This window comes from Oncorhynchus gorbuscha, linkage group LG11, assembly GCF_021184085.1.
Source record: "Oncorhynchus gorbuscha isolate QuinsamMale2020 ecotype Even-year linkage group LG11, OgorEven_v1.0, whole genome shotgun sequence".
NCBI classification, from domain to species: Eukaryota; Metazoa; Chordata; class Actinopteri; order Salmoniformes; family Salmonidae; genus Oncorhynchus; species Oncorhynchus gorbuscha.
This window is the reverse complement of record NC_060183.1, coordinates 57,543,625-57,651,170: the sequence shown is the minus strand read 5'-3', so window position 1 is coordinate 57,651,170 and position 107,546 is coordinate 57,543,625. Positions and strand designations below refer to the sequence as shown.

The following is a 107,546-nucleotide window of genomic DNA, read 5'->3' as shown; positions in this document are numbered from 1 at the left end:
CCCAGCTGCATGGGTGCACCCACAGTTGACACACAGTGCTTTCTCTATCCCAACTGTACACTACCTCTATGTCCTCCTGCACATGTCTCACATCTTGGGGTCTCCCTTCTACACATTGCTGCAACATGTCCGAATCCTTGACACCCAAAGCACCGTAGAGGTTTCATAGCAGAATAGCAACTACAACCTAACCTGACCTCATCAGATAGAAACTCTGTGTCAAAAATCTACAAAACAGACAGTTTATTCTCAGTCTCGCCATTGCCACTGAGTCTATGGATCATCAAACGGCGGGCGTCACAAACACTAGGAATGTTATTTTTCCTTTGAGCCACCTCTACACTCAACACTAACCCACTGAACACCCCTTTGAGCGGTGCCCTGTTCACATTTTCATAAATTCATAGAATGTTTGTGAATGACGTATAGTAAGACATTTGTGAACATTCTATAGCAATATAGAGTGGTAAAGTGGTGTTTGGGAAATTCATTAAATGACATGATTCATCATGGCAACAGGAGAAAAAAGGTCTCAAACCTCCTACTTCACCCCAGTTGAGTTAGAAATATTAATGAATGTGTATGCAAGAAAAAAAGCAATACAGTAGCAGCAGCAAAAGAACAACAAAAAATGGCTTTTATCTTGAGTGTTCCACTTATTCAACATATTTATTACGTGTGTGTGTGTGTGTGTGTGTGTGTGTGTGTGTGTGTGTGTGTGTGTGTGTGTGTGTGTGTGTGTGTGTGTGTGTGTGTGTGTGTGTGTGTGTGTGTGTGTGTGCGTGCGTGCGTGCGTGCGTGCGTGCGTGCGTGCGTGCGTGCGTGCGTGCGTGCGTGTGTGTGTGTGTGTGTGTGTGTGTTCAAATTTGTCCTCCATTATAGCCAATATAAAAAAGGCTGAGGGCTGAAAAACAGTTGGGATCTACCACTACCACCACCCACAGAGGCTGAAGGGACACAAGGGCCTACATAAGAGGTTAGTTATTAAAAAGAATGATATGTACATTCATCCTTTTGCCAGTGTCACCTCAGTGACTCCCACCCATCCATCTATGACACAACTTGGCACACTGATTTTCTTGTAGCAGTACAATTCTTTGTAATTGACTGCTGTTACTTTTTCAGATTCTTAATTGTCCTTCAGACATCATAATCTATTTTAAGGTGACTCAGAGTTATATATATATATATATATATATATATGTGTGTTTTTTATGTGGCCTGCACACTGTTGTAAAAACAAAATTCATATTAGGTGGGGAACTTTTCTGGGTAAAGTTATAATTTAACTGTCTAATCTTCATCTTCTACCAGTTACTGATGGTGTCATCTGTCTGGTGGAGCCTTCTGCCATAACAGACATCCATGCAGTTGTAAGTACTCTTGATACTCCACAGATTTTATAACGGGTTAGAGTAGAACACCCAAATTGTTGAATTTTCATTACAGAAGGATGAAGACACCTTGTCAGCTGCCACAGAGAGGGAAGATCCAGAGAGGCCTATTGAGGTTTACACCTTAAAAATAACATCTAACAGTTGATGATAGTGTTGTACCATAAAAATATTTGCACCTTCTTTTTTTCTAACAGAGCAATGCTGGAAATTACAATGAGGAAGAGGGTCCCTCCACCTCCACAGCACAACTTACCTCAGTAAGTTCAGCATTGACCCATGACTTACAATGAAACTAAGTAGACCTGGCATTGTGAAATTCAATGTCATTTTTTTTGTGTTCCTATAGCTCCCTGTGAAACAGCTGTACAAGGTGTACTTACAGAAACAAATGGAAAAATGTCATTTAGAAATTGACCACATAAGGCTGCAGATGCAAAAGATAAAAATAGAAATACAACTGCTAGAACATCAGTTAAAGGTGGTGAGGTGCCCACAGGTAGAACATCAGTTAAAGGTGGGTGTGGTGCCCACAGGTAGAACATCAGTTAAAGGTGGATGTGGTGCCCACAGGTAGAACATCAGTTAAAGGTGGCTGTGGTGCCCACAGGTAGAACATCAGTTAAAGGTGGGTGTGGTGCCCACAGGTAGAACATCAGTTAAAGGTGGATGTGGTGCCCACAGGTAGAACATCAGTTAAAGGTGGGTGTGGTGCCCACAGGTAGAACATCAGTTAAAGGTGGGTGTGGTGCCCACAGGTAGAACATCAGTTAAAGGTGGGTGTGGTGCCCACAGGTAGAACATCAGTTAAAGGTGGATGTGGTGCCCACAGGTAGAACATCAGTTAAAGGTGGGTGTGGTGCCCACAGGTAGAACATCAGTTAAAGGTGGGTGTGGTGCCCACAGGTAGAACATCAGTTAAAGGTGGATGTGGTGCCCACAGGTAGAACATCAGTTAAAGGTGGGTGTGGTGCCCACAGGTAGAACATCAGTTAAAGGTGGGTGTGGTGCCCACAGGTGGATGATTTTACTTGTTTGAACAACATAAAAATATGAACTACTGTATTGCATTTGTACTTGCAGGAAATAAAGACTTCAAAAAAAGAAAGACATATTGTCTTTATTTGACACTGGGGAGGTGATGGATCAATCAGAAATGATGGTAGCATATTGTGTCTCTGACTGCTCTTCCATCTCATGCGTCAGCGGGGTGGTTAGGATCATTATCAGGATCGTTCACTGGTTGAGTAGGACATTGATCTCCTCTAATTGTGGCAATGTTGTGGAGAATCACACATGCCACAATTATGACACATGCCCTTTCTGGGGTGACCTTGAGCCTACGAAGGCACTGGAACCGGGCCTTGAGCATCCCAATGGTCATCTCTATCCTGGCTCGTGTCCTGCAGCCAAGTTATAACGTTGCTGTGAGCTGGGCTAAGGATCAGGGTAAGGGTAAGGGGTCAGCAAATAGGGCTGGCAGGGGTACCCTCTGTCACCAAGCAGGTAACCATCGAACTCTTCTATGATAATACGAGGATACAGTCAACATTTTCACTTGCATTAGGAGGAAACAATTGGATATAGGTATACATATATATATATAACTCACCACGGGCAAATCTAGCGCTCAGTGTATACACAAATGTGCAAGTCATGCACAGACCCAGGCCACTTTGCTTCCACGTGGCTGATGCTCTGGATAAGAGCGTCTGCTAAATGACTTAAATGTAAATGTAAATGTAAATGTGGGCTGCATTGTCATGTATTGTCATGTTATGTCTTGTCCCTGTTCTTTCTCTTCACTTCGTTTCCCCCTGCTGGTGGTATTAGGTTACCTTCTCTTCCTTTCCTTCCCCCAGCTGTTCCTCATCTCCTCTAACTACCTCGTTTACTCTCTTCCACCTGTTCCCTTTTTTCCCTCTGATTAGGTCTCTATTTCTCTCTCTGTTTCTGCTTCTGTCTTTGTCAGATTCTCGTTTGCTTCACCCTTGTCCCGTCCTGTCGTAATCTGCCTCTTCATCAGATGCTACGTGTGATCAGGTACCTCTGTCCTCTACAACCCGCGCCTACCCGGAGAGACCAGCAGTCTGTTGCCGCTAACCCTGCGATTCTCCTCTGCTGCTAGAAGGGGACTCTCCTGTAAAGATCAGAGGACTTTATGATTTATTTGTCGCCCTCTCTGCGGGTTGTCTATTTTGTCAATCGATACATCTGAAGAGGATGTATGTCTTCCCTGTGTTTGGACATTAAAAGACTCTGTTTCTGTTAAACCGCTTTTGGGTCCTCACTCACCTGCATAACATGCATCACATATGATCTTCACAGTGCAGAACAGTAATTAGCTGCAGTAGCTGTATTCTGATGTAACTTTCATTTGGAATGCCAAAGGCTACCATTTAAGCCTACCTGCACATTAATGCTGTGGAAAGACTTCCTATTCACATATTCTTCTTCATTTACTGAAGGAGCTGTGATAGGAATATGAATGCTATCTATGCAGCCAATCACACCTGGAAATCCTAAAATATATCAAATTAACTGATTAGTGCATCAAGTCTCAAAGCTTCATACTAAATTAAGTAATTATTGTAATTATTACTGGGGAACACAACAAAAGTGTACAGTAAACGTTTCAGTGTAAGAGTCACATTTCTGACAGCCCAACAGACGGTTGCCTTGGAAATATGCTCAGCGTCACCGTGGTTATATATAACCCCCCCCCCATGGCAAAAAAACGAAGTGCAACACAAAGAATTTGTTTTCCGAACTGAGAGCATTTCACGATGTGTCACATGAACAATATGAGGTCTGAGAAAATTGTTCAGATGAATGATCAATTGGGCAGAAAAACGGAAACGCTCAAACAGATCATCATCAGGGAATGATAAAACATCCAAGCGGGGTCTAATCACCCTCTTCCCGACTGAGATTTCTGCTGAGTATTTGTACTTCAATATCAACTGGCTCTTCAAGAAAAGGACACACAATGTCTGAGTAGATGAAACCTTCTTCAGTAGATGAAACCTCCTGTCTGACACATCCTTCAGTCTGCAGGCTTCAGCTAAAGAGGAGGATAAACTCAGGGTTAGTTGAAGAAAACCTGCCAGTGAGCAGGTTAGCTCTTGCCATAGTAACTGACTCAGAGTTAAGCTGAACTGGCTTTGTGGAACCGAAAACCCAAAGTTTCCTTAAACTCTGAGTCAACTAACTCTAAACCCGCTTTCTGAAACAGGGCCCAGGACCTCCTCCTTGCGCCTTTTTACCTGCAAAACAAAACACAGTCCATTACGTAACTCGACTTAACAAAATAGCTGTCTCGAAAAATCTGAACGTGAACCAGAACTACATAGCAGATAGAAAAGGTATGTAGGGTTCGTACGAATATCCCTTAAGTGAATGATCAACCTTGCTACTAGGAACAAGAATTCTTCTTTTTCAGAAGTAAACAATAACATACTTATTAGATGAGGGATGGTCATCATTATTTAACAATAATTCCAGTTACTCATATACAATGTTACAGAGTAGTCTGATGATCCATGATGAGATGTGTGAGATTACGAGGTGTGTGTGTAATTTAAAATGTTCACTTACACAATATTTGGCTTTGACATAAACATGATTCTCCATATCATTGCTGGACTTCATGTGGGCAGTCCCAGCCTTTCTCATCCTCCTACTCACTAAAAAAGAAGAAGCGATTCAGATAGATTGCCTGCTGTATTTTCCTAGCAACACATGCCAATGATATTCGTTACATTACTGGCAGATAAAGTGCATTTTATTCCAAGTGAGTCCAAGCAGGAATGTCACTGGGGTCTGTGTTGTAGCTAACATCTGCTAACTAACATTAACTAACGTTAGCTGGCTACATAGTAGGGGAGGATCCAGGAGCATGGAGTTTGTGGGCACAGTAGAGTGGAAAGCGGGAACAACAGGAACATCTGTTATGAGTGTGGGGATTTACTGCCGCTACCAAAGCTGCAGGAGACAGTATTCTGTTTTTAGCTGTGAGGAATGGAAGAGGAAAAAGAGGAAGAAGGCGTCGAAGAGAATGAGGAAAGCAGAGGTTGAATTTGATGAAGATTGCGGGAGAAAGGGAGATGGGGTGAAGAAGATTGGTGTCAAGTACAGAGTGAACAGTATGCCAAGTTGAGTGTTGGAGGTAAAATGGAAGTGAGTGATGGCAAGATAAGTGAAGTGGAAGGTGTGGTGAATAGGTCGGAGCCCAAACCTGGCATCAATGATAAAGTAGAATCTGGTCTAGTAGGAGTGAGATTTTTGGAGAAAGTGGCGGATCCATTTGTGGTTTCAGGCTTGATGGAAAAGGAGTTGAGTCGTAATATTTGTGTGTTTCTTCCACCTAGAGGGAGCAGGTGCTCCATGTCATGCAACTCAGGGCAATACTCTGACTCTGGCCACCGCAAACTGCTTCTCTCACACTGGACACTTCTGATCTCCAGCACCATGTCCATTACTACAATTAGCACATACCAATTATTTTCCTAATACTACACATTCCTTTGTATCATAATTTTCTGCACACTTCTCACACCTAGGAACTAACCTCCTACACACTGCTGCCACATGCCCATAAGCTTGATACCTGTAACAACGTAATGGGTTTGGCACAAAAACTCCTATTGGATAACTGAAATATCTAAACATCACTTTGTCAGTCAAAGAATCAACATTAAAACTCAAAACAACAGACAACAACTCCCCTGTCTCACCACACGCGCCACCGTGCCTACGTTGCACCAACTGAGCATCACAAACACGGGGAATCTTCCCATTCAGCTGGTCCACCTTCAGATTTACTGCTACCCCAATAATCACTCCTTTCAATGGTGCCCTGTTCCTAAGAGCAAAGCATTAAACCGATCTTACATTTACATTTACATTTAAGTCATTTAGCAGACGCTCTTATCCAGAGCGACTTACAAATTGGTGCATTCACCTTATGACATCCAGTGGAACAGCCACTTTACAATAGTGCATCTAAATATTTTAAGGGGGGTGAGAAGGATTACTTTATCCTATCCTAGGTATTCCTTAAAGAGGTGGGGTTTCAGGTGTCTCTGGAAGGTGGTGATTGACTCCGCTGTCCTGGCGTCGTGAGGGAGTTTGTTCCACCATTGGGGAGCCAGAGCAGCGAACAGTTTTGACTGGGCTGAGCGGGAACTGTACTTCCTCAGTGGTAGGGAGGCGAGCAGGCCAGAGGTGGATGAACGCAGTGCCCTTGTTTGGGTGTAGGGCCTGATCAGAGCCTGGAGGTACTGAGGTGCCGTTCCCCTCACAGCTCCGTAGGCAAGCACCATGGTCTTGTAGCGGATGCGAGCTTCCACTGGAAGCCAGTGGAGAGAGCGGAGGAGCGGGGTGACGTGAGAGAACTTGGGAAGGTTGAACACTAGACGGGCTGCGGCGTTCTGGATGAGTTGTAGGGGTTTAATGGCACAGGCAGGGAGCCCAGCCAACAGCGAGTTGCAGTAATCCAGACGGGAGATGACAAGTGCCTGGATTAGGACCTGCGCCGCTTCCTGTGTGAGGCAGGGTCGTACTCTGCGGATGTTGTAGAGCATGAACCTACAGGAACGGGCCACCGCCTTGATGTTAGTGGAGAACGACAGGGTGTTGTCCAGGATCTCAGTCTATTCGGCATCTATTTCAGCATCATGTGACCTCACTGTGGAAATAATGAAAGTTCTAAATAAGGTTCATGGTGGTTTCCATTACCCACTAGAGTGTGTTGAAATCGAGGAAACCAGGTGTCTTGCATTCCAGCAGAGTTACACAAACACAAAGATTGCATCTCCCAAATATTCTAAATGCATACATTTTGGCATTACCATTTTTAACATAAATTACACAGTATATTGCATGGGTGATTTGTTATTCGTAAAGGAGAAGTGTATTTCAAAGGGACAAAGAAACAGGTCTGATTCTGATATGCATAGGCCTACAGTATATCAATTTTTGTCTGTCCTTACCAACAATTATGACTGCCGTAGCAATTGTTTTTGTGTGTGTGTTTTATTGTTTTTACAGAATCGTTGGTCATTCCTGGAATTTTTTATTTTTTGATAGGGAGTCAATGCTGAGACCAATGTCTCTTTTCCAGATGAGCCCTGTTTAGCATAACATTACACATCAAAATGCAATATACACATTAAATTACACATCCATACACATTAAAATATATTTTATTATACAAGACAATACATGAAAGCAAAACACAATCATAAAAAACAAACACACTGAACATTCTTCCTTAATTGAAAATTAAAATGAAACAACTAACTTAGAAGGCATTTTTCAAAGAACCATAATGCAGAAATTATACATAAAAACACAAAAAATAAATCAGTAGGTTTGCAGAAATTATGTAAATCCATCTTTATGGTATTTTCCATCTTGGTCAGTGAAGTGAAAAAATGCAATGTGCAATTTGTATAAAGCATCCTAGGCCTATACCTGTAATCCTGAGAAGGCTGGTGAGAGGAGCTGTAGGAGAAGATATAGGAGGACGGGCTCATTATAATGGCTGGAATGGAATCAATGGAATGGTACCAAACATATCAAACACATGGAAACAACGTGTTTGATTCCATTCCATTCCATCTATTCCATTCCATCCATTAAAATGAGCCTGTCCTATAGCTCCTCAGACCGGCCACCTCTGGTGAAATCAGCAGATATTATGCATTCACATAAAAACTCCTGATTGTTTTCATCCAATTTGTTGCACCAGTGAGCCTTTGCGGGAATGTGGGAATTGGCAGGCATTAGCAAGAACCAGTGGGTGCAAATCTATTAACATTCAGACTGTGTTGCAGTGATGAGACCAAACCAGCTGCAGTCTCAAGAGGTATGGACCATGACAACAATTTCCAAACCAAGAGAGGAAGATACAATCTCATTGTGCCCCAATGTTATACTTTTTGCTCTGTTCTATGTGGTTGCCTCATAAAGTCTACAAAACAACATCTCATGCTAATATTAGTCCTAATACCATGCATGAACTCATTTGCTTTATGATTTGCAAGAGGGGTCTTGGGTGGCAATGTTTCCTGAATTCAAATGCAGCCTGTCCCTTTCTAGAATGTGGGGAGGCCCAAGTTGATCTGTCACGGTTCTGTGCCAGATGACACTTCAGAGAAGCTTGAATGGAGGGGAAGTTGAGAATCAACAGGAATTGAAAATAGGGAAATATGCTGCTGGGGACATCTATTCATGTGTAGACTGAATAGTGAATAACATACACTAGGCTAATAATCTACTGTCAACAGTTGCCTGCGCTGAAGATGTCTAAATCAGTCCACTAATACAGGACTAGTAAAGGCCCAGTGCACTACTTTAGTATAACAAATAAAACATTAAATGTATTTGAATGTTTACCAGCATTTGTAACTTGAGTCTGATAATTATCTGTACAAAGCAGTTCATCTGATAATACTTGTGGAATAAAAAACACTTGCTTGATATATCTTGTCCAGTTTCTTGAAATACTTTGCAAATGCAACTTATTTCTATGTGAAAACTGAAATGGTCAATTGATTCCTTTTTAGTAGACACTCTTATCCAATGCAACTTACTAGTGAGTGCATACATTTTCATACTGGTCCCCCGTGGGAATCAAACCCACAACCCTAGTATTGTAAGCGCCATGCTTTCCCAGCTGAGCCACATTATCACATCACATTGCCACAAACCACTAGACTTCTCAATGTATTCAATTACTGTATTATGCATAGTTTTTCTTCATGGTGATGGAAAGTCTAATGGTACAAATCTAGATGACCAGGCTATGTAAGATCCAGTAATGTATATTTACATTAAGTGGTTTGTAAGGATGGTAAATTAATACTGCACAAAAAGGATTTGTTTTCCGTGTTATTTGATCAAGAAAAATATATAATTTGATGTGGATGTTTTTTGTCTTTGCCCATAACTTTGAACCGTTTGATGTAAATGTTTGAGGACATGGTTTTGTTATTTCTGGATTCCATTAGAATTACAACTGCAGAGAAAGGGGCAGGGCTTAAAATTCCAACTATTGAATCCTGCAAGATACTGTCCTTAACTATACAACTATTGTACCTTTTTGCCAAAGCAGATATGCTGAAAAAAAGTTTTGGCTCGCGCTACAGACATTTATATCAGTCCGCTAATACAAGTAATAGAAGCGTGATGTATTGCTGTCTCCACCTTCTTACCCTTTGTGCTGTTGACTGTGCCCAATAATGTTTGTACCATGTGTTGTGCTGCTGCCATGTTGTGTTGCTACCATGCTGTGTTTTCATGTGTTGCTGCCTTGCTATGTTGTTGTCTTAGGTCTCTCTTTATGTAGTGTTGTTTTGTCTCTCTTGTTGTGATGTCCTATATATTGTGATGTCCTATGTATATATATATATATATATACATTTATCACAGGCCCAGTCCCTGCAGGAGGCCTTTTGCCTTTTGGTAGGCCTTCATTGTAAATTTAAATGTTTTCTTAACTGGCTTGCCTAGTTAAATAAAGGTTAAATAACACATTTTATAAAGTAAAGGCCCAGTGTACTACTTTTTTTTAGCAAACAATATTTTTTATATTTTCTTTTACATGTTTTATACATTTTTCATGGGTGCTACTTCCCGCAGTACAAGTTACCTTCTGAATATACATTTCTACAAAGGACCACCATCAAGGTCTTCCTATGATCTGGATATGGAGTCCTCCTATGTTGTCCACATGATTGGATGCAGGCCAAGAACCTGTCTTTACCTCCACCCATTATCAGCGGGGTTTTTCAGGCAATTAGATAAGCCTCAGCCAACTAATAATAAAATCCACTGTGTCGTTTCAGATAGACATCTATTTCATATAGACAGCTTTAGAGATTTTTTTCTTCTCAGAAACCCACAGTGTATTTTTTTGTCGCGCCGGGGTGGAGCACTCGCTCGAGGCGACAGTGACGTGCAGATAGACTGGGAGCGCGCAGATCCGCCCTCTATCCGCCATTTTTTTTGTCTCAGACTCAATCAGGTTGGAGGTGTGGAGCCGAGTATAAACAAGGGAAAGAAAAATACTAATGAGACCTTGTTATTGAAAGAAATCAGAGGACAGAAATATACTCAAGAAATTCGACTGTTTTGGGACTCTACACACATGCAGGGGAACCGAGACACTCTCGTGATTTAATTTTATGTGGAGACGTGTTGCAGGCCGCCATTTTTGTTACTGCCTCAAAAGTCTGTCGGTACTCAAGAAAATAATTGAAAATATATATTTATATATTTCGTGCCTTACAGTTCGACCAAGAAGATACAAAGTAACAATTTGGGCTCCGGCGCACAGCTATTTGCAACATTGTATCGACAATGGAGACTCGTTTAATCAAGTAGTGAGGCGACCTTTTCCGTTCTCATTTACTGACAGGGACTGGATATACATTATATTGTTTCATGAGATGTATGTTTGCTTTTTCGGAAGACGGAACTTAAAGAGGAACCTTGATTGATCATTGTTGCAGTCAGGCATTCTGTATATGTATTGCTTCTACTTTTAGACATTGAGAACTGGCAATTGTCATTGACAATAAACGAATAACCGTTACGCTTCAGAGTTGTCTCAGGCTATTCACAGTCACTGAAACGTTTGAATTGGATTTAACTAACTGAAGCCTGCAGTCTTCGACTTGAAAATCAATTTGGGCGGCTGATTACCCTTCCCTGGTTCTTCAACATCGTTATCTAGCTTATTTAGTTAACTTCTGTGTTTTTTTTTAAAACTAATATTTGTTATTTCTATTTTGTTTATTTATTTGATCAAATATGTCATCTGCAAGGTTCGATCCATCGGACCGGTCCAGTTGGTATTTTGGGCCGGTGTCGAGACAGGAGGCGCAGAATAGATTACAAGGACAGAGGCATGGCATGTTTTTAGTTCGGGATTCTTCAACCTGCCCTGGCGACTATGTGCTGTCAGTATCTGAAAATTCCAAAGTGTCCCACTATATCATCAACTCCTTACCAAGCATGAGGTTCAAAATTGGAGATCAAGAATTTGATCACCTCCCAGCACTTTTGGAGTTCTATAAAATCCACTACCTGGATACGACTACACTGATAGAACCTGCCCCCAGGTAAGGAACTGCCAGAGGCTGCGCCTGCGGCCACATACCACTCAATGGACATAAGTTAAAAGCTCTTATTTAGGCCGCAGGTTTTCAAGATCTTTAAAATTCCAATGATTTGACCTGCTATGTGATGGACCTCAGAAACTGAGTCTGAGGGTTGTATCCCATGTCAATCATAAACTTTACCAGTCTTCTACTTATTGAGTAGTGACAGCATGTAATGACAGGTTTATCAATGACTTGCATAGTTCCTGTCCGGCTAGGGCTACTGTCTTACACCAGTATGAGTTATTTAGTTTGAGTTATTTATATGTTTCATAACAATTTTAACCTTGACTGGTGTGGTATGTTCACAAAGGGGGTGTGACACAAAACAGTAGTGACATTTGGGGAGAGGAATGTATGTACTTTGATCTAGTCCAGCGTTTCCCAAACTCTGTCCCGTGGACCCCAAGGGGTGCATGTTTTGTTTTTTGCCCTAGCACTAGCAAACATTGATTATTTGAATCAGCTGTGTAGTGCTAAGGCAAAAACCAAAATACTGGGAAATACTGATCTCGTCAGATGATTTCAGTATTTCAGCAGTAAAACTTGTGTTCATATTATATTGAAACAGTCGTGTGATAATCAATACTGAGCCAAAATACACTTCATGACAAAGTATGTGGACACCTGCTTCTAGTCGAACATCTTATTTCAAAATCATCGGCATTAATATGAAGTTGGTCCCCCTTTTCTGCAATAACAGCCTCCATTCTTCTGGGAAGGCTTTTCACTAGATGTTGCAATATTGCTGGGGGGACTTGATTCCATTCAGCCACGAGCATAATGAGGTCGGGCACTGATGATGGGCGATTAGGTCTTTCTCGCAGTCAGCATTCCAATTCATCCCAAAGGTGTTTGATGGGGTTGAGGTCAATGCTCTGTCCAGTCAAGTTCTTACACACCGATCTCAACAGACCATTTCTGTATGGGCCTCGCTTTGTGCATTTGGCCAATGTCATGCTGAAACAGGAAAGGGCCTTCCACAACGTTGAAAGCACAGAATTGTCTAGAATGTAATTGTATGCTGTAATGTTAAGATTTCCCTTCACTGGAACTAAGGGGCCTAGCCCAAACCATGAAAACAGCCCCCAGACCATTATTCCCCCTCCACCCAACTTCACAGTTGGCACTATGCAATCTGGCAGGTAGGGTTCCCCTGGCCTCCGCCAAACCCAGATTCGTCTGTCGGTGAAGCGTTAGTCATCACTCGAGAACGTGTTTCCACTGCTCCAGAGTCCAATGGTGGCGATCTTTACACCACTCCAGTCATCGCTTGGCATTACGCATTGTGCGGCTGCTCGGCCATGGAAACCCATTTCATGAAGCTCCAGACGAACAGTTCCTGTGCTGACGATGCTTCCAGATGCAGTTTGGAACTCGGTAGTGAGTGTTGCAACCGAGGACAGAAGATTTTATACACTACGTGCTTCAGCACTCGGTGGTCAGTGTTCTGTGAGCTTGTGTGGCCTACCACTTCGTGTCTGAGCAGTTGTTGATCCTACATATTCCACTTTACAATAACAGCACTTACAGTTGACTGGGGCAGCTCTCGAAGGGTAGAAATTTGGTGAACTGACTTGTTCGAAAGGTGGTATCCTATGGCGGTGCCATGTTGAAAGTTACTGAGCTCTTCAGTAAGGCCATTCTACTGACAATGTTTGTCTATGGAGATTTCCTGGCTGTGTGCTTGATTTTTATTTACCTGTCCACAACTGGTGTGACTGAAATAGCCAAATCCACTAATTTGAAGTGATGTCCACAAACTTTTGTATATATAGTGTATAAATGCAATAAGAAACGATTAAAAAAATATTTTACTGAGTTAGTTTGTAGAAGGAAATCAGTCAATTTAAATAAATTAGGCCCTAGTCTATGGACTGGAGAAACAGATATGCATCTGTTGGTCACATACAAATACCTTAAAAAAAAAAGTTGGGGGCGTGGATCAGAAAACCAGTTAGTATCTAGTGTGACCACCATTTTCTTCATGTAGTGCGACACATCTCCTTCGCATCAATCAGGCTGTTGATTGTGGCTTTTGGAATGTTGTCCCACTCCTCTTCAATGGCTGTGCAAAATTGCTGTATATTGGTGGGAACTGGAACATGCTGTCGCACACGTCGATCCAGCATCCCAAACATGCTCAATGGTTGACATGTCTGGTGAGTATGCAGGCCATGGAAGAACTGAAATGTTCAGCTTCCAGGAATGTGTACAGATCCTTGCGATATGGGGCAGTGTATTATCTTCCTAAAAGAATGAGATGATGGCGGCAGATGAATGGCACGACAATGCGCCTCAGGATCTTGTCACGGAATCTCTATGCATTCAAATTGCCATCAATAAAATGCAATTGTGTTCGTTGTCCGTAGTTTATGCCTGCCCATACCATAACTCCACCATGCATGCTCCCTCAACTTGAGACATCTGTGGCATTGTGTTGTGTGCACATTTTAGTGGCCTTTTATTGTCCCCAGCACAAGATGTACATGTGTAATGATCGTGCTGTTAAATTGACTTCTTGATATGCCACACCTGTCAGGTGGATGGAATATCTTGGCAAAAGAGAGATTCTCACTAACAGGGATATAAACAAATTTGTGCACAACATTTTAGAGATTAATATTTTTGAGCATATGGAACATTTCTGGGACTTTTTATTCCATCTCATGAAACATGGGACCAACAGTTTACATGTTGCATTTATATTTTAATTCAGTGTACATGTTAATCTGTTTTTTTTAATGCTCCTCCTCCTCCCCAGGTACCCAAACACAGCTATAGGCACCAGCCCCATTCAGACGATGGGCGGCCCAGAAGACAACTTGGAGTATGTGCGGACTCTGTACGACTTCACGGGCAGTGATGCTGAGGACCTGCCCTTTAAGAAGGGGGAGATCCTGATCATCCTAGAGAAGCCTGAGGAGCAGTGGTGGAGTGCCAAGAGCAAGGAGGGCCGCATGGGCATGATCCCTGTGCCCTATGTGGAGAAGCTGGTGCGACCCTCCCCTCATCCTGGCCAGCCTCCTCACGGCTCCCGCAACTCCAACAGCTATGGCATCCCCGAGCCGGCCCACGCTTACGCTCAGCCTCAGACACCCTCGCCCCTTCCCCTTGGCACCCCCGGAGCGGTCATCACCCCCCTGCCCTCCATGCAGAATGGGCCAGTCATGGCTAAGGCCATCCAGAAACGAGTGCCCTGTGCCTATGACAAGACGGCTCTGGCTCTAGAGGTAGGAGTCCCTCACTTTCTGTCCCAGCATGGCTTTGTGAAGGGAGGCCTCAATGCCTAAATGTTCCCAGTGGTCTTCTATGCTCGTAGTTCACTAGATTGTGTACATTTCATTAGATTTAATGAGCTGGTAATGTGAAAGTTGCGTTGTAGTTTGTCAGGAACTTAAGCCTGCAGACACAGTACCCATTAGCTACACTAGGCCCAATAATGGACTAAAGGAGCCTAACGTTACTCCTTATAGTCCAAGGACCTTACATGTTCTGTTTGAAGGCGATTTGCTATGGATACCAAAACAACCAAATACTCCATCTAAACGTGAATCAATTCTTAATTGTGGTACGGTTCTAGAAACATAAATCCCTCTTCTTTCATATCACATCAAAATAGTTTCACAAATGTAAAATACACACTAACTGTACACTGTTTTAACCCATTTTAACACATTTGCAGCCAACAGTATTTTTCAGTGACAACTCGTTTAAGGCGTCCATCTTCCGATAACACACAGGTGTTGTTAGACGCAGATAGCTAATTAGCGCAGGTAGTCCACCTTGTCTCCCGTCTGTTTTACACAAACAAGAGCTGTAACATGGAAATATGGGAACCCTAACCCTGTAAAGGTGTAGTAATTTAACCATTTTTTCTGATGCATGTTAATGTTTAAAGCAAGCAAGAAGATACTATCGTCAATAGGTGCTAAAGCAGTTAGGGTTTGAATGCGGAAAGTCTACACAGGCAGCCCAATTCTGATATTTATTCCACTAATTGGTCTTTTGATGAATTGCATCAGATCTTTTCACATCAAATCTTTTTCAGAGCTGATCTGATTGGTCAAAAGACCAATTACATAAAAAAGATACGATTTGGGCTGCCTGTGTAAACACAGCCATTGTGCCAAATATTATGGATCAAGTCATTTAATGACAGTTGAGGTGACGACAGAATATGCTTGCGGCATCAGAACTGTCTTGCATCCCTCATATTTAGCTTTTGGGCTCCCAAGTGGCGCAGCGGTCTTAAGGCACTGCATCTCGGTGCTAGTGGCGTCACTACAGACCCTGGTTTGATTCCAGGCTGAATCACAACCGGTCGTGATTGGGAGTCCCATAGGGCGGCACACAATTGGCCCAGCGGGATCTGGGTTTGGTCGGGGTAGGCCGTCATTGTAAATAATCATTTATTCTTAACTGACTTGCCTAGTTAAATAAATAGCTAGTCTTTTTCCTCCTCACCTTCTTCTGTCCTTGCATCAGTCTGTGTTGATTTTTCGAGAGGAAGTGTAAAGTACTCAGCTTTCTGTGGAGTAGAAATGCTGAGTAATCAGTGGCGGCAGGTGTCTCAGCTCTCTCGAATCATCTCTATTTGTTACGCTAGCCTTCAGGGGCTCCCGCTGTCCCAAAGACCACCCCTGAAGGACAGGCACCCCACGGGGAGGCTAGGGCTGATGAAGTGCCAAGTGGGTGTCAAACAACACTACAAGAGCTTCACCTTTGGTCAGTGGTTTAAGCATTGAAGTAAATTCAGGCTTTATTCTCTGTAGACCTTGCTCTGACAGAGGGTAGTATCGAAAACCCGACCCTAGGCAACACAGTGACTAGGGTCTAGTTTCAGTGATAGACTCTTTTGGCATTGGGGCAGGGATTGTCAACTGGCAGCCCGCAAGACAAATTTGGCCCGTGGGCAAATTTGTATTTGATTTTTGGACATGTAAACTGTAAATTCATTAGGAATTCATCTCAAAGTATTTCCACTCATAAATAAAGAGACATATATCATTGAGGATCAATCTCATCAAGGTTTGCAATGATTGTTTTCCGCAAATACTGTATCTGTTTGGGATTCTTGGGTACAAATGATATATACTTATGTTCTGTCCCACTGACCATCCTCTGAAGAAAAGAATGGCCCACAGCTGAGCCTAGTTGATGGCCGCTGGCATAGAGGAACTAAGTCACTGCCTACTTCACTACTTTGTCCTATTTGAAGAAAATACAAAATAGTAGCTAACAAGCTGGAGATCACAGAGCTTATTTTTAATGAGTGCATTTTGCACGGAAAAAACAACTTTCCCTAAGTAAACGGGCTATTTTGTCAGGACAAGATGCTAGAATATGCATATAATTGACAGCTTAGGATAGAAAACACTCTGAAGTTTCCAAAACTGAAAAATATTGTCTGCGAGTATAACAGAACTGATATTGCAGGCGAAAGCCTGAGAAAAATCCAATCGGGAAGTGACTCTTATTTAGAAACCTCTGCGTTCCTATGCGTCCCTATTGAGCAGTGAATGAGATATAAACCAGATTCCTTTTTCTATGGCTTCCCTAATGTGTCTAGTGTCACAATACATAGTTTCAGGATTTTATTTTGAAAAATGAGCCTGAATGTCAACATTGCGTCAGTGGTCAGCTGAAGTCTCTCAGTGTTTTGTGTGTAAAGGACAAATGCGGCCATTGTTTCGCTCTTTCCTACTAAGAAGCCATCTGTCCCGGTTGATATATTATCGAATAGATATTTGAAAAACACCTTGAGGATTGATTATAAACTAAGTTTTCCATGTTTCTGTCGATATTATGGAGCTTTGTCGTGACCGCAATTTCCAGTCGAATTCTCAGCCAAGCGTGAAGAACTAACGGAGTTATTTCGGCTACAAAAATAATATTTCTGGAAAAAAGGAACATTTGCTATCTAACTGGGAGTCTTGTGAGTGAAAACATTCGAAGCTCATCAAAGGTAAACGATTTAATATGATTGCTTTTCTGATTTTTGTGACCAGGTGGTTGCCTGCTGCTAGCTAGGCATAATGCTATGCTAGGCTATCAATAAACTTACACAAATGCTTGTCTTGCTTTGGCTGTAAAGCATATTTTCAAAATCTGAGATGACAGGGTGATTAACAAAAGGCTAAGCTGTGTTTCAATATATTTCACTTGTGATTTCATGAATATTAATATTTTCTAGTAATATTTATGTCTGTTGCGTTATGCTAATTAGTGTCAGTTGATGATTACGCTCCCGGTTCCGGGATGGGTAGTTACAAGATTAACTAAACCCACTGCAAGGTTTTGTCAGCAAAATTTGCTTTGGAATCGTGACTTTCTTGCATGTCTGCCTCAATCTTCTCCCCTTATCAACGTAGGTAGTGACTTAATTCCTCTATGCAAAAGAGTCCATCATTGAAAGCAGCCACTGTGTTGCTGAGGGTCGGGTTTTCGAGACTAGAGAGCGGTTGCAAGAGAGAAATCCTGAGATGATTCATTAATCACAGGGGACGTGTTTTGTGCATCAGATCAGTTTGTTCTCATCGTGTATACACCAGAGCAGACGGCAGCTTAGTGCTTCAGATTTCCATCTGTCAGAAAGTATGGGGTTGTGTGAATAGCACCACCTCTTTCACAAACTAGAGCAAGGCTGACTAATGCCTTGGATTAGCAGCATACCCCAGAACACAGCCACAATTTAGTCAGTTAATGTTACTGTAGCCTTCACCACCTTGGTTTAAGTCAAATCTGACTTAATCATGGAAACTGGGGGGGGGTTTCAGAGTACTAGACCTCTACCATATTGTAAACCGTATCTCATTTAAGCATTGTTCACATTGGCAGTTTGAAATGACCAACAAAAAATGCATATCTGATTGGAATTTGTTATTTTTCCTCCAGTCTGAACAGCCAAAAAGCACATTGATTCAGATATTTTAAGCCACATTTCAAACCACCTTTTGTAGGTGGTTTGAAATTAGATACAAATCTGATTCCTGGCCATGTGACTTGTCTGACTGGTCAAATCTGATTTATTTGCCTGCAAGTGGTTTTTAGACTTATTTGGCATATGTTGTTGCTTGCTAGCTACTCAGCTACCATATGTTCTAGTCAGAACTGAGTAGCTTATTAATTATTAGTGAATATGCTAGAATGCTAAATGGCTAGCAAGTTGACTGCTGTGGTTAGCCAAAAATGACTTGTTTTGAAAGTTTGATCAAATCAAATAATTTTATCCTTTGATGCTCTTACACTATGATTTTGAACATGATAAGCAACTGGGAAACATCCATGACAGGCATTGTCACCTTAGTTTGCTTTCTGAGTGATGGGAAGCACAGGCACCACCACCATCAGTTTACACCACTATCAGCTTACACCACTGTGCTCACACCCATCATTACTAAGACAACTAGCATAGCAATGTCAGCAAATAACTGCTGTCTGAACAAGAGGTCGACCAATTCATTGGAATTGCCGATTTAATTAGGGCCGATTTCAAGTTTTCATAACAATCGGAAATATTTGATTTTTTATAACTTTTATTTATCTAGGCAAGTCAGTTAAGAACACATTCTTATTTTCAATGACTGCCTAGGAACTGTGGGTTAACTGCCTTGTTCAGGGGCAGAACAACAGATTTTCACCTTGTCAGCTCAGGGGTTGCAATCTTGCAACCGCACAGTTAACTAGTCCAACGCTCTAAACATTGCACTCCACGAGTAGCCTGTCTATTATGCGAATGCAGTAGAAGCCAAGGTAAATTGCTAGCTAGCATTAAACTTATCTTATAAAAACAATCAATCATGATCACTAGTTATAACTACTAATCCAGTTTAGCAGGCAATATTAACCAGGTGAAATTGTAATTTCTCTTGCGTTCATTGCACGCAGAGTCAGGGTATATGCAACAGTTTGGGCTGCCTGGCACATTGCGAACTAATTTGACGTAATTATGACATACATTGAAGGTTGTTCAATGTAACAAGAATATTTAGACTTGGGGATGCCACCCGTTAGATAGAATACCGAATGGTTCCGTATTTCACTGAAATAATAAACGTTTTGTTTTCCAAATGATAGTTTCCGAATTCGATCATATTAATGACCAAAGGCTCGTATTTTTGTGTGTTATTATGTTATAACTAAGTCTGATTTGATAGAGCAGTCTGATTGAGCAGCAGCAGGCCCGTAATCATTCATTCAAACAGCACTTTCGTGCGTTTTGCCAGCAGCTCTTCGCAAGCATAACGCTGTTTATGACTTCATGCCTATCAGCCTAATGGCTGGTGTAACCGATGTGAAATGGCTAGCTAGTTAGCTGGGTGTGCGCTAATACTGTTTCAAACGTCACTCGCTTTTAGATTTGGAGTAGTTATTCCCCTTGCGCTGCAAGGGCAGCGGCTTTTGTGGAGCGATGGGTAACGATGCTTCGAGTGTGGCTGTTGTCGATGTGTTCCTGGTTCGAGCCCAGGTAGGGGCGAGGAGGGGGACTGAAGCTATCAAAGTAGGTGAGAGAGGGTGGCGGTGAGGGGACACAGGAGGTGAGCAAATGTAATTGAGAAAAAAGGTGTCAAACTGTCAAACAATTATTTTTATTTTTAAGTTGAACAATTCTCAACAGAATTTGTTTTCATATTTGCGTATGTTTGTAGCTTAGACCCTATTTCGCATCTGAGGTTTTTGTGTTGTGCCTGCCATCGGTTGAGACATGACATGCTCTTGAATACAGGGTGGGTATAATTTCAATCATAGAAATACAATTAATAGAATGGACGTATCCTATCATACCACTGCAATTTAGCTGCTACACCATTGAAATTTTAAATTGAAGTTAACTTCTAATTACAACCACAAAAATGATCGCCGGTCCACCCACATTCAAATGTCAGCTTAAATGATCATGTCTATTCTATTATTTATGTTTCTGTGTTGTCAATAGTTTCCCTGTGGAGGATTGACAGTATAATTTAAAACAACATATTCCCATTCAAGTCAACATTCTCTGATGTGTGGACTCCAACCTTCTTTGTAGTACTATTTGAGAGTTAAAATGTCTATTTTAGTACACAGACAAAACATGACACACACCCTGTGTTCAAGAGTATGCTGTATCTCAACCGATGGCGTGCACAACACAACCTTAGATGATGTAAAATAGGGTCTAAACTACAACATACAATAATATTTAAAAAATCAGTTAGTGTTTTTAAATCATTGACGTTAACAGTAAAAAAAATGTTTTTCCAATTTGACAACCCTGTTTGTAAGCTTTTAAATTATATCTAACTCAACTGTTTTTATATTTTCCAGTAATGAAGACATGTATGTCTCATGGTATGGTGGGGTATGCAAAATGGGTCAACTTTGAGCACATTTATCTCCTTTATTTTTTTTGTCATTCAGGTCCAAACGGTAATTTTCTGAGCACTTCTACAATGGGAAAATATGTATGGAAGGTTTTGTTCAAATTCAAAAGGGGTGCTGTCAAAAAGTGATTCAAATGGATTCAATCTAATACTATCTCTGTCACTCAGAGTAGGTCATGGCCAACAGCAAAAACCTACAATTTAACAGGCTATTTTGGAATCATCTGTTTCAGGAAATGAACCTCAGTCATTATATAAAATTTCATCTGAAAGGAGGAATTTTTTTAATTTAATTTTATTTAACTACAACAGCCTACCGGGGAACAGTGGTTTAACTTGCTCGTTCAGGGGCAGAACGACAGATTTGTACTTTGTCAGCTCAGGGATTTGATCGAGCAACCTTTTGGTTTCTGGCCCAACACTCTAACCACTAGGCTACCTGCCTCCCCCAATATACCCTGTGATATACCGCACCACCCAGCCCCTTCATAACCAAAAACAGCTACTGAAGTATAGTTATTACCAGCCAAATGTTTCGTTATTGAAAATATATGAACTTTTGTAATGACCGTTCACAAGATGTCCAGTTTAGAATATTGTATCACCACACAACAGGATAATTTCTTCTATAAAGAAAGTACAAGTAGCCTATACACACAGTGTACAAACACCTTCCTAATGTGGACTGCACCCCCCTTTGCCCTCAGAACAGTCTCAATTTGTCGGGGCATGGACTCTACAAGGTGTCAAGTATTCCACAGGGATGCTGGCCCATGTTGGCTCCAATGCTTCCCACAGTTGTGTCAAGTTGGCTCAATGTGCTTTGGGTGTTGGATCATTCTTGACACACAAGGGAAACTGTTGAGTGTGAAAAACTCAGCAGCTTTGCAGTTCTTGACACACTCAAACCAGTGGGCTTGGCACCTACTACCATACCCTGTTCAAATATACGTAAATCTTTTGTCTTGCCCATTCACCCTCTGAATGCCACAGATACACAATCCTTGTCTCAATTGTCTCAAGGCTTAAAACTTCTTTAACCTTTCTCCTCCTCTTCGTTATTGAAGTGAATTCAACAAGTGACATCAATAAGAGATCATAGCTTTCACCTGTATTCACCTGGTCAATCTGTCATGGAAAGAGCAGGTGTTCCTAATTTTTGTACACTCTGTGTGCATTGGATTTTCCCGAGAGGTTATTTCAGGACCCATTCACCCATCACTTTGTCATCCTTTCGAAGTAGTCCAATTAGTTATATTAAATGTTGAGTACATCAATGTTCTTTCATTATGCGAGGTGAGGATTATGATTATGGATGGCACGTCTATATGACTTCAATGTCCTTGAAGCCTCATTCTGATCCATACTTTCTGCTACATCTAGAGCCTGCCCTCCACGTTTAGGTTTTAATCTTCCTCTTAACAATGACAACTTCCCACATTTAATCCTGAGTGAATAGCATATGGTCTGTACAGATAGGGGTCATGCACAGTGTCGCAAAGCACCAAAGTTATGGCTTTCTGCCCGACCTGTCACAACAATATTACTGTGTCAAATACATGGAGGGTTGGCAAGATCAATGAGTCTGTCAGTACTTTATTGTGTGATGGAGGCTCTTACACTTATTTTAAATTGTCCACCTCATTTGTCTGTGGAATTAAGGAAAACTTAACTCCAACTGTCCTTCATTTCTCCTCAGGTGGGTGATATAGTCAAAGTGACGAGGATGAACATCAGCGGTCAGTGGGAGGGAGAGGTGAATGGCCGGAGGGGTCTCTTCCCCTTCACCCATGTCAAAATAATGGACCCCCAGAATCCGGATGAGAGTGAATGACCTGGACCCCAAACAACCCTCCCTCCCCACAGTGACACTCAAACCTGCTGGCTGTCTCCATCCCGCCCGCCAGTGTCACCACGGTTATGTGCTTGCCTGCTTGTGGCTGTGCGACAGCGGTCTCTGTTATCGTCATGCCAACCATTGTGCGGCTTTCTGACTGTTTACAGCTCTGCACTCAACTAAACTCCCCCATCTGGTTACAGGCTCGTCAGTGTTTTTTGCCTTTGTCTTTTCATTTTCAGACCATCGGATGGTTGTGTGTGTTGCCATGGCTCCCATGACGCCATGTCTTACCTGGTCATTTTTTATTTGATCTTGGTTACATTTGAATACTTAGGGATTTTTGAGAGCTTGCTTGGACTGTGTGTTTTGTATTGTGGATGGGAGGAGGTTAATGTGAAAAAGAAGAGAGGTGACTGAACATCACATGGACTGACTGAGGAGAGCAAAGTCATAAATGGCTCCAAGTGGGGCCTGAGGATAGAACCAGACAGTTGACTGTGTCTCTCTCCAAACAATCATTCACTGTTGGTACCTTAGCCACGTACACACACACAGATTGACCATTACTTGTTGTGTGTGTGTGTGTGTGTGTGTGTGTGTGTGTGTGTGTGTGTGTGTGTGTGTGTGTGTGTGTGTGTGTGTGTGTGTGTGTGTGTGTGTGTGTGTGTGTGTGTGTGTGTGTGTGTGCGCCTGTATCAGTCTCAACACCTCTCTTGACTGACACAAGCTGATCTGACTTGGGCAGGAGGACAAGGCAGAGGCTGACAGAAGAGTTCAAGCCCACATGGATTCTGCCTTGTGGAATAGCCCATAGCCTCAGTGACACAGACCTAGTTGACAGTTTCGTTATTTATGTTTTCCCCAGACTACATGTGAAATGGCCATATGCAAAGACATATTTTGTTTAATTTGTGCCATAAATTCAGGAGTGCTGAGCAAGGCGTTTGTCGTAGTATAAGTGCATGACTGTGACCAGGCTTTAGCCAATGTTGTAAGAGTACTTATAAATGCTGTTGAGGGGTAAGGGCTTTTCTATGAGACGGATGCCTCATGCATCCAATGATATGGGTCACAGGAGGTGGGCAAAGGTTGCAGCCAGCCAATGACACCCCATCAATGCCTTTCACTGAAAAATGCAACTTTAGTACAAGCAATCCTTCCCTGTTTCCTCACTGGGTTCCCTAAGGTGGTGATTGGTTACACCCCTGACTCTCATCTCTAGCCAGTGTTGACTGTCAAGCACAGGACCTGCGAAGAGAACTTGGTTGTCTTTGGTTATGTCTAACTGACATTGTGATGCCAGAGCTGTCCTGCTCTCTGGTCTTGGTGTGAGTGTGCTGATAAAGTGCTTCATTAGATCTCTGCTGTAAAGAAGACTTACCCTTTCTGTTGTCTCTTCCCTAGTGCTTGCCCATCAATTCCCCTGAGCTTTTTCATTGGGTAGAGTAATACCATTGTACAACTATCAATCATGTCCTGACTGTAGTGTTTTTTTGTTAGCCAACTGTTGAATTGAGCATTTAATATTTGTTTTAATAACCTTGTAAACAATTAGACTGAATGTGACCTTTTTTAAAGGGAAAAATGCCTGCTGGTGGCCTCTGTGCATGACCTCTTGGCCTCTCCCAGGTCAAATGCTGCTTTGTCTCAATGAACATTTCCTCATTAAAATATGAATTAGACTTGTTTTTATTGCCTCTGTGGAATCAATCCATTCAAATGTAGTTTGGTTTTCCTTGTGCAACCTCCATATTAAACCCTCTGATTAAGCAATACACCAATTTTAATTTATGTTTTAGTTGGGTAAACATATGTTTTATTAACGTGCTTTTGTAAAGGCATTAGCAGTATTACTGTTTTTTCCCCTCATGTTTTAGAGTGCCTCTGTGTTGTCCTCTTAATTCAAAATAAAAAATTGTGCCTTTTATTTTCTTATACCATTTGCATGTGTTAATATTTCCCATGGTTAACACCTGTCCTGGTATGGCCCTTTATGTACAGAACAAGTAAATAAAATGTATGTCTACTTCTTTAAGTTGCTCTGACCTCTTTACTATAAGGGTAATGAGTGCCCCAAATAAGTCTCTTCTTCTGCTCAGAACAGACGGGGGGAATGTGTTCGGTAAAGGGGAGCAGGTGGGTGGGATGTTTTGTTCAGCAGGACTGACTGTATCTGGAACAGGGGACATTTGCTCTCCATCTCTGCTTCATTTCTATCAGTTCCAGTTTTGATTGGGGCTGTGCCCAGGAGAAAGGAAGCAATTAATGAATGTTAATGAAGAGCTAATAAAAGAAAGCTTGCATTTGCCGAGCTGACCTAGAGAGAGAGAAAGAAACTTTTCAAGGGCAAGGTTTAGTCTAAATCTCTTCTCACATGAGGTATCCATCTGTTTTATTGGGGTAAAGTATTTTTGACATGTGACTGGTTTCAGGAAACTAGGTGTATATTTAATGCATGCATGCAGGTCTACTACATAAAATGTAACCATCTAAGGTTTCAGTTGAATAGGGTACACTTTGGGAAAGCAATGCTCAGTTGATTTAATACCAGCTTAGTTTTACAGTCTCCAAACTATTTTGACATGTATTTGTGAGGTCTTCTTGGTGAGAAAGAAGAGAGTGTGGTCTGTGCTGGAGGAGGGGAAAGGAGATGGGATGGAGGGCAATGCTTCTCTGGCCTGTTGGTATGCAAACCAGATGGCATCCAGCCTCCACCAGGCTATTTGGGAAGAATGTCCAACAAGCCACATGCCATCTGAATTGTATAGCTTCCTTAATTTAGCTGGACCCCAGAAAGAATAATGGGGATCCTTAATAAATACATATTGTATGGTCTTTGGAGATTAAATTATACAACTGGAGGTGACATTGCATCTATGTCTATTCTTCCTGTATCTCTCCCTATCTGTGGCTGACTCCTTGAACTAGAAACCCATACTACACTGAAGAGCCTCTGCTTCTTGCAGCCTAGGTAGTAAGCGATATTGTCAACTCTTTGAGCTCGGCATATGACATCTCCAGACACTGCCGCCAGGCAGACTGGGGGGGATACAGATGCTCACAATGATACACAAGAACAGGTGCATATGAGAGCTCGACTGCGGCCAACTCTGGGGTTACCACTGCCACCGGGTGTCTCGCGGACAAAGTGTCACTGCACTGGCGGCAATATAAATAAGGCCAGTACGTAACTATATAAATAAGGCCATTACGTAACTGTCTCTGGGCCCATATGCTTCTGAAACAAATGGTACAGTAGCCTACTATGTTCTAGATTTAACTGCATACACGTACCTCAGGACTACAGGAAAAGTGATTACCCACAAGAGGGTGTTGTTTTGTGCCAAATTCGAAGCAGCTGTGTGCCTCTCCCCATCCTCCCCTTTTGCACCTTCCGTTTACAGGAATGGGCCCCCGTTTAATTGTATGGGTCTCTATCCGCTGTCCTTCCCCAGCCAAGCAGGTGCATGTAGACTACTCCACATTCTCGCCGTTGCCACCAAGAAGCTGAAACAGTCCACTGCAGTCTACGCCAACCTGCATCATTGACCTGTTCAGCATCAATGATCACGTCTACATGCACACCAATATCTCCTTATTATTCGGGATACTCAAGTCATCTGTTTTTGAGTTGAGGCATATAAACATCATATCCCGTTTACAATAACACGTAAAAGCTTGCATCCCGGTTATGAGAAACCTGGATAAGATGTCTGGGATATGCTGATCTTAGAATGGGTATTGTGGCATGTCAACAACTTATCCTGTTTACTTTTTGTTCTTTCTTTGAGGTCTGCACATGCTCAGTTTCGAATATCATGGGTGATAAGCGATATTGTTTTCATCTACACCGGTAAAGTTGTCTGTTTCATTTAGGAACCTGCGAGAAAACTCTCCAAAAAAATGGAAAGATTGTTCCTGTGCAAAATGTCCAAATGTCATCAGTGTCCCCGGTTTTAAGGACATGAAAAGCTGAGAAAACGATGAAATACATTTCTGATAAGACTTCAGTTTGTCTTGTTTGCATATTTTATGTGGTTGAAATACTGTCTGCTTGCATAACAGTGTTACATGTTACATGCACATTCACATTTTCTCAAGAGATGCTGTAAGAAATAAATCCTATTTCTCCACTCCTGTCCCAAAGACAAAATTAACATTTGTTCTATAATTTCACTTCTAGAAATGCATAATTATTATTATATTACACTACCTGTGAGAGAGTATAGGCCTACAGTCAGTGTCCAGATTTCAGTTATTATTAATTTAACCCGTATTAATTTAAATGAGGAATATTCTGTTTATTCATGGATACAGGGATACTCATGAGCTGGACATCAAGGGTGCATGTAAAGAACTTATCTGAATAAGACATTAAATGGGATATGAGCTACAAAATACTGTGCACGTGCAAACATATTCAATGTCCTGTTCTGCATCATTGTTCTGTCTGTCTTATTTCGTTTTCCAAACAAAGTGCCTCACCTCTCTGCTCTCTCTCTCTCCTTAGCAGTATGGCTCTCCGCCACATTAAATTGGAGTCATTAAAGGCTAAGTCAATGTATTCCTTTGGACTAGCAGTGGCTTCTGTGGTAATTCCTTAAATGAATCAGGCTGTGGTTGATGGTCAATCTCTCCTCAGGCTGTAAAGCACCAGGTTGATGCAGGCCTTTCTCCAGCTAACTGTTGGTGGCTGCCATGTTGGAGTGTGTAGCCCATAGTGATGAGTGCTGCCCTGGGAGCAGTGAAAGAGATTGCAGGCTCTATCCCCTCTGCAATAGTTGAGCAGGATGCAACTGTATGGCAGTCCATATAGGTTCATGTGTGTATGTACACTACCGGTCAAACGTTTGGACACACCTACCCAGAGTTTTTGTTATTTGGACTATTTTCTACATTGTAGAATAATAGTGAAGACATCACAACTATGAAATAGCAGATATGGATTCATGCAGTAATAAAAAAAATGTTAAACAAATCAACGTATGTTTTATATTTGAGATTCTTCAAAGTAGCCACCCTTTGCCCTGATGACAGCGTTGCACACTCTTGGCATTCTCTCAACCAGCTTCATGAGGTAGTCACCTGGAATGCATTTCTATTAACAGGTGTGCCTTGTTAAATGTTCATTTGTGGAATTTATTTCCTTCTTAATGCGTTTGAGCCAATCAGTTGTGTTGTGACAAGGTAGGGGTGGTATACAGAAGATATCCCTATTTGGTAAAATAAGTCCATAGTATGTCAAGAACAGCTCAAATAAGCAAAGAGAAACGACAGTCCATCATTACTTTAAGACATGAAGGCCAGTCAATACGGAACATTTCAAGAACAGATAAATGCTTCACAGAGTTCAAGTAACAGATACATCTAAACATCAACTGTTCAGAGGAGACTGTGTGAATCAGGGCTTCATGGTCGAATTGCTGCAAAGAAACCAGTACTAGACACCAATAAGAAGAAGAGACTTGCTTGGGCCAAGAAACAAGAGTAAAGGACAAAGACCGGTGCAAATTTGTCCTTTGGTCTGGAGTCCAAATTTGAGATTTTTGGTTCCAACCGCCGTGCCTTTGTGAGACGCGGTGTGGGTGAACTGATGATCTCTGCATGTGTATTTCCCACCGTAAAAAATGGAAGAGGAGGTGTTATGGTGTGGGTTGCCTTCCTGGTGACACAGTCTGTGATTTATTTAAAATTCAAGGCACACTTAACCAGCATGGCTACCACATCATTCTACAGTGATACGCCATCCCATCTGGTTTGGGCTTAGTGTGTGTGTGTGTGTGTGTGTGTGTGTGTGTGTGTGTGTGTGTGTGTGTGTGTGTGTGTGTGTGTGTGTGTGTGTGTGTGTGTGTGTGTGTGTGTGTGTGTGTGTGTGTGTGTGTGTGTGTGTGTGTGTGTGTGTGTGTGTGTGTGTGTGTGTGTGTGAGAGAGAGAGAGAGAGAGAGAGAGTTAGGAAACACTTTATTCACCTTCAAACAAAGGAAGGTAACTCTTTGTTGTATGTCTCGCCTATGTTTTGATGTCCTTTCCTCACCCCTGCCTTCATACTCTCTCAAATCAAATCAAATTGCATTGGTCACATACACATATTTAACATATGTTAATGCGGGTGTGGCGAAATGATTGTGTTCCTAGCTCCAACAGTGCAGTAGTAGTAACAATTCACAACAATACACTCAAATCTCAAAGTAAAATAATGTAATTAAGAAATGTATAAATATTAGGATGAGCAATGTCAGTTGTGTATTCATTAAAGTAGTGTAGAATACAGTATATACATATGAAATGACAAAAACAGTATGTGAACATTATTAAAGTGACCAGTGTTCCATTATTAAAGTAACCAGTGGTCCATGTCTATGTACATAGGGCAGCAGCTTCTAAGTTGGAGGGTTGAGTAATGTGGTGGTAGCCAGTTAGTGACAATTCAGGGCAGGGTACTGGGTGATGGGCTGCTAGTGATGGGTATTTTACAGTCTGTAAAATCACAATAAAATAACAAGAACAAGGCTATATGCAGTGCATTCAGAAAGTATTCAAACCCCTGGACTTTTTCCACATTTTATTAAGTTTCAGCCTTATTCTATAATGGATGGCATTTTTTTCCCTCATCAATCTACACACAATACCCCATATTGACAAAGCAAAAACAGGTTTTTAGAATTTTCCTCAAATGTATAAAAAAACATTACTATTCACACCCTTTACTAAGTACTTTGTTGAAGTACCTTTGGCAGCGATTACAGCCTTGAGTCTTCTTGGGTATGTCCTGTTGGAAGGTGAACCTTCGCCCCCAGTCTGAGGTCCTGAGCACTTTGGAGCAGGTTTTCCTCAATGATCTCTCTGTATTTTGCTCGGTTCATCTTTTCCTCGATCCTGACAAGTCTCCCAGTCCCTGCCGCTGAACAACATCCGCACAGTATGATGCTGCTACCACCATAGTTAACAGTAGGGATGGTTCCAGGTTTTCTCCAGACGTGACCCTTTTGGCAATCTCCAAGCAGGCTGTCTTGTGCCATAAAGGCCTGATTGGTGGAGAGCTGAAGAGATGGTTGTCTTCTGGAAGGTTCTCCCATCTCCACAGAGGAATTCTGGAGCTCTGTCAGAGTATGTGGCATCGTCTGTGGATCTATTGGGGCGGTATGCAAATGTAAGTGGGTAAGGTGGAGGTGATATGATCCTTCCTTAACCTCTCTAGGGTACGTGGGATGCTAATACATGTATGTTTTGTTCAATAAAGTTAATATTTATATGCAAAAATCTCTTTACATTGGCGCATTGTTATGTTTTGCCTCCAAAATATCAGGTGAAAGTGCAGAGAGCCTCGTCAATTTACAAAAATACTCATCATAAATGTTGATGAAAATACAACTGTTATGCATGGAATTAAATATATACTTCTCCAGCTTTGCACACTCTGCAACCGCTGTGTCAGATTTTTAAAAAGCTAGTCAGTACCTAGTCACAATAAACCACAGCCATTTTTCCAGCCAAAGAGGGGAGTCACAAAAAGCAGAAATAGAGATAAAATTAATCACTAACCTTTGATGATCTTCATCAGATGGCACTCATAGAACTTCATGTGACACAATACATGTATGTTTTGTTCAATAAAGTTCATATTTATATCCAAAAATCTCTGTTTACATTGGTGTGTTGTTATGTTTTGCCTCCAAAACATCCGGTGACAGTGCAGAGAGCCACGTCAATTTGCAGAAATACTCATCATAAATGTTGATGAAAATACAACTGTCATGCATGGAATTAAAGATGTACTTCTCCTTAATGCAACCGCTGTGTCAGATTTCAAAAAAGCATTACGGAAAAAGCACACCATGGAATAATCTGAGTACAGCACTTAGAGGCCAAAACAAGCAATACAGATACCCGCCATGTTATGGAGTCAACAAAAGTCAGAAATAGCGTTGTAAATATTCACTTACCTTTGATGATTTTCATCAGAATGCATTCACAGGAATCCCAGTTACACAGGCTAAGACTTGAAAACCTACAAACCTTAGATTTCCCACTTCCTGGTTGGATTTTTTCTCAGGTTTTTGCCTGTAATATGAGTTATGTTATACTCACAGACATAATTTAAACAGTTTTAGAAACTTCAGTGTTTTCTATCCAAATCTACTAATAATATGCACATCCTAGCATCTGGGCCTGAGTAGCAGGCAGTTTACTCTGGGCACGCTTTTCATCCGGACGTGAAAATTCTGCCACCTACCCCCAAAGAAGTTAACTCGCCACTTAAAGCACTTCATGATGACAGAAGTGAGTGCTATTGGGTGATAGTCATTTAGTTCTGTTACCTTTTCTTTCTTGGGCACAGGAACAATGGTGGACATCTTGAAGCCAGTGGGGACAGCAGTCGCCTCATCTCCACTCTGGTCCATTCATTTGTCCTGTCCAGGGAGAGGAATCCAATTTTCTACTTGGTTGACTTGATCGAATGCAGCAGAAAGCACCGGACGAATGATGGGGTCTATTTTTTGCCCGTTTTGATTACACACAGAGAGCTTAACCGCTCAGGCTATTGTCAGGCTAGGTACAGCTAAAACAGATTGTTTTGTTGGCACAATGAGACTTGAAATGGTCCTGGACAATCACAACCCCTGTCTGTAATCAGGTAGCTGTCACTTACAGTCTTTGCATGGGCTTCAGTCCAATAAATCATATCATATCACATTTTATTGGTCACATACAATACACATGGTTAGCAGATGTTAATGCAAGTGTAACAAAATGCTTGTGCTTCTAGTTCTGACCTGACAGTACAGCAATATCTAACAAGTAATATCTAACAATTCCACAACAAATACCTAATACACACAAATCTAAGTAAAGGAATGGAATTAAGAATTTCTAAATATATGGATGAGCAATGTCAGAGCGGCATTGGCTAAGATGTAATAGATAGTATAGAATACGGTATGAGTAATGCAAGATATGTAGACATTATTAAAGTGGCATTATTAAAGTGACTAGCGTTCCATTTATTAAAGTGGCTAATGATTTCAAGTCTGCATGTAGGCAGCCGCCTATCTGTGCTAGTGGTGGCTGTTTAACAGTCTGATGGCCTTGAGATTGAAGCTGTTTTTCAGTCTCTGTCCCAGTCCCGGTGGTTGGTGTCCTTGATGATCTTTTTGGTTTCCTGTGACATCGAGTGCTGTAGGTGTCCTGGAGGGCAGGTAGTTTGCCCCCGGTGATGCGCTGTGTGGACCGCACCACCCTCTGGAGACCACTGCAGTTGTGGGCGGTGCAGTTGCCGTACCAGGCGGTGATACAGCCCGACAGGATGCTCTCAATTGGGCAATAATACTTTTGTACCCAGTTTATCTTCTGTGAATAGGTTTTCAGGACTTTTGTGCAATTTAGCTGAAGCTAATATATAATACAATAACTTCCAAATGGTTCATGGATATTTAATTTAAATGTTTGGATAGAAATACATTGTATTCATTGCATTGCAGCTCTTTACATTATAAAATAGGTCTGACCACTTTTTGAGAGTTGGGATCCATTTCCATTTTTGGACTACTTCCATAAACTCCATGTCCACTTTGATTTCCTGAATGAACTAACACTATCTTATTCATCTTCTCTCAGGTGTAATTTCAACCATCTCCACAGTATATACAGTAGGAGGACGAGGAGACGTGGAGCTTTATGATAGGCCCACTGACCCTGGCCTTGTGTAGAACGTGCTCCCAGAAGCCCTATCGGCTAGTTGCAGACGGTCTCTCTCTATATGCCATTTAGCAGACGCTTTTATCCAAAGCGACTTACAGTCATGTGTGCATACATTCTACGTATGGGTGGTCCTGGGGATCGAACCCACTACCCTGGCGTTACAAGCACCATGCTCTACCAACTGAGCTACAGAAGGACCACTCTCGGTTAAATATTTGCAGCAGACTTAACAACCCGGCCAGCCTTATGATCATCTCTCTCCCCCTTGCTCTCTTTTGTCAGGTCTAGGTTTTACAGAGGTAAAGACTAATCTTGGTTCCCTTCTATGTCCGTCTGTACTCTGCGTTGCCAACTATCCTATGACAATGACTCCCTTCTGTGGGAGTGAAGGACTGACCTCTGCGTCCCTCTGTATCTTATCTTCCTGCAGTGTCTCCTGGGAAACATTGACTTCCCTTGGATCACTTATGGCTTGTGTGAAAAGAGTTGTAATATTCACAACATGTATGATAAAGATTCATTTTTCTATATGGGAATATGAGTTGATTCTGAATTGTATTTATTTTGGAATATCATGACATCATTTCCCACTGGTCAAAAACTAGTTGAATCAACATTGTTCCCACATAATTTAAACCAAAAATTCAATGTGATGATGCTGAATCAACGTGGAAACGGATTGGATTTGGGGGGAAGTCATCAACATAAGGGAATTTCGCATTTCTTTAACCTAAATCCAGTGACATGGTGAAATATTTTGTTTATTTCACATTGAATTCACTTTCGTTGACAACTCAACCAAATCTAAATCAAAACATATTAATCTGACATCTGTACCCAGTAGGTTTGGTTATATTCTGATCTCAATTATCACAAACACACATACTTTACATGCATCATACAAGCATGAACGTCCACACACATTTAAAGGCAGTTCATATGGAGCACCAGCACTGTAGGAGAGCAGGTTCAGCCCATTAAGTCCAGTATATAGCATTGACATAGCATTTTGCTCTTTCAGCTGAATTTGACTGAAGGCCTGACTAGACTGGGAACAGCAAATGGCACACACCCCTCTTGACACACATAGCAGAGAACAAGTTCAAAGAACACACATTAAGATATCTTTGTTTGGACCTCATGCACAAATCTCACCATCTTTTCCTCTCTGAAACTTTTCTGAAATGTCCCAAGTATCTTTCTTCACAATGTGAAAGCCCGCTCCTTCGCTTTGTGAGTCTGAGTCAGCTATTCTGATCTGTTTGTCAGATCAGCCTGATTGTCCAAACTGAAGTTCTGGCTCCAGCTCCACTCTGCCGCTATGTTGCGATGATGATAAAAACTGAGTTGGGAGGGTGCCCTGGTCTGTGGTCATCGTTTGACTGGTGAGGAAGGGCCGGTGGTGAGGAAAGTATGGTCCAGAGTACTGTCCAGTACCACACTCAGCCCACTGACCCATACCCTGGTCAGTGGAGTAGTAGCCATAGAGGGGGTAACTGTAACCCAAATGCCCAGGGTAGGTTTTGGAGGACATGGGCAGATGGACCGGGGACACTCTGTAGTCCTGGGGCATGGCTGGAGCCAAGGTGTGGTGGTGGTGACCCATGTCCCTGACAAGGACAGGTCTGGTAATCTTCTGTCCAGGGACAGTGGCTACATCTGGGACGTGAGACTCATAGCTGCGCCTGCATTCACCATCCTCCGCTATAGAGGAGGGAGAGAGAAGTCTGCCATTCTCAACCGATCTGGAGACAATGAGAAATATGGAGTGGGTTACTGATATGAACTGCTAGTTGTTGTTGCCATCATGACATCAACCCACAAATGAAATCAGTCACTTTACTTTTTCATGCCCAGTATGGAGGTGTCCACTTCCTGCATCATAGATGGCCTGTTATGTATAGCCATGAGTCACTGAATGTTCCATTGGCATAACGGGTGCTGTTTCTGCATATGTTAGTTCTCATGTGGGTGTGCAGGCTGTTAGAGTGACTCTCTAAATGAGTGTGGTGTGTCAGCCTTGGGTTTCTTTAAAAACAATGGAAGTCAAGGTGTAATTTACAACGTGTGAGTGTTCCTGCTGGTTGTACAGTACCTGCATGGTTGGTAGGACATAGATGCAGGGCCAGGCACCATCTGCTCCTCAGTGCTGTATTCCTGACTGTGGTCGTGGAGCTCCAGTATTTCAGTGTGCAGGCTGTGGCTCTGGGACGGGTCCTGTTTCAAGGCCCAGGGGGACAAGAGATCCTCCTTACCCAAAACCACGTTCTCTGTGGCTCCTAGGGTCATCCTCTGTTCTTCTAGCTCACAGTTTAATTTTGGCGTCTGGAGGTCTGTAGGGAAAACGGTTTTGCATCAACGAGACTGCCAATAGGCTGGCAACCATTTACATTATAACAGTGTCAAATATTGTTGACTGGTACCTGGAGGACTTTGGTTTCCTGGATCGTTGTCTTCTTTGGCTTTCTTTGTAGCATTCCCAGGACTCTTGTTGGATCGACACCTATGGGGAAAAAATTACATGTAAATAAATATGCTATCGCTTGTATTCTCACATGTACCAAGTGTTATAGTTCTAATAATATATACCTCTTGCTATGAGTACGGGTGTGTTCCCCTTTGAATCCCTTAGCAAAGGGGTTGTGGTCAATCTTCAGTTTAGCGATCTGAAAGCAGGAGTAGAGATGAAGACATCAGATTAGGTTAAACACATTCCCGAAAAGTGAATTATGTGGGTGTGCCATTTGTATGTTCTTAACACGTGAGTTTGTAGATGGACCTTAGTGTTCTGGTAGGCGGTGACTGCAGTGAAGGAGGTCTCAGGGAAGGAGAAGGAATGGAAGTGTCCCCAGCGTACACTGTACAGACTGTCAGCCTGGACCACAGAGAAGCGTGGGATGTAGTGATGCATAGAGTGCAGGATGATCTGGGGACAGAACAGATACAACACAGGTGGAGTGAACTAACAGCATTGTTTCCTCTAATAGCTATATTTGGAGTTCCATCTTTGTTGCCTAGTCTCACTAAAAGTAAAGCGGACATTGTAGCGTTTGCCTCCCTTATAGCCCGCTGGCAGATCTTGAGATGGCAGCCTTTCATTTCCTTTTTTGAACAGTTGCCTTCTATTGTTCAGGAGTAAGAATTTTGGCCAATGGGATACGGAAGTGTGTGGGAAGGAAGGGATCGTGATGTTTTTTTATTTTTGTGTATTTGTACTTGTGTGCATATTTATATATTATTATTTCCAATCGTAAATGGATTTTATTTTTGTATGCTGCTTTTGTTGTTAAAGGGACGGGGTTTCTATAAGTATAGAGGGATAAAAGTATGTATCTGTTCAATTTGTAATTTGTATATCTTTATATGCCCCATAAAAATATATATAAAAAAACATTTAAAAAACTAACTGTATTGTTTATCGATAGTACAACTGTATACTCTCCGACTGTGAGGCGTGGGCTGGGGATCCAGTAGAGAAGGAGATGGGTTTACTTACATGGCCGTGCTGGTCCAGAGTATTGTTGGTGAGTTTGAGCTTGAGGAAGGACACAGATTGCTTCATCCAGTAGGAGCCCGGGGCGGGGGAGTCCGGATGTACGTACGTCCGACATGGGAGTTGGGGCTCGGCTTTCCCAGCCATGTCCCACTGGCCCTTATTCCACTACAGAGACAGAGAGCAGGGGGAGGGGATGTGGTTTACCCAGGTGTGAAACAAACTCCAAGACAAGACTCGACATTTAGACACCACAAGAACTCACATACCCTCAGTCTCTACAGTGAGATATGTAAGGAATCTATGGTGCATATCACTGCATGCTTGAGTAGTATCATGTAGGTATGTACATCAGTCCATATAATCTACCAACATTTTTACTTCAACTGCTATAACAAAGGAAAATCTCTCTCTCGGTGGAGCCATTTGGTCAAAAGCAACAGTGTACTGAGGGGAGGGCCAGTGGATGCATGGAGGGTGATTGCTCCCCATTCACTTTGATTAGAGCGGGGAGAGTTGGAGGTGGGGTGCTAAATGGCTGGACCTCCAGCCGGGGGTAGAAAAACAGGAAGTAGTAATGGTCTTTGATATGCAGTGTGTGTGGTGATTGGCTAGGTGTTAGTGTGTCACTGTCTGGACTGTATGCAGACTGACTGCTGGGGTTGATATGCAAGCTTGTCTTTTACTTAATCTCGTTGTTTCCTTTTAAAACAATGCCTGACTATATTCCAAATTGTGACAAGTTTGGCTTATCAATAGGACCTTTCCCAATAGAAATGTATTGTAATGTGTGTATAATACATGATATATGATGCATTATAGAAGGATGGTGGACATGTTCTTACCCTGTATCTGAAGTTGTCCACAGGAACCATATCCACCATGAGGACATAGTTGGCATAGGGTTGGAGTCCAGATAGACTGACGTTGCAGTGAGGAAACATCCTCCTGATACACACAATCCCACACAAATGCTATTATATTCTCAATTCCTGACCAAAAAACCATACTAGCAGCAGAGACAGTTTCACTGCATTGCTAAAGCTACAGAATTGCAAGAAATGTACTCCTCAGTGCACACACCTCAATTATGTTTTGTCGATTTACATATCAGAAATGAATGGGATATGGGAGACATGGGATGTGCTCAGTCAATGGCTTGTTTGGAGATGGTACCAGCCATGATGATGATGATTGATTTGACAGCAACAGTATCTTACCGGCCATGTTTGGTGATTATCATCTCAGTTGCTAGGTTGTGGAAGGACTTCCAGAGGTCAGACTTCTCCAGGGTCATCCTGACGTTTCCATGGTGGTAGGGGTCAGCTGTAAGGGGGGACGGGGTCATCATGTTGCTGTTGCTCTCTTGCCAGACCACTGACTCACTAATCTAGTAAAGGTTGAAAAATATATGCTTACCAGATACATGCTGCATTGCCTGCAGAGTCCACTACAATGGTCAAAGTGAAAATCAAGATCAAATTCCTTATCCAAATCTGTGTACTGATCTCGCTAGAATCAGACCAACATCACCGTGATAATACTATGAGAGGGGCTGTGGATTTAGTGGTGGCCCTTAGATTGTGCAAAGTGTAGTATCAATCTCTTCTTCTTAGTAATGTCGATCTCAAAACTTTCCTATCTGTATCCTCAGCTTGTGGAGTTAGAGTGACTGACCTCTGGAGTTCATTAGTGAGCCAAGAAGGGGAAGGGCCTGTGAGGATAAAGTAGGTGTGGTTACAACAGAGTGGTGTGGGGGGCCTTTGCCTAGTTTCTAATCTTTGAAGTGCCCCATCAGGTGAGGGGGTGGGAATGGAGGGGGTGGACATACTGTGGTGTTGTGCAGAGATAGCTGCCTGAACATTACCTTTTGTTTCGAGAAAGGGCTATACCTTTTGTTTTCAAACTGCAAATGCAGCCAACACGTTTGTAGAGTCACAAGCTTAATGTAGTCATTGCATGCTAAGAATACAAGACAAAATACTAAACTTTTGACTACTTTAATACACTATAGGTGAATAGGTTCAAATACTTATGACTTATTCAAATGAGGGGACTAAATACATGAAGTACTTTCATTTCTAAATGGTGAAACATACACTAACGTTCAAAAGTTTGGGGTCTTTTCGAAATATCCTTGTTTTTGAAAGAAAAGCAAATTTAAATAAAAATTTAAAAAACATCAAATAATATCAAATTGATCAGAAATACAGTGTAGACGTTGCTAATGTTGTAAATGACTATTGTAGCTGGAAACTGCCTATTTTTTATGGAATATCTACATAGGCGTGCAGAGGCCCATTATCAGCAACCATCACACCTGTGTTCCAATGGCACATTGTGTTAGCTAATCCAAGTTAATAATTTTAAAAGAATAATTTATCATTAGAAAACCCTTTTGCAATTATGTTAGCACAGCTGAAAACTGTTGTGCTGATTAAAGAGGCAATAAAACTGGCCTTCTTTAGACTAGTTGAGTATCTGGAGCATCAGCATTTGTGGGTTCGATTACAGGCTCAAAAGGAGTACAAACAAAGACTTTCTTCTGAAACTCGTCAGTCTATGCTTGTTCTGAGACGTGAAGGCAATTAACTGCACCTTAGATTGCAGCCCAAATAAATGCTTCACAGAGTTCAAGTAACAGACACATCTCAACATCAACTGTTCAGAGGAGACTGTGTGAATCAGGCTTTCATGGTCGAATTGCTGCAAATAAACCACTACTGAAGGACAGCAATAAGAAGAGACTTGCTGGGCCAAGAAACACAAGCAATTGACATTAAACCGGTGGAATCTGTCCTTTGTTCTGATTTGAGATTTTTGGTTCCAACCGCTGTGTCCTGTGAGACACGGAGTAGATGAACGGATGATCTCTGCATGTGTGGTTCTCACCGTGAAGCATGGAGGAGGAGGTGTGATGGTGTGGGGGTGCTGTGACACTGTGTGATTTATTTAGAATTCAAGGCGCACTTAACCAGCATGGCTACCACAGCATTCTGCAGTGACACACCATCCCATCTGGTTTGTGCTTAGTGGGACTATCATTTGTTTTTCAACAGGACAATGACCCAACACGCCTCCAGGCTGTGTAAGAGCTATTTGACCAAGAAGGAGAACGATAGTGCTGCATCAGATGACCTGGACTCCTCAATCACCCGACCTCAACCCAATTGAGATGGTTTGGGATGAGTTGGACAAGCAACCAACAAGTGCTCAGCATATGTGGGAACTCATTCAAGACTGTTGAAAAAGCATTCCTCATGAAGCTGGTTGAGATAATGCCAAGAGTGTGCAAAGCTGTCATCAAGGCTAAGGGTGGCTACTTTGAAGAATCTCAAATATATACATATATTTAATTTGTTTAACACTTTTTTGGTTACTGCATGATTCCATACGTGTTATTTCATAGTTTTGTTGTCTTCACTATTATTCTACAATGTAGAAGATAGTACAAATAAAAACATACATTTCAATGAGTAGGTGTGTCCAAACTTTTACTGGTACTGTATGTTTGTCAAACATCTCATTCCAAAATCATGTGCATTAATATGGAGCTGGTCCCCCCTTTGCTGCTATAACAGCCTCCACTCTTCTGGGAAGGCTTTCCACTAGATGTTGGAATACTGCTGGGGGGACTTGCTTCCATGGTCACTCTGAGTTCCTCTGTGGAGATGGGAGAACCTTCCAGAAGGACAACCATCTCTGAAGCACTCCACCAATCAGGCCTTTATGGTAGAGTGGCCAGACATAAACCACTCCTCAGAAAAAGGCACATAAAGACTCTCAGACCATGATAAGCAAGAGTTTCTGGTCTGATGAAACCAAGATTGAACTCTTTGGCCTGAATGCCAAGCGTCACTTCTAGAGGAAACCTGGCACCATCCCGACGGTGAAGCGTGGTGGTGACAGCATCTGTCACATAAGTTGACGCTGGACAGACAAAGCAGGTACGGGGAGTAAAACATTGAATGTGGAACGAGACAGTAACAGAATCATCAAACAGGTAACACGGACAAAAACAATCAACGCAGCAGTGGGGAACAGATCTGGGGAACTGACAAATATAGGGGAGGTAAGAAACAGATGATGAGTGAGTCCAGGTGAGTCCAATATCGCTGATGCGTGTCACGAGGGGAGGCAGGTGTGCGTAATAGATGATAGGAGTGAGGGATGCAGGGCAGCCTGGCGCCCTCAAGAGCCAGAGGGGGGAAGAGTGGGAGCAGACGTGACAGCATCATGCTGTGGGGATGTTTGTCAGCTGCAGAAACGGGGAGACTATTCAGGATTGAGGCAAAGATTATTTATTTATTTATTTCACCTTTATTGAACCTGTTTGGCCAGTTGAGAACAAGTTCTCATTTACAACTGCAACCTGGCCAAGATAAAGCAAAGCAGTGTGACAAAAACAACACCGAGTTACACATAAACAAACGTACAGTCAGTAACACAATAGAAAAATCTATATAGTGTGTGAAAATGTAGAAGATTAGGGAGGTAAGGCAATAAATAGGCCATAGAGGTGAAATAATTTCAATTTATCATTAACACTAGAGTGCTAGATGTGCAGATGATGATGTGCAAGTAGAGATACTGAGGTGCAAAAGAGCAAGAAAATAAATAACAATATGGGGTTGAAGTAGTTGGGTGGGGTATTTACAGATTGGCTGTGTACAGGTATAGTGATCGGTAAGCTGCTCTGACAGCTGATGCTTAAAGCTAGAGAGGGAGATATAAGTCTCCAGCTTCAGAGATTTTTGCAATTCGTTCCAGATGAAAGATGAACGGAGCAAAGTATGGAGAGATCCTTGAAGAAAACCTGCTCCAGAGTGCTCAGGACCTCAGACTGGGGCAAATGTTCACCTTCCAACAGGACAATGACCCTAACCACACAGCCAAGACAACGCAGGAGTGGCTTTGAGACAAGTCTCTGAATGTCCTTGAGTGGTCCAGCCAGAGCCCGGACTCGAACTCAATAGAACATCTCTGGAGAGACCTAAAAATAGCTGTACAGCAATGCTCCCCATCCAACCTGACAGAGCTCGAGAAAATCTGCAGAGAAGAATGGGACAAACTCCCCAAATACAGGTGTGCCAAGCTTGTAGCGTCATACCAAAGAAGACTTGAGGCTGCAATCACTCCAAAGGTGCTTCAACAAAGTACTGAGTAAAGGGTCTGAATACTTATGTAAATGTTATGTTTCATTTATTTTTTTAAATAAATTAGCAAACCTTTATTTTTGCTTTGTCATTATGGGGTATTGTGTATTGATTGATGAGGGGGAAAAAAAACTATTTTATCAATTTTAGAATAAGGCTGTAACCTACCAAAATGTGGAAAAAGTCAAGGGGTCTGAATACTTTCCGAAGGCACTGTATAATAATACCCTCAAATAAAAGGTGACATTCTGTTCTGTCGCCTCATATGAAACATTTAATCTCAAATCCAAAATGCTTCAGTATAGGTTAAATATAAAATAAATACATGTTTTTGACTGTTTTTGACTTTTGTTTTTGACATTTTGACCTGTCCAAATAAATATGGAGGGAAGCGTATGTAGCCTAGTACAGCTGATATATACTATCGGTCTAAAGTTTTAGAACACCTATTCATTCAAGGGTGTTTCTTTATTTGGACTATTTTCTACATTGTATAATAATAGTGAAGACAACAAAACTATGAAATAACACATATGGAATCATGTAGTAACCAAAAAAGTGCTAAACAAATCAAAATATATTTTATATTTGAGATTCTTCAAAGTAGCCACCCTTAGCCTTGATGACATCTTTGCACATTCTTGGCATTCTCTCAACCAGCTTCACCTGGAATGCTTTTCCAACAGTCCTGAAGGAGTTCACACATGCTGAGCACTTGTTGGCTTCTTTTCATTCACTTTTGCGGTCCGACTCTGCGGTCCAAACCATCTCAATTTGGTTGAGGTTGGGGGATTGTGGAGGCCAGGTCATCTGATGCAGCACTCCATCGTTCTCCTTCTTGGTAAAATAGCCATTACATAGCCTGTTGGTGTGTTGGGTCATTGTCCTGTTGAAAAACAGATGATAGACCCACTAAGCACAAACCAGATGGGATGGTGTATCACTGCAAAATGCTGTGGTAGCCATGCTGGTTAAGTGTGCCTTGAATTCTAAATAAATTACAGACAGTGTCACCAGCAAAGCACCCCCACACGTAAACCTTGCGTTTACCCAAACGACGTCTCACAAAGACACGGCGGTCGGAACCAAAAATCCAATTTGGACTCCAGACCAAAGGACACATTTCCATCTGTCTAATGTCAATTGCTCGTGTTTCTTGGCCCAAGCAAGACTCTTCTTCTTATTGCTGCTCTTATGTACTGATATATTTGCAGCAATTCGACCATGAAGGCCTGATTGACACAGTCTCGTCTGAACAGTTGATGTTTACATGTATCTGTTACTTGAACTCTTTGAAGCAATTATTTGGGCTGCAATTTCTGAGGCTGGTAACTCGAATGAACTTATCCTCTGCAGCAGAGGTAACTCTGGGTCTTCCATTTATGTGGAGGTCCTCATAAGGGCCAGATTCATCATAGGGCTTGGTTGTTGCAACTGCACTTTCAAAGTTCTTGAAATGGTCTGTAGTAATGATGGACTGTCATTTCTCTTTGCTTATTTGAGCTGTTCTTGTCATAATATGGACTTGGTCTTTTACCAAATAGGGCTATCTTCTGTATACCACCCCTACCTTGTCACAACACAACTGATTGACTCAAACGCATCCAGAAGGAAAGAAATTCCACAAATGAACTTTTAACAAGGCACACCTGTTAATTGAAATGTATTCCAGGTGACTACCTCATGAAGCTGGTTGAGAGAATGCCAAGAGTGTGAAAAGCTGTCATCAAGGCAAAGGGTGGCTATTTGAAGAATCTCTAATATAAAATATATTTTGATTTGTTTAGCACTGTTTTGGTTACTACATGATTCCATATGTGTTATTTCATAGTTTGATGTCTTCACTATTATTCTACATTGTAGAAAATTGTTAAAATAAAGAAAAACCCTTGAATGAGTAGGTGTTCTAAAACGTTTGACTGGTACTGTAACAAGTGTTTGGTATTGTGTGGTTTATTATAGGATAAGTCCAATGTTCACTCACAATAGTCTTCCTTACTCAAACTCTTGCCCCTCCCCAAGGTTGTTTCGAGGTAGAGAGCTCAGGGGTATAATCCAGCCTTTGTCCTTTCCTTCCTGATGACTGTAGTTGTGTATTAAATGGGGGAGTGGGGGGGGGTTGAGCTATGTCTGCCCTTGACAATGAGCTATGTCTGCCCTTGACAATGAGCTATGTCTCCCCTTCACATAGGATTGCCCTTGACAATCCTATGTGGCCGTTGGCCCCCACAGACCTGGAGAGGGCCCCAATGGGTCCTAATGAGGTTGGCATTTAGCGGACTGTTAGCCGGGATGGGCAGAGGGAGGGGTTGGTGGGATGGAGGTTCCAGGGTTCTGATGATGCCCCCACCTCAGAGCCCTCCATCCTAGCTGTTTTGATCCCATGCGGCTCCTGTCTGGAGCTGGAGCACCCTCCCGAACCCCGGCTGAGGTCCATACACATGCTAAACACAAACAGAGAGCAGTGACAGAGGTATGTTCACACAATCCAGGCACATACTCTCTGTCGTTTAGACACACTATCATTAATGTTGGAGACGACTCCAGAAGTTGTTTCAGTCTCTGTTGTGTATATTCTGTTTGTGTTCATTATTCTGTGATACACTGTTACTACACTGTTTTGGAGCACATATAAAATGGCCTGGGTTGGTAAGAAAGTGCTTTGAATAAACATGGTTTTTATTCTGAATATGTTACTATGTCTGTGTATCACAATTGTATGCTACATTTTAATAGCAGAAGGGTAGAGGGTTGAGGCCTTTGTATGTGGTAGATTTGGTGACTATTGTCTCAAGAGTTGGTGCAGGGAGGGATAGAATTTAATACAGTGCTACATGGACCTCTCATAGGGATACAACGGAGGATGTAGAAAGAATGCATGACTCATGCCAGTGTGTCACTGTTGAACTCATTGATGCAGAAGGTTTAGTATCGCTGGTTTACTTAACACCTCCAGCTTTAAGAATGTTCCAGATGGGTAAAACTAGGATGACTCAGGCAGGCCTAAATACTCAGGTAAAACCAAGGTGTGTGTGTGCACGTGCGTGTGCATGTCTGTTGTGGTCCTGTGTAGCTCAGTTGGTAGAGCATGGCGCTTGTAACGCCAGGGTAGTGGGTTCGATCCCCGGGACCACCCATACGTAGAATGTATGCACACATGACTGTAAGTCGCTTTGGATAAAAGCGTCTGCTAAATGGCATATATTGTTGTACAGTAGCCTATGAGATGTTGAAGCATTGGAGTGTTCTGTTAGCCCCATCTGCCTTCCAGACAGGCATGTAGAGACACACCTCTACCGCTTAAATTCACCTCAGGAAGGTGGAATCTGTCTGTGTCTGAAGCATAGGTTTTCCCTATGACCTTTGCAACTATGTTACAGTATGCATGGCAAAAATGGTTATACTTACCTTTAGGGATGGGAGCATTTATTCATGTCAAAGAATTTAGACAACCTACAGTGTTTCCACATGAACAGTATCTGCAAACCAAATAATAACAGCACTGTCTTAATTAGAAGACCATTTCAAATCTGTACTATTAGATTTGATGAGATCTACACTGAGATCATTGGAGCATTAACAGACTGGTCTCTTCAGATGCATTTTCTCTGCCGCAGTGAGCATCACTGGGGGAATAGCTCCCACTGGTGGATGCTGGTTGCATGGCAACCTGTTGGGCTCAGCCATTGAATTAGGAATGAGTACTTTTATAGGATCTCTATGGGCTCAGCTGCCTCTTGGTCCCCACACAGACATTTAGAACATGTTGAACCAAAACAGGTGGAAACCTAAACAACATGGAAATGGTCATGGAAAAGGGTCAATTGCAACCTGACTTTCATCTGCAACCAACCCCTGGCCTTTTGGAAATGTTTCTGTGTCGTAGACGTCTGCAGGTTGTCCCTTCTAAAATAAAAATGGCGATATGAAATAAAGATTGCAGTCACAGTGCAGTAAGTGGTTAGAGTAAAATAGGCTACTCTGTCCTTTATTCACTGAAGCCTTTACCATCCGATCTTGGCTTATTGAAATTGGATAAAGATCAGATGGTGGATTGAACATAGGTCAAGAAAAAGGTCAGTGTGCAACATCTCTACTGGATTGGGTTTCGGGACATTGTGAAATTTCATGAAATGGCAACACTTGTGTACTCTCCTTCTGTTGAGATGTAAGATTGATTCTTACCACTAGAGGGTACCCTCATCTCTCCTATAGATTATAAATAGAATGACTGTGACAGAGGCTGGTGGGAGGAGCTATAGGAAGACGGGCTCATTGTAATGGCTGGAATGGAATTTATGGAATGGTATCAAACACATCAAACACATCAAACAAACATAAACCACGTTTCACTCCATTCCATTAATGCCATTCCAGACATTACAATGAGCCTGTCCTCCTATAGCTCCCCCTACCAGCCTCCTCTGGTTAATGGTATTTATTTCAATATCAGTCTCTGTATTTGACTGTTAGTAGCACTTAGAGTAGCACGCGAACACATTCAACATTATAACCTTGTTTAATCTTTGAAAATGTGAGAAAAGACAGTCCTGTGGCTTGATATATGATTATTGGACAAAATAATTTTCACTTTAAATTAAGGATTTTATTCAATGCAATTAGACTAGATATAAATACCTATTTTTGAAGCAGGATTGATTGGAAAAGCTTCATTTAGACATGTAGATACATTATAGACATTGAAATAGAACATCTGAATGCCTTACAACGCACTGTCTAATAACCAGTTGGATTGTAGTTGGGAATTTAATTAAATATTTTCTAATTAAAGAGTATAATTTGATTTAGCCACTTTAGACCAACCTTGTGTTTGGGATCAAAACTAGTCGGTGTAAAATGTTATCTTACTGCTGGCCCCCGCTCTTGGTTTGATAGAATTTGTGTTCAATCTATCCTTTTAGTGCACCCTTCTCTGACCCAGTCTTCAAATCTCAGTACAGGTGGTAGTTGATTTGTCCATTAATGTTGCTGATTACATTAAGGTCTGGGTTTAGTCATTATTGATGGCCTTGAATTAGAACTATTGTAAAGGCATAATGAAAGTACCACACACATTGACTTAGTAGCTCCCTCCCTAAACCCCTTCACACACACTGACTTAGTAGCTCCCTCCCTAAACCCCTTCACACACACTGACTTAGTAGCTCCCTCCCTAAACCCCTTCACACACACTGACTTAGTAGCTCCCTCCCTAAACCCCTTCACACACACTGACTTAGTAGCTCCCTCCCTAAACCCCTTCACACACACTGACTTAGTAGCTCCCTCCCTAAACCCCTTCACACACACTGACTTAGTAGCTCCCTCCCCCCTAAACCCCTTCCCCTTCACACACACTGACTTAGTAGCTCCCTCCCTAAACCCCTTCACACACACTGACTTAGTAGCTCCCCCTCCCCTTCACACACACTAAACCCCTTCACACACACTGACTTAGTAGCTCCCTCCCTAAACCCCTTCACACACACTGACTTAGTAGCTCCCTCCCTAAACCCCTTCACACACACTGACTTAGTAGCTCCCTCCCTAAACCCCTTCACACACATTGACTTAGTAGCTCCCTCCCTAAACCCCTTCACACACACTGACTTAGTAGCTCCCTCCCTAAACCCCTTCACACACACTGACTTAGTAGCTCACCCCTAAAACCCTTTACACACCCATCCACCCACACCCAACCTCACCCACACACACCCACACCCTCTCCCCTACTAAAAGTGGCCCTGGCCCTGAGCCAGCATACTTTGTCTGTACTGAGGAGGGACAGAGTCAGATGACGTGCTCCTGCACCATGGGAATGCTGCCAGAACAAACTCAGTGACCCTCCTCTCCTCGCTCTCCTCCCCGCCACACTCCGCTCTGCCCCCTGGATAAGATTACACAGCACCGCCGCTGCCGTCATGATACCACTGAATTACCCATGAAGGGAGAGGAGGAAGAGCAGGTAATGGAGTAGTAGAAGAGAAGAGAAAAGGGGAAGTGAGAGAGGAAGGGGATGAAAAAGATTAGGCCCAAATGTAATATGAGGAAAAACATCAGAACCCAGGGGAAGAAAGATAAGAGCAGAAACCGGTGTAGACAAAAAGGTGGTTTCTTTATTTTTTGTGTCAGAGTATGGTGCCTTAACACAGGGCTTCACCAATCCTACAGTGGGACTGTGACACTCCACAAGAGTCTGTGTTTGTATGAGTGGACAAGACTTGTGCAGTACTGGTACCACCTGCACAGATCTATGGAACAATCACACCATATTTGGGTTTTATGATGTTCCCTCTCAGATACAGGTGGCTACACAGGCCATATTTCCACAACCAAAGAGAGCATTTATCCCAGGATGGAATGGACTGCAGGTGAATGGAGAGATGGAGGGAGTGGATGATAGTAAGGGATGGGGAGGGGGGACAGTCACTTTCTCTCCCTCTTGACGTGTCCAGGCTAGCTTACTTCTTAGCCTTGCCCTGGGCAGCCACAGCCTCCATGGCCTTCTTCACGGTCTCGGCATCTCCTAGGAAAGCCATGGGCTTGACTGGCTTCAGATTGACGTCCAGCTCATACACGATGGGTATACCTGTTGGCAGGTTCAACTCCATGATGGCAGCGTCGGACATGCCTGAGACAGACAGACAGACAGACATGTTAGGAATGAACAGAGGATATGGTGGGAAATGCAGACTGATCATTCATGTTCAAGGAAAGCAACATTAGGCACTGTATTTGACTTGTATTCCCAGTGGAGGGGAAATCCTTTCTACGGATGTTCCCTGACCCTTCCCTCTGTCCTCGTCTCTCCCTCTGAAACCCTGTCTGCGTCACCCTGGTCCCACCACTCCTAGAGAATGCAAAGCCTTTCTGCAGAAAGGTCATGCCCGTAACGGACCGCACCCATGGCCTTTCCACTGTGTTGGTCTGCGCTCCAAGGAGAGAGCCACAGTTATTTATCGATTGCTGGTAATCTGGGAATGTGCTTGTGTGTACTCTATGTATGTGACTGGGTGCTTGTGATGTACCATGCCTATGGGTCCAGCTGTTACATTCTCAGTGACCCACAAACAAGCAACAGCCTATTAGGAATTTACTGTGTACAGCCAGCCCCTACATCAGTGTAGGGGAGAGTGAGGTAAATTGAGCCATTTTTTTTACATTCAGCATCACTACATCAAGGGAAACATAATATTATTTCTAACAAAGATATCTACATATATTTCAGGATGTTGTGTGTAATTAGAATTCATGTATACATAACAGTTTTGAAAACAGCTTGTGCGGGGTACGTGGTAAGTTGAGCCTCCTTGGGGTAAATGGCTGAAGGTGTCCTGTGACACTAGGGAATGGTGTCCTGTGACTGTGGGTGATGGTGCTGGTAGGTCAAAGTTTAATTCATAGAATGGGGGTGTGGTATATTGTATGTCTTAACATATACAGTAGATCTCTGTTCAATATCACTTATCCTTTCATTTCTTGACCAGTTGTCTGGGACAGGAATATTGTTTCGATGTACACATTCGTAGGCAAGTTCTCTGCATTTGAGGCTACTAAAGCCCATTAAACTTGTCAACGAGATTCTTGATATGTTTAGCAAGTTCAGGCAGACTCTAGGTCATCAGACCATGTGTGCCTCTGCTACTCTATTATAGCATCTCTTTCGCACAGGTGCATGTTCGTTTTCATTTTTGTCAATGTACCTCTTCAGTGTCATTCAGTCTACTTTATTTATCTCTTGCTGCTGCTCAAATGGACTTCTCTTTTTCACTTCCTTGGCTGCTCTCTCAAGAACCTCAAGGGAGGCTAGATCCCCGCTTCAATCTGTGCAGTGCCTATGCATCTGTTAGATCTGTGTTGTGAGTGATGTTTGACTCCATGCCATACTGGACATGCCTTGTGAAACATTATCTCTAACCTTTTCCCTCATGTACTCTCTCTCATTTCCAAGCGATCCCATGTTCCCTCCTGCCTTGTGTGTTTGTCATCTTCTATGTTAGTTGTGTTTGTCATCTTCTATGTTAGTTGTACCACTCTCTCTCCATGTCCTCCCCTCTCCTCTCCTCTCCTCTCTCCCTTTCCCCCTTCTCGCCCCACCCTCGCTCTCTGTCTGTTACCAGCTAACACAGCAGCCCATAATACTCACCCTCTAAGTGCTTGACAATTCCGCGGAGGCTGTTGCCGTGGGCAGCGATGATGACGTTCTTGCCGGCCTTGATCTCAGGTGCGATGACATCGTTCCAGTAGGGCAGGGCGCGGGCAATGGTGTCCTTCAGGGACTCACATGTGGGCAGCTCACCGGGCTTCAAGCCCTTGTAGCGCCTTGACTGGTGGGAGGACAGAACAGCATGTTGAGTTACACCGCTCAAATGTATCATCATGTTGGGTTACACCGCTCAAATGTATCATCATGTTGGGTTACACTGCTCAAATGTATCATCATGTTGGGTTACACCGCTCAAATGTATCATCATGTTGGGTTACACTGCTCAAATGTATCATGTTGGGTTACACTGCTCAAATGTATCATCATGTTGGGTTACACTGCTCAAATGTATCATGTTGGGTTACACTGCTCAAATGTATCATCATGTTGGGTTACACCGCTCAAATGTATCATCATGTTGGGTTACACCGCTCAAATGTATCATCATGTTGGGTTACACTGCTCAAATGTATCATCATGTTGGGTTACACCGCTCAAATGTATCATCATGTTGGGTTACACTGCTCAAATGTATCATGTTGGGTTACACTGCTCAAATGTATCATCATGTTGGGTTACACCGCTCAAATGTATCATCATGTTGGGTTACACTGCTCAAATGTATCATCATGTTGGGTTACACTGCTCAAATGTATCATCATGTTGGGTTACACCATCATGCTCAAATGTATCATCATGTTGGGTTACACTGCTCAAATGTATCATCATGTTGGGTTACACCGCTCAAATGTATCATCATGTTGGGTTACACTGCTCAAATGTATCATCATGTTGGGTTACACCGCTCAAATGTATCATCATGTTGGGTTACACTACTCAAATGCATCTTCACAACAGCAGGTGCTGACAAGTGTGATGTAACATACTAGAGGTCTGCAAATTAAACCTGGCAGAGCTTACTTAGTAACTCAAGTGTACATGTTGCAGGTTTACAGTCCATGTTTAGGCTCATACAAGTAGTCATACATGAGAAGTCATAGAATTTAATTCAATGCTGTTCCATTCATTCAATGGTGTTTTACTTCAAATGAGACCTGCAGGTCTTAGTCTTGTAGATCTCCTGAGCAAGTCATAGATATCCTCATGTTGTCTGGTTTCCTTGTAAAACTTATGCATATTCTAGGGGAGTTTTACTTTTCAAAGTCAGGTGTTATTATTTTATATCATCAATCACACAAAACTTGAATCACAGGTGTGTTTTGTGTAGTACTAGCACCACCAATACTCCAACACCACTCCTCCTACCTCACTGATGATCTTGTGGTAGGCGTGGTTGTGTTCCATTGGTGGAGGGGGGGTGTCGAAGGAGCGACGCCAGATCTTGACCTGCTCCTCTCCATGCTTCTCGGCTGTCTCTGCCTTGTTAAGACCTGTCAGGCCACCGTAGTGGCGCTCGTTCAGACGCCATGTGCGGTACACGGGCAGCCACATCTGGTCTGTGCCTTCCAGGATGGTCCACAGGGTCTTGACGGCCCGCTTCAGCACAGAGGTGTGGCAGATGTCAAACTTCATGCCAGCCTCCTTGATGGCCTTAGCACCTCTCTTGGCCTCCTCCAGGCCCTTCTCGCTGAGCTCAGCATCAAACCATCCACAGAATTTGTTGTACTGGTTCCACTCACTCTCGCCATGACGGACGATCACCAACTTATGGGCGGTAGTCATGTTTAAGTTCCTTTAACCAAACACAGGAACCACAGCCCTCCCTTACAGTACACACACTCTGAGACCAACAGCCCCAAGTGACTCTTACCACACCTTTTATAGCACCCTGGAATGTGCCCTGTGTAGCTGCCAGTCCTCCACTGTTCTCCACCAATGAGGGCACTTCACCTTCTGATTGACAGCCATGCTCAGCCAATAGGGCAGGGCCTCCTGTGGGCTAGAGGGACATGTCCCAGCTGGGAAGGGCAGAGGTCAAGGATTGAGCCAAAATAGCAACATGACTTTTAAACTCAGAGCTGTGGAGTAAAAGTGTAAAGATCAGAGTAAGCTGCTGCTGCTGAGGCATTCTAAAGTCTGTAGAGTGTCTGAGAGGAACAGCCATATCATTGAAAGTTAGTTATCTAACTCTGGCCATGCACTTTATATCTATATATTTATATTTATCCAAAACCATTACTGATACAACTATACCATGCAATGAGGTAGTAGTGACCAGGGAAAAACAGACTAAAGCATTCTGGACTCCCGAGTGGTGCAGGGTTCTAAGGCACTGCACCTCAGTGCTATAGGTGTCACTACAGACACTATGGTTCAAGTCCAGGCTATATCACAACCAGCTGTGATTGGAAGTCCCATAGAGAGGTGTACAATTGGCCCAGCATTGTCTGAGATTGGCTGGGGTAGGCCGTCATTGTAAATAATAATTTGTTCTTAACTGACTTACCTAGTTAAATAAAGTTTTTTTAAACAAACATGGGGTGACATTGGGGACAGCTACAGGGCTTGAATACCACTGAGGAGATGACACATCACACACTACAGAACTATACATACTCCAAAGAACACTTAATCAAAACTGAACTTATTATTGGTCACATACACATATTTAGCAGGTGAAGTGAAACTATTGTGTTGCTAACTCCAACAGTGCAGTAATATCTAACAATACACAACAATACAGACACATCTAAAAAGTAAAATAATGGAATTAAGATATATAGAAATATTAGGATGCCCGGAGTATAAATATATATAGTACCAGTCAAAAGTTTGGACACACCTACCCAGAGTTTTTGTTATTTGGACAATTTTCTACATTGTAGAATAATAGTGAAGGCATCACAACTATGAAATAGCACGTATGGAATCATGTAGTAACCAAAAAAGTGTTAAACAAATTGAAAATATATTTTGGATTTTAGATTATTTTAAGTAGCTACGCTTTGCCTTGATGACAATTTTGCACACCCTTGGCATTCTCTCAACCATCTTCACCTGAATGCTTTTCCAACAGTCTTGAAGGAGTTCCCACATATGCTGAGCACTTGTTGGCTTCTTTTCCTTCACTCTGCGGTCTGACTCATCCCAACCATCACAATTGGGTTGAGGTCAGGTGATTGTGGAGGCCAGGACATCTGATGCAGCACTCCATCACCCTCTTTCTTGGTCAAATAACCCTTATAGCCCTGTTGTGTCATTTATCCCTTAGTAGTGGTTTCTTTGCAGAATTTTGATCATGAAGGTCTGATTCACGCAGTCTCCTCTGAACAGTTGATGAAGAGATGTGTCTATTACTTGAACTCTGTGAAATATTTATTTGGACTGCAATTTCTGAGGCTGGGCACTCTAATGAACTTATCCTCTGCAGCAGAGGTAACTCTTTATTTAGTGTTGTAATATAATAATAATATATGCCATTTAGCAGACGCTTTTATCCAAAGCGACTTACAGTCATGTGTGCATACATTCTACGTATGGGTGGTCCCGGGGATCGAACCCACTACCCTGGCGTTACAAGCGCCATGCTCTGAGCTTTATCTCTCTTGTCCCTGTATTTTTATTTAGTTTTTAATGCCAGTCCCCGTCCCTGCAGGAGGCATTTTGCCTTTTGGTAGGCCATCATTGTTAATAAGAATTTGATCTTAACTGACTTGCCTAGTTAAATAAAGGTGAAATAAATAACTCTGAGTCTTTCTTTCCTGATGTGGTCCTCATGAGAGCCAGCTTCATCATAGTGCCTAATGGTTTTTGCGACTGCACTTTAAGAAACTTTCAAAGTTCTTGAAATATTTCTGATTGACTGACCTTCATATCATAAAATAATGACGGACTGTCGTTTCAAATCAAATTGATTTATATAGCCCTTCTTATATCAGCAGATATCTCAAAGTGCTGTACAGAAACTCAGCCTAAAACCCCAAATAGAAAGCAATGCAGGTGTAGAAGCACGGTGGCTAGGAAAAACTGCATAGAAAGGCCAGAACCTAGGAAGAAACCTAGAGAGGAACCAGGCTATGAGGGGCGGCTCTTCTGGCTGTGCCGGGTGGAGATTATAACAGAACTCGGCCAAGATGTTCAAATGTTCATAAATGACCAGCATAGTCAAATAATAATAATCACAGTAGTTGTCGAGGGTGCAATAGGTCAGCACCTCAGGAGTAAAAGTAAGTTTGCTTTTAATAGCCGATCATTGAGAGTATCTCTATCGCTCCTGCTGTCTCTAGAGAGTTGAAAACAGCAGGTCTGGAACAGGTAGCACGTCCGGTGAACAGGTCAGGGTTCCATAACCGCAGGCAGAACAGTTGAAACTGGAGCAGCAGCATGGCCAGGTGGACTGGGGACAGCAAGAAGTCATCATGCCAGGTAGTCCTGAGGCATGGTCCTAGAGCTCAGGTCCTCCGAGAGACAGAAAGATAGAGAGAAAGAGAGAATTAGAGAGAGCATACTTAAATTCACGCAGGACACCAGATAAGACAGGAGAAATACTCCAGATATAACAGACTGACCCTAGGCCCCCAACACATAAACTAATGCAGTATAAATACTGGAGGCTGAGACAGGAGACACTGTGGCCCCATCCGATGATACTCCCAGACAGGGCCAAAAAGGCAGGATATAACCCCATTCACTTTGCCAAAGCACTGCCCCCACACCACTAGAGGGATATCTTCAACCACCAACTTACCATCTTGAGACAAGGCCGAGTATAGCCCACAAAGATCTCCGCCACTGCACAACCCAAGGGGGGGGGCAACCCAGACAGGAAGACCACGTCAGTGACTCAATCCACTCAAGTGACGCACCCCTCCTAGGGATGGCATGGAAGAGCACCAGTAAGCCAGTGACTCAGCCCCTGTAATAGGGTTAGAGGCAGAGGATCCCAGTAGAGAGAGGGGAACCGGCCAGGCAGAGACAGCAAGGGTGGTTCGTTGCTCCAGTGCCTTTCCATTCACCTTCACACTCCTGGGCCAGACTACACTTAATCATAGAACCTACTAAAGAGATGAGTCTTCAATAAACACTTAAAGGTTGAGACCGAGTCTGCGTCTCTCACATGGCTAGGCAGACCATTCCATAAAAATGGAGCTCTATAGGAGAAAGCCCTGCCTCTAGCTGTTTGCTTAGAAATTTGAGGGACAATTAGGAGGCCTGTGTCTTGTGACCGTAGCGTACGTGTAGGTATGTACGGCAGGACCAAATCAGAAAGATAGGTAGGAGCAAGCCCATGTAATGCTTTGTAGCTTAGCAGTAAAACCTTGAGATCAGCCCTTGCCTTGACAAGAAGCCAGTGTAGGGAGGCTAGCACCGGAGTAATATGATACATTTATTCGGTTCTAGTCAGGATTCTAGCAGCCGTATTTAGCACTAACTGAAGTTTATTTAGTACTTTATCCGGGTGGCCGGAAATTAGAGCATTGCAGTAGTCTAACCTAGAAGTGACAAAAGCATGGATACATTTTTCTGCATCATTTTTGGACCAAACATTTCAGATTTTTGCAATGCTACATAGATGGAAAAAAGCTGTCCTTGAAACAGTCTTGATATGTTCGTCAAAAGAGAGTTCAGGGACCAGAGTAACGCCGAGGTCCTTCACAGTTTTATTTGAGACGACTGTACAACCAACAAGATTAATTGTCAGATTCAACCGAAGATCTCTTTTTTTCTTGGGACCTAGAACAAGCATCTCTGTTTTGTCCAAGTTTAAAAGTAGAAAGTTTGCAGCCATCCACTTCCATATGCCTGAAACACAGGCTTCCAGTGAGGGTAATTATGGGGCTTCACCATGTTTCATTGAAATGTACAGCTGTGTATCATCCGCATAGCAGTGAATGTTAACATTATGTTTTTGAATGACATCCTCAAGAGGTAAAATATATAGTGAAAACAATAGTGTTCCTAAAACGGAACCTTGAGGAACACCGAAATTTACAGTTGATTTGTCAGAGGACAAACCATCCACAGAGACAAACTGATATCGTTTCTATTGGCTTATTTGAGCTGTTCTTATTTGAGCTGTTCTTGGTCTTTTACCAAATAGGGCAATCTTATGTATACCACTCCTAACTCATCACAACACAACTGATTGGCTGAAACGCATTAAGAAGGAAATAAATTCCACAAATGAACTTTTAACAAGGCACACCTGTTAATTGAACTGTATTCCAAGTGACTACCTCGTGAAGCTGGTTGGGAGAATGCCAAGAGTGTGCAAAGCTGTCTTCAAGGCCAAGGGTGACTACTTTGAAGAATTTCAAATATAAAATATATTTGGATTTGTTGAACACTTTTTTGAATACTATTGTACATGATTCAATATGTGTTATTTCATAGTTGTGATGTCTTCACTATTATTCTACAATGTTGAACATTGTAAAAAAGAAAGAAAAACCCTTGAATGAGTAGGTGTGTCCAAACCTTTGACAGGGCCAAAAAGTACTGTATATACTGTATATATATATACTCTGGACATCCAAATATTTCCATATAAATATATGCATGTGATGGGACGTATAGAAAATATGAACATTATATGGGTAGAATATGTAGTATATCTGAAGAATAGTATATTAGTTAAATAGGATGGCCTTGACTAGAATACATTATATACATATGAAGTGTGCAAAAGAGTATGTAACATTATTAAAGTGACCAGTGTTCCATGACCATGTACTTGCACATAGGGCAGGTAGCCAGCTAGTGACAGTAACTAAAGTTCAGTGCAGGGTACTGGGTGAGGCCGGTTAGTAGTGACTATTTAACAGTCTGATGGCTTTGAGATAGAAGCTGTTTTCTAGTCTCTTGGTCCCAGCTTTGATGCACCTGTACTGACCTCACCCTCTGGATGGTGACAGGCCTTGGCTTGGCTGGCTGAGGTCCTTGATGATCTTCCTGGCCTTCCTGTGACACCGGGTGCTGTAGATGTCCTGAAGGGCAGGCAGTGTGGCCCTAGTGATGCGTTCGACAGACCACACAATCCTCTGGAGAGCCCTGGGGTTGCGGGCCATTTCAGATTGTCAGTGATGTTTACGCAGAGGAACTTGAAGCTTTTCACCTTCTCCACTGCAGCCCCCTTGATTGGGATGGGGGCATGCTCCCTCTGCTGTCTCCCGAAGTCCACAATCAGCTCCTTTGTTTTGTTGACGTTGACACCTCCTCCCTGTAGGCTGACTCATCATTGTTGGTAATCAGGCCTACAGTACCACTGTTGTGTCATCCCAGTACAACCACCATTTGATCTTCACAGGACAACTGTAATCAACCACACCATGTTTTTAAATGTGACTTTTATTTATCTAGGCAAGTCAGTTAAGAACACATTCTTATTTACAATGACAGCCTACCGGGGAACAACTGCCTTGTTCAGGGGCAGAACGACAGATTTTTCCATTGTCAACATTGGGATTCGATCCAACAACCTTTCAGTTACTGGCTCAATGCTCCACTAGGCTACCTGCTGCGCCTGAATCATAGCTATAGTAAGTACATGGGATGTTTGAAATTCAATTCATGTAGAAATGCAGCAAGGTTTCAAACCAATCCTACCATCCACTTAAACTCTGTGGCCAGTTCAGGTTAAAATACTGATTCTGCATTAAACTGACTGAGGCCAAACTTTAGGGCTAAATCAATGCCCACTGCTACCAATCGAAAATATGAGCCACATTGAGAAAAAAGAGAAATACAATATCACCACATACAAAATTAATGGAACTCTAGGCATGAAGCCAAACTGTGTATCATATATCACAGAAAAGGACAGAGAGCTTGACGAATCACAAAGAGAGATAAAGACTGAGGATGCTGCAGTGAAAGAGAGAGATAGAGAGAGAGAGATAACTAGAAAGAGCAAGAGCAAGAAAGGGAAAGCAGGTGAATATGGTAGGGCAGAATAATTGTGTACTTGAAAGAGAGGGGAGTGAGAGAGGAGAGGAGAGGGTGGTGTGGAGGGGATGGGGGGTCCTGGGTGAGTATGACTGTACTGATGAGTCAGCTTGCGGCAGCACCCCACACCTACGCTAAACATTGTCGTTGCCTTGTCAGCAAAATACATACAAACACACTCAAATTCATAAACTAATTTCAATAAGTACAGACAAAATACACAGTATACTGCATCCAAACACAGACTCATACCAGCCTGCTCTTTGACCAGAACCTCATACTGTAAACTACTGGTCACTCTGCTATCCATTCTGTCAGTCAACAGTCTTGGACAGTATCAAAGGTGTCCCCTCCCCTCCCCCCACCTCAGGATGAAGAGGAGAAGGAATAGGAGGAAGTGTGTGTCAGCAGTCAAGCAGGCAGGGGGGCAGGCAGGCAGGCAGCAGTATTTTTGACCAGTCATGGTTCCCTCTTCACGCTTCAGCTGAAAGATGAAACTGTTTTTCTTGTTAGGGAATTAACATGAAGTCTAACTTCAAAGCCCTCTGTGTTCCTTCCAGCAAAAGCGATCATGAAAATCTAGTTGAATGAATATAACCCATTCCGTATAATAAGCAAACCAATACATTATCATTACAAAAATTGAAACATCTTCACAGACATAATTTATACACATTAGCATTACAGCACCTGATAGGGGAGAGTGGGGTATGTTGAGCCATTTTTTACATTTAGTATATTGTATTATTTTTAACAAAATACAGTACATCACAAAAGTGAGTACACCCCTCACATTTGTGTAAATATTTGAGTATATCTCTTCATGTGACAACACTGAAGAAATGACACTTTGCTACAATGTAAAGTAGTGAGTGTACAGCTTGTATAACAGTGTAAATTTGCTGTCCCCTCAAAATAATTCAACACACAGCCATTAATGTCTAAACCGCTGGCAACAAAAGTGAGTACACCCCTAAGTGAAAATGTCCAAATTGGGCCCAAAGTGTCAATATTTTGTGTGGCTACCATCATTTTCCAGCACTGCCTTAACCCTCTTGGGCATGGAGTTCACCAGAGCTTCACAGGTAGCCACTGGAGTCCTCTTCCACTCCTCCATGACAACATCACAAAGCTGGTGGATGTTAGAGACCTTGCACTCCTCCACCTTCCATTTGAGGATGACCCACAGATGCTCAATAGGGTTTAGGTCTGGAGACATGCTTGGCCAGTCCATCACCTTTACCCTCAGCTTCTATAGCAATGAAGTGGTCATCTTGGATGTGTGTTTGGGGTTGTTATCATGTTGGAATACAGCCCTGCGGCCCAGTCTCCGAAGGGAGGGGATCATGCTCTGCTTCAGTATGTCACAGTACATGTTGGCATTCATGGTTCTCTCAATGAACTGTAGCTCCCCAGTGCCGACAGCACTCATACAGCCCCAGACCATGACACTCCCACCACCATGCTTGACTGTAGGCAAGACACATTTGTCTTTGTACTCCTCACCTGGTTGCCGCCACACACGCTTGACACCATCTGAACCAAATACGTTTATCTTGGTCTCATCAGACCACAGGACATGGTTCCAGTAATCCATGTCCTTAGTCTGCTTGTCTTCAGCAAACTGTTTGCGGGCTTTCTTGTGCATCATCTTTAGAAGAGGCTTCCTTCTTTTTGGATGACAGCCATGCAGACCAATTTGATGCAGTGTACGGCGTATGGTCTGAGCACTGACAGGCTGACCCCCACCCCTTCAACCTCTGCAGCAATTCTGGCAGCACTCATACATCTATTTTCCAAAGACAACTTCTGGATGTGACGCAGTCTTGGACACTATCAAAGGTGTCCCCTCCCCTCCCTCCACCTCAGGAGGAAGAGGAGAAGGAATATGAAGAAGTATGTGTCAGCAGTCAAGCAGGCAGGGGGGCAGGCAGGCAGGCAGCCGTATTTTAGGATTTTGGGGGATTTCTTTACATTTGATTGTGTTACAAAGTGGATTCAAATGTAATGTTTTTCCAACAAACTACACAAAATACTATGTAATGTGAAAGTAGAGGAAAAATTCCAACATTATTTTAAGATAATTTAAAAATAAAACACTAATAAACCATGATTAGATAAGTATTCACTGCTCATGTCAGGAACACTTTTGGCAGTGATTCAGCAGTGAGTCTTCTTGGGTAAGTCTCTAAGAGTGATTACAGCAGTGAGTCTTCTTGGGTAAGTCTCTAAGAGTGATTACAGCTGTGAGTCTTCTCGGGTGAGTGTCTAAGAGTGTTTACAGCTGTGAGTCTTCTTGGGTAAGTCTCCAAGAGTGATTACAGCAGTGAGTCATCTTGGGTAAGTCTCTAAGAGTGATTACAGCAGTGAGTCTTCTTGGGTAAGTCTCCAAGAGTGATTACAGCAGTGAGTCTTCTTGGGTAAGTCTCTAAGAGTGATTACAGAATTGACTCTTCTTGGGTAAGTCTCTAAGAGCTTTGCACACCTGGATTGTTCAATATTTGCCCATTATTCTTTTTAAAATTATTCAAGCTCTGTCAATGTGTTGGGGATTATGGCTGGACAGCAATTTTCAAGTCTTACCATAGATATTCAAGCAGATTTAAGTCAAAACTGTAACTTGACCACTCAGGAAAATTTACTATCTTCTTGTTAAGTTATTCCAGTGTAGATTTGGCCTTGTATTTTAGGTTATTGTCCTGCTGAAAGGTGCATTTCTCTCCCAGTGTCTGGTGTAAAGCAGACTAAGTCAGGTTTTCCTCAAGGATTTTGCTCCATTCTTTTTCTTTTTATACAGAAGAACGACCCAGTCATTGCTGATGTCAAGCATACACATACCATGATGCAGCCACCACAATGCTTGAAAATAAGGAGTCAGTTACTCAGTGATGTTGTGTTGGATTTGCCCCCAAAATAAAGTTTTGCATTTATTCTGTGTATTTTAAAAATTATTTTCACTTTGTCATTTAGGTCATTATTGCGGAGTCACTACAATGTTGTTGATCCATCCTCAGTTTTCCATCCTCAGTAGCTGTTTTAAAATCACCAATGTCCTCATGGTGACATCCCTGAGCAGTTTCCTCCTGCAGCTCAGTTCAGAAGGACCAGAAGGACTTATTATGTGATTTGTTAAGCCAAAATGTACTTCTAAACAAATGTAGGCTTGCCTGAACAAAGGGAGTGAATACATATGCAACAACTATGTTTTTATTAATTTGTAAAAATGTCTAATTTTATTTTTACTTTGACATTATGTAGTATTTTATGTAGATCAATGACAAAAACATGGGGTTGAATACTTGGGGTTGAGACCCACTGTATATTTCAGGATGTTGTGTATCCTTGGAAATGATCAGTTTAGCAAGCTCAGACTCCATGAGATAATCAAATCCATGACTGATCTACAAATAATAATGAGTAGTTATTTATGATGCAAGGTGATTTGTAGATCAGTCGGCTGCAATGTCGAACAAGCCCCCTGTGTGCCTCTGCTACTCTATCATAGGCTTTCTTCCACACAGGTAAATGTTTTATTTTTTGTTAATGTACCTCTTCGGTGTCATTCGGTCAATTGTTTCATCCCTTGCTGCTGCTCGAATGGACTCTAACTTCATTGGCTGTTCTTTCAAGAACTTTAAGTGAGGGCTAGACCCCTGCTTGTTTTACATGTGTAGACACGGGGCATGATGATGTCTGCTCTGTAAAAATAAAAATGCCCTATCTTCATATGCATAAAACTGACAAAATGTGATCATCATTTGTATCGGGTATGTTGAGCCATTGGCTCAATTGCCACTGGCCAAATGGCACAACTTACCTCAAAGCAAGCCTTTTTTCAATATTAGCTCACACAGCTACAAGAATGCGCTTTCATGCTAGGTTCAGGACCTTATATTGAAGCTTATAGAAACCACAATTGATGTATAAAACAGAACTATCTACTTTGGGTTAGATACAAGCACCATGAAACATATAACGCAATACATTTATTTGTGAAAATCAGTCTTTTGTACCTAACTTGCTTACCACTTTTTACATGTGGTTTCTTCCTTCAGAGACTCCATGAAATTATGACCTCTTCCTAAATATTTGGTCACATTATTCATTTGGTGTATGGTTTCCTAGAGTCAAGGGGTGGCTCAGCTAACCCTTTAGCACGACTTACCCCACTCTCCCCTACAGAAGAAGTATCTACAGGCACCAAACAGTAGCTTACCAGCCATGACGTATAAGTAAATAAGCACTCTGAGATTAATCGCATATTTGACCATGTATTTGACCAAATACAACCCAGCTGTGTGTTCTGTGTTTATCATTGCAGGTTTTCAGAGGTCATGGGTGTATTTCTCCTATTGGCCAGCAGGGGAGTTGCTGTGTCACTGTATGATTACATGCTGTGTATAATAGGAACACAAAAGCTGCTATAGAATCAGGACAGCCCATTCTCTTCCCCTGCAGAGAGGACTGCAGGACCTACATTCAAATGAGTACAAATTCAAGTCATCTCATGCGACTATTCATTTTTTCTATGACTGCAGGTAAAGTGCAGATAATATACTTCACTAGCCAGAGGCTTTAGCTATCTGACTCTACTTTTCTGTACATTAACTTGTGAATATTAGTAGTCAAGGTTACTGTGTATAACAGAAACACTGTAGAGCAACTAAAAACATGTTAACCTCTGTTCTACCCTCAAAAACACAAACATCTCTCTTTCATCTGCCCCCTCTCCCTTTCCCTCCCCATCTCTCAACATCTCTATATCTCCTTCCCTCCCCCTCTCTCTCCTTCCTTATTCTCTTTCTCTCATTCTCCCTCTCTCTCCATTGCAGTGTTAGGCTTTCGATCCTGCGTAGTCAGAGTTTGGGAAACTGCTTGCGTCAGAGCTCTCCCTTTTGCTATAAAAGCTGGAGCCACTGCAGCAGCATCAGTCTGGGTTCTTCACCGGAGCCCTACAGACATATTCACACAGAGCCCGACAAAGCAGCCTGTCCTCCCAGCACAGCCATGAGTACCCTCGGCTTTGACCCTTACTACTCCTCCTCCTCCTACCGCCGCTGGTATGTGGAGGGAGCCCCCCGAGGGGTGGTAACCAGGGGGAGGTCACGCTCGGCCTACTCAATCCACACCTCTCCCCTGTCCTCTGTGAGCTCCCGTTTGCAGTACTCCTCTCCTGGACGGGCTCTGCATTCATCCCCGGCTTCCTCCTCCTCCGTGGAACTGGAGCTGAGCCAGGCGGCCCAGGTGAGCTCTGAGTTCCGCACGGTGAGGACCCAGGAGAGGGCTCAGATGCAGGAGCTCAATGACCGCTTTGCCGGCTTCATCGACCGTGTGCGGGAGCTAGAGCAGCAGAACCGTGCTCTGGAGGCTGAGCTGATGCTGCTGAGGCAGAGGCATGGGGAACCTTCCCGTCTGAGGGCCCTGTATGAGCAGGAGGCGCGGGCTCTGAGGGCTGCTGTGGAGGAGGCGCGTGGGGAGCAGCAGGCCGCCCTGGGGCAGAGGGAACGTCTGGGGCAAGCCCTGAGCGCCCTACAGGCCCGCTACGAGGAGGAGGTTGTGGCCCGCGAGGACGCGGAGGGAAGGCTGTTGGATGCGCGGCGTGGTGCCGACCAGGCCACCCTGGTCAGGACCGAGCTGGAGAAGAGGGTGGAGACCCTGCTGGACGAGCTGGCCTTCCTCAAGAGGCTCCACGAGGGGGAGGTGGTAGAGCTCCAGGCCCAGGCCCAGCTGGGGGCCCAGGTGGCTGTGGAGATGGAGGCCACCACGCCGGATCTGTCCGGGGCTCTGAGGGACATCCGAGCCCAGTACGAGAGGCTGGCGGCCAAGAACATGCAGTCTGCTGAGGAGTGGTTCCGTGGGAAGGTGGGCTCCCTGACAGAGAGCGTGGCCCAGCACAGCGATGCAGTGAGGAGCTCCAGGGACGAGGCTGGGGAGTACCGCCGGCAGCTCCAGGCCCGCCTGCTGGAGATCGATGCCTGCAGGGGTCTCAATGAGTCTCTGGAGAAACAATTGCATGACATGGAGGACAAGCAGAGTGCTGAGATCAATGGCATGCAGGTCAGTAGTGGTACAGCAGGACAAATTTATACTGGTACTGCAGGACAAATTTATATCTGTATTCAAGCAAATACCTCAGAAGGAATGCAATCTAATAGTGAATGTGTTTCTTAATTGCATGTTTAGAAACTGTTTATCAATAGATAGATGACTTGATCAGAATACAAGACACCCATAATGTTTTTTATAATTTGTGCAAAGTGGAACTGATTTAGTAATGTAGAATGGGAAAAATATCATATTGCATCAAATGTGCATTTTAATAGTCACACTCAACATTTTTTGGCAGTTTACCTGAACGTGTAACCTGCTGTAAGAACACACACATTATCCATCACATTACCTCTAAACTTCTCCTGTAGGATACTATTGGCCAGCTGGAGAATGAGCTGGGAGCCACAAAGCAGGAGATGGCTCGCTACCTGAAGGATTACCAGGACCTGCTGAATGTTAAGATGGCCCTTGACATCGAGATCGCTGCCTACAGGTAGGATGCTATTGACCAGAGCTTCAACTTAAATAAATATAACATAATAATACTAATGCAAGTCCATGTCAAGAAAAACCTTTTGTCCTTTAACTCTGAAAGTATATATGTCCCACGATACTTTACTTCTCCAGGAAGCTGCTGGAGGGGGAGGAGTCTCGTTTCAGTGTGGGCGTGTCCGGGGGTATGTCCAGTGTCTACGGCCACACCCTGTCGGCCACACCCTCCTTTGGCCGCTCTATGTTCTCCATGCAGTCCAGCCTAAGCTCTGGCGCCCCCTACCTGATGACTTCACGCTTCTTCAGCTCCTCATTTGCCTCTGGAGATGATGTCATCTCTGCCAGCCTAGCCCAGCAGGACTCTGCCAGCCTACCACAGGAGGAGGAGAAGGAGGAGAAGGAGGAAGAGGATGAGAAGGAGGAAGAGAAGGAAGAGGAGGGAGAGGAAAAGGAGGAAGAGGGTGGAGATGAGAAGGAGGAAGAGGGTGGAGAGGAGAAGGAGGAAGATGGAGATGAGGGAGGCGAGGTGGAGAAAGAAGATGGGGAGGATGCTAAGGACGGCGAAGAAGGTTAGCATTAGCATTATCCCTCAAAGAATATTCTCTATTGTTGTCGTGCATTGCTTAGATGTCAACATTTTTACAATACAGTCTACTAAACACAATTATTTCCCTATTCACAATTATAAAATGTTTTGGTTATAGCTGGGGATGAGATGGAAGAGAAGGAAGAAACTGCAAAGGAGGATGGAGAGAAAAGGGAAAATAAGGACAAGGGTGGGGAGCAGGAGGGAAAGGAAGGCGAGGAAGATAAAGAAGATAAAGAAGGGGGTGATAAAGAGGAAGAGGATCAAGCTGAAGCTAAAAGTGAGGAGAAAAAAGATGACAAAGCAGACACCAAAGAAGAGAAAGGTGAACCAGAGATATCCAAGACCGTTGGAAAGAGTGAAAAACCTGCCGAAGAGAAGAAAGACCAATCTGAAAAACCAATGGCTAAAAAGTAAGTTTGTGGCCCAGGACTCCACAAGCCAAAAGACAGTCGAATAAAAACCTCAGCTCGAAAAAAACAGCAGAAATACCCAATATTTATGACTTCAGTGTGCTTGTTAACAAGGTGCTCAATACAATACACATTTTAGTGCACTACTGCATAAAATTACTGCTTGCAAAGATCATAAAAAGTCTATTAAAGTCTGGTCACACAATTCCTTGTGTGTGTAAGAATGTGTGTGCTGTGCCTGTGTGCAAGTCTGCGAGAGTGTGGTTTCGGATGACTGAATAAATACTATTCAAATGCAGAGTGTGTAATTTGTTGTTTTTGTGCTTCATGCTAAATAATAACTCAATTAAACAATATGTATCATTTCTATGTCAGATCTGTTCAACTCAACAACAAGGATGAGTTGTTGAATATATTCGTTATAAACTTTTAATTGAAGGTGTGCTTAAAAAAATGATCACATAGTTAACCAGAAATTGAATGCATGTAATGGCCTGCTTACAGCAGGTCCAGACTCAATTGATTCAGTCATCAATCAATCCATTAACAGGTTATGTGTCATGATTTACAAACTGTTTACAGTATCTATTAAATGCTTTATAAGCTGTTTGTAAGAAGACATTAACATGATGGTTTACTATGATCAATAGCCTGTCAGATCTCGTTTAGATGGTGTAGAGCAGTGGTACTCAAACTTTTCAGCAGGGGTCTCATTTTGTCAGCCAGAATTTCTGGGGGCCCCATTTTTTCCCCAATAATTCATTGCGACCCCACCACATCCCAAATCTAATGACACAACCTTAAAATCGGTACGTTTCGATTTGTACATCAACAAATAAGCTTAAATTCAATGCATTTGAATCTCTAATAAATAAATACATTTACTTAATAAAACTATATCTTTGAAACTATCTTTCAAAAAAGGTTTGTATATTGTCCCATCCAATAATCTGCACTTTTAATATTTTGTTCCTCAAGTGTACCCCACGACACCACTAGGGGTCGCGACCCAGACTTTGAATACCACTGGTGCAAAGCCATCTTCTAAACACAACCATTCATCTCTCTGTCACGACGCATCACGACGCACTAGCAGGGGCCTGACAGATTTTTGTGCTGTAGCACAAGGCCTGGCAAGGTCTACATCAGATGCTTCATCAGCTACGCAGAACAGGTCCAGTGTGTCAGGGAAACAGATGCTGAGGAACGGGATGATCTTCAGACAGTGATGGCATTGTTATTAGCTCATATCAGGGCTGAGAACGATAACATCTCTGGTTTTTATTGCTTTTAAGACTCTTGGCAATTTAGTTGCTTCCTTCAGCACATTATGTGAGGGCTAGCTAAAATCCTGAGTGGAAGAGGTACAGCAATCAGCAGTCATCCAGGGACAGTACTAAAGAATAAACGAGGTAGTATTAACCAACACCTGCATTGCAGAGGTGTGGATATATCAGTTGGAAAACTGTTTCTAAGCTACTAGGGCGGAAGGTGTACGTGACATTGACATTAGAAAGAGCCACATTTGATATCCCACTGCTTCTATGGCTACTTTAGTCTGTTTTTATTCAAGCTATTTGGCAATGTCCACTGATGAAAGGGGTTACAATTGCTCTGAGTGAACAAAGCATCGTCACCAAGAAGCAAGTCCGCAGGTGCAGTACAGTCTGGGTCATGTGAGGACATGTAATGTGAGGACAAGCAATGGAAGTGCAGCTCATATAGTTCCTTTGCAGTCGTAGCATACAGGCAGACATTTGTAAGATGTTCTTATTTTGATTTAGAATGCCTTTAGAAAGTATTCAGACCCCTTGATTTCCCCCACATTTTGTTAGGTTACAGCCTTATTCTAAAATGAATTTAAAAAAAATCCTCCTCATCAATCTACACACAACACCCCATAATGACAAAGAAAAACAGGTTTTTTGTAACGGCGTTCGTCTGTTGAAGGAAGAGAGTCGGACCGAAATGCAGCGTGTTGGTTACTCATGACTTTAATAAATGAAGAGCGTAACATGAAATAACTCATAAATACAAAACAACAAACAGAACGTGAAACCTATTACAGCCTATCTGGTGAACACTACACAAAGACAGGAACAATCACCCACGAAATACAAAGCGAAACTATGGCTCCCTAAATACGGTTCCCAATCAGAGACAACGAGAATCACCTGACTCTGATTGAGAATCGCCTCAGGCAGCCAAGCCTATACAACACCCCTAATCAGCCGCGATCCCAAATAATACAAACCCCAATACGAAAACAACATATAAACCCATGTCACACCCTGGCCTACCCAAACATATAACAAAAACACAAAATACAATGACCAAGGCGTGACATTTTTAGACATTTTTTGCCACAAAAATACAAATAAACGGAAAAATCACATTTCCATAAGTATTCAGACCCTTTACTAAGTACTTTGTTGATGCACCTTTGGCAGTAATTACAACCCCGAGACTTATTGTGTATGATGTTACAAGCTTGGCACGCCTCAAGATCTCTCAAGATCTGTCAGGTGGGATGTGGAGAGTTTGATGCACAGCTATTTTCAGGTCTCTCTCTCTCGAGAGATGTTCGATCAGGTTCTCGCTCTGGCTGGGCCACTGAAGGACATTTAGAGACTTGTCCCGAAGCCACTCCTGTGTTGTTTTGGCTGTGTGCTTAGGGTTGTTGTCCTGTTGGAAGGTGAACCTTCGCCCCAGTCTTAGGTCCTGAGCGCTCTGGAGCAGGTTTTTCTCAATGATCTCTATGTACTTTGCTCCATTCACCTTTGCCTCAATCCTGAATCGTCTCCCAGTCCCCGCTGCTGAAAACCATCCTCACAGCATGATGCTGCTACCACCATGCTTCACCGTAGTGATGGGGCCAGGTTTCCTCCAGACGTGACCCTTGGCATTCAGGCCAAAGAGTTCAATCTTCAATATGTTATTTCACATTTATTGAACCAGGTAGGCTAGTTGAGAACAAGTTCTCATTTACAACTGCGACCTGGCCAAGATAAAGTAAAGCAGTTTGACACATACAGCAACACAGAATTACGCTTTGGAATAAACAAACATACGGTCAATAATACAGTAGAAAAGGTCTATATACAGTGTGTGCAAATGAGGTAGGATAAGGGAGTTAAGGAAATAATTAGGCCATGGTTGCGAAGTAATTACAATATAGCAATTAAACACTGGAATGGTAGATGTGCAGAAGATGAATGTGCAAGTAGAGATACTGGGGTGTAAAGGAGCAAGATGAATAAATAAATACAGTATGGGGAAGAGGTATTTGGATGGGCTATTTACAAATGGGCTATGTACAGGCCCAGTGATCTGTGAGCTGCTCTGACAGCTGGTGCTAAATGCTAGTGAGGGATATATGAGTCTCCAGCTTCAGTGATTTTTGCAGTTCGTTCCAGTCATTGGCAGCAGAGAACTGGAAGGAAAGGCGGCAAAAGGAGGAATTGGCTTTGGGGGTGACCAGTGAGATATACCTGCTGGAGCGCGTGCTACGGGTGGGTGCTGCTATGGTGACCAGTGAGGGATAAGATAAGAGATAAAATAAGATAAGGTGGGGCTTTACCTAGCAGAGACTTGTAGATGACCTGGAGCCAGTGGGTTTGGCGACGAGTATGAAGCGAGGGCCAGCCAACGAGAGCGTACAGGTTGCAGTGGTGGGTAGTATATGGGGCTTTGGTGACAAAACAGATGGCACTGTGAAAGACTGCATCCAATTTGTTGAGTAGAGTGTTGGAGGCTCTTGTAAATGACATAGCCAAAGTCGGAGATCGGTAGGATGGGCAGTTTTACGAGGGTATGTTTGGCAGCACGAGTGATGGATGCTTATTAAATTAAATTTGTATTGGGGATGCTGAGTGTGAGTCTGGATGGAGAGTTTACAGTCTAACCTGACACCTAGGTATTTGTAGTTGTCCACATATTCTAAGTCAGAACCGTCCAGAGTAGTGATGCTGGATGGATTTGTAGTATTGTAGCTCATCTGGAGGTTAGTTAACACAGTGTCCAAAGAAGGGCCAGAGGTATACAGAATGGTGTCGTCTGCATAGAGGTGAACCAACAGCAAGAGCGACATCATTGATGTATACAGAGAAGAGTGTCAGCCCGAGTATTGAACCCTGTGGCACCCCCATAGAGACTGCCAGAGGTCCGGACAACAGGCTCTCCGATATGACACATTGAGCTCTATCAGAGAAGTAGTTGGTGAACCAGGCGAGGCAATCACTTGAGAAACCAAGGCTCTCTCTGCCAATAAGAATGTTGTGATTGACAGAGTCGAAAGCCTTAGCCAGGTTGATGAATACGGCTGCACAGTAATGTCTCTTATCGATGGGGGTTATGATATTGTTTAGGACGTTGAGTGTGGCTCACCCATGACTAGCTCTGAAACCAGATTGCATAGCGGAGAAGGTACGATGGGATTTGAAATGGTCGGAAATCCATTTGTTTACTTGGCTTTCGAAGATCTTAGAAAGTCAGGGTAAGATAGATATAGTTCTGCTGCAGTTTGGGTCTAGAGTGTCTCCCCTTTTGAAGAGGAGGATGACCGCGGCAGCTTTCCAATCTTTGGGTTTCTCAGACGATACGAAAGAGAGGTTGAACAGGCTAGTAATAGGGGTTGCACCAATTTCGGCAGATCATTTTAGAAAGAGAGGGTCCAGATTGTCTAGCCCGGCTGATTTGTAGTGGTCCAGATTTTGCAGCTCTTTCAGAACATCAGCTATCTGGATATGGGTGAAGGGGAAATGGGGGAGGCTTGGGCGAGTTTCTGTGGGGGTGAAGGGCTGTTGATCGGGGTAGGGGTAGCCAGGCGGTAAGCATGGCCAGCCGTAGAAAAATGCTTATTGAAATTCTCAATTATAGTGGATTTATTGGTGGTGACAATGTTTCCTAGCCTCAGTGCTGTGGGCAGCTGGAAGGAGGTGTTCTTACAGGACTTTACAGCGTCCCGGAACTTTTTTGAGTTTGTGTTACAGGATGCAAATTTCTGCTTGAAAAAGCTAGCCTTAGCTTTCCTAACTGCCTGTGTATACTACTTCCTGACTTCCCTGAAAAATTGCATATCACGGGGGCTATTCGATGCTAATGCAGAATGCCACAGGATGTTTTTGTGCTGGTCAAGGACAGTCAGGTCTGGAGAGAACCAAGGGATATATCTGTTCCTGGTTACATTTTTTGAATTGGGCATGCTTATTTAAGGTGGTGAGGAAGGCACTTTTAAAGAATAACCAGGCATCCTCTACTGACGGGATGAGGTCAAAATCCTTCCAGGATACCCGGGCCAGGTGGATTAGAAAGGCCTGCTCGCTGAAGTGTTTTAGGGAACGTTTGACAGTGATGAGGGGTGGTCGTTTGACCGCAGACCCATTATGGATGTAGGCAATGAGGCAGTGATCGCTGAGATCTTGGTTGAAAACAGGAGAGGTGTATTTGGAGGGAAAGTTGGTTAGGATGATATCTATGAGGGTGGAACTAAATGGTTGGTTAAGGCAAATTGAGCAGGGCTATAGGCTCCACAGTGAAATAAGACAATAATCACTATCCAGGACAGTAATGGACAAGGCATATTGATGTTAGGGTGAGGCATGCGTAGCCCAGTGATCATAGGGGTCCAGTGAGTGGTTTGGCTGGCTGGAGGCATGGCGATTCAGACAGCTAGCAGGCCGGGATGGAGGAAAGACTGATTTAGCCTCCATGTGCGGTGACGTCGATAGACCAGTCGTGATGGATTAGTAGGGTTCCGAGTAGCAGAGGGGTCCAAGTTCATTAGGCAAAATAGGTATAGTGGCCCAAGAAATTGGCCGATGAATCTATTCAGCTAACAGTCCAAGATGCTCTAGACAGCTAGCGGGCCGTGGTTAGCAGGCTAGCAGATAGGTATTCAGGGGACGTTGCGACCTAGGGGCCAGTTGAGTACCCCCTCAAGCAGATTACGTCGGTAGTCCAGTCGTCAAGGATCGGCGAGGTTCAGTGCCCCGTACCGGCAGTAAAAGGGGTCTGGGTATTGTAGCCCAGGAGTGACTGATGGGCCTCTTCAGCTAGCCGGGAGAATAGGCCTAGCATGGGCTAGTGCCAGGCTAATTGGTGCTTGCTTTGGGACAGACGTTAGCCAGGAGTAGTCACTCGGATTGCAGCTCGCTAGCTGCGATGATCCATGTGAAAGGTTCAGAGCTTGCGGTAGGAATCCGGGGATATGGAGAGAAAATATGTCCGGTTTGAGTCGTGTTGTACAAAGTGGTGAGAGCTTGCCAAGCTTAAGGTTAGCTGATGACCACTAGCAGTGGTTAGCTGACTACTAGCTAGTAGCTAGTGAGCTGGCAAGCTTCTGTTGGGGGATTCAGGTTCCGGAGGTAAATAAATATACTTTAGAAAAAACAGATCCACACCATGTTGGGTGAGGTGGGTTGCAGGAGACTATTATGAAGTTGAGGTTTAGAGAAATATAAAAAAGATATGCGAAGAAAAATATATAAAAGATCTATACATGGGACATGACAAGATGAAGGACAAAGACGTCTGACTGCTACGCTATCTTGGATTTGCAGAAAATCTTGTTTCTCATGGACTGAGAGTCTTTAGGTGCCTTTTGGCAAATTCCAGGAAGGCTGTCATGCGCCTTTTACTGTTAAGTGGCTTCCATCTGGTAAATTTACCATAAATGCCTGATTGGCGGAGTGCTGCAGAGATGGTTGTCCTTCTCGAAGTTTCTCCTATCTCCACAGAGGAACTGTGGAGCTCTGTCTTAGAGACCATCCCTCCCTGACCAAGACCATTCTCCACCAATTGCTCAGTTTGGCCGGGCGGCCAGCTCTTGGTGGTTCCAAACTTCTCCATTTAAGAATGATGGAGGCCGCTGTGTTCTTGGGGACCTTCAATGCTGTAGAAAAGTGTTGGTACCCTTCCCCAGATCTGTGCCTCGACACAATCCTGGCTTGGAGCTCTACGGACCTTATATAGACATTTGTGTGCCTTTCCACATCATGTCCAATCAATTGAATTTACAACAGTGGGACTACAAGTTGTAGGAACATCTCAATGATGATCAATGGAAACAGGATGCACCTGAGCTCAATTTTGAGTCTCATATCAAAGGGTCTGAATACCTAAGTAAATAATGTGTTCTGTTTTTTATTTGTAATACATTTGCAAACATTTCTAAAAACATGTTTTCGCTTTGTCATTATGGGGTAATTTGTGTAGATTGCTAAGGATTTTTTTCTTTAATCAATTTTTAATGAGTCTGTAACGAAGTAAAATGTTTAAAAAGTAATGGGGTCTTTTCCGAAGGCAATGTATGTCATAATATTTTTTTTTAAATGTTAGAATATTTTGTTCTGAAAGTTTTAGGAACAAAAACGTATATGTAACACCCCAGGTGTTATCGTGCTTTGTGGCATAGAATCAGACCAACTATCCTTCGAGCATTATAATAAGGATTCATTCACTGTGTGTGAGTTATAGGCTACATTTCAAAGAAACCTCTTCATGGATTCTGCCTGAGATAGTCGCTGTCCATTTTTCGGTGGTGCTGAATTTCAAATTACGATCGGGTTGCTGTCTGATTTAATGTTGCTAAATCTCCGAAGGACCTGTCACTCAATTGTTTAACTTGTCATGTAAAATACTTTGAATTAAATATGTATAGTTTATACTCATGTTTAACAATGCAGGTAATGTTTAATAATGTATCTATTTGTTGAAACTGCATAAACATCTCTCAATATTAATACAGTATCTCATATTACTCTCTCATGTTCACTGTTGTTTTAATATTGTTTTACTATCCTAATTTATTTAATATTGTTTTACTATCCTAATTTATTTAATATTGTTTTACTATCCAAATGTATTTTATATTGTTTTACTATCCTAATTTATTTAATATTGTTTTACTATCCTAATTTATTTTATATTGTTTTACTATCCACATTTCTTTCATATTGTTTTACTATCCACATTTATTTCATATTGTTTTACTATCCTAATGTATCTATTTTAATTTGATATTTACATTTACATTTACATTTATGTCATTTAGCAGACGCTCTTATCCAGAGCGACTTACAAATTGGTGCATTCATCTTATGACATCCAGTGGAACAGTCACTTTACAATAGTGCATCTAAATCTTAAAGGGGGGTGAGAGGGAGTGAGAGGGATTACTTATCCTATCCTAGGTATTCCTTATTTATCTATCTATCTTAATTTGATATTTATCTATATTAATTTGATATTTATCTATCTTCATTTTATATTTGTTTATCTATCTTCATTTTATATTTGTTTATCTTCATTTTATATTTGTTTATCTTCATTTTATATTTGTCCAGAAATGTTTTGTTTTTATCTTTCTCACTGTTTTGTTATTTTATTTATGTAAGTGAAGTACATTGAATTGCATTGTTTACGGTAAGAAATGTGCTATGTAAATAAAGTTTGATTTGATAAATCAAGTGCTTTAATAAAATGATATTTGCATGAACATGCCATGGGGTGCATCATTTATATTATGGTTGGTGGATCATTCTTTGATGGTATGCACATATTACAGTGTAGCTTTAAAAATCTGTATAGGACAGCCTCTGGACGGTGATATGGTTTTGTATAATTTCTAGGCTACAAAAGATCATGAAGCATGCAATCCCACCCCTATGAAAGCAGATGAAGAAATAGAATAGTGTGCATGTTGAGGTGAGACAGCTACTGTAAATGAACAAGTGTAAGGACATGACAGGACAATTGCATAAAGGAACAAGAGACCATATTTGTATTTCAGTATGACATTTATTGAGCAAATGCTGCTGGGAAATAGTTCATGATGAGTAATGGGAGTGCAAACTGTAGCACCTCAGTTAAATTCGCTATTTAAATTCAAGTCCATCCTATGCATACAAGAATGTATGTGTGCGCATTTACATATTTATTTTCAATTGCACTCATTAGATAAACATAATAGATACAGATAAAAAGCATGTTTAAGGCTCAGAGTTTCTTCAAGGTTCTTAATGCTTTCATATGGCTTCTCTCATTGCTTTTCTGTATGTTTGAGAGTGGTTCTCTTTATTACATCGCTATTGCTCTATGATTTCGTTGTTATGTTAGTTCTGGGTTGATTGCTTTTTGTCATGTCATCTTTGTTCCTCCTGAGTGGGTTGGATGGAGTTACTCAGTTTCAGTTACCACCTTGACGGACTGGGAAGAGTGTTTCTCCATCTTCTTGCTGGAGACTGTCTTCTCCTGCATCACATCCTCAGACTCCTTCACAGTCTCGGTGACAGTGACCGATTTGGTGACATGCTTGGCCCCATCCTCTCCAGTGGTGATGGTCTCCACCGTTTTGGTGATGACCACCTTCTGGTCCTTTGGATCATCTTTCTGGTCCGGGTCATCTTTAGTGGGGCTCTCGTCCACTCCATTTGAGATAACATCCTTCTCCTCTGCCTCTTTCCCAGCCTCATCCTTCTTGTCCTTGTCCTCTGGGGTAATCTTCTCCACATCTCCTTTCATGGCTGCGTCTTTCTTTTCTACCGTCCTCTCTTCCTTTGAATCACTCTTTTTGTCTACTTTCTCTTCTGCAGCCTTGGGGGCCTCTGACATTGGAGCTTCTGGTTTGGGGGCCTCACCCTTAGGGGACTCTGCCTCGGGGGATCCTATTTTAGGGGATTCCGATTTGGGGGAGCCAGCAGGTTTTGGGGATTCAGATTTAGGTGATCCAGCAGATTTGGGGGATTGAGAAGTAGGGGATCCAGCAGGTTTTGGGGATTCATATTTAGGGGATCCAGCAGGTTTGGGGGATTCAGATTTTGGGGATCCAGCAGGTTTTGGGGATTCAGATTTAGGGGATCCAGCAGATTTGGGGGATTCAGAAGTAGGGGATCCAGCAGGTTTTGGGGATTCAGATTTAGGGGATCCAGCAAGTTTGGGGGATTCAGATTTGGGGGATCCAGCAGATTTAGGGGATCCAGCAGGTTTTGGGGATTCAGAAGTGGGGGATCCAGCACGCTTTGGGGATTCAGATTTAGGGGATCCAGAAGGTTTTGGGGATTCAGATTTGGGGGATCCAGCAAGTTTTGGGGATTCAGATTTGGGGGATCCAGCAGATTTAGGGGATCCAGCAGGTTTTGGGGATTCAGAAGTGGGGGATCCAGCACGCTTTGGGGATTCAGATTTAGGGGATCCAGCAAGTTTTGGGGATTTAGATTTAGGGGATCCAGCAGGTTTTGGGGATTCAGATTTAGGGGATCCAGAAGGTTTTGGGGATTCAGATTTGGGGGATCCAGAAGGTTTTGGGGATTCAGATTTGGGGGATCCAGCAGGTTTTGGGGATTCAGATTTAGGGGATCCTGTAAGTTTTGGGTATTCTGATTTGGGGGAGACAGCAGGTTTTGGTGATTCAGATTTTGGGGATCCAGCAGGTTTGGGGGATTCAGAAGTAGGGGATCCAGCAGGTTTTGGGGATTCAGATTTAGGGGATCCAGCAAGTTTTGGGGATTCAGATTTTGGGGATCCAGCAGGTTTTTGGGATTCAGATTTAGGGGATCCAGAAGGTTTTGGGGATTCAGAAGTGGGGGATCCAGCAGGTTTTGTGGATTCAGATTTAGGGGATGCAGCAAGTTTTGGGGATTCAGATTTAGGGGATCCAGCAGGTTTTGGGGATTCAGATTTAGGGGATCCAGAAGGTTTTGGGGATTCAGATTTGGGGGATCCAGAAGGTTTTGGGGATTCAGATTTGGGGGAGCCAGGTTTTGGAGATTCAGATTTGGGAGATTCAGATTTGGGAGTTACAGCTTTTGGGGACTCACACTTGGGGGACACAGCCTTTGGGGATTCAACTTTTAGGGAGTCTGGCTTGGAGGGCTTTGGGGACTCAGATTGAGGGGATCCAGAAGGTTTTGGGGATTCAGATTTGGGGGATCCAGAAGGTTTTGGGGATTCAGATTTGGGGGATCCAGCAGGTTTTGGGGATTCAGATTTGGGGGAGCCAGGTTTTGGAGATTCAGTTTTGGGAGTTACAGCTTTGGGAGATTCATGTTTGGGGGATCCAGCTTTTGGGGACTCAGACTTGGGGGACCCAGCCTTTGGGGATTCAACTTTTAGGGAGTCTGGCTTGGAGGGCTTTGGGGACTCAGCTTTCTGGACCTCAACTTTTGGGGCCTCACTCTTGGGGGCTTCTGTTTTGGGAGCCTCTGTCTTGGCTACAGATGCCTTCTCATCTGTTTTGTCTTCTTTCTCATCCTTTCCTTTCTTCTCATCTTCCTCATCCTTATCATCTCCATCTTTGGATCCTTTGTCACTACCTGCATCTTCATCTTGATCATCACCCTCCTCTTCTCCCTCTCCCTCTCCTGTCTCCTCTTCTCCTCCGCTTCCATCCTCTCCAGCCTTCTCTTTGTCAGGAGAGGCCTTTGATTCTGGGGCTTTAGAGCACAGGACTGTCTCCTCGAATTCCCCCTCTCCTTCTCCCTCATCACCACCTTCTGTATCATCTCCCTTCTCACCCTCACCCTCTTCTCCTTTCTCACCCTCTTCTTCTTTTTCTCCCTCTTCCACTTCATCATTGCCTTCTTTGTCCTCCTCTTCCTCCTCAGCAGGCATGCTGGAGCTAACTTGGGCTTCAGTGGAGGCTACAACCTCTTCTGATTCACCCTCTCCCCCTTCTCCCTCTGCTTCTTCTCCTCCCTCTTCTCCCTCATCCTCTCCTTCATCTGTTGCCTCTGCCTCCAGAGTGGCAGAAAACTCCTGGGCCATCTCAGCCAGGGCCTGGTCCATCTCATCCTTCTCATCCTCTACCCTGGTCTCCTCGATGATCTCCTCTACAAACTTATGCTGGACTTTCAGTTTGGGAGGCTCATACTTGGACTTCTTAGAGGAGGTGACGGTGTGGCAGTAGGGGAAAGTGCTAAAGTGGGTCTCTTCACCTTCTAGGAGTTTCCTGCAAGAACAGTAGAACATGAGATATAGTTTAGTGTAGGCCTAATATAAAAATGTAGTTTCTATATATAAATTAGATCTTTATGTTGTTATTACACATGATATATAAAAATAGAAAAAATGCAATGTTAGTCCTAATTAGCGCTCTGTTGTCGCACTGTACCTGTATGCAGCAATCTCAATGTCGAGGGCCATCTTGACATTGAGCAGGTCCTGGTACTCACGCAGATGACGCGCCATCTCCCACTTCGTGCCCTTGAGTTCATTATCCAGCTGGTGGATGGTCTCCTGCAGAGAACAAGACCGAGAGACACAAGCTGGTTAAGAGCTATTATTTCTTATGCCTATATGGAACCCTGAAATAATACTTGGTTATTTATTTCTGGTGTAGGGAAGACACATTTCTCCATAAGGACACTGCTTTCTAAACATCATAAGAAAACGATCAAAAATACAATGTCATATTTTGTGATCCTGGTAATTACTTAAGAAGCACATTTCAACTTGTATAGGCCTACATTTGAAACAGCACTTTGAGATTCCAATAAAATATCATTGCAATAACAATTGAAACTGTGAAGTCCTCCTGTCTCATTTATGAAAGGTGAAAGTGCAAATAATTGGATAGATTGGACTGTTGTTGTGTTAAATAATGTATTCTGACGCAGTGAACAGCACTGTGTTTCAAGGGCCCCGAGTCTCTGGCTCAGCAACGAAAAAATAACAAAAAAACAGTCTGCTGCATTATGTCTTCCCAACCCTATAACGTGCACCAAGTGTCGCTGCTTATGCGTTGCCTAATGATCCAACATTTGGAGATGTTAAATCTGATGTTAAATCTGTGTCCATAAGATATCAGCATTGTGCCATTTAGGCTATCTAAAGCAAAAGCGCAGACACCACTATTGCGCAGAGTTTATAGCCTAGTTAAACTACATGCATTTAGGGCCCACATAATAAAACAATTTAGTTCGTTCAAAATCAAACTAATACAATATGTGGGGACACAATGCAAGTGTGTGTCTTTCTCTCTATCAAAGTAGGGAACTCTCCTTATAAGTAGACCTACATTTAAAATAAGAATATAAACCTCAAAGGTGTCGTGATAATATTCTCAATTTGAAATCAACGAAAAACATATCTTATTATATAATTTATTCTCTCCACTACATTGCTTCTCTTTACACAAAGAATACAACTTTATAGAATACTTCACCATTAAGCCTGTGGCTGGGGGTTTCTGTATGAAAGTAATGCCTACAGCGGGTCTCATCATACCTGCAGGCTGGACAGGTCGTTGTTGTGTCGGTCCTCGATGTCATTCAACTGCCTCTCCAGTGACTCCCTGGTTCCACGGACGGACTCTAACTCCACGGTCTTGGACTGAAGCTGGCGACGGTAGTCTGCTATCTCATCACGGGCGGACTTGATTGCATCTTTGTTTTGTGCCGCAGCATCAGTGAGCTTGGAATAGCGGCACATGAACCAGTCCTCCACCTGCTGCAGGTTCTGGTTGGAGTGGCCCTCGAGCTGGGTGCGGATCTCCCGGAGCGCCTCGGTGATGTCCGTCTTCTGGATGTCTTTCCTCTCCATGGTCACCTGCGACGCCTGCACCTGGGCAAAAAGGTCGCTCACCTCTTCTTCGTGGTTGTTGCGGATAAAGGCAATCTCGTCATGCAGTGACTGGACTTTCTTCTCAAACTCTGACTTCACCAAATCAGAGTCGGTCATATCTTTTTTCAACGCCCGGATGATGCCTTCCGTCTCATCCCTGATGCGGGCTTCCTCATCGAAGCGGTCCCTAATTCTCTGGATGTCATCCTCGATGTGGTCCGTGTCGAGCTGGATCTGCGCTTTATCGTGGTGAATGTGCTCCAGCATGGAGCGCAGCTCCTGGAGTTCCTGGTCGTATAAATCGCCTAGCTGGGATTGCGACACCTGCTTCTGCCGCAGCGTCTGGATCTCCTCTTCGATCTGGCTGTTCTGCTGCTCCAGGTAGTGCACCTTGTCGATGTAACCGGCGAAGCGGTCGTTGAGCCCCTGGAGCTGCTCTTTCTCGTTGGAGCGCTTGTAGTCTCCGTTCGTTTGATTGAAATCAACGCTGTCGGCGGAGCTGAGGAGTGTGGAGCTGTACGCTCTGGCTACCGGCATATTGACGCTCCTCTTGTAGGAGGAGGTCATCGTGGAGCCTGGGCTTGCCCGGGACCAGGACTGAGAACGAAACCCGCTGGAGGGGGTGCCAGTGGAGCGGCCGTAGGTGGTCCTACTATCCATACTTCTTCTGAATGGACTCCCTATCGTGTCCACCGGGTGGTAACTCATCCGGCCAGACCAGGGGTTGCGTGTGCAGATGGAATGGAAGGTGTCCGAGGTGGAGGAGCGGGGCGAGTATGTGTTTGCAGGTGCGGGGTGGATGGCGCTCACAGCATTCTTAGTCTCACCGGCTGTCCTTTATATAGGAGAAGCTTATCGCTGACAAGGCATAGACTGTTTTTACTGGCCCATTGATCGAACGGAGGGGGAGGGCCATGTCTCAACCCTTCATACTCTATGTAAGTGAAACACTACTTGAGTGTGTGAGGGTTCGTGGGTGGCCGTTTGAAAGCAGAGGAATGATCACACATAGGGAGAAAAAAGGAAATGGGGTGATTATCATTAGGATGTTTGGGATAGCCTATGTGTCCTTGACGTTGATGTGTTTATCATTTGTCTCTTGTCATACAGTTTCCTCCAAATTTTGAACATTCGAATAAGAGAGAAAATTATACTTGCATCTCTGCATTTGCTAATTCAACAAGCCAATATGGAGCAGTTCAATGATCCATGTTAATTATTAATGTATAATATTCCCCTATTATTAGTTAGCAAAAACGGTTATACCAGAAATGATCAATTTACCGATGCAATTTAGAGCGAAAGCAATATCGGCCCCATGAACAGGACCAGTCCGCCAGACTCCAATATCAGCGCCATGGACAGCGACTTAATGCAGTAAAACACCATTGCCGTCCTTTTCAAGTGTTTGAAAAGTGTTGAAAATGTTTCTCTCAAATTTAACATAATGATTGATCATTAAATTAATTGAATTAATAATGTATATCTGCCTATGAACAAGTGCAAAGCGAACCAATTTCCTATATTGATGTTTTGCTTGTGGTAAGTCTTCAATAATAGGTGATTGATTACTTCTTGACAGCAAACCTCCCAAAACCAAAGGGAATAAAGTGAGACTACCATGAGGGGGTTGGTTCAATCAATATGATGCATTTATGTGACCACTTGCTACTTTCAAAGTCAATTTACATTTATTTAAGTCATTTATGACGCTCTTATCCAGACCACAAATTGCATTCACTTTCATCCAGTGGGACAGTCACTTAACAATAGTGCATTAATCATAGTTGTAGTTATTGACAGCTATTGGTATATATTACAGTTATGATCAGCCTGTGCTTATATGCAAGTAATTTACCCCATTCAATAGTATATATCACCTTCATAATGCATATCATAATATGTTATGGACAATCTTGCCCTTTTATTTTGAGCCATTTCAAACCAAAGCATTTCTGTAGTGATGAATAGGCATCCAAACTGCAACATAGTTTTTTTCTGTAATTACATTCCTCAGAATGACTTTGTAACTCTATCGCCCAACTCTAACAATGATGGGAAACACGTTGATTAATATGGTTTCACAAACAGATACAGAATACAATGCATGAGTTACAGTCTTTGGGTTGCGGATGAGAGCACATGGGATAGAGAGGCTGCTATCTCCTCCCTGCATTGAGATGTTTTCTCTAAGGAGTGAAGCTGCAGTTTTGGCTGACAGATCTGATTGGCTGCAGTCTGTTGTCAGTCTTATTGATTCCCATTCAGTCCTGCTCTACCCCTTTCAGAGGTAACTAAGGTCATTGCAAACCCTGCAACTGATGCAGGTAATGCAACAAAATAACTTGAGCGATGTGTTCGACCCTATACTCACTTTCTCCTGGCTGATCCTTGTGACCTAGAGCTAGACACCTAGCCTTTGTTGCCTCTTTCTCTCTCTGCTCTCCTGCTGGCCTCAGCCTTTTAAACATGTACATCACTACCAGTGGCGATTTTAGCATGTAAATCTTGGTGGGGTATAACACAACACTAAACAATACATTAATTGCACTATAACGGTGACAAACGGTGCCCACAAACTGTTAGGGCCTATATAAAGCTGTCCCAACAGCAGTCCCAACATCTTACCACTACTAGATCTGGTTATCAACGGAGCCTTGTCTGGCAGCGAAACAGTTCATTCAGCCTCATTTACTGCTTAAAAAAACATAGTTGATATGGCTGACAAATATGGTTTCTAATGACAATTTAGATGTATGAACTATGGCATAAGGGGACGACAAGTGGATAAGAAGCAATCCGTAATTTCGATTAAGACATGAGATAGCAAGGATGGACGTGGTCGATATAACTATTTGTTTCGCACTTTGAAATGTACAGCGACACAATTCAGAACATGGGTTGTTCTTACAGTATTCTCCCTGTACACCAAGTCAGAATAATAGGCTAAATAAAGGGTCCATATAAGCAGACAATGAAAGCTCTTACAATATTCAATGATTACATTTCTCTAAAACAGGTTATAGGCTACATGTGCACCACCAAGTCAGATCAGTAGGCGAAATTAAGAGGGGAAAATAGACCAAATTATTAGGGTGAGGCACGTTGGCTATTAACAGCTTACTACACAACATACACTTAGTATTACTTTCTTCGCTATAGTATACATATCTTCCTGGCATATTAATCCAAATCAAATCAAATTAAATCAAATTGATTTACATAGCCCTTCGTACATCAGCTGATATCTCAAAGTGCTGTACAGAAACCCAGCCTTAAACCCCAAACAGCAAGCAATGCCGGTGTAGAAGCACGGTGGCTAGGAAAAACTCCCTAGAAAGGCCAAAACCTAGGTAGAAACCTATAGAGGAACCAGGCTATGTGGGATGGCCAGTCCTCTTCTGGCTGTGCCGGGTGGAGATTATAACAGAACATGGCAAAGATGTTCAAATGTTCATAAATGACCAGCATGGTCGAATAATAATAAGGCAGAACAGTTGAAACTGGAGCAGCAGCACGGCCAGGTGGACTGGGGACAGCAAGGAGTCATCATGTCAGGTAGTCCTGAGGCATGGTCCTAGGGCTCAGGTCCTCCGAGAGAGAAAGAAAGAGAGAAAGAGAGAATTAGAGAGAGCACACTTAAATTCACACAGGACACCGAAGAGGACAGGAGAAGTACTCCAGATATAACAAACTGACCCTAGCCCCCGACACATAAACTACTGCAGCATAAATACTGGAGGCTGAGACAGGAGGGGTCAGGAGACACTGTGGCCCCATCCGAGGACACATCATTTATGCAGCAGCATACAAGACATTTTTGGACTCGCCTTGTTGTGCTGTGATCACTTGAACAGGAAGGTGGCACTACGGTCCTTTGTGGGCAAATTTTGTTATCAAAGTCTGGCATTCTCTGGATTTATGGTGCTTTCAAGACAACTGGGAACTCGGAAAAACAAGGTTGAATCATGATCTTCAGGTCGTAGCTCTAGAAAGACGACCGAGTTCCGGATTTACAATTCCGAGCTGGATGACCGTTCAAAACATATTTTCACAGTCAGAGCTCATGCCTCATTGACAGCATGACCAATGCTGGATGTTTATAATTTTAAACTTGGAAAAGAGACCCTTACTCCCAGATTTGGGACCACACAGCCACTCCACTGAATAGCAGTTAGCCACTGATTCCTTCCAAACTGTAACGTCTGCATCCAACTCATACTTCAAAACAGTTAGATCCCGGAACGCAGCCCACTTTCCTGCTCACTCTCCAGATCCCAATCACCGGAATTGTAATCACCTGTTCACACACCTGCATGTCATCATCCCACACGATTTAGTTCAGTTCCTTGCACCCCATCACTGTGAGGTATTGTTTGTTTTGAGACACACTTCTTTTGGAGCTCTGTTTTTTCTTGTCCTTCATGCCTCCCGTGTATTATAGGTTTTGCCTGAATCACGACACCTTTTGCCTATTCCCTGCCTGTACTGTTGCCAGTTTGGACCTACCGTGTATGACCTTCTACCTGCCCCTGGACCCTGCTACCTGCCTCCTCCTATGGTCCCTTCCAATAAACACCTGCTGCGCTCTGCGCTTGAAACCAGCTCTCTGTCTCATATCGTGTTCATTACAGAATACCTCACCAAACACAACAGAATGATTCAGCAGAGCTGCAGCTACATCTAGCACGACAGGAGGAATGGCTCGACGAACTCTGCAACCTCCTTCACCAGTCCATTCCCGCTTCATCCATATCAGGTGCCACAGCCTCCTCTCGTTCATCTTTCCCTATATCTATGCCTAATAAATATGAAGGCTCCCCAGGGAAATGTCAAGGATTTCTCATGCATTGTAACCTGTACATAGACCATCACCTCACTGACTTCACCTCTGACAAAGACAGGGTGGACTTCATCATCTCCCTACTCACAGGCAATGCTCTGGATTGGGTCACAGCCCTGCGGGCCGCTCAAAGATCTGATCTGTCCTCTGAATCACGTTTCTATGCCGTCTTCAAGGAGGTGTTCGACCATTCAGTTTCAGGTCGTCACACCGGGGACCTGTTATGTGAGCTGTGACAGGGCCATCGCTCCACCACAGAGTATGCCCTTGAGTTCAGCACCATGGCTGCCAGCAGTGGATGGAGTGAACCAGCGCTCCTTATAGTCTACAGGAGGGGTCTTAATCGGGAGATACAGACCAAACTGGCCTGCAGAGGAGATTTAACGGATGTAAACCAATACATCCGGATGTTCATATCTATTGGCAATCTACTGGTGGACCGCAGACCTATAGAGTCGTCCATGGCCTGAAAGTGTTCCACGCCCCTTCTCTCATCCACCACTGTCCAATAGCCCCCAACCCACGCAACTCGGCCACACCCGTTTCCCACAGAGTCCATCATTGTAGCTCGTCTGGAGGTTAGTTAACACAGTGTCCAAAGAAGGGCCAGAGGTATACAGAATGGTGTCGTCTGCGTAGAGGTGGACCAACAGCAAGAGCGACATCATTGATGTATACAGAGAAGAGAGTCGGCCCGCGAATTGAACCCTGTGGCACCCCCATAGAGACTGCCAGAGGTCCGGACAACAGGCCCTCCGATATGACACACTGAGCTCTATCAGAGAAGTAATTGGTGAACCAGGCGAGGCAATCACTTGAGAAACCAAGGCTGTTGAGTCTGCCAATAATAATGTGGTGATTGACAGAGTCGAAAGCCTTGGCCAGGTTGATGAATACGGCTGCACAGTAATGTCTCTTATCGATGGGGGTTATGATATCGTTTAGGACCTTGAGTGTGGCTGAGGTGCACCCATGACTAGCTCTGAAACCAGATTGCATAGCGGAGAAGGTACGGTGGGATGTGAAATGGTCGGAAATCCATTTGTTAACTTGGCTTTCGAAGAGCTTAGAAAGTCAGGGTAAGATAGATATAGTTCTGCTGCAGTTTGGGTCTAGAGTGTCTCCCCTTTTGAAGAGGAGGATGACCGCAGCAGCTTTCCAATCTTTGGGTTTATCAGATGATACGAAAGAGAGGTTGAACAGGCTAGTAATAGGGGTTGCACCAATTTCAGCAGATCATTTTAGAAAGAGAGGGTCCAGATTGTCTAGCCCGGCTGATTTGTAGGGGTCCAGAACATCAGCTATCTGGATATGGGTGAAGGAGAAATGGGGGAGGCTTGGGCGAGTTTCTGTGGGGGCTGAAGGGCTGTTGATCGGGGTAGGGGTAGCCAGGCGTAGCCAGGCAATGTTTCCTAGCCTCAGTGCTGTGGGCAGCTGGAAGGACGTGTTCTTACAGGACTTTACAGCGTCCCCAAACTTTTTTGAGTTTGTGTTACAGGATGCAAATTTCTGCTTGAAAAAGCTAGCCTTAGCTTTCCTAACTGCCTGTGTATATTACTTCCTGACTTCCCTGAAAAGTTGCATATCACGGGGGGCTATTCGATGCTAATGCAGAACACCACAGGATGTTTTTGTGCTGGTCAAGGACAGTCAGGTCTGGAGTGAACCAAAGGATATATCTGTTCCTGGTTACATTTTTTTGAACGGGGCATGCTTATTTAAGACGGTGAGGAAGGCACTTTTAAAGAATAACCAGGTATCCTCTACTGACTGGATGAGGTCAATATCCTTCCAGGATACCCGGGCCAGGTCGATTAGAAAGGCCTGCTCGCTGAAGTGTTTTAGGGAGCGTTTGACAGTGATGAGGGGTGATCGTTTTACCGCAGACCCATTATGGATGTAGGCAATGAGGCAGTGATCGCTGAGATCTTGGTTGAAAACAGGAGAGGTGTATTTGGAGGGAAAGTTGGTTAGGATGATATCTATGAGGGTGGAACTAAATGGATGGTTAAGGCAAATTGAGCAGGGCTATAGGCTCCACAGTGAAATAAGACAATAATCACTATCCAGGACAGTAATGGACAAGGCATATTGGTGTTAGGGTGAGGCATGCGTAGCCCAGTGATCATAGGGGTCCAGTGAGTGGTTTGGCTGGCTGGAGGCATGGCGATTCAGACAGCTAGCAGGCCGGGACGGATTTAGCCTCCACGTGCGGTGACGTCGATAGACCAGTCGGGATGGATTAGTAGGGTTCTGAGTAGCAGAGGGGTCCAAGTCCAATAGGCAAAATAGGTATAGTGGCCCAAGAAATTGGCCGATGAATCTATTCAGCTAACAGTCCAAGATGCTCTAGACAGCTAGCGGGCCGTGGTTAGCAGGCTAGCAGATAGGTATTCAGGGGACGTTGCGACCTAGGGGCCAGTTGAGTACCCCCTCGAGCAGATTACGTCGGTAGTCCAGTCGTCAAGGATCGGCGAGGTTCAGTGCCCCGTACCGGCAGTAGAAGGGGTCTGGGTATTGTAGCCCAGGAGTGACTGATGGGCCTCTTCAGCTAGCCGGGAGAATAGTCCTAGCATGGGCTAGTGCCAGGCTAATTGGTGCTTGCTTTGGGACAGACGTTAGCCAGGAGTAGTCACTCGGATTGCAGCTCGCTAGCTGCGATGATCCATGTGAAAGGTTCAGAGCTTGCGGTAGGAATCCGGGGATATGGAGAGAAAATATGTCCGGTTTGAGTCGTGTTGTACAAAGTGGTGAGAGCTTGCCAAGCTTAAGGTTAGCTGATGACCACTAGCAGTGGTTAGCTGACTACTAGCTAGTAGCTAGTGAGCTGGCAAGCTTCTGTTGGGGGATTCAGGTTCCGGAGGTAAATAAATATACTTTAGAAAAAACAGATCCACACCATGTTGGGTCAGGTGGGTTGCAGGAGACTATTATGAAGTTGAGGTTTAGAGAAATATAAAAAAGATATGCGAAGAAAAAGATATAAAAGATCTATACATGGGACACGACAAGATGAAGGACAAAGACGTCTGACTGCTACGCCATCTTGGATTTGCAGAAAATCTTGTTTCTCATGGACTGAGAGTCTTTAGGTGCCTTTTGGCAAATTCCAGGAAGGCTGTCATGCGCCTTTTACTGTTAAGTGGCTTCCATCTGGTAAATTTACCATAAATGCCTGATTGGCGGAGTGCTGCAGAGATGGTTGTCCTTCTCGAAGTTTCTCCTATCTCCACAGAGGAACTGTGGAGCTCTGTCTTAGAGACCATCCCTCCCTGACCAAGACCATTCTCCACCAATTGCTCAGTTTGGCCGGGCGGCCAGCTCTTGGTGGTTCCAAACTTCTCCATTTAAGAATGATGGAGGCCGCTGTGTTCTTGGGGACCTTCAATGCTGTAGAAAAGTGTTGGTACCCTTCCCCAGATCTGTGCCTCGACACAATCCTGGCTTGGAGCTCTACGGACCTTATATAGACATTTGTGTGCCTTTCCACATCATGTCCAATCAATTGAATTTACAACAGTGGGACTACAAGTTGTAGGAACATCTCAATGATGATCAATGGAAACAGGATGCACCTGAGCTCAATTTTGAGTCTCATATCAAAGGGTCTGAATACCTAAGTAAATAATGTTTTCTGTTTTTTATTTGTAATACATTTGCAAACATTTCTAAAAACATGTTTTCGCTTTGTCATTATGGGGTATTTTGTGTAGATTGCTAAGGATTTTTTTATTTAATCAATTTTTGAATGAGTCTGTAACGAAATAAAATGTGAAAAAAGTAATGGGGTCTGAATCTTTTCCGAAGGCACTGTATGTCATAATATTTTTTTTAAATGTTAGAATATTTTGTTCTGAAAGTTTTAGGAACAAAAACGTATATGTAACACCCCAGGTGTTATCGTGCTTTGTGGCATAGAATCGGACCAACTATCCTTCTAGCATTATAATAAGGATTCATTCACAGTGAGTGAGTTATAGGCTACATTTCAAAGAAACCTCTTCATGGATTCTGCCTGAGATAGTCGCTGTCCATTTTCCGGTGGTGCTGAATTTCAAATTACGATCGGGTTGCTGTCTGCTTTAATGTTGCTAAATCTCAGAAGGACCTATCACTCAATTGTTTAACTTGTCATGTAAAATACTTTGAATTAAATATGTATAGTTTAAAATCATGTTTATCAATGTAGGTAATGTTGTTCTCCAATAATGTAGCTATTTGTTGAAACTGCATAAACATCTCTCAATATTAATACAGTATCTCATATTACTCTCTCATGTTCACTGTTGTTTTAATATTATTTTACTATCCTAATTTATTTAATATTGTTTTACTATCCAAATGTATTTTATATTGTTTTACTATCCTAATTTATTTAATATTGTTTTACTATCCTAATTTATTTTATATTGTTTTACTATCCACATTTTTTTTCATATTGTTTTACTATCCTAATGTATCTATCTTAATTTGATATTTATCTATCTTCATTTTATATTTATTTATCTATCTTCATTTTATATTTGTTTATCTTCATTTGATATTTATCTATCTTCATTTTATATTTGTTTATCTTCATTTGATATTTATCTATCTTCATTTTATATTTGTTTATCTTCATTTGATATTTATCTATCTTCATTTTATATTTGTCCAGAAATGTTTTGTTTTTATCTTTCTCATTGTTTTGTTATTTTATTTATGTAAGTGAAGTACATTGAATTGCATTGTTTACGGTAAGAAATGTGCTATGTAAATAAAGTTTGATTTGATAAATCAAGTGCTTTAATAAAATGATATTTGCATGAACATGCCATGGGGTGCATCGTTTATATTATGGTTGGTGGATCATTCTTTGATGGTATGCACATATTACAGTGTAGCTTTAAAAATCTGTAGAGGACAGCCTCTGGACGGTGATATGGTTTTGTATAATTTCTAGGCTACAAAAGATCATGAAGCATGCAATCCCACCCCTATGAAAGCAGATGAAGAAATAGAATAGTGTGCATGTTGAGGTGAGACAGCTACTGTAAATGAACAAGTGTAAGGACATGACAGGACAATTGCATAAAGGAACAAGAGACCATATTTGTATTTCAGTATGACATTTATTGAGCAAATGCTGCTGGGAAATAGTTCATGATGAGTAAAGACATGGGATTGCAAACTGTAGCACCTCAGTTAAATGCATACAAGAATGTATGTGTGTGCATTTACATATTTATTTTCAATTGCACTCATTAGGTAAACATAATAGATACTGATAAAAAGCATGTTTAAGGCTCAGTGTTTCTTCAAGGTTCTTAATGCTTTAGTTGCTTCGGGTACTGTATGTTTATGATCATCAGTACATTGCACCATCGTCTTTCTCATTCTTCACTATATTGTGTTGTAGACGATTGTATTTTTGGCTCAGTTGGTATCTTCACATAAAAAGGCTAGTCCTTTTGAACAAGTGTCTCTAAAGTGGACCCTCCAACCCAGGCACCCCTTTTTGAATTAACATTTGAATGAACATACATTTCTATCACTCTCCCACCCACATACAGTATGCATCTAAACTGTAAACCTTCCATCCATCCATACAGGTTAGAGCGGAGGGGTCTCCCTCCCTGAGCTAGCATGCAGACGCCCCCACCCGTGAGCCCTCCCATGAACTGCAGGGAAACATAAAGAAAATTAATAATCTGTCCCACTATCACATTTTCCTGATTTAATCTGCAGCAAAACCCATTTAAAGCTTTCTCTCAACATGCATTTTTTAAACGTTAGCTCATCATATGGCTTCTCTCGTTGCTTTTCTGTATGTTTGAGAGTGGTTCTCTTTATTACATCGCTATTGCTCTATGATTTCGTTGTTATGTTAGTTCTGGGTTGATTGCTTTTTGTCGTGTCATCTTTGTTCCTCCTGAGTGGGTTGGATGGAGCGCAGTTACTCAGTTTCAGTCACCACCTTGACGGACTGGGAAGAGTGTTTCTCCATCTTCTTGCTGGAGACTGTCTTCTCCTGCATCACATCCTCAGACTCCTTCACAGTCTCGGTGACAGTGACCGATTTGGTGACATGCTTGGCCCCGTCCTCTCCAGTGGTGATGGTCTCCACCGTTTTGGTGATGACCACCTTCTGGTCCTTTGGATCATCTTTCTGGTCCGGGTCATCTTTAGTGGGGCTCTCGTCCACTCCATTTGAGATAACATCCTTCTCCTCTGCCTCTTTCCCAGCCTCATCCTTCTTGTCCTTGTCCTCTGGGGTAATCTTCTCCACATCTCCTTTCATGGCTGCGTCTTTCTTTTCTACCGTCCTCTCTTCCTCTGAATCACTCTTTTTGTCTACTTTCTCTTCTGCAGCCTTGGGGGCCTCTGACATTGGAGCTTCTGGTTTGGGGGCCTCACCCTTAGGGGACTCTGCCTCGGGGGATCCTAATTTGGGGGATTCCGATTTGGGGGAGCAAGCAGGTTTTGGGGATTCAGATTTAGGGGATCCAGCAGGTTTGGGGGATTCAGAAGTAGGGGATCCAGCAGGTTTTGGGGATTCAGATTTAGGGGATCCAGCAAGTTTTGGGGATTCAGATGTTGCCGATCCAGCAGGTTTTGGGGATTCAGATTTAGGGGATCCAGCAGATTTGGGGGATTCAGAAGTAGGGGATCCAGCAGGTTTTGGGGATTCAGATTTAGGGGATCTAGCAAGTTTTGGGGATTCAGATTTAGGGGTTCCAGCAGGTTTTGAGGATTCAGATTTAGGGGATCCAGAAGGGTTTGGGGATTCAGATTTGGGAGATCCAGAAGGTTTTGGGGATTCAGATTTGGGGGATCCAGCAGGTTTTGGGGATTCAGATTTGGGGGATCCTGTAAGTTTTGGGGATTCTGATTTGGGGGAGACAGATTTGGGGGGGGATTCCAGGGGATCCAGCAGTTTTGGGGATTTAGGGGATCCAGCAGATTTAGGGATCCAGCAGGTTTTGGGGATTCAGATTTGGGGATTCAGAAGATTTAGGGGATCCAGCTAGTTTTGGGGGATCCAGCAGGCTTTGGGGATTCAGATTTAGGGGATCCAGCAAGTTTTGGGGATTCAGATCTAGGGGATCCAGCAGGTTTTGGGGATTCAGATTTGGGGGATCCAGAAGGTTTTGGGGATTCAGATTTGGGGGATCCAGTAGGTCTTGGGGATTCAGATTTGGGGGATCCGGCAGGTTTTGGGGATTCAGATTTGGGGGAGCCAGGTTTTGGAGATTCAGATTTGGGGGTTACAGCTTTGGGAGATTCATGTTTGGGGGATTCAGCTTTTGGTGACTCAGACTTGGGGGACCCAGCCTTTGGGGATTCAGCTTTTAGGGAGTCTGGCTTGGAGGGCTTTGGGGACTCAGATTTCTGGACCTCGACTTTTGGGGCCTCACTCTTGGGGGCTTCTGTTTTGTGAGCCTCTGTCTTGGCTACAGCTGCCTTCTCATCTGTTTTGTCTTCTTTCTCATCCTTTCCCTTCTTCTCATCTTCCTCATCCTTATCATCTCCATCTTTGGATCCTTTGTCACTACCTGCATCTTCATCTTGATCATCACCCTCCTCTTCTCCCTCTCCCTCTCCTGTCTCCTCTTCTCCTCCGCTTCCATCCTCTCCAGCCTTCTCTTTGTCAGGAGAGGCCTTTGATTCTGGGGCTTTAGAGCACAGGACTGTCTCCTCGAATTCCCCCTCTCCTTCTCCCTCATCACCACCTTCTGTATCATCTCCCTTCTCACCCTCACCCTCTTCTCCTTTCTCACCCTCTTCTTCTTTTTCTCCCTCTTCCACTTCATCATTGCCTTCTTTGTCCTCCTCTTCCTCCTCAGCAGGTGTGCTGGAGCTAACTTGGGCTTCAGTGGAGGCTACAACCTCTTCTGATTCACCCTCTCCCCCTTCTCCCTCTGCTTCTTCTCCTCCCTCTTCTCCCCCATCCTCTCCTTCATCTGTTGCCTCTGCCTCCAGAGTGGCAGAAAACTCCTGGGCCATCTCAGCCAGGGCCTGGTCCATCTCATCCTTCTCATCCTCTACCCTGTTCTCCTCGATGATCTCCTCTACAAACTTATGCTGGACTTTCAGTTTGGGAGGCTCATACTTGGACTTCTTAGAGGAGGTGACGGTGTGGCAGTAGGGGAAAGTGCTAAAGTGGGTCTCTTCACCTTCTAGGAGTTTCCTGCAAGAACAGTAGAACATGAGATATAGTTTAGTGTAGGCCTAATATAAAAATGTAGTTTCTATATATAAATTAGATCTTTATGTTGTTATTACACATGATATATAAAAATATAAAAAATGCAATGTTAGTCCTAATTAGCGCTCTGTTGTCGCACTGTACCTGTATGCAGCAATCTCAATGTCGAGGGCCATCTTGACATTGAGCAGGTCCTGGTACTCACGCAGATGACGCGCCATCTCCCACTTCGTGCCCTTGAGTTCATTATCCAGCTGGTGGATGGTCTCCTGCAGAGAACAAGACCGAGAGACACAAGCTGGTTAAGAGCTATTATTTCTTATGCCTATATGGAACCCTGAAATAATACTTGGTTATTTATTTCTGGTGTAGGGAAGACACATTTCTCCATAAGGACACTGCTTTCTAAACATCATAAGAAAACGATCAAAAATACAATGTCATATTTTGTGATCCTGGTAATTACTTAACAAGCACATTTCAACTTGTATAGGCCTACATTTGAAACAGCACTTTGAGATTCCAATAAAATATCATTGCAATAACAATTGAAACTGTGAAGTCCTCCTGTCTCATTTATGAAAGGTGAAAGTGCAAATAATTGGATAGATTGGACTGTTGTTGTGTTAAATAATGTATTCTGACGCAGTGAACAGCACTGTGTTTCAAGGGCCCCGAGTCTCTGGCTCAGCAACGAAAAAAATAACAAAAAAACAGTCTGCTGCATTATGTCTTCCCAACCCTATAACGTGCACCAAGTGTCGCTGCTTATGCGTAGCCTAATGATCCAACATTTGGAGATGTTAAATCTGTGTCCATAAGATGTCAGCATTGTGCCATTTAGGCTATCTAAAGCAAAAGCGCAGACACCACTATTGCGCAGAGTTTATAGCCTAGTTAAACTACATGCATTTAGGGCCCACATAATAAAACAATTTAGTTCGTTCAAAATCAAACTAATACAATATGTGGGGACACAATGCAAGTGTGTGTCTTTCTCTCTATCAAAGTAGGGAACTCTCCTTATAAGTAGACCTACATTTAAAATAAGAATATAAACCTCAAAGGTGTCGTGATAATATTCTCAATTTGAAATCAACGAAAAACAAATCTTATTATATAATTTATTCTCTCCACTACATTGCTTCTCTTTACACAAAGAATACAACTTTATAGAATACTTCACCATTAAGCCTGTGGCTGGGGGTTTCTGTATGAAAATAATGCCTACAGCGGGTCTCATCATACCTGCAGGCTGGACAGGTCGTTGTTGTGTCGGTCCTCGATGTCATTCAACTGCCTCTCCAGTGACTCCCTGGTTCCACGGACGGACTCTAACTCCACGGTCTTGGACTGAAGCTGGCGACGGTAGTCTGCTATCTCATCACGGGCGGACTTGATTGCATCTTTGTTTTGTGCCGCAGCATCAGTGAGCTTGGAATAGCGGCACATGAACCAGTCCTCCACCTGCTGCAGGTTCTGGTTGGAGTGGCCCTCGAGCTGGGTGCGGATCTCCCGGAGCGCCTCGGTGATGTCCGTCTTCTGGATGTCTTTCCTCTCCATGGTCACCTGCGACGCCTGCACCTGGGCAAACAGGTCGCTCACCTCTTCTTCGTGGTTGTTGCGGATAAAGGCAATCTCGTCATGCAGTGACTGAACTTTCTTCTCAAACTCTGACTTCACCAAATCAGAGTCGGTCATATCTTTTTTCAACGCCCGGATGATGCCTTCCGTCTCATCCCTGATGCGGGCTTCCTCATCGAAACGGTCCCTAATTCTCTGGATGTCATCCTCGATGTGGTCCGTGTCGAGCTGGATCTGCGCTTTATCGTGGTGAATCTGCTCCAGCATGGAGCGCAGCTCCTGGAGTTCCTGGTCGTATAAATCGCCTAGCTGGGATTGCGACACCTGCTTCTGCCGCAGCGTCTGGATCTCCTCTTCGATCTGGCTGTTCTGCTGCTCCAGGTAGTGCACTTTGTCGATGTAACCGGCGAAGCGGTCGTTGAGCCCCTGGAGCTGCTCTTTCTCGTTGGAGCGCTTGTAGTCTCCGTTCGTTTGATTGAAATCAACGCTGTCGGCGGAGCTGAGGAGTGTGGCGCTGTACGCTCTGGCTACCGGCATATTGACGCTCCTCTTGTAGGAGGAGGTCATCGTGGAGCCTGGGCTTGCCCGGGACCAGGACTGAGAACGGAACCCGCTGGAGGGGGTGCCAGTGGGGCGGCCGTAGGTGGTCCTACTATCCATACTTCTCCTGAATGGACTCCCTGTCGTGTCCACCGGGTGGTAACTCATCCGGCCAGACCAGGGGTTGCGTGTGCAGATGGAGTGGAAGGAGTCCGAGGTGGAGGAGTGGGGCGAGTATGTGTTTGCAGGTGCGGGGTGGATGGCGCTCACAGCATTCTTAGTCTCACCGGCTGTCCTTTATATAGGAGAAACTTATCGCTAACAAGGCAGAGACTGTTTTTACTGGCCCATTGATCGAACGGAGGGGGAGGGCCATGTCTCAACCCTTCATGCTCTATGTAAGTGAAACACTACTTGAGTGTGTGAGGGTTCGTGGGTGGCCGTTTGAAAGCAGAGGAATGATCACACATAGGGAGAAAAAAGGAAATGGGGTGATTATCATTAGGATGTTTGGGATAGCCTATGTGTCCTTGACGTTGATGTGTTTATCATTTCATATAGAGTTTCCTCCAAATATTGAACATTAGAATAAGAGAGAAAATTGTACATGCATCTCTGCATTTGCTAATTCAACTAGCCAATATGGAGCAGTTCAATGACCCATGTTAATTATTATTTCCCATATTATTAGTTAGCAAAAACGGTTATACCAGAAATGATCAATTTACCGATGCAATTAAGAGCGAAAGTAATATCGGCACCATGGACAGCACCAGTCCGCCAGACTCCAATAACAGCGCCATGGACAGCGACTTAATGCAGCAAAACCCCATTACCGTCCTTTTCAAGTGTTTGAAAAGTGTTGAAAATGTTTTTTCTCAAATTGAACAGAATGATTGATCATTAAATGAATTGAATTAATAATGTATATTTGCCTATGAACATGTGCAAAGCGAACCCATTTCCTATATTGATGTTTTTCTTGTGCTCAGTCTTCAATAATAGGTGATTGATTACTTCTTGACAGGAAACCTCCCAAAATCAAAGGGATTACCATCAGTGACCTACCGATTAGGTATAAAGTGAGACTACCATGAGGGGGGTTGGTTCAATCAATATGATGCATTTATGTGACCACTTGCTACTTTCAGGAAGTGTTGAAGCATTAATCATAGTTGTAGTTATTGACAGCTATTGGTATAGATTACAGTTATGATCAGCCTGTGCTTATATGCAAGTAATTTACCCCATTCAATAGTATATATCACCTTCATAATGCATATCATAATATGTTATGGACAAACTTGCCCTTTTATTTTGAGCCATTTCAAACCAAAGCATTTCTGTAGTGATGAATAGGCATCCAAACTGCAACATAGTTTTTTTCTGTAATTACATTCCTCAGAATGACTTTGTAACTCTATCGCCCAACTCTAACAATGATGGGGAACACGTTGATTAATATGGTTTCACAAACAGATACAGAATACAATGCATAAGTTACAGTCTTTGGGTTGCGGATGAGAGCACATGGGATAGAGAGGCTGCTATCTCCTCCCTGCATTGAGATGTTTTCTCTAAGGAGTGAAGCTGCAGTTTTGGTTGACAGATCTGATTGGCTGCAGTCTGTTGTCAGTCTTATTGATTCCCATTCAGTCCTGCTCTACCCATTTCAGAGGTAACTAAGGTCATTGCAACCCTGCAACTGATGCAGGTAATGCAACAAAATGGCTGCCTCTGGTTTTGGCCAATTGACTGCCTTTAATGACAATATTTCATCCTATGAAAACCAGGGATTCAAAATTCAAAAGGCACTTGCACATCTGAGCTATCTTTGTTGCAGGCATATGGTAAGAATTGAATAACATGAGAAAAAATAATAAACCTGCACACTGCTCTTGCTAGTATCACTTAATAAAGAGCAGTGTCCGGGTTTTTTCTTTTTTCACTTCCTATGAAAACCAGCAAAACTATTTTTGACAAACGGCAAGGCCATTTTTGCCTCCATGAACATTATTACCCACAATAAGATTTAAATTGTTTGATAGGTTTCATTCAGATTCTCCAGACGCCTTTAAAAACCTTTGTTTTATACCACAATTAAGAGGAAAGAATAAATTATTCCCATCTCTGAGATTTAATTTGACACTTGTCACATATCACCCATCTGTATTCTGTTATCTCACTCATTGTGGAGTGAGTCCTAATGCGTTTTAGAGCTCAGACAATTTCAGATTGTGTTTGCCCCAGAGAGATAGAGAGAGCGAGAGGGAGAGAGAAAGAGAGGGAGAGATAGTTACCATGCCCCACTACATAAAAGTGATTCTCTCATCCTAACTGAATGTGTGTGAATGTGTGTTGTTCTGGCTGAGTTAACTTGAGCGATGTATACGACCCTATACTCACTTTCTCCTGGCTGATCCTTGTGACCTAGAGCTAGACACCTGGCCTCTGTTGCCTCTTTCTCTCTCTGCTCTCCTGCTGGCCTCAGCCTTTTAAACATGTACATCACCACCAGTGGCGATTTTAGCATGTAAATCTTGGTGGGGTAAAACACAACACAACACTAAACAATACATGAATTGTACTATAACGGTGCCCACAAACTGTTTGGGCCTATATAAAGCTGTCCCAACATCTTACCACAACTAGACCTGGTTATCAACGGAGCCTTGTCTGGCAGCGAAACAGTTCATTCAGCCTCATTTACTGCTTTAAAAAACCATAGTTGATATGGCTGACTTGCTTTAACAAATATGGTTTCTAATGACAATTTAGATGTATGAACTATGGCATAAGGGGACGACAAGCAGATAAGAAGCAATCCGTAATTTTGATTAAGACATGAGAGAGCAAGGACGGACGTGGTCGATATAACTATTTGTTTCGCACTTTGAAATGTACAGCGACACAATTCAGAACATGGGTTGTTCTTACAGTGTTCTCCCTGTACACCAAGTCAGAATAATAGGCTAAATAAAGGGGCCATATAAGCAGACAATGAAAGCTCTTACAATATTCAATGATTACATTTCTCTAAAACAGGTTATAGGCTACATGTGCACCACCAAGTCAGATCAGTAGGCGAAATTAAGAGGGGAAAATAGACCAAATTATTAGGGTGAGGCACGTTGGCTACTAACAGCTTACTACACAACATACACTTAGTATTACTTTCTTAGATACAGTATACATATCTTCCTGGCATATTACATAATTTATGCAGCAGCATACAAGACATTTTTGGACTTGGCTTGTTGTGCTGTGTTCACTTGAACAAGAAGGTGGCACTACGGTCCTTCGTGGGCAAATTTTGTTATCAAACGTCTGCTAAATGACTTAAATGTTAAATGGTAAATGTTAAGTCTGGCATTCTCTGGATTTATGGTGCTTTCAAGACAACTGGGAACTCGGAAAAACAAGGTTGAATCATGATCTTCAGGTCGTAGCTCTAGAAAGACGCCCGAGTTCAGGATTTACAATTCCGAGCTGGATGACCGTTCAAAACATATTTTCACAGTCAGAGCTCATTTGGAGCTCTGTTTTTTCTTGTTCTTCATTCCTCCCGAGGATTATAGTTTTTGCCTGCCTCACTCACGATACCTTTTGCCTATTCCCTGCCTGTACTGTTGCCATTTTGGACCTACCGTGTATGACCTTCTACCTGCCCCTGGACCCTGCTACCTGCCTCCTCCTATGGTCCCTTCCAATAAACACCTGCTGCGCTCTGCGCTTGAAGCCAGCTCTCTGTCTCATATCGTGTTCATTACAGAATACCTCACCAAACACAACAGATGGATTGAGCGGAGCTGCAGCTACATCTAGCCCGACAGGAGGAATGGCTCGATGAACTCTGCAACCTCCTTCACCAGTCCATTCCTGCTTCATCCATATCAGGTGCCACAGCCTCCTCTCGTTCATCCTCCCTTATATCTATGCCTTATAAATATGACGGCTCCCCAGGGAAATGTCAAGGATTTCTCATGCAGTGTAACCTGTATATAGACCATCACCTCACTGACTTCACCTCTGACAAAGACAGGGTGGACTTCATCATCTCCCTACTCACAGGCAAAGCTCTGGATTGGGTCACAGCCCTGTGGGCCGCTCAAATATCTTATCTGTCCTCTGAATCACATTTCCATGCCGTCTTCAAGGAGGTGTTCGACCATTCATTTTCAGGTCATCACACCGGGGACCTGTTATGTGAGCTACGACAGGGCCAACGTTCCACCACAGAGTATGTCCTTGAGTTCAGCACCATGGCTTCCAGCAGTGGATGAAGTGAACCAGCGCTCCTTACAGTCTACAGGAGCGGTCTTAATCGGGAGTTACAGACCAAACTGGCCTGCAGAGGAGATTTAACGGACGTAAACCAATACATCCGGATGTTCATATCCATTGGCAACCTACTGGTGGACCGCAGACCTATAGAGTCGTCCATGGCCTGCAAGTGTTCCACACCCTTCTCTCGTCCACCACTGTCCAATAGCCCCCAACCCATGCAACTCGGCCGCGCACCTCTCACGCCTGCCAAGAGACAACGGAAGGTACGTGAAAACCTGTGCCTCTATTGTGGAGAGAGTAACCCCGTACTCACTAGCTGTCTGATTCGCCCCCCACAAAGTGTTGACCACAACCCCTCCACTTCCGCCAGGGTAAGCACCTCTACGTTTTTGAATATTACCAAAAGATTGGCCTCATTCACGCTGAGGTCATTCAGTTAATGGTGTTGTCTTCACCTGAAGAACCCCTCATCCTCGGTCACCCCTGGCTAAGCCTTCATGACCTTGCCATCTCCTGGCGACAAGGGGAACTGCTGTCATGGTCTCCCGCCTGTTTTAAGAACTGCTTCAGTCTACCCTGTCGAGCCCCCTCTATAGAAGGATCGGAGTCTGCCATTCCAACCCACATCTCACCTGTGTATGCCCCGTTTCTGAGTGTCTTCAGCAAGAAAAGGCATCCATCCTGCCCCCTCATTGCCCGGAGGACTGCGTGATCGACCTCCTTCCTGGCGCTTCCCTCTTCCCCTGATTCCGTCCCCACTAGAACAAGTTGGACAGGCTACCATCTACTCCAAACTGGACCTACGTAGTGCTTACAACCTGGTCCGTATCCGAAGTGGGGATGAGTGGAAGATGGCGTTCATCACAGCTAGGGGTTACTACAAATACCTGGTTATGCCCTACGGTCTCACCAATACTCCTGCAGTCTTCCAGTCCTTCATGAATGAAGTATTCCAGGACATGATCAACCAGTTCATCATCGTGTACATTGACGATATCTTGATATACTCTCAATCCCTTGCAGAACACGTACAGCATGTGCAACAGGTCCTCAAATGACAAGAGGACCAGCATCTTTATGTCAAGGCTGAGAAGAGTGGCTTTCCCATTACTACGGTAACCTTCCTAGGGTTCGTGCTGACACCAGGAGGGGTCAACATGGGAGTAGGCAATGTTACGGTCGGGCTCAACTAGCCCAAACCTACCACCGTAAAGGAACTACAACGGTTCCTAGGGTTCTCCAACTACTACCGCCGGTTCATCCGAAACTGCAGCAGCACAACCGCTCCTCTCTCCGCTCTCACCAACCCGTACCCTCCAATGGATCAACACAGCCCTTACTGCATTTAAGACCTTGAAACGCCTCTTCACCTCTGCACCCTTCCTTAGGTAGCCAGAGCCTACCCTTCTTTTGGTTCTGGAGGTGGATGCTTCCGAGGTCCAGGTAGGAGCGGTTCTCTCTCAGCGGGTCGGGACACCTCCCAAATTACATCCATGTGGCTTTTTTCCCAAGAAACTGTCCCCCGTTGAGAGGAACTATGATGTCAGGAACCGAGAGCTTCTCGCCATGAAGCTGGGAGCTCATCACCCATTACTTGTCCTTACCGACCACCGCAATTTGGAGTACTTACGAAGTGCTAAGAGGCTCAACCCCAGATACGCTCGCTGGGCACTCTTCTTCACTTGCTTCAACTTCACCGTCACCTATCTGCCCGGCACGAAAAATGTGAGGCTGATTCCTGATCCCGTCTATTTGACCCCTTCCTCTAACCCAGCTCCCGTGTTCATCCTGCCTCCGTCTTGCGTCGTGGGAACTATACAGTTGGAAATCCAATCAGCCATACAAGAGACCCTACGCCACGACCCAACACCTCCCAACACCCCTGCAGGCAAGACCTACGTTCCGGCGTCCGTCAGACAAAAACTAATGCAGTGGTGCCATACCTCGCTGAGTTCTGGCCATCCCGGAATCACCCGGACCATGGAGCTACTGACACGCAAGTTCTGGTGGTCATCCCAAACAGCAGATGTCCAAGATTACATTCTCTCCTGTCCCGTCTGTGCATGGGCAAAGAGCCCTCACCAATTACCTATCGGTAAGCTCAAGTCTTTACCTACACCATACAGACCATGGTCTCACATTGCCATGGATTTCCTCACGGATCTGCCAGACTCTTTGGGCTTCATGACTATTTAGTTGTAGTGGACCGGTTCTCGAAGATGTGCCAACTCATCCCCCTTCCGCATCTACCTAATATCATGGAAATGGCCAAGTGCACGCTCCATCAGGTGTTTTGTCTGTATGGGATCCCGGAAGACATTGTTTCGGATTGGGGACTCCAGTTCGTCTTCCAGGGTGTGGCGAGCCTTCTGTGACCGACTGGGGGTCTCCATCAGCCTATCCTCCGGATACCATCCCCATACCAACGGGCAGACGGATCAGTCTGAATCATCAACGGGCAGTCTGAATCAGGAAATAGGGAAGAAACAATGCACTCACCAACCACACGAGTGGAGTCGCTATCTAGCCTGGGCCGAATACACAAAGAACTCCCTGGTGCATTCCTCACTCCATCTTACTCCTTTTCGGTGTTGTCTCGGATTCCAACCCCCCCGTGTTCCCATGGGAGACCGAGCCGAACTGTGCCTCCCGTCGATGGGTGGTTTCGACGGAGCGAGCAGGTTTGGGAGACCGCACATCGACATCCCGATCAAGCACTCCTCTGACAGAAACGGTTCGCTGACCGGTGTCACCGACCTACTCCACTCTTCCACCCTGGGAAACGTCTATGGCTCTCTACCCAGGACATCCGGCTTTGTGACCCCTGCAAAAAGTTTAGTCCCTAGTTCATTGGTCACACCGCATCAATCCTGTCACCTACCGTCTCCAGTTGCCCCGCCATTACTGGATCACCTCATCCTTCCATGTGTCCCTCCTCAAGCCTGTGAGGTACATCTATTCATTATTTATCTTCATATGACAAGGATTAAAAAGGATTTGCCAGTAGATTGACAACTTGATTCATGACTGCTAGCTAATATTTTGAAAGTATGATCAGTCCAATCAAAGCTACTGTAGCTATAACGTCATATGGCATAATTTTATCTGTGGCCAATGACCTTGAGCCTTCTTGGATGGACACTAATGTAACTCTATGGCAGCAACCAAGGGGCTTGAATTTTCGAGTTTTACCCTTAGACTCAGCAGTGACATGGTGTCCTCATGAGTGACAGAACACTGAGCCAATCACAGCGCAACTAGAGAATATTACCAACATCTACAGTATGCCCCGTAATTTCCTCTGGCTGCCTCACCACCACAGAAAGCACTGTGAATACCTGCATTTTGGAGCTGCCTTCCTCAAGAAAGCAATAAAGAGACCATGTTTGTATGCAGCTTTATTAACTCAAATATACAGTATACTGTATATATTTTTTACATTGTTTGCAAACTGATATGTGACACGTATTCGTCGTGAAGAGGGCATGACAAAGCCTATTCCCCCTCAGGAAACTAAAATGATTTGGCATGGGTCCTGAGATCCTCAAAAGGTTCTAAAGCTGCAACATCAAGAGCATGATGTCCTACCAGACAGTGGTTGCATCACTGTCTGGTAGGGCAATTGCTCGGCCTCTGACCGCAAGGCACTACAGAGGGTAATGCGTACGGCCCAGTACATCACTGGGGCTAGCTGCCTAACATCAATGACATGAAGGACCTCTACACCAGGCGGTGTCAGAGGAAGGCCCTAATAATTGTCAAAGACCCCAGCCAACCCAGTCGTAGACTGTTCTCTCTACTACTGCATGGAAAGCGGTACCAAGTCTAGGACAAAATGCCTTCTCAACAGTTTTTACCCCCAAGCCATAAGACTCCTGAACAGGTAATTAAGTGGCTACCCGGACTATTTGCATTGTGTTCCCCCCCCGCCAACCCCTCTTTTACGCTACTGCTACTCTCTGTTCATCATATATGCATAGTCACTTTAATCATATTTACATGTACATACTACCTCAATCAGCCTGACTAACCGGTGTCTGTATGTAGCCTCACTACTTTTATAGCCTCGCTACTGTATACAGCCTGTCTTTTTACTATTGTTTTATTTATTTAATTACCTATTGTTCACCTACTACCTTTTTTTCCACTATTGGTTAGAGCCTGTAAGTAAGCATTTCACTGTAAGTTCTACACCTGTTGTATTCGGCGCACGTGACAAATAAACTTTCATTTGATTTGATTTATTAATGCCAAAACAATATGCAAAACAGGCAAGCCATTAGCTAAAAATGTAGGGCTCAAAACAGGTTTGGCTCTGCCCCATCTGCTCTGAATGATGGGTTGCCACTGATCACCACACAGGTACAATTGGCCAGCCACTCAGCCTTCAAGGTGCTTTTGTCTGGCACAGCTAGAGGTGGTGTGATGTGATGCATGGAGGGGCTAGAGAAAGGGTTGTTGTTTAAATTCAGTCTGGGGCTCACACGCACTGCAGAAGGCTTGGAGCACTTTTAAGTGGCACTGCAGCAGAAGCAGGCTGTGAACAGAGTGCAAGCTGCCCAGCCCAGCCTGCAGAGCTCTCCTCTCCTCTCCTCTCCTCTCCTCTCCTCTCCTCTCCTCTCCTCTCCTCTCCTCTCCTCTCCTCTCCTCTCCTCTCCTCTCCTCTCCTCTCCTCTCCTCTCCTCTCCTCTCCTCTCCTCTCCTCTCCTCTCCTCTCCTCCCCTCCCCTCCCCTCTCCTCCCCTCCCCTCTCCTCTCCTCATCCCCCTACTTTCCGCTGGCCACAATCCCTGCAGACTCAGCTTCAGACAGGGAGGAGACCTGATATAGATCCACTTAGATTCAAGTCTTATATGCTATCATCACTTATTGTACGAATGAATCTGTTCCTATCAATAAAGGTATGTTACAAAGCATCTTGGAGCCGAACAAGATCTCACAAACTCAGTGCACCCTCATATTCCATTATGCATGTCTCTGCACAGTCCTTTATCATATTTGATGCATGAGTGACTGCATTCATTCAAATATAGCACAGGAAAAGCACTATGAGAGTATCTGAATCCCTCTGGTTTGGAGGGGAAAGGTAGGCAGAAGAGAGGGCAGGGCATTGGATATTTAGGTAATCAATAGAAGTATTGAGGTGATTGATCTGCGTTTCAAAACGTAGAAACCCCTGAAGAGCTAATAGGGTGTGGCAGAGGGACAGAGATCTACAGAACTCCCAGGATGGGAGTTACTCTCCACTTAATGTTTTATTCATGTACACAGAGAGACTATGGCACATGCAGAGAGGTGAGGGAGAGATAGGCTGCATTTACACAGCCAGCCCAATTATTGTTAAAAGACCAACAAGTTGATAGAGATCCAAATTGGGATACCCGTGTAAACGTAGCCTATGAGAGACAGAGTGGAAGGGAGGGAGAGAGCGAAGGGGAAGGGAGGGAGGATGAGAGAGAGGAGGAAGAGAGAGAGAGAGAGAGAGGAGGGAGAGAGAGAGAGAGAGAGAGAGAGGAGGGAGAGAGAGAGATACTTATAGAGATGTACAGCAGTGATGCGTAGCCTATACCTCTCCAAAGCCCAGTAGACTGTGTGTGTGTATGAAGTCAGCAACATACCAACAGGGTACCGATATGAGAACAGAGAATGAATGATCCATGTGATGGAGCAGGTCCAAGTTCTAATCACACCCATCTCTGGTCCCGCATGGAATGTACACACAATTGATGTGTTTAAAAGTGGAAAAGGGCAGTTTATTTTGCCTTGGCTTCTAATGTACATGACGCTGTCTATATCTTTAATTAACCTATTTTTTTTACGAGTATCCATTTCAGACTTTTTCTTTAAAGAGCCTATCAATTTGATAAATTAAAAAAGGTACTGTATTAGCATAAAGAGAAAAATGACTTCCTTTGTCAGTGCTCCCATATAGAGACAGATGTTTTATGAATAGGGAGATAGCGATCAATCAATCAATGTTTGTGTGTTGGTACGGTGTAAGGAAAGTTCATAGGTGAATAGGGAAGTGAGACTACGTGTAATTGGAAATTATATTGAGGGTGTGTGTGTTATATGTATGTGTACGTGCACTGCAGGGTTGGACTGAGTTAGAGGACAGACACGTTCTGATAGGTGGACAGACCATCACAGCCACAGCCAGCCATACAGGTTGTTCAAAAATACCAGCTGGAGCACCGCCCCCTTTGTTCTCTCTCTCTCTCTCTCTCTCTCTCTCGCTCTGTCTGTGTCTCTTTCTCGGTCTGTCTCTGTCTCCATCTCCACATCTCTCTCTCTAATTTATATCCCTTTCTCCTTCTCCACCAAACCCCACCTTTATCTCACACTATCCCTGTCACGCTTACCAGCTATCTTGTTCACAATGATAACATAGTTGCTTGTCTGTCAACTCAGACATGTATCCATCTGTTTGCCTGGGCATACTTACCCTTAATGAGCAGCTTTGTTGCCATTGGATTTGGTATATAAACTCCATCAATATTACCCCAGTAGGTTGGTATGTCCTGTTGCACTTCAGGACTGGATGGTCATGTTCTGAAATAAACCTCAAATGTCATCCCAATATCACAACCACCCAGTTGTGTGACGCAGGTATTGGCATCATTGTAAAGGTAAATGTCCTAGTTTTATAAATCAGTGAGATAACTACCTGGTAAATCAACATAAATATGTAGTACATCTCTGAGGAACGTATCCAACTTAAATAATTGATGTGACTTGTGAGCAAATCTCTGAGCAGAGCTGTGAGCTGAATGTCATAGTGAATATCATAGATAGGCGTGGCTGGTTAGTGCTTACTAGTATGGGGAGAGAGGGACGTAACCTGGGATAAGGCGTGAGGCAGCACCGTACTGTACTGGAATGGGGTGTGTGTGTTGGGGAGGGGGGGGGGGGTGGTTGGAGAGTCAGAAGCTCTGGGGAGCTGAGCTGTACGCAGGGTGAGGGTTGGGAGGCAGTGATGATGTCATATCGAGCATTTGGGCGGAAGGGTCCATGGGAAATGAGAGGGGAGGGGTTATCCAGGATCTGCAGTTTATCTGCAATGCATCAGCAGCTCTCTCTCTCCCTCCCTCTCTGAATGTGTGAGTAGCATAAGGCCGATGCAGCACGTTGACGTTCTACTCTAAGGACTTAACCACACAAATGAAACCGTTGCCTAGTTCCCATCCCAGGGGTGTACTTTTCAAAACGGAGGAACTCCTGAAGTGTTGCTTCACATAGCTAGCAGTAAAATAGTATGTTGTATTTAGACTGCAATAACCACTTATAGGCACCTCTATCCAGCGACTACAACCTTGTGTCATTGTGAACGTTTCCATCCCAATAACATCTTTATCCCTGCATGTGATAGAGATGGAGCCCGTCAGCCAACCACCCATATCATGTCCACAGAGATTATTATGACCCTAAATAATATCTTTATGACACACTCAGCATGGAAGCCATATTGAAGCCGCCTCATTGACCCCCTTTGAAGGAACTGTAGTATGGTTCTTTGTCCTGGGAACAGAGATGGCATGGAAGGCTCCAACACCCATAAGGACATGGGAATGACACTCCAGGTCATTACGCCCAGCCATTCTATAGATTATTTATCCAACTCGCCTTAGATGTATGTGTCTGTACAGGACTACAGTAACGCCCCATTCATCTATGGAATCCTGGCATTGAGACCCCTTGTTTGTAGTCGTAGCCCACCATGTGAAGTGCCCAAAGGGGTTTTATGGGGTCTTTGATGGGGCTATCCTTTTAGCTGGCCATGCTGCAAGGAGTCTGTATCAACCTGAAAGTCATGGTTACTGAGGAAACATAGAAACATATTGAGCTACAAGCACGCACATGCTCTAACACACACACACACACACACACACACACACACACACACACACACACACACACACACACACACACACACACACACACACACACACACACACACACACACACACACACACACACACACACACACACACACACACACACACACACACACACACCTTCAAACTGACAAGGTCTTGCCCTGATGCTGAGGCTAAAAGCATTGTGTGCTGATGTCAGCTGTATTTTACATCAGGGGAGGATGTGAATGGCTGCCCAACCACCAGCAGAGTGAATAGATTAACCCTACAGTGTGTGTGACTGGAATAGAATATGGCTCTAATGCATTCACATATCATCATTTACATCTCCCCAACTCTTGCATATTTTTTCTATTTGATCTAACCCTCTGTCTCCCTCACTCATACTCTATGTGGGTGTATCTCCTCCATCCCTCTATATCCATCTTCCACTCCTCATCTTCCAGCCTCTCCATTCTCCTCCTCTTCATGTCACTCTTCCCTGTACTTCTAAATTGCTCTGTTATTTCTGGCAATTTGCTGGAGATCAGTAAACTGACACACAGATTTTTCTGCAGAGTCACCCATCCCCCGACTCTCCTCTGCATCCCCCCCCTTCCCTGCACCTCTTTTCCTCTCCCTCTCTCCTGCCAGGTTTGAGTTGGTACTCTACACTCCAGATCTACAGGACAGAGACAACTTTAATTTAAGGCCCAGCAATTAATTATCAAAAGTGATTTGACTTTGTCATAACCTTCTTACAGTCTAGTGTCAGACACTCTGGGTCAATACTACCATGAGACAAACCCATATGCTCTATCTGTCCAATTTGCCTCTCGTTGTGCTGACTCTGCTAAACCAGATTCTGAATGAGTCAATAGTAGCACACAAAGATACAGCTCTTTAGGAGTTCATTACATCTGAGTCTGTCTGTATGTGTATCACTCGTTCTGTATTTACAGTATGTGACTATACTGTGGATGCATCTGTCTGTGTCAGCATGTGTGATGTGTGCTGTCATTGCTCAGTGTGAGTATATTTAGGTGGGTAATGATCTCTTCCAGATGTAACATGCCCCTATGTGTGTATGTGTGTGTGTGTGTGTGTGTGTGTGTGTGTGTGTGTGTGTGTGTGTGTGTGTGTGTGTGTGTGTGTGTGTGTGTGTGTGTGTGTGTGTGTGTGTGTGTGTGTGTGTGTGTGTGTGTGTGTGTGTGTGTGTGTGTGTGTGTGTGTGTGTGTGTGTGTGAGCCAGCCTGGGACACTGTAAGACTGCGGGTAGCTAAGGGTGTGGTTTTTCCCCTTATTGTGTGTGGGAGTGTCTTTTGTGTTTGTGGGTGTGCGCGCTAGCCATGAAGCTCAACTCTGGAGGGAGGGGACTCGTTAACAAGAGATGAAAGAGAGGGAAGGAGATTTAAAGCGTAACTCTCTTCAAATTCTCAAAAAATGTATTCAGGTGAGAAGTTGTGGTTAGGGGGAATTGCTCATCAATATTCAATTTGCTACGATGGATGTAGTGACGAATATAAAAGTATAATCTTCAATTGGCGACTGGCTTTCATGTGAAGTTCATCATAATTGATTTAATCTGTAACCTAATAAACTGTATGCTTTCCCAACGAGTCATAGTCACACAAAATGTCATCAGTTGACTCCATGTTTACTTCAATTTGATGGTTATTATATCAATATATATATATATTTTTTTTTTAACCTTTATTTAACTGGGCAAGTCAATTAAGAAAAAAATATTATTTTCAATGACAGCCTAGGAACAGTGGGTTAACTGCCTGTTCAGCGGCAGAACAACAGATTTGTACCTTGTCAGCTCGGGGGTTTGAACTTGCAACCTTCCCGATCACTAGTCCAACGCTCTAACCACTAGGCTACCCTGCCGCCCCAATATATATATATGTTGTAAATGACTATGGTAGCTGGAAACGGCAGATTTTTTTGAGGATTATCTAAAGGCGTACAGAGGCC

General features: G+C 43.5%; 6 protein-coding genes across 8 annotated transcripts; 2 read left to right on the top strand and 4 right to left on the bottom strand.

The window, feature by feature from the left end:
- The first annotated feature begins 10,673 nt into the window (after positions 1-10,673).
- LOC124049007 (crk-like protein) lies at positions 10,674-24,803 on the top strand. Of its 2 annotated transcripts, XM_046370273.1 has the most exons (4): positions 10,695-10,783; positions 11,228-11,524; positions 14,328-14,796; positions 22,628-24,803. In XM_046370273.1, exons 2-4 carry the CDS (start codon positions 11,316-11,318, stop codon positions 22,760-22,762), a joined length of 813 nt encoding a protein of 270 aa, XP_046226229.1. In that variant the 5' UTR covers positions 10,695-10,783; positions 11,228-11,315; the 3' UTR covers positions 22,763-24,803. The 2 variants fall into 2 exon arrangements, with proteins under 2 accessions (XP_046226228.1, XP_046226229.1); XM_046370272.1 differs by having other exon boundaries at positions 10,674-11,524.
- A 7,980-nt stretch (positions 24,804-32,783) lies between these two features.
- Positions 32,784-37,311, bottom strand: LOC124047688 (T-box-containing protein TBX6L-like). Its single transcript, XM_046367995.1, has 8 exons — positions 37,181-37,311; positions 36,806-36,908; positions 35,964-36,128; positions 35,247-35,393; positions 35,057-35,133; positions 34,891-34,970; positions 34,563-34,800; positions 32,784-34,212 (listed from the first exon to the last, which is right to left on the bottom strand). Exons 1-8 carry the CDS (start codon positions 37,309-37,311, stop codon positions 33,738-33,740), a joined length of 1,416 nt encoding a protein of 471 aa, XP_046223951.1. The 3' UTR covers positions 32,784-33,737.
- A 9,901-nt stretch (positions 37,312-47,212) lies between these two features.
- On the bottom strand, positions 47,213-51,092 carry LOC124049006 (phosphoglycerate mutase 2-like). Its single transcript, XM_046370271.1, has 3 exons — positions 50,589-51,092; positions 49,263-49,443; positions 47,213-47,747 (listed from the first exon to the last, which is right to left on the bottom strand). The coding sequence occupies exons 1-3, from the start codon at positions 51,003-51,005 to the stop codon at positions 47,578-47,580; spliced, it is 768 nt and encodes a 255-aa protein (XP_046226227.1). The 5' UTR covers positions 51,006-51,092; the 3' UTR covers positions 47,213-47,577.
- An 11,017-nt stretch (positions 51,093-62,109) lies between these two features.
- Positions 62,110-65,072, top strand: LOC124047891 (neurofilament light polypeptide-like). Its single transcript, XM_046368219.1, has 4 exons — positions 62,110-63,224; positions 63,587-63,711; positions 63,846-64,279; positions 64,415-65,072. The coding sequence occupies exons 1-4, from the start codon at positions 62,175-62,177 to the stop codon at positions 64,711-64,713; spliced, it is 1,908 nt and encodes a 635-aa protein (XP_046224175.1). The 5' UTR covers positions 62,110-62,174; the 3' UTR covers positions 64,714-65,072.
- Positions 65,073-73,494: 8,422 nt separating this feature from the next.
- LOC124049005 (neurofilament medium polypeptide-like) lies at positions 73,495-79,069 on the bottom strand. Of its 2 annotated transcripts, XM_046370270.1 has the most exons (4): positions 77,934-79,069; positions 76,819-76,943; positions 75,625-76,656; positions 73,495-74,919 (listed from the first exon to the last, which is right to left on the bottom strand). In XM_046370270.1, exons 1-4 carry the CDS (start codon positions 78,975-78,977, stop codon positions 73,887-73,889), a joined length of 3,234 nt encoding a protein of 1,077 aa, XP_046226226.1. In that variant the 5' UTR covers positions 78,978-79,069; the 3' UTR covers positions 73,495-73,886. The 2 variants fall into 2 exon arrangements, with proteins under 2 accessions (XP_046226226.1, XP_046226225.1); XM_046370269.1 differs by having other exon boundaries at positions 73,495-76,656.
- Positions 79,070-88,203: 9,134 nt separating this feature from the next.
- LOC124049004 (neurofilament medium polypeptide-like) lies at positions 88,204-93,709 on the bottom strand. Its single transcript, XM_046370268.1, has 4 exons — positions 92,549-93,709; positions 91,445-91,569; positions 90,193-91,282; positions 88,204-89,938 (listed from the first exon to the last, which is right to left on the bottom strand). The coding sequence occupies exons 1-4, from the start codon at positions 93,590-93,592 to the stop codon at positions 89,048-89,050; spliced, it is 3,150 nt and encodes a 1,049-aa protein (XP_046226224.1). The 5' UTR covers positions 93,593-93,709; the 3' UTR covers positions 88,204-89,047.
- Positions 93,710-107,546: the final 13,837 nt, after the last annotated feature.

Bases quoted from the DNA above. Each gene is read 5' to 3' on its own strand.
- LOC124049005 (XM_046370269.1), bottom strand. From the start codon at position 78,977: ATGAGTTACCACCCGGTGGACACGATAGGGAGTCCATTCAGAAGAAGT. The intron at 76,944-77,933 runs GTATGATGAGAC...TGTTCTCTGCAG, and splicing joins ACGACCTGTCCAGCCTGCAG to GAGACCATCCACCAGCTGGA. The intron at 76,657-76,818 runs GTACAGTGCGAC...CTGTTCTTGCAG, and splicing joins ATTGAGATTGCTGCATACAG to GAAACTCCTAGAAGGTGAAG.
- LOC124049004 (XM_046370268.1), bottom strand. From the start codon at position 93,592: ATGAGTTACCACCCGGTGGACACGACAGGGAGTCCATTCAGGAGAAGT. The intron at 91,570-92,548 runs GTATGATGAGAC...TGTTCTCTGCAG, and splicing joins ACGACCTGTCCAGCCTGCAG to GAGACCATCCACCAGCTGGA. The intron at 91,283-91,444 runs GTACAGTGCGAC...CTGTTCTTGCAG, and splicing joins ATTGAGATTGCTGCATACAG to GAAACTCCTAGAAGGTGAAG.
- LOC124049006 (XM_046370271.1), bottom strand. From the start codon at position 51,005: ATGACTACCGCCCATAAGTTGGTGATCGTCCGTCATGGCGAGAGTGAG. The intron at 49,444-50,588 runs GTAGGAGGAGTG...TCCTCCCACCAG, and splicing joins ACCACAAGATCATCAGTGAG to TCAAGGCGCTACAAGGGCTT. The intron at 47,748-49,262 runs GTGAGTATTATG...TGTCTGTCTCAG, and splicing joins AATTGTCAAGCACTTAGAGG to GCATGTCCGACGCTGCCATC.
- LOC124049007 (XM_046370272.1), top strand. From the start codon at position 11,214: ATGTCATCTGCAAGGTTCGATCCATCGGACCGGTCCAGTTGGTATTTT. The intron at 11,525-14,327 runs GTAAGGAACTGC...CCTCCTCCCCAG, and splicing joins CTGATAGAACCTGCCCCCAG to GTACCCAAACACAGCTATAG. The intron at 14,797-22,627 runs GTAGGAGTCCCT...ATTTCTCCTCAG, and splicing joins AGACGGCTCTGGCTCTAGAG to GTGGGTGATATAGTCAAAGT.
- LOC124047891 (XM_046368219.1), top strand. From the start codon at position 62,175: ATGAGTACCCTCGGCTTTGACCCTTACTACTCCTCCTCCTCCTACCGC. The intron at 63,225-63,586 runs GTCAGTAGTGGT...CTTCTCCTGTAG, and splicing joins CTGAGATCAATGGCATGCAG to GATACTATTGGCCAGCTGGA. The intron at 63,712-63,845 runs GTAGGATGCTAT...TTACTTCTCCAG, and splicing joins ATCGAGATCGCTGCCTACAG to GAAGCTGCTGGAGGGGGAGG.
- LOC124047688 (XM_046367995.1), bottom strand. From the start codon at position 37,311: ATGATGACCCCGTCCCCCCTTACAGCTGACCCCTACCACCATGGAAAC. The intron at 36,909-37,180 runs GTAAGATACTGT...TGTGTGTATCAG, and splicing joins ATAATCACCAAACATGGCCG to GAGGATGTTTCCTCACTGCA. The intron at 34,213-34,562 runs GTACTGTACAAC...CATTGTCTCCAG, and splicing joins ATGTCCTACCAACCATGCAG to ATCGGTTGAGAATGGCAGAC.